Genomic DNA, 144179 nt, shown 5'->3' with positions numbered 1-144179 from the left:
CCTGCTATTTGGTCCAGGGAGGACAATTTCTGTTTTATTGTAATTTCCTTTATTATAAAACTGAAGTCTTATTGTAAACTGCCCAAATTTTATAACATTACGTGTGCTGTATGGATATATTATACCCTTACTGTAGGGTTCTGATTGTAACATTTATCTAACAATATTGTATATGCTCCCTTCTGCAAATGTTATGGGGCATAATCTTTGGTTGTATCTGTTTATGACTTCAATAAAAAATATATTTAAAAAAAAAAAAAAAAATAACAAAGCCCCCCAAAATAAAAAAATGCCCTACCCTATTCTAAATTTAAAAAGTTCAAAACTCTTTTACCTTACCAGCCCTGAAAAGGGCCCTTTCCGGGGCATGCCCCAAAGAATTCAGCTCTTTTGCCTGTAAAAAAAAAAACATACAATACCCCCCCCAACATTACAACCCACCACCCACATACCCCTAATCTAACCCAAACCCCCCTTAAATAAACCTAACACTAAGCCCCTGAACATCTCCCTACCTTGTCTTCACCTCACCGGGTTCAGCGATCAGTCCAGAAGAGGGTCAGAAGTCTTGATCCAAGCGGCGGCTGAAGAACTCCATCATCGGGCTGAAGTCGGAAGTCCATCATCGGGATGAAGTCTTCTATCAAGCCGCATCTTCAATCTTCTTTCTTCCGGAGCGGAGCGGAGCCATCTTCTTCCCAGCTGACGCGGATCCAACCTCTTCAAGCGATGCCTACTCGCCGAATGACGGTTCCTTTAAATGACGTCATCCAAGATGGCGTCCCTCGAATTCCGATTGGCTGATAGGATTCTATCAGCCAATCGGAATTAAGGTAGGAATATTCTGATTGGCTGATGGAATCAGCCAATCAGATTTAAGTTCAATCCGATTGGCTGATCCGATCAGCCAATCAGATTGAGCTCGCATTCTATTGGCTGTTCCGATCAGCCAATAGAATGCGAGCTCAATCTGATTGGCTGATTCCATCAGCCAATCAGAATTTTCCTACCTTAATTCCGATTGGCTGATAGAATCCTATCAGCCAATCGGAATTCGACAGACGCCATCTTGGATGACGTCATTTAAAGGAACCATCATTCGGCGAGTAGGCGTTGGTAGAAGAGGATGTTCCGCGTCGGCTGGAAGATGATGGCTCCGGAAGAAAGAAGATTGAAGATGCTGCTTCATAGAAGACTTCATCCCGATTATGGATTTCTTCAGCCGCCGCTTGGATCCAGACTTCAGCCCGAGGATGGACGTCACTCTTCAGCCCCCCGCTTGGGCTTGGATCAAGACATCGGAGGCTCTTCTGGACAGATCGGGACCCGGTGTGGTGAAGACAAGGTAGGGAGATCTTCAGGGGCTTAGTGTTAGGTTTATTTAAGGGGGGTTTGGGTTAGATTAGGGGTATGTGGGTGGTGGGTTGTAATGTTGGGGGGGGGTATTGTATGTGTTTTTTTTACAGGCAAAAGAGCTGAATTCTTTGGGGCATGCCCCGCAAAGGGCCCTTTTCAGGTCTGGTAAGGTAAAAGAGCTTTTCTATTTTAATTTTAGAATAGGGTAGGGCATTTTTTATTTTGGGGGGCTTTGTTATTTTATTAGGGGGCTTAGAGTAGGTGTAATTAGTTTAAAATTGTTGTAATATTTTTCTAATGTTTGTAATTATTTTTTTATTTTTGTAACTTAGTTCTTTTTTATTTTTTGTACTTTAGTTAGTTTATTTCATTGTATTTATTTGTAGGTATTGTATTTAATTAATTTATTGATAGTGTAGTGTTAGGTTTAATTGTAGATAATTGTAGGTAGTTTATTTAATTTATTTATTGATAGTGTAGTGTTAGGTGTAATTGTAACTTAGGTTAGTTTTTATTTTACAGGTAAATTTGTAATTATTTTAACTAGGTAACTATTAAATAGTTCTTAACTATTTAATAGCTATTGTACCTGGTTAAAATAAATACAAAGTTGCCTGTAAAATAAATATTAATCCTAAAATAGCTACAATATAATTATAATTTATATTGTAGCTATATTAGGGTTTATTTTACAGGTAAGTATTTAGATTTAAATAGGAATAATTTATTTAATAAGAGTTAATTTATTTCGTTGGAATAAAATTATATTTAATTTAGGGGGGTGTTAGGTTTAGGGTTAGAATTAGCTTTAGGGGTTAAAAAATGTATTAGAGTAGCAGTGAGCTCCGATCGGCAGATTAGGGGTTAATACTTGAAGTTAGGTGTCGGCGATGTTAGGGAGGGCAGATTAGGGGTTAATACTATTTATTATAGGGTTATTGAGGCGGGAGTGAGGCGGATTAGGGGTTAATAACTTTATTATAGTAGCGGTGCGGTCCGTTCGGCAGATTAGGGGTTAATAAGTGTAGGCAGGTGGAGGCGACGTTGTGGGGGCAGATTAGGGGTTAATAAATATAATATAGGGGTCGGCGGTGTTAGGGGCAGCAGATTAGGGGTACATAGCTATAATTTAGCTTGCCGTGGTGTACGGAGCGGCAGATTAGGGGTTAATAATAATATGCAGGGGTCAGCGATAGCGGGGGCGGCAGATTAGGGGTTAATAAGTGTAAGGTTAGGGGTGTTTAGACTCGGGGTTCATGTTAGGGTGTTAGGTGCAGACTTATGAAGTGTTTCCGCATAGCAAACAATGGGGCTGCGTTAGGAGCTGAACGCTGCTTTTTTGCAGGTGTTAGGTTTTTTTTAGCTCAAACAGCCCCATTGTTTTCTATGGGGGAATCGTGCACAACCACGTTTTTGAAGCTGGCCGCGTCCGTAAGCACCGCTGGTATCGAGAGTTGCAGTGGCGTTAAATTATGCTCTACGCTCCTTTTTTGGAGCCTAACGCAGCCATTCTGTGAACTCTAAATACCAGCGGTATTTAAAAGGTGCGGGGGAAAAAAAGCATGCGTAGCTAACGCACCCCTTTGGCCGCAGAACTCTAAATCTAGCCGTAAGGTAATTACAGAAATGCCACAGCCAGAAAATAAGCAAGATATACAACGCTTACTAGGAATGGTGGATTACCTTGGCAAATTCATACCTAATTTACCAGAAAAAACTGTATTAATACGACAGCTACTCAGAAAAATCTATGCCTGAGAATGGTCAGAGGATCACCAGAAAGAATGGAAGTTTTTGAAGGAAATGCTTACTACTGCACCAACTGCAATTCTTTGATCCAACAGAAAAAAAAAGTTGTCAACTGATGCTTCACAGAATGGATTGGGAGCAGTTCAATTTCAAAATCATAGCTCGGGATGGATGCCTGTGGCTTATGCATCTCGGGCATTGCCAGATACAGAAAAATCATATGCTCAACTTGAAAAGGAAACACTGGGACTAGTTTACGGATGTGAAAAATTTCATGTTTATTTGTATGGGAGAGTATTTTCAGCAGAAACTGATCACAAATCTTTGATTTACATCTGCCAAAAGGGCTTGATAGATGCACCTCCAAGAATTCAACGTTTGTTGCTGAGACTTCAAAGGTATGACTTCACCTTGGATTTTATACCTGGCAAGGAGTTGGTGGTAGTGGATGCTCTGTCACGAGCTTACTTACCATTTAACAATGAGGACTTACAGTTGCAGAAAGAGGTGACTGTTCACGTCAATCTGATCTTGAAGACAGCCCCGTTTAGTCATGCAATGTGGGCAGCAACAGAACAGGCTACAGAAACTGATGCTCTTTTAAGTTAAGTGAAGAAAGCAGTTTCTAGTGGCAAATCTAAGACAATAATGCCATCACTGTTTAGATCATACATTTCTGAAATGTCTTTGATAAAAGGGGCACTTTTGAAAGGACAAAAGATTATTGTACCAGCGAGTTTGCAAAGTCAAATACTGCAGATACGGATAGGGTATAGCGCTAGACCAAAAACCTACTTAGCCTCACTAAAGGTTATTGTCTCCTCCCTAGACAATAGAGAATTAAGAATGTAAAATCAGTGGATATAGGAGGCGCTATAGAGCCGTAGGATATATAGATATAAATAAATGTAAAATTCACTGTATCGTGACCAGTTAAAACATTCAAAAAATTAAAAATCCAAAAATCCCAATGACCCTTAAGGGATACGTTAAAATACTATTTATGTGCAAAATCTGTGATAAAAAAATCGGTGATAATTAAAAATAAAGGAAAATATCTACGTACATATATATATAAAAACAATTTATCCAAGTGAAAAATCAAAGTGAAATAAATGCAGTATATCAAAGTGCAATCAATGATCAAGTGACAATAATTAGTAAAACACAGATGTGATATTTAATAAGTCAATGCATAAAAGGTTGACACAAACAATCCATATAACAATCAATCATACATAAAATAAAGTAAAACCGGTTTAAACATACACACTATACATAACCCCTCAGATTGCCCAAATCAAATGTGGCTGGCGGAGAACACCTATAATGACTGTGTTCTAATCTTGGTGTTAGTAGTTCAAGGGGATCCCCCAAAGAAGATGGTCCGGAATGACAATGTGGGTTTAATTATTGTAAATCCAAAGATATAAATGTTAATGTTTCTGAATGGTGCCGTTATATCCCCAGTCTTTTTTGGTCACAAATAAAAGCCCACGATGGTATAGAGCTCCTTCCTTAATGTTCTCTTAGTTAAAGGCAATCAAGTATTTATAACTTAGCCGGGAGGCTCTCCTACCTTCTTACAAGTGTCTGCCAGCAATCTCCTTACCTGGCCCGACACTCCGGCTGCTCCTTTAGATGTCTGCTCAGCGAAAATCCCGTGAGTGACGTCACCCGGTTCCGGATCCTAGGTGACCACTTGCGCAAGTGTTTGTTTCCACAGGATGTCCTCTGTACGCCAGGGTACAGAGAGTTCACTTCAGCTTCGGTCCTCCAAAAAATCACAAACAGTAGCAGGTAAGTCCTCTATGCGTTTCAACCCCTTCTGGGTCTTTTTCAAGATGCTACTTCCTGCAACCTTTGCCCTTAAATCCACTCTCTGCACAGGTGATTCGCTATTGCTACTAATTATTGTCACTTGATCATTGATTGCACTTTGATATACTGCATTTATTTCACTTTGATTTTTCACTTGGATAAATTGTTTTTATATATATATATATACTTAGATATTTTCCTTTATTTTTAATTATCACCGATTTTTTATCACAGATTTTGCACATAAATAGTATTTTAACGTATCCCTTAAGGGTCATTGGGATTTTTGATTTTTAATTTTTTTAATGTTTTAACTGGTCACGATACAGTGAATTTTACATTTATTTATATCTATATATCCTACGGCTCTATAGCGCCTCCTATAGCCACTGATTTTACATTCTTAAAGTCAAATACTGAAAAGACTACATGAAGGTCATTCAGGTATAGAAAATACAAAGAGACGAGTTAGATACATTTTGTACTGGCCAAATATGAATGAAAACATTGAGACAATAATCACTCAATGCCGGACTTACCAAAAATTCCGACCTCAGTTACCTAAAGAGCCTATACTGGATATAGACTTCCCGTTGGCATCCTGGGAAAAGTTAGGAATGGACTTGTTTGTTTTCAAAAATCAGCATTATATCTTAGTAATGGATTACTTCTCTAATTACCCAAAGATAGCATTATTGGAAGATGAGTCAGCAAGTACAGTGATCAAAAAAGTAAAAGCAATTTTGGTGAGACATGGCATTCCAAGAGTAATAATATTAGACAATGGCCCTCAATTCAATTGTAGAGAGTATAGGGATTTTGCCAGTACCTATGAATTTGAACATCGAACATCCAGTCCGGGATATTCACAAGCAAATGGATTAGCAGAAATTGGAGTAAAGATAGTGTAAAACATACTTCGTAAAGCAACAGAAGCAGACGAGGATCCATGTCTGGCTCTTCTTAGCTATAGAGCTACTCCTTTAAAATGTGGGAAATCACCGGCGGAATTACTGTTTGGCAGACAGCTGGTAACACGAGTACCAGTTGTGAAACCTTGGAAAAGGTTCCCACAAAAACATGTAATAGAAACCAAATTTAAACTCAGAGAAAAAAGGAATGAATACTATGACCGAGCTGCAAAGCCTTTGGAGAATCTTCAGGTATAAAATCCTGTGCGAGTAAAAGGTTCAAACAGCTGGAATACTGAAGGGACAGTTATCCAGCAATATTCTCCAAGATTGTATGTAGTTCAAACCAAAGATTTGCAATGTTTACTTAGGAATCATAGACATTTGATGGCTATTCCATCAGTTCACAACAATTCGACAGTGAAGAAAACCTGTGAGGATACATTGAACACTCCATTGCAGCTGGAGAAGGAAGATGCCAGAGAAACTTTGCAAAGCTCGACTGACTTGACTGCCAGTGATGCAATGCAACAAGGTCAGGTCGATATATAAAAAAAAACTAATCATCTCTTTAAACAATGTTAAAAGGGAATGAAGTTTTTTTCCCATAGGCCCCTATTTATCAAGGTCTGGCAGACCTGATCCGACAGTGCGGATCAGGTCCGCCAGACCTCGCTGAATACGGCGAGCAATACGCTCGCCGTATTAAGCATTGCACCAGTAGCTCTCAAGAGCTGCTGGTGCAATGCCACCCCCTGCAGACTCGCGGCCAATCGGCCACCAGCAGGCGGGTGTCAATCAACCCGACCGTACTCGATCGGGTTGATTTCCGGCGATGTCTGTCCACCTGCTCAGAGCAGGGGGACAGGTTATGGGGCAGCGGTCTTTGTGACTGCTGCTTCATAACTGCTGTTTCTGGCGAGCCTGCAGGCTCACCAGAAACACAGGGCATCAAGCTCCATTCGGAGCTTGATAAATATGCCCCATAGACTACTGTTAAAAAAAAATTACTTTAAGTTTTCTGTTGTTTAAAAAGAAAAGAAAAAGGGAAATGTGTGATATTGAGATTATCAGTTGGTATAAACCATATCAACCTGTTGTTATGTGCACAATGGTATAGTCAGGAAGTGCCTCTTGCATTGTGTGTGTGTGTAGCATTCTTAATAAAGTTTACCATTATGAAGACCTGTGCTTAATCTCCTTATATAAAATAAGATAAAACAGACTTTAATGGAGATAAATGTTTTGACCAACTGTTTCCAAACTTTACCACCTTAATGGAATCTAGGCCTATTTCTGGTATAGTTCTTAATATTATGTCTTGGCTTATATCCTATACTTACCAAAGATTAATTGTATAATCTTGAGATCTTCTTTTAGATATAGCAACGTTTATAGTAACATCACTTTAACCAGTCTGGGGGGTCTCTTACTGTTTAGACTATTCCGGCTAGATTACGAGTCTTGCGTTAGCCTTCAAAAGCAGCGTTGAGAGGTCCCAACGCTGCTTTTTAACGCCTGCTGGTATTTTGAGTCTGACAGGTACAGGTGTAACGCTCATTTATCTTCCGTGACTCAAGCTTACCGCAAATCCCCTTACGTCAATTGCGTATCCTATCTTTTTAAGGGGACTTGCCTAATGCCGGTATTATGAGTCTTGGAAGAAGTGAGCGGTAGACCCTCTCCTGTCAAGACTCCTACCGCATTTAAAAGTCAGTAGTTAAGAGTTTTATGAGCTAACGCCGTAACACTCTTAACTAAAGTGCTACAAAGTACACTAACACCCATAAACTACCTATTAACCCCTAAACCGAGGCCCCCCTCACATCACAAACACTTAAATAAAGTTTTTAACCCCTAATCTGCCGACCGGACATCGCCGCCACTGTAATAAATATATTAACCCCTAAACCACACCGCCGCACTCCAGCCTCGCAAACACTAGTTAAATTTTATTAACCCCTATTCTGCCGTCCCTAACATCGCTGACACCTATCTAAATTTATTAACCCCTAATCTGCCACCCCCAACATCGCCGCTACTATATTAAATTTATTTACCCCTAAACCTAAGTCTAACCCGAAGTCTAACACCCCCCTAACTTAAATATAATTTAAATAAAACAAAATTAAATTACTACAATTAAATAAATTAATCCTTTTTAAAACTAAATACTTACCTATAAAATAAACCTAAGATAGCTACAATATAACTAGTAGTTACATTTGTATCTATCTTAGGGTTTATATTTATTTTACAGGCAACTTTGTATTTATTTTAACTAGGTATAATAGTTATTACATAGTTATTAACTATTTAATAGCTACCTAATTAAAATAAGTACACATTTACCTGTAAAATAAATCCTAACCTAAATTACATTTACACCTAACACTACACTATCATTAAATTAATTACATAAACTAACTACAATTAACTACAATTAAATTAAATAAACTAAAGTACAAAAAACAACAAACACTAAATTACAGAAAATAAAAAAATAATTCAATTTTTTTTTAAACTAATTACACCTAATCTAATCCCCCTAATAATATAAAAAGCCCCCCCAAAATAATAAAATTCCCTACCCTATCCTAAATTACAAATAGCCTTTAAAAGTGCCTTTTGCGGGGCATTGCCCCAACGTAATCATCTCTTTTACCTGGAAAAAAAAAATTCAATACCCCCCCAACATTAAAACCCACCACCCAAACACCAAACCCTACTCTAAAACCCACCCAATCCCCCACTAAAAAACCTAACACTACCCCCTTGAAAATCACCCTACCTTGAGCCATCTTCACCGAGCCGGGCACAAGTGGACCTCCAGAGGGGCAGAAGTCTTCATCCGATCCGGGCAGAAGAGGTCCTCCAAGTGGCAGAAGTCTTCATCCAGACGGCATCTTCTATCTTCATCCCTCCGGAGCGGAGCTGGTCCATCTTCAATCCAGCCGACGCAGAGCATCCTCTTCAAACGAAGTCCAAACAAAGAATGAAGGTTCCTTTAAATGACGTCATTCAAGATGGCGTCCCTTGAATTCTAATTGGCTGATAGGATTCTATCAGCCAATCGGAATTAAGGTAGGAAAAATCTGATTGGCTGATCCAATCAGCCAATAGGATTGAGGTCGCATTCTATTGGCTGATTGGAACAGCCAATAGAATGTGAGCTCAATCATATTGGCTGATTGGATCAGCCAATAGGATTGAACTTCAATCCTATTGGCTGATTGGATCAGCCAATTAGGATTTTTCCTACCGATTGGCTGAATCCTATTAGCCAATCGGAATTCAAGGGACGCCATCTTGGATGACATCATTTAAAGAAACCTTCATTCTTCGCTTGGACTTCGTTTGAAGAGGATGCTCCACATCGGCTGGCTTGAAGATGGCTCCGTTCTGCTCCAGATGGATGAAGATCGAAGATGCTGCCTGGATGAAGCCTTCTGCCCGTCTGGAGGTCCTCTTCTGCCCGGATCGGATGAAGACTTCTGCCCCTCTGGAGGTCCACTTGTGCCTGGCTTAGTGAAGACTAGGTAGGGTGATCTTCAAGGGGGTAGTGTTAGGTTTTTTTAAGGGTGGATTGGGTGGGTTTTAGAGTAGAGTTGGGTGTGTGGGTGGTGGGTTTAATGTTGGGGGGGTATTGTATTTTTTTTCCAGGTAAAAGAGCTGATTACTTTGGGGCAATGCCCTGCAAAAGGCCCTTTTAAGGGCTATTTGTAATTTAGTATAGGGTAGGGGATTTTATTATTTTGGGGGCTTTTTTATTTTATTAGGGGGATTAGATTAGGTGTAATTAGTTTAAAATCTTGGAATTATTTTTTTATTTTTCTGTAATTTAGTGTTTGTTGTTTTTCGTACTTTAGTTTAATTTAATTGTAGTTAATTGTTGTTAGTTTATGTAATTAATTTAATGATAGTGTAGTGGTAGGTGTAATTGTAATTTAGGTTAGGATTTATTTTACAGTTAAATTTGTACTTATTTTAACTAGGTAGCTATTAAATAGTTAATAACTATTTAATAACTATTGTACCTAGTTAAAATAAATACTAAGTTGCCTGTAAAATAAATATAAATCCTAAAATATCTACATTGTAACTATAAATGATATTGTAGTTATCTTAGGGTTTATTTTATAGGTAAGTATTTAGTTTTAAATAGTAATAATTTATTTAATTGTAGTTATTTTATTTAGATTTATTTAAATTATATTTAAATTAGGGGGGTGTTAGGGTTAGAGTTAGACTTAGGTTTAGGGGTTAATAACTTTATTATAGTGGCGGCGACATAGGCGGTGGCAGATTAGGGGTTAATAAGTGTAGGTAGGTTGTGGTGACATGGGGGGGGCAGATTAGGGGTTAATAAATATAATGTAGGGCTCGGCGATGTTGGGGGCAGCAGATTAGGGGTTCATAGGGGTAATGTAGGTGGCGGCGGTGTCCGGAGCGGCAGATTAGGGATTAATAATATAATGCAGGGATTAGGGATTAATAAAATAATTAACCCCTAATCTGCCGGGGACGGCAGATTAGGGGTTAATAAGTGTAATATTAGGGGTGTTTAGACTCAGGGTTCATGTTAGGGTGTTAGGTGTAGACATAAAATTCCTTTCCCCATAGGAATCAATGGGGCTGCGTTAGGAGCTGAACGCTGCTTTTTTTCAGGCTTTTTTCAGCCGGCTCAGCCCCATTGTTTCCTATGGGGAAATTGTGCATGAGCACGTTTAGCCAGCTTACCGCTACCGTAAGCAACGCTGGTATTGAGGTGAGATGTGGAGCTAAATTTTGCTCTACACTCACCTTTTTGCAGCTAACACCGGGTTTAAAAAAACCTGTAATACCAGCGTTGTCTTAAGGGAGCGTTAAAAAAAAAAGAAATACAATTTATATACAAGATAATTATTTTGCAATCTTTTCATAGATAGACATTCTACTTTGAAGTTTCTTATACCCAGCTATTTTTAAAGGACTATTTATTTAACTCTTAGGGTGATATCTATCAAGCCATCAACTGTGTTGCATTCGTCGGCATCAATACGCTTGCTTAACATCCCATAACATTGCAGCCACGTATCTCAATACGCTCTCCTTATTTATTAAAAAAGCTGGCAAAAAGGCGCACACCAAGTACGGGGTGATGAGCATCGGATTGTTGTTAACTAGCAGTCATCGATCTTGAAGATAGAAGATGCCGTCTGGATGAAGACTTCTGCGGGCTTGGATGAAGACTTTGGCTGCTTCGTTGAGGACTTCTCCCGGCATCTTGGAGGATGGATGTCGGATCTTCAAAACTGTAAGTAAATCTTCTGGGGTTACTGTTAGGATTTTTTAAGGGTTTATTGGCTGGGTTTTAGTTATAGATTAGGTCTTGGGCTCCAATAGAGCTAAATGCCCTTTTAAGGGCAATGCCCATCCAAATGCCCTTTTCAGGGCAATGGGGAGCTTAGTTTTTTTTAGATTAGCTTTTTATTTGGGGGGTTGGTTGTGTGGGTGGTGGGTTTTACTGTTGAGGGGTATTTGTATTTTTTATTTACAGGTAAAAGAGCTGATTACTTTGGGGCAATGCCCTGCAAAAGGCCCTTTTAAGGGCTATTTGTAGTTTATTGTAGGCTAGGGTTTTTTTTTTTATTTGGGGGGGGGCTTTTTTATTTTCATAGGGCCCTTAGATTAGGTGTAATTAGTTTAAATCTTTGATAATTTATTTTTTATTTTTTTGTAACTTAGTGTTTATTAGGTGTTTAAATATATAATATAGTTAATTTAATTTGTAGTTTTATGTAATTTTAGTATAAAAGTTAGGTTGGATTAATCATTAATTTAATATAGTTTATTGTAATTTTATTATAATAGTTAGAATAGGTTAATTAATAGTTTAATATAGTTTAATTTAAATCTAAAGGTAAGTTTACATTTATTATAAGATAGGGATGAGTTAATATTTAATATAAAGTTAGCGGGTTGTTAGGTTTAGGGGTTAATAGCTTAATTTAGTTTATGGCAATGTGGGGGGCTGACGATTTAGGGGTTAATACATTTATTTAGTTGCGGTGGGCTCCAGGAGCGGCAGTATAAGGGTTAATAACTTTATGTAGGTGGCGGTGGTGTAGGGGGTGGCAGATTAGGGGTTAATAAGTATAATGTAGGTGGCGGTGGGCTCCGGGAATGGAGGAATAGGGGTTAATAACTTTATTTAGTTGTGTGGGGTCCAGGAGCGGCGGGATAGGGGTTAAACAGTTTAGTATAACTATTTTACATGCCCAGACTCTAATATAAAAATTAAAAAAACCTTAAATGAACCTAACACTAACCCCTTATGATCCACTTACAGTTATTGAAGTCCCGTTTGAAGGATCCATTCAGCCGGCAAGAAGTCTTCATCCAGATGGCCTCTTCGATCTTCATCCAGCCGGCGAAGTCCTCATCCAGGTGGAAAGAAGTCTTCATCCAGATGACATCTTCTATCTTCATCTATCCGGCATGGAGCGGGTCCATCCTGAAGACATCGGCATGGAGCATCCTCTTCATACGGTTGACACCGTAAACTGGAACTTCAATGCAAGTGACGCCATCCAAGATGGTGTCCCTTGCATTCCTATTGGCTGAAATATTTCAATCAGCCAATAGGATTAGAGCGCTAAAATCCTATTGGCTGTTCCAATCAGCTAATAGGATTTTAGCAGCTCTCATCCTATTGGCTGTTCCACTCAACCAATAGTGATTGAGCTCCGAACGCCAAGTGAAACCGGAAGTAGTAGAACAGCTGTAGCAACTCCACAAACGAATAAATGTGATACATCCAAAGTAATAAAAAACAAAGTTTTATTGAAGCATAGCAGCAGCTAAAAACAATATCTCATGCTTCACATGAATGGGGTATCCAAAGGCTGTGCTGTTTTTGCACATTTGGATACCCCATTCATGTGAAACATGAGCTCTTGTTTTTAGCTGCTGCTATGCTTCAATAAAACTTTGTTTTTTATTACTTTGGATGTATAATATTGTATTAGTTTGAGGAGTTGCTACGGACGTTCTACTACTGGCAGATTGAAAACCAGGTATGCTGGGCTGGAATAGCCGCAAGCGCACCTGTTAAAAGTTTGATAACTTGGAAAAAGTGTCAAATAGAGCCGAATGTGTATTCTGAACATCTGCAATGACGTAAGCATTGATCTGCATCGGATTGAGACTGGCGGATCATATGTTACGTCACAAATTTCGACATTTGCCGGTCTGTAGGCTTTGATAACTAGGTCGGATCAACCTTGCAACAATTACGCTGTGGAATTCTGGCGTATTTGCGGTTGACGGCTTGATAGATATCCCCCTTAGGTAGAAGGTGATCAAGTTTTTAATATTGTTGAGATGTGTTCTTATGAGAGCATTCGCAGTATCTTGGTCTTCTGAAATAGAGATTTTACTTGGAGGGATTTCTTACACAGTAGCTTTATGTATCCTCATACATTTGTTTCATTTTAGGCTTGACATGTCGATCTGCTGCTGCTTAATATTGATTGTAATCTTATATTTGTATTTTTCCTACCCATGTTTTATTGTGTATTGCTTTATACTCTTTCACTGGTAACTATTACTGTTCTACACTTACAGGATAATGTACTTTTTATTGTAAATGCATATTTCCATGTATAACTATACCTATAGATATAACTAGAAATTAACACCCAAATATAAGCAATGTCAATATCTTGGCCTATATCCCTGGAAAATACTTACCAGACTCCCTAACCCTTTTTCTTAGTCCACCTTTTTTGACTAGACATCTGTAGGAACATAAAGGGGAGGTGCTTGAGGATTACCTTTATAGTTAAATCCGGAGAGTGGTAGTTCTGTCCACGCCGCTTGGGGAGGAGTTCTTTACTGGTAAGTATTACTCAGGGATATAGGCCAAGATATTGACATTGCTTATGTTTGTTAATAGTATAGTTATATATGGAAATATGTATTTACAATAAAAAGTACATTATCCTGTAAGTATAGAACATTACAGTAAAACACATAAATACACACACACACACACATATATATATATATATATATATATATATATATATACTGTATATATATGTAGTATATATACATATTTAAACATGTGTATGTATGTATTTCTATTTTACTTAAAAGATTACACTCATTTTCTCAACCTATTAAATGAAATAGAATGGAAAGACAATTATATTATGGTTACTTGTGATGTTAATTCATTGTATACCAATATTGACCATGATTTGGGATTAAAAGCTATTTCTCACTATTTAGATAGAGATCCCAATCTGATGTATGAACAAAATAAATTTATTTTGAATAGTATAGAATTTATCCTTAAAAACAATAGTTTTATATTTAACAATGAGTTATTTCTCCAGATCAGGGGGACTGCAATGGGCACAAGGTTCGCTCCCAGTTATGCCAACCTATTTATGGGTTTCTTTGAAGATTTTTTTATGGCTAGTGGCCATTGGGGAACGAACCTTGTGCTCTATAAAAGATATATTGATGATCTCTTCCTGATCTGGAGAGGGGATCAAGAAATTTTGGAACTGTTTTTGGAGGACATCAATTCCAATACCCTAGGTCTTACATTCACACATGAACACAGTACTACAACACTCCATTTTTTAGATATTGAAGTAGAAATTGTCATGTCAATAAACAAATAAAAACTAAAATTTATTTCAAATCTATTGACTCTAATAACTTTATCCGTTATAAAAGCTGCCACCTCAATAGGTGGAAAGATAATATTCCTAAAAGTCAGCTGCTTAGAGTAAGAAAAAACTGTACAGATTTAGAATCCTATGATATACAATCTAATATTCTATTAAACAGGTTCATAGAGAAAGGATACAATCAGAGAAAAATTACTGATACTATGACATCTGTTAGAGAAATAGATAGATCCAGCCTACTTCATAACAAGAAAACAAATACAACAAAAAATAAGGTCCCTTTTGAGATTAGTCCACAGAACTCTACAAACTGTATCTTTGTTCCCTTTATTACTGAATACAATTCATACCATAAAGAAATTAGAACTATCTTGAATAAAAATTGGCATTGCATTGAGAAAGAACCTATATTAGGAGACAAACTAAAAAAACACCCAGATCTTAGCTTTAAAAAGTCCACAGAACTCTACAAACTGTATCTTTGTTCCCTTTATTACTGAATACAATTCACACCATAAAGAAATTAGAACTATCTTGAATAAACATTGGCATTACATTGAGAAAGATCCCATATTAGGAGACAAAGTAAAAAAAACACCCAGATCTTATCTTTAAAAAGGCAAAAACTCTCTCTAACTATGACATCTGTTAGAGAAATAGATAGATCCAGCCTACTTCATAAAAAGAAAACAAATACAACAAAAAATAAGGTCCCTTTTGAGATTAGTCCACAGAACTCTACAAACTGTATCTTTGTTCCCTTTATTACTGAATACAATTCACACCATAAAGAAATTAGAACTATCTTGAATAAACATTGGCATTACATTGAGAAAGATCCCATATTTGGACTCAGAGACAAAGTGAAAAAACACCCAGATCTTATATTTAAAAAGGAAAAAAACCTTAAAAGTTATTTGGCACCAAGCAAATTTAAAAAACCCACTAATAAACTAATAGATATGGATCTAAAAAGAGAGAAACTATCTGGTTTCTTCCCATGCCACACATGTAAATCATGTAAATCAAGTAATAAAATAAAGAAAATAGTGTCCACTAATACACAGTTTACTTTCACAATTAGAGATATCATCAAATGTAATGACTCAAATGTGATATATTGTATTAAATGCTCATGCAATTTATTCTACATTGGACAAACAAGCCATGTATTAAGAGATAGAATTAGGGAACATATTTGGAACATTGAACACAAGACTACTAAAACAATATTGTATCAACATTTTGCAGAGATCCACCAAGGAGACATTGGCTGCGGTGAGTTCATTGATCATATAGTATTATTATTATTAATTCATAATGAGATTCTATGTTTTTTATTTTTATTTGTTATCTATTGGTTAATATTGAGCTATCTTTTGACTCCATTCTCTGTAGACATTCAAATACCTCAGAAATAGTTAACAAGATACCAACACACCCCCTCTGATTCGGCTTAAGCTGATGCTGATTATACACTAATTTAGCTACACGTTTTTTCCCTATATCAGGACACTTGTTATCCATAGTAAGCATCTTGATAAAGGCAATTTAGTCTGCCGAAACGCGTAGAATTTGCTTACTATCGGTGGGCTCCACTCACTATTGTTTTCACTGCACATATACAGGTTCATCTCTATCTCTAGAATACACTTTGAGTTAGACATATGAATAATTCCTGTGTGCATATACTCTGATTTGAACTTGCTTACTATCGGTGGGCTCCACTCACTGTTGTTTTTAATGCACCTATACAGGTTCATCTCTATCTCTATATACTCTTTGAGTTAGACATATGAATAATTCCTGTGTGCATGTACTTTAATTTGAGCAAGAGATTTCGGGTACATTGTTTGTTTTAAATTTATCTGAACAAACTATATGAGTAATTCCTGAATGTACCTATAGACTTTGTATACATTACTAATGCTTTTTCATCTATTCACTCAACTTTAAAACCTCAAGGAAACAGAAGAAAAAGAGGATCCGCTGTCAGTAAAAATCTGACAAAAGAACATTCTTTGCAACACAGTTGAATCCACAGATCGATACAAAGTTCTCTCAGTGACAGCTACACAGACGGATAAAAAATTTCCCTTGTGGTAACTATTGGACGATTCTACTTGGTCAGGTGACGTGACTTCACAACCAACGGCTCTCTTTCACGGCTCGCTCTCACGGACACTCCACCGGGTTTGTTCTCTTGTTTACTTCCCGGTTTCAGGATCTCCAAACCATAGTCTGTACACAGCAGAATCCCATAAATTTCTGGACAAAAACATTATAAGTATTGCTTTTTCTTGCTGCCTTTTGTTTATGTTGTTTTATTAATACCACTCATCACGCTATGGTATATGCAATTGTTATATATACATTTGTTTGCTTGCTGCTTTGTCAGTAATTCAATCTTTTTAATTCAGCTACCAGATTGTTACTATATATATTTTTTATCATATTTTAGATGAATTCTTAGACTGGATGCCGGCATTGTTACATTTTGTAAAATAGCCTTTATTAAGTCTATATATTTTTATACATTTTTTTTCTTTGTTTGCATACTGCTGATATATATTAAATATCCTACACTTTATTTGGGTTATCCTTTATTTATTTGTAGTATACCAATATTAATATTAATAATTTACTGGTCAGCTCTTTCCAGAGCGCTTGTCCCACCCTCTTGTTTTTATTCTTTTTTTTACTTTATTTTGAGATTATTTAGACTATATAGGGATTCAAGGCCAAGACCATATAGGTAGCACTCACACCACCTCTCTCTTTTTCCTTTTTCTATTTTAGTTGAAATACATTTTTTATTGCAGTACACACAAGGGATACAGATTATTTTGTTCATTAGCACTAGATACACCCCCCTCCCCCAGTGTCTCTGAAAACTCAAGTCCAGTTATCACATCTCATCTTTCGGGGTGAAACACAAAGTTCAGTGAGCTCTTCAGTTGAACATATGCTGCTACTTTAGGTATTCCAAAAGTTCTGCATCCCTCTATGTCTGAGTATACAACAGAAGATTACATAGGAGGAAGATAGGAGGGAGAAAAAAAAATATTAAACCCCCCATCACCTCCTTTCCTTTACTATTTTATAATTCTAAAAAAAAATAGTGAATAATCAAACCATATTATTCATAACAAAAATTAACAAATAACTGAATTCAACTTGCCTGTCTCATTATTTCCCTGCCACCAGATCCGGGAGAGGAGCCCTAACTTTTCTTTTGTTGATCAATATTGTTATAGTTTTGTCTTGTCTGTGTCATGTATCAAGAGAAACATCCTCCCTATTGTCAGATCTCCCTTACATCTATGGAACAGTCACCCACTTTTTTTTTTTAATAACCTTTCATAATCCAGTAATACCAGATCTTTAGGAATTGGTCTTGGTTGCCCTGGATGGAGGCAGCCATTTCCAACATGTTGTTTATGGATTGGATCTTCTCCCTCACCTCCCCCCAAGATGGCACCTCAGTCTTACAATACCTTGCAACACAAATTCTAGTGGCTGTACATAGCGTGCGAATAAATGTACTTGTAGCTGCATTGAATGGTGGTATATGTTCATTTAATAGTGCTGCTTGGGACGCCGTTAAGGCAATGTTTTCGTTCAACACCGCACTCAACAGATCAGATAGTTTAGACCATATGCGCTGGACCTGAGGGCAGTCCCACCACATATGGATATAAGTCCCCATTTCAGCACAACCTCTATAGCAGTTTTTACTACCGTGTGGGGAGTAATGTGATATAACTATGGGAGTGAGATACCTCCTAAAGGCGGTCTTTATGCAAATTTTTTTTAAGTCTGCGCAAACCAGACCTTTACTGGATGTTAAAAAAATCGCTTCCCACTCTTCCTTTGAATATTCCTTGTTAATGTCTAATTCCCATTTACCAATAAGGGGTGTTTTGGAGGTATTCTTAGCCTTTTGTAGTATTAGGTAAATATGAGAAATCAGTTTTTTACTTCTTAGATTTGTGCTGCAGAAGCGTTCAAGCACTGTTGGACTCTGTAATGCTGAATGTATTTCGCTATGGCAGAGGCTACTTGAAGATATAAAAACCATTGTAATTTATCTGGCCCTACTTTCTCTTTTATGTGGTTGAATGTGGCTATCTTTCCGTTGTGTAAGAAATCTGCGACCCTGTATAGGCCTTTATTCTCCCACTTTCCGACCTGGGTCCGGAAATCCGAACACAAGAGGGTCTTAATCGGCCTCACCGTTGAATTTGGCGGAATCAATTGCAAAGACATGGTCAATGAAGTCCAGGTTTGCATCATTTCTATAGTAACTGATGAGGCATGAGAGTCCTTAAGGGATTGACCCCTCCGTTCCCATAGTATGTCGTCTGGATGTTTATAGCCAGCAATCACCATTTCTATTCCCACCCATACAACATCTTCGGGTTTTTTGCTCATTAGTGTAGTCTGTGCTAATCTGGTCGCCTGGTAATAGTTTACCAAATTTGGGACACCCACCCCTCCCAATTTTCTATGTTGTAGTAAGATATGGGAGGCTATTCTGGCTGTTTTGTTCCCCCTCAGAAAGCGTACTAGATCCGTGTGTAGCTTGCTCAGATCTAACGTGGGGATTTTAATTGGCAGGGCTCAAAATAGGTACAGTATCTTTGGGAGTATATTCATTTTTATAGCCGACAAGCGGCTGTACCAGGAGAAGCCCCCCATATTTCACTTTCCCAGATCTTTTCTAATGGCCTTGAATAAGGGGATATAGTTCAATTTATAAAGCTCCCTAATGTTACTCGACAGTTTTATCCCTAAATATTTAATCACTTCCTTTGCCCACGAAAATTCAAAGTTAGTTTCAATAATCTTTTTAGTGTGGTTTGAGAGAGCAATAGCAAGAGCTTTGCATTTTTCTAAATTTACTTTGGACCCCGAAATGTTAGCATAGTCTTGCAAAATCTGATACAAATTAGGAAGGGATATCAGTGGCTTGGTTAATGTGAGGAGGACGTCATCTGTGAACAGGGTCAATTTAAATTCATTATGTGCGATCTGTAAGCCATGAATATCTGGGGAGAGGCAAATTTTAGCCGCCAACGGCTCTATGCAAAGCGCAAATAAAAGTGGGGACAGGGGGCACCCCTATCTGGTTCCGTTCAATATATCTATGTGCCTCGATTGGTATCCCGTTGCTCTAATAAAAGCTGTAGGAGGAGAGTAGATACTCCTAATGGCCTGAACAAACTGCCCATGGAAGCCCAATTTAGCCAGCACCTCTAACAGAAAATCCCAGTTTATTCTATTGAATGCCTTCTCTGCGTCCAAAGACAGGACCAGAGAAGGCATTCTTGTTCTAGTAAGGTAGTCGACCAGAGAGATCATGCGCCTAGTATTATCTGGGGCCTCTCGACCCGAGATAAACCCGACTTGGTCTGGGTGGACCAGAGACGGTAAGTGTTTTTGAAGTCTGTTTGCCAGAATTTTGGTGAGAATTATAATGTCCTGATTAATCAGGGAGATGGGTCTATAACTTTGGCATAATTCTGGGTTTCTCCCTGGTTTTGGAATCACTATTATTTTTGCTTGTAAGATTTCTAGCGGGATTTCTTTTCCTTGTAGAATGTCGTTGCAAAATTTTACCAGATGTGGGACTAAGTGTGATTTAAAAAGCTGATAATGGGGGGCGGAGCCAGCAGCCAAAGCAGAAAGACGTGCTATCTTGGAGCTCCTAGCATATGCTCTTTAAACTTTTTATTAATGGCAGATTGAGAACTTTTATACTGCTATTTCTTGCTCTTAACCTATCCTAGCACATAGTGTACATGTTCTGATACGAAGGGACACGATCATTTCTACACTACCCGCACAGATAGCCCCGGACTTATTGTACCTAGGCCGCAGTTAACGAATACTACAGGACAGAAACCAGGCACTGCAAATCTTATTTTAGACATGGAGGAAGACTGCTATTCTCAGATAAAGGCGCTTCTTATGGGGCTTGATCGACAGATTCATAGACATTTTGCAGAGTTTGTGCAGCTCTTACATGACCCATGTGCTATTGTGGACCCCAGTGCATCTAAGATGGCGAAGGAAAGAGAAGTCGCCCTCTTGCAGTTGGAATCACAGACGGCTATCAGTACCCCCGATCCCTGGGCAAATGTGGATACTAACCGAGGCTGTCCATTGCCGCCAGGAGCCATAAAAGCAGAGTCAAGCCTATCGCACTCCTGGGAAGAAAGAGATCACTATACTTCGGCGAGATCTGATGTTTCAATACAGTGGAGTGGAAGTACCGGTAAACCTCCCATGGTAGTACAGAGGAGTTATAAAGGTCTTAAAAGCTGCGCTACACAGCCAGGGAGGCAACGCAGAGGCAATCTCTGGACACTTACCTATTTGGATTTGCTGGCTAACGACATATATGTCGGATCGTTACCTCACGTGCAATGCAAGCTTCAACGCTGGCAGACCCAGTCTCTATGCCTCATGTATCCCGCGGCCTTGCTCGATCCCAATGAGGTAGAACGCCTTAGAGCCGGTATTGGATAAAGAAACTCCCTGCCTGCATTGGCGAACTGTGATCGTTACTTACACGATACAACAGCCAGGTTCATGTTCGGGACTTCAGTTAAAGTTTATACATGCTGACTGTTCATCACCTGTCTGCATGTATAATGGTGCAACTTTTCTTTCCCATATGATGTTGAGGGGTCAGTTCTAATGAGTATGCAACGTAATTTGTTTCAACACTACATTTGCTTGTGAATATTGTGATTAGCTTTCATGGTTTATCGACATGCAGCATGTCTTATAGAATTTATTGTCTACAATAGTCACTAGATAGCATGCAACTAGTAGGGTCACATATTCATTTGCCTTAAATGTTTGAATCCTATTCTCACTTTGACTGTAATGGGATATATTCTCATAATGCAGGGACTACTCATGTTTAGATGACGAACTAACAGTCTGAAACACTTGTACAGTTCTATTACATTATCTAATTTAAGTGCTCAAGACTTTGTTTATCTGGCCTTATCTTTATGTTCTACTGTTCACTTATGCAGGTTCATGGGGTATGGCCAGTGCAGATAACATCGCTGTCCTACTTCTTTACATATCCCAGCTGTAGCTATCAACAATGTTGTTTTATATTGGGTGGGACATGGGGGAGTATAATAAGAGGCGATTGTATATTAATGCTGGTATAATTATTTGGCTCCTTATAGTTACATACACTATATTCGGCATATAAACCTCAGACACCCAAATATGCCTAATATACTGTTTGAGTTAATTTTTACATCTTCCCTGCAGAGAGTTCGTAACCATCACATACCCAGATAGGGTTAACTATATGGTTATTTTCTTAATCTTTTATTTGTTTATTCTCGCATATGCTTCTTTTATAGTTCTTGACTCATCGTTTGTATGAGTGTAGTTCCTTGCACAGATATATATACGCCCCAACCCTTCATGGCTTCATAGATTGTTCAAACTTAGAGCAATATAACTGATTTAAATAGAAAAATTTTATACCATGCCCTGAGGGATATAGGATAATTTTCTGAGACATCCCTAATCATAAGAGACATTTACTACTGGCCTCAAACACTCCATACCTGGACTTGCACTTATTCTTATGTTTATTTACCTATGGTAGTTGTATTATCAAAATATTATTCTGCAGATCTTTACAAGGGCTGATGGTTACTAGTTTAAGTAATATGGTTCTTTACTTGTCTGTCTTTTTACTCTCTGAAAGACTTACTACTAAAGTTTAGGTCTACTAAAGTTCTATGATCATTATATCTTAAGCTCACTTTGTCACTGTAAAATACTGTACTCTTATCTATACCAATTGCATGCCATAATTAGAATGTATTTTTATTTGTACAGAGAGACCCTATGGCCTTATAGTATTTCTATTGCTCTATATGTTACGTTAGTGACTGAGGGCCTCTTATTGTTTATTGATTTCTAAGGTATTCACGGTCTGAACAAATGCTATGGTTAAAGAATGTATATTGAGGATATGTGCTCTTTTTTTATACTATATGTACTCGATATTAGTTGGAGGATGTGAATTTAAATGTTCAACCCTTATAGTTTCAGCTTAGTATTTGAGAATATAAAATAGCCCACTATTACACATTTTATTCAAGATGGGAAATATTGCATATAGCAATCTGTTAATTGGAAGTCATTTCATTGGGCAACTGACTCATTAAACTGGAACGTACGCCTGTGTTTGCAATTCTCCCTGAACTACATATATTTTAATTCCTCTTCTGATAAATGATTCTACTATATACCATATCTACTAAATGGCAATGTTTGCAACAGGAGTATGTAATTAACAGTATTTTAAGTTCACATAGTTGTCTTATAATTGTGACGCTGAGTATTGTTATCTTTGCTTGCCCTATGTTTGTTTTCTGTGTTCTAGGTATTTTAAGTGATGTTTTCATCTCCCCATGAAAAGGGGAGCTCTCTCTACATAATCCACTCATGTTCCCTGTGGGATAATAGCATACCCCCTATGTAGAATTTTTTGGTAGCACAAATTGTCTGCCCATGCTGAGCTCCTCTCTTTCCTTTCTCGCCGGTACATGTTGTCTGCGGGTCATATCCCTACTCCTTTTTCCCACATCGCTTATAGCTAGCATTTCCCCAGGAGAGGAGCTCACCCAGAAGTCTTTTATACCCCATACTTCCTAATTTCCCCCCTATGGCATAACCTTATTTTACCTATACCTGCTAGACCCTATACTACTATGATAGAAAGGGGTTAGCCATGTATATACCTAATGTTTAGTCTGATTTCATTATACTCATTTTTATTAGATATATCATATACCCCAGATGTTAAAGGATTAATATACAATTATACCCAAATTTTATCTTTAATACCGTTTAGTATAGCCCATATTTACATCCTGTTTATTATTCCCAAAATATTTTTACTTTTCATCTATTCTAAATATTCCCGGGCTTCTTCTTTATGGAGCCGCTAGCTCCCATGTCATTTCTTTACAGACTGTATCTCCCCTCATCCTTTCCCGCTCTTTATCTGTGAGCGGGTCATATCCACTATCCCCTAACCGTCTCTGTCCAGTGGTGACAATATCCCTGAGGGGAGATACTGCATAAATGCTCCAATAATGAAACATGGGTCTCATCCTAACCAGACTGGAGCTATACCTACCCTTTCTTGGTACCCATTACAAATTACATTTAACTCCCGTATAGCGCAGTATTACACGCCACACGTTATGTAACAATAAATAAGTGACCCTGTTCATTAACATACCTATGGTCTTCCGCCCCCCCACTGTAGTTGACCATAGCTATTTATGTTGCTATTATTATTATTTCCATCAAATAATTTAAGTATGCTATAATATTGTTATATAGAAAAATTATTTGTATAAGCGGTGCTTACCCGCTGACAATTCCCTAATCCCCCCCTTGTTTTTTATAAAGCTTTCGATATTATGACCCTGATTTTAACAATAAGAAGCATTCAAGTATATGACAAATTAGTTCAGAATAAAATGGGTCTATATGGTAGCTACTGTGCTCTTTAAGAGTGCCTTTTTACCATTATGGCCTGGAATAATAGCTACCCACATTATCATATAAAAACACAAAATGAGGTTTTCAGATATATTTTGGCATTCATTATATATATTCTATTTTTTATTTTTTATTTTTTTTTGCCTGTTATATTGTTATTGCGACAATCATTGCTATGTTTTGAAATATGTATATGCCATAGTTTTTTGTTGTCATTATGGAAAACCCTCAATAAAAAATTATTCCAAAAAAAAAAAAGCTGATAATACTCTCCCGGGAACCCGTCTGGGCCTGCCGCCCTTCCCAATTTGAGTTCTTTAATTCAGTACCTCTCCGGTCGAAACCTCAGCATTTATTTCTCCGCTGACCTTCTCGTATAAGGGCCTTAACACTGCGCTATCCAGAAAGTTTGTCAGCAGTTTTTTTGTTTGAGGGTTATGGTTTGTTTTGTCCCCATCATAAAGTTGTGCATAATATTGGGCAAAGCTGTCAGCTATCTCTTGGGGATTTGAGGTACTCGTCCCGTCTAATCTCTGCAAGGAAAGTATAGGAAAAGATTTAGTCTATTCCCTAAGCTTGTGAGCCAAATATTTGTCCGGCTTATTGGAATAAAGAAAATATTGAGTTTTTAATCTATGGGCCGCTCTAATGGAAGCTATATTCATAACTGTAGCTAACTCTAGTCTTTTACTCTGCAATTGTGAAAAGATATCTGGGGACAGGGTCTGCTGATGTTGTTTGGTGAGAGCATCTATCTGTTGCTGCAATGAGTCCGTCAAGGACCTGGTCGCTTTAGTTAAAGCAGCTTTTGCTTTAATGAGTAGCCCTCTAATGTAGGGTTTATGTGCCACCCAGATAGTAACAGGGTTAGTAGTTGTTCCCACATTTAAATCCCAATACTCAGAGAGAGCTTTCAGGATAGATTCTTTTGTGTTTGGGTTCTGGAGTACATGCGGGTCATAGTTCCACGCACGTGTGGTACTAGTTTGAAATGTCCCCTTAATGTCAACCTGGATTATAGAGTGGTCTGAGCACACATAAGTATGTATAATGGAAGAGGCTAGATCTGGAATCAGTATTTGACTCAAATATATATAATCCAATGTTGAGTATGTTCTGTGTGCATGAGAATAATATGTGTAATCATTTGTTTTGCCATATAACGTGTCCCATGAATCCAGGATGTTATGAGATGCAAAAATCTCTTTTATCTGTTTAACCACCGAGTTGTGTCTTAGTTGTTTATGTGTTAAAGTTGCCTTGTTCTTACCTTGATGTGCATATAGTGGTACATTAAAATCTCCTCCCAGGAGTATCCGTGAGTGTGACCAGTGGGTCAGTAAATGGGATATATGTTTAAAGAAAGTTATTTGTTTGTCATTTGAGGCATATACATTACAGAGAGTGATATGTTTGTCCTGCTGTCTTCCCTTTATTATTAGAAATCTGCCCTCTGTGTCTTTGATTGTCCCCTCAACCACAAAGCCCAAAGAGTGATGCAGCAATATAAAAAAAAACCTCTTTTTTTTATCTGTGGTGGAATGGAAATGTTGAGTAGATTGTTTTGTCCAGTACCTAGGAATTACCTCCTTGACCTTCAGCCTAGTGTATTGGCCTAAGGCCATCCTTCATTTATGGTCAGCGTTAATTCCTCTCACGTTATGGGAAATGAATCTAATGTTGTTAGTCATTACTTACAAGACTTTGTGTGGGATCTCCCCCTCCCGGATCTGTCCACTGTCTGAGCAATGTTGCCATAACTGTTGTCCGGTATATACAGTACAGTGTTGCAGGAACAGGCATAATAGTACAGTGAAACAGGAACAAAACAAAAAAAACTGTTATTAGACAAAAACATTTTCAACAACTTATTAAAACTATGATGTGGGAGAATAAATAACAGTAAGGTCATCCTCCGCATGAACAAGAAAAAAAAAGAAAAATTTAAATTCTAAAAGCACCTTGTGCTACAACTGCTTATTAAAGTACCTATAGATAATCTTGTAACTGGCATTTTTTTTTTTTTGGATTATCATCTCTTTGCTACTTGTAAGTGAGTACTACAATTTGTCCCGGCCCAAATGGCCTAGGAAACTTTTCCCTCTAGGGACTAATCCCCCATCATCTCTTGAAATTGTTATATGTAGGGATATCTTCATATTTAATCTCCTCATTGGGGCTGAGACCTCTTTACCTTTAGCCAAAAATAGTTGAACAGGAACAAGATCAGCTTTTATCTAACTACAAACTATACCTTTAAACCGTAAAAGGTGTGGAGTGACAATATGAGGGTTTTTTCTCTGCATAACTCCATAACAACTATAATCAGCTGCACAATAAAGGAGTTGGTAAAAGGGTTATCACGTTTTGGCCTTTCTTTTCGACACTTTTGTCCAACGTTGGTTCTGAGGTGGGGCTGTTCCTGTGCTTGGTTGTGGTATGTCTTCTGATGATGACAACTGTGGTATCTCTGGGGGATCCAACTGGAGCTTTCGGCATGCCTCAGGGATTTCCGGCACTTCTCTTAGGCTTATGGTTTTTCCGTTGTGTAAAATATGCAACCCGAATGGGAACTCCCATCGATATTTTATTTGATGTTTCCTCAGAAGCGGAGTCAGAGGCCTCAGGTGACTTCTTCTTTGTAGCATTCTGATGCACAAGTCTTGATAGAATTGTATAACTGTTCCTTGGAACTTAAACATTGGGTGTTTCCTTGCTGCTAGGAGTATAGCTTTCTTATCTGGGATTTGAGACATCTTGATAATGACGTCTCTTTGAGACGCATCATCCTTTGGCTTAGCGCGCAACGCTCTATGCGCTCTCTCCATTTGATATTTCCTTTCCTCTACTTCTCCAGTTATGGCTTGAAACAAATGATGTAGATATATATGTACAAAACACGAAAGGGGACAGCACTCTCAGGCCGGACCGGGTACATATCCAATGACCCTGCAACATGCACAGCCCTGGGTGCAAAAACAGCACTCTCAGGAAGCTGCACCGTCCACAGAGCCACAGGCAATTAACCCCAGTCAGGTCTGGGTGCACGTCCCAAATGGGTAGATTACAAAAAATATATACGATAATATAGCACACAGAAAAAGTCTAGCACTCACTTACAAGCTCACAACTAAGATAAAAAGTAACAATGGAAGAGTTAGTTACCGTATCTGGCTAAATGGGACAAGCCCAGGTACCACGTCAAGGTCTCTTCCAAAACCTGGGTCCCTAAACAGCCACACAATGCAGGCTCACAGTCAAACAAACTGGGAAAAAATGAAGGGTGCGCGGGCTTATGTAATCTCCCCAGACATATACAAAACACGAAAGGGGACAGTACTCTCAGGCCGGACAGAGTACACATCCCATGACCCTGCAACATGCACAGCCCTGGGTGCAAAAACAGCACCCTCAGGAAGCTGCACCATCCATAGAGCCACAGGCAGTTAACCCCAGTCAGGTCTGGGTGCACGTCCCAAATGGGTAAATTACAAAAAATATATACGATAATATAGCACACAGAAAAAGTCCAGCACTCACTTACAAGCTCACAACTAAGATAAAAAGTAACAATGGAAGAGTTAGTTACCGCATCTGGCCAAATGGGACAAGCCCAGGTACCACGTCAAGGTCTCTTCCAAAACCTGGGTAGATATATATGTAGTTCAGTAGGGGACAGATTCCGGTATTCCCTTCAGGCGCAGGTTGCATCTACGGCTCCTATTTTCTAGATCTTCCAATTTGTCTTGCATCTCTCCAATCACAAGTTGTTATGAGGAAACCTGTTGTGCCAAGTTGGATAGATCTGTTGAGGCAAAGGCTTCTGATTCCTCCAAGGTAGCCACTCTTGTCCCCAGTTCAAGGATGTCATGTTTTATGTATGTAAGGCTGTTAGTTACAGTATTTTGCAGCACATCAAATTTTTCCCACATCTTTTCAAAATGTATGCTAATGTCCTGTTTGGAGACTAGAGCTTTGAGGTGAGCTTTTGTAGCTGGTATAGAGTCACCCTTGATCATCTGGGATTCAGTCTCTGAGTCTACCTCTTCCTTCATTGCAATACTCTGAGATACTTGCATTTTATCACCTCTCACAGACCTAAAGAACAGATTGGCAACCGGTGGTTTGGGCACTTGAGGGGGTTTATTCTGTTTTCTAACTGACATGATAGATGAGATTTGTCAGGGGTTATATTACCCCTTGTTGTTGTTTTTTTGTTTTTTTTGGGGGAGGGGTTATTTATTACCCAGGATATTCATATTTTTGAATCGATTCCACTATAGGGGGGCCTGTAGGTCTGGCTCCAGAACAAATATAGGGGTGGGTTAGATTATCTCTGCAGCTGTCACTTGTGCCTGTGGCACCTCTATTTATCTCTCAACTGGGTCAGTTTATATTGCTGCTTGAAATTGTAAATCTTACAGGCAGAAAGATCGCGAACAGATCCCCAACATATGTTAACCCTTGCAATGTCTTGATTCTTCTATGCATCTGAACCTTTATCCAATTTGAACAGCTATGTCTGCATATTGTGTTACAATGCAGTTGTGATGCCAGTCTTTTACATTTCCTTTGACCAGATGCTTATTAGTATGTTTAATGTCTACATTTGTAAATGTAATTTAAATGCATTTGTGGCACTATCGAAGGGTAACTCCAGTAAGCCACATTTTGTTGTCAGTAGTCGGTATATGCTGTGTCGCATGATGTTCGTATTATGACAGTCACTTTATTGATTTTCCCAGTGTTGTCCCAGCCGTTACCCTTTGCATACTTATTTACTTATCTCCATATCGTTGGTGATCTCATCTTCCCTGCTCCATAGGCCTCGCTCGTGACCTCACTGCTCGATCTCAGTGCAGCTGGGTAAAACTCTGTTGCTTATGTCCGGGTGTTCAGATTTCTCCACACAGCTCTCAGGGTAGCAAAATTTTGTCCTGAGTCATAAAAGATGCTAAGCTTTCTTGCTGTACGACCGGAATTAGATGCTCTTCTCTCCCCTTATCTGCGCCACATGTCCAAGATGGCGGACGGCTCCGTGTAGACGGAACATTAACTATAGCCAAATATCACCTTTTAGCTTTGAACTTGTCAGAGAGACTTTTCTGGAGATCACCCCGTCCCCATACTCCTCGCTCAGGGTAATTTATAGTTTTAACAGCACTATTAGCCAGATTATGCAGCAGGGTAGCCCGGAGCTAAGAAATAACTCCTCCATCTTCTTACAGCTCCAAGCTCCGCCTCCATGTATTTCTATTTTAAAACCCTTTGCATGCCTTTTTTTATAACACCTGAGACCTCATATCTTTGAGCCTTTATAACTTTTTATTGCAATTTTTTTTTTAAATAATTTTTATCAGACAGTGTTATTATGAGTGTAACATGATGGGTTTTATGCAACTTTTTTGTTTCGCGTAACAGTTATCCAGAGCTCTGAAGTTGCGCTAACCTAACGTGTGTTACATTCAATTGCACTCAATCAATTGCGTTTCCTTTCAACTCGCAATACGTGCGCTATGTCCGACGTGTGCAAACAGCCACAAAATACCCCTTATCACTCACTCGCTACACTTAGGCCTAGATTTAGAGTTGGGCGGTAGCCGTCAAAACCAGAGTTAGAGGCTCCTAACGCTGGATTTGGGCTACCGCTGGTATTTAGAGTCAGTCAGGAAAGGGTCTAACGCTCACTTTCCAGCCGCGACTTTTCCATACCGCAGATCCCCTTACGTCATTTGCGTATCCTATCTTTTCAATGGGATCTTTCTAACGCTGGTATTTAGAGTCGTGGCTGAAGTGAGCGTTAGAAATCTGACGACAAAACTCCAGCCGCAGAAAAAAGTCAGTAGTTAAGAGCTTTCTGGGCTAACGCCGGTTCATAAAGCTCTTAACTACTGTGCTCTACAGTACACTAACACCCATAAACTACCGATGTACCCCTAAACCAAGGTCCCCCCACATCGCCGCCACTCGATTACATTTTTTTAACCCCTAATCTGCCGACCGCCACCTTCGTTATACTTATGTACCCCTAATCTGCTGCCCCTAACACCGCCGACCCCTATATTATATTTATTAACCCCTAACCTGCCTCCCACCAGCTACCTACAATAATTAACCCCTAATCTGCCGACCGCAAAGCGCCACCACCTACGTTATCCTTATGTACCCCTAATCTGCTGCCCCTAACACCGCTGACCCCTATATTATATTTATTAACCCCTAATCTGCCCCCCTCAACGTCGCCTCCACCTGCCTACACTTATTAACCCCTAATCTGCTGAGCGGACCGCACCGCTACTATAATAAAGTTATTAACCCCTAACCTGCCTCCCACAACGTCGCCGCCAGCTACCTACAATAATTAACCCCTAATCTGCCGACCGCAAAGCGCCACCACCTACGTTATCCTTATGTACCCCTAATCTGCTGCCCCTAACACCGCTGACCCCTATATTATATTTATTAACCCCTAATCTGCCCCCCTCAACGTCGCCTCCACCTGCCTACACTTATTAACCCCTAATCTGCTGAGCGGACCGCACCGCTACTATAATAAAGTTATTAACCCCTAATCCGCCTCACTCCTGCCTCAATAACCCTATAATAAATAGTATTAACCCCTAATCTGCCCTCCCTAACATCGCCAACAGCTAACTTCAATTATTAACCCCTAATCTGCCGACCGAATCTCGCCGCTACAGTAATAAATGGATTAACCCCTAAAGCTAAGTCTAACCCTAACACTAACACCCCCCTAAATTAAATATAATTTAAATCTAACAAAATAAATTAACTCTTATTAAATAAATTATTCCTATTTAAAGCTATATACTTACCTGTAAAATAAACCCTAATATAGCTACAATATAAATTATAATTATATTATAGCTATTTTAGGATTTATATTTATTTTACAGGTAACTTTGTATTTATTTTAACCAGGTACAATAGCTATTAAATAGTTAAGAACTATTTAATAGCTACCTAGTTAAAATAATTACAACATTACCTGTAAAATAAATCCTAACCTAAGTTACAATTAAACCTAACACTACACTAACAATAAATTAATTAAATAAAATACCTACAATTATCTACAATTAAACCTAACACTACACTATCAATAAATAAATTAAATAAAATTCCTACAAATAAATACAATTAAATAAACTAACTAAAGTACAAAAAATAAAAAAATATTTACAAACATAAGAAAAATATTACAACAATTTTAAACTAATTACACCTACTCTAAGCCCCATAATAAAATAACAAAGACCCCCAAAATAAAAAAATGCCCTACCCTATTCTAAATTACTAAAGTTCAAAGCTCTTTTACCTTACCAGCCCTTAAAAGGGCCCTTTGCGGGGCATGCCCCAAAGAATTCAGCTCTTTTGCCTGTAAAAAAAGCCATTCAATACCCCCCCCAACATTACAACCCACCACCAACATACCCCTAATCTAACGCAAACCCCCCTTAAATAAACCTAACACTAAGCCCCTGAAGATCTTCCTACCTTGTCTTCACCATGCCAGGTATCACCGATTGTTCCAGGCTCCAAAATCTTCATCCAAGCCCAAGCAGGGGCTGGCGATCCATAATCCGGCGGCTGAAGAGGTCCAGAAGAGGCTCCGAAGTCTTCATCCTATCTGGGAAGAAGAGGCGATCCGGACCGGCAACCATCTTGATCCAAGCGGCATCTTCTATCTTCATCCGATGACGACCGGCTCCATCTTGAAGACCTCCACCGCGGACCCATCTTCTTCTTCCGATGACTTCCCGACGAATGACGGTTCCTTTAAGGGACGTCATCCAAGATGGCGTCCCTCGAATTCCGATTGGCTGATAGGATTCTATCAGCCAATCGGAATTAAGGTAGGAAAATTCTGATTGGCTGATGGAATCAGCCAATCAGAATCAAGTTCAATCCGATTGGCTGATTCAATCAGCCAATCAGATTGAGCTCGCATTCTATTGGCTGTTCCGATCAGCCAATAGAATGCGAGCTCAATCTGATTGGCTGATCGGATCACAAATCGGATTGAACTTGATTCTGATTGGCTGATTCCATCAGCCAATCAGAATTTTCCTACCTTAATTCCGATTGGCTGATAGAATCCTATCAGCCAATCAGAATTCGACGGATGCCATCTTGGATGACGTGCCTTAAAGGAACCGTCATTCGTCGGGAAGTCGTTGGAAGAAGAAGATGGGTCCGCAGTGGAGGTCTTCAAGATGGAGCCGGTCGTCATCGGATGAAGATAGAAGATGCCGCTTGGATCAAGATGGTTGCCGGTCCGGTTCCCCTCTTCTTCCCGGATAGGATGAAGACTTCGGAGCCTCTTCTGGACCTCTTCAGCCGCCGGATTATGGATCGCCAGCCCCCGCTTGGGCTTGGATGAAGATTTTGGAGCCTGGAACGATCGGTGATACCTGGCATGGTGAAGACAAGGTAGGAAGATCTTCAGGGGCTTAGTGTTAGGTTTATTTAAGGGGGGTTTGGGTTAGATTAGGGGTATGTGGGTGGTGGGTTGTAATGTTGGGGGGGTATTGTATGGTTTTTTTTACAGGCAAAAGAGCTGAATTCTTTGGGGTATGCCCCGCAAAGGGCCCTTTTAAGGGCTGGTAAGGTAAAAGAGCTTTGAACTTTTGTAATTTAGAATAGGGTAGGGCATTTTTTTATTTTGGGGGTCTTTGTTATTTTATTAGGGGGCTTAGAGTAGGTGTAATTAGTTTAAAATTGTTGTAATATTTTTCTTATGTTTGTAAATATTTTTTTATTTTTTGTACTTTAGTTAGTTTATTTAATTGTATTTATTTGTAGGAATTTTATTTAATTTATTTATTGATAGTGTAGTGTTAGGTTTAATTGTAGATAATTGTAGGTATTTTATTTAATTAATTTATTGTTAGTGAAGTGTTGCCCCATTGTTTTCTATGGGGGAATCTTGCACGAGCACGTTTTTGAAGCTGGCCGCATCCGTAAGCACCGCTGGTATCGAGAGTTGCAGTGGCGTTAAATTATGCTCTACGCTCCCTTTTTGGAGCCTAACGCACTGAAAACCCAGCCATTCTGTGAACTTTAAATACCAGCGGTATTTAAAAGGTGCGGCCAGGAAAAAGCACGCGTAGCTAACGCACCCATTTGGCCGCAGAACTCTAAATCTAGGCGTTAGTGTGCCACTCGTAATTTAGACCTAAATCTTCTATGTATCTGTATAATATTCAGCTTTCATTATGGAAAACAAAAAAAATATTCTGTTTAAATTTAATTTGATAAAAATAACTTGTTTACTCTTATCATTTTGTAAAATATTTTTGGTGGAACAGATATATGTGAATAAAAGAGCAAAAATGGGAACAATTAAAAATAATAGTCAAGTTGGATAAACAAGTGATTTACAATGAGTAATTAAAGTATTATTTGAAGCACTTTGTGGTGTTAAATGAGGATTGTATGATGCATGTCAGTGTGCAAGAATAAGTGTCGCTAAGGTCAATACTCTAGGGACACATTTAGCAGTGTTTAGCGTTCTTTGTAAAGTCTGTTCAGTTAAATCATTTTCTGCATTTTACAATATTTCTTGAAGAAAAGAAAGTGTTTTCATCCGTTACTTGCCGTGACCTGAATCTCACACCCAATTTCAGCACTATTATTTAGCAGAAACAGTGACGCAGATACGAGAACAACAGATATTAGCACTTTCTTTGTTGACATGAAATTGATTTGAATAGTCAACAAAAGGTGTTTAGAAGTGCTTTGAAGCATCTAAAATGTATGTTTGGGAAGTTTGAAGCATGTAATTTTTGTTTACTCAACTTAGTAAATGATATTCTAGAATCTTAATAATTTACTAACATCTTCAAGTTACTTTTCGGATCAAAAGGATGGTCAAGACTTGCCATGTCCAAAAACAATAACCAACGCAGCTATTAAAAGGACATAAAGGTCAAAATTAACATTTTATAATTCAGACAGTGCGTACTTCTATATTTCTATTACCTGATTTACCTCTTTCCTTGGTCTCCTTTGTTGAAACTTAGTTCCTGTCCATGAGAGTATACTTGGGTAGACTTAAGAGCATGCACATTTCTTGAACACTATGGCCTAGATTATAAATGGAGCACCAAAATATTAGTGCTATTGTGCGCTAACACCATTCATGTTATATCAATAGCGCTTTCTTTGTTTTTGAACTCATATTACAAGTTAAAAGTAATATGTTATTGCTTGAGCGAAAGTTTATGGCGAGCTAAAATCTGGATTTTGGATAGCTTGGGTGTGCTAAATCCTTCACATAATAAACCATGGGGGCGCTCTAAAAAAAAAAATCACACACCGGCTATAGCGTGAGCGCTACGGTCAAATAGTGGTGTTCTTCAATAACTATGATTTTCTATTGAGAAATAAGTTTAAAACACTACATAACATACATCTGTACACATACATACACATATATACATAAACACATATATCTACACATATACAAATACACACACACACACACATATATATATATATATATATATATATATATATAAATATACACACAACTATTTTTATATATATATATATATATATATATATATATATATATAAATTCAAAGCAGATTGCACTCCACGCTATCCAATATTCCAATACCCTGGGTGCTGCAAAATTGGCATACAAAACAGAAAAAACAAAGCGCACTCCTAGGGAACCAGTAAAAGGATTTGAAAAAAGGTTCCCTAGGAGTGCGCTTTGTTTTTTCTGTTTTATATATATATATATATATATATATATATTTATATATTTATATAAACATATAGTCTAATTGTGAAAGTTAGCACTCCAGAATACAAAAAGTTAATAGCCCAGGGTGCTGCAGATGTTAAAGGGACAGTAAGCACCAGAATTGTTGTTATTTTAAAAAGATAGATAATCCCTTTATTACCTATTCCAAAGTTTTGCATAACCAACACAGTTATAATAATATACTTTTTACCTCTGTGATTACCTTGTATCTATGCCTTTGCAAACTGCCCCCTTATTTCAGTTCTTTTGACAGACTTGCATTTTTAGCCAATCACTGCTGACTCCTAGGATCTTCACGTGCCTGAGCTCAATGTTATCTATGTGAAACACATGAACTAACGCCCTCTAGTGGTGAGAAAGTGTCAGATTAGAGGTGGCCTTTAAGGTCTAAGAAATTAGCATATGAACCTCCAAGGTTAAGCTTTCAACTAAGAATACCAAGAGAACAAAGCAAAATTGGTAATTAAAGTAAATTGGAAAGTTGTTTAAAATTACATGCCCTATTTAAATCATGAAAGTTTTTTTTTTTACTTGACTGTCCCTTTAATCCATATGCATAGTAAAGAGAACATTCCCTGGGGCTTATACTGAATCACCTTTACTTAGTGAATGTTTTCTCGGGTTTACCCTCTTCTTCAGACATATAGGGGCCAAATTATCAAGCTCCGAATGGAGCTTGATGCCCCTGTTTCCACGCGAGCATTCAGGCTTGCAAGAAACAGCAGTTATAAAGCAGCAGTCTTAAGACCTCTGCTCCATAACTGTTCTGCCTGCTCTGAGGCTGCGGACATCAATCCGCCCAATCCTATACAATTGGGCTAATTGACTCCCCCTGCTAGTGGCCGATTAACCGTGAATCTGAAGGGGGCGGCATTGCACAAGCAGTTCACAAGAACTGCTTGTGCAATTATAAATGCCAACAGCGTATGCTGTCGGCATTCATCGATGTCTGTCCCATTCCGCTAAGAGGATCATGACAGACAGACCGATGATAAATCGGCCCCCAAAAAATTAAAATTATATATATATATATATATATATATATATATATATATATTCAAATATATACATACACAAATACATATACACATTTTAAGCCCTTCCTAGTCAAACACCTTGTGATATTCTATATCCCTTTAAATCACTGTAGAAATATTATTTCAATAAAAAAATAATAAAAAGAAATATGTAATATGTGTATATATAGGCAGTTACATTTTTAGGCAGCTGCCAGGGTGCGAGCAGGTTAAATATACAAGGTATATGAAGGCACTCACTGGTTTCTTCTGCGACTCGAGGCTACCACAAATCCCCTTACGTCAATTTTTAATGGGATTTGCCTAACGCTGGTATTACAAGTCTTGGAAGAAGTGAGCGGTAGGCCCTCTCCTGGCAAGACTTCTACCGCATTTAAAAGTCAGTAGTTAAGAGTTTTATGGGCTAACGCCGGAACATAAAACTCTTAACTAAAGTGCTACAATGTACACTAACACCCATAAACTACCTATTAACCCCTAAACCGAGCCCCCCCCCATCGCAAACACTATAATAAAAAATGTTAACCCCTAATCTGCCGACCGGACACCGCCGCCACCTACATTATACCTATGAACCCCTAATATACTGCCCCCAACATCGCCGCCACCTACATTATACTTATAAATCCCTAATCTGCCTCCCCCAACGTCGCCTGCCACCTACCTCCAATTATTAACCCCTAATCTGCCGATCGGACATCGCCGCCACTTTAATAAATTTATTAACCCCTAAATCGCCGCACTCCTGCCTTGCAAACACTAGTTACATTGTATTAACCCCTAATCTGCCCCCCCAACGTTGCCGACACCTACCTACATTTATTAACCCCTAATCTTCCGACCCCAACGTCGCCACTACTATAATAAATTTATTAACCCCTAAACCTAAGTCTAATCCTAAGTCTAACCCCCCTAACTTAAATATAATTTAAATTAAACAAAATTAATTTAACATAATTAAAAAAATTATTCCTATTTAAAACTAAATACTTACCTATAAAATAAACCATAAGCTAGCTACAATATAACTAATAGTTACATTGTAGCCATTTTAGGATTTATATTTATTTTACAGGCAACTTTGTATTTGTTTTAACTAGGTAGAATAGTTATTAAATAGTTATTAACTATTTAATAACTACCTAGCTAAAATAAGTACAAAATTACCTGTAAAATAAATCCTAACCTAAGTTACAATTACACCTAACACTACACTATCATTAAATAAATTACCTAAACTACCTACAATTAAATACAATTAAATTCATAAACTAAAGTACGAAAAAAATCAAACACTAAATTACAGAAAATAAAAAAAGAATTACAATAATTTTAAAGTAATTACACCTATTCTAATCCCCCTAATAAAATAAAAAAGCCCCCCAAAATAATAAAAATTTACCCTATAATAAATTACAAATAGCCCTTAAAAGGGCCTTTTGCGGGGCATTGCCCCAAAGTAATCAGCTCTTTTACCTTTAAAAGAAAAATACAATACCCCCAACATTAAAACCCACCACTGACACACCCCTACTCTAAAACCCACCCAATCCCCCTTAAAAAACCTAACTGTAACCCCTTGAAGATCTCCCTACCTTGAGCCGTCTTCACCCAGCTGTGCACAAGTGGTCCTCCATATGGCAGAAGTCTTCATCTGATCGGGGCAGAAGCGGTCCTCCAGATGGCAGAAGGCTTCATCCAAGCTGCATCTTCTATCTTCATCCTTCCAGAGCGGAGCGGAGCCATCTTCTATCCAGCCGACGCGGAGCCATCCTCTTCAAACGACGTCCTAACGAAGAATGAAGGTTCCTTTAAATGACGTCATCCAAGATGGCGTCCCTTGAATTCCGATTTGCTGATAAGATTCTATCAGCGAATTGAAATTAAGGTAGGAAAAATCCTATTGGCTGATTGGATCAGCCAATAGGATTGAGCTCGCATTCTATTGGCTGTTTCAATCAGCCAATGGAATGCGACCTCAATCCTATTGGCTAATTTTTCCTACCTTAATTCCGATTGGCTGATAGAATCCTATCAGCCAATCGGAATTCAAGGGACGCCATCATCGATGACGTCATTTAAAGGGACCTTCATTCTTCGTTGGACGTCGTTTGAAGACTTGGAACCCTCTGGAAGACCACTTCTGCCCGGCTGGATGAAGACGGCTCAAGGTAGGGAGATCTTCAGGTTAACTATTAGTTAGGTGTCAGGTGTAACTATTAGTTATATTGTAGCTAGCTTATGGTTTATTTTATCGGTAAGTATTTAGTTTTAAATAGCAATAATTTAATTAATTATAGTAAATTTATTTAGATGTATTTAAATTATATTTAAGTTAGGGGGGTGTTAGGGTTAGGGTTAGACTTAGGTTTAGGGGTTAATAACTTTATTATAGTGGCGGCGACGTTGGTGGCGGTAGATTAGGGGTTAATACATTTAATAGGCTATGTGGGCTATGGCGGTTTAGGGGTTAATACTTGAATAGGTTAATTGCGTTGTGGGCTATGGCAGTTTAGGGGTTAATAATTTAGTTATTACTTGCTTTGTGGGTTTGATGGTGGATATAGGGGTTAATATTTTAAATAGGTATATTGCCTTGGGGGGGTTGTCGGTCTAGGGGTTAATACATTTAATATTAGTAATGAGAGGGGGGATTGTGGATATAGGGGTTTTACGTGTCAGGCTTATTTTTGGGAGGCAGGTTAGAGTTTTACGGGAGATTATATTTTTTTTCTACTTTTCTTAGGCGCCGGCAGTTTCTAAAGTGCCGTAAGTCACTAGTGACTCCAGAAATTTGTATTTACGCTCATTTCTGGACATCGCTAGTTTATCAGACTTACGGCACTTTAGCATCTATTACGGGCGGTGCGGGTTCCCACGCTTGCACCGAAACCTGCGCCATATATGTGATCGCGCCCAAGTATTGTAATATAATGCTCAGCACTGAAAAGGAGAATATGTGTAATATTAAATTTTGGGCTCAATGCTAGAAAAATGAACATAGGGGCTATAAGGCAAAGATATATTCAAAGGACACATTATGAGAAAATAGTGTTAGATATACGTAGAAAAGCAGACATAGGGGATATATCAAAAGGACACATTATGAGCAAATAATGTTAAATATACAAAGCACTTGATAAATTAATCACTAAGTGCCCCTCTACATATAAATAAATTGAACAACAAAATAAAGTAATTATTAGAGCTCCTAGAATTGAGTCTCCGGTTGAACTACTTCCGATTTGAGAACAACTACTATTGTCAAGTAAATTGAACCGCAATGGGTTTGAAAGTTGTGCCTTCCTTTGACAACCTTTATATGGAGTACTACGAGGAGGAAATTATGAGGGTCTTTGACAGGAAAGAGGTGGTAGTATACCAACACTACATTGATGACATCTTTATGCATGCGCAGAGTTGTTATCCTACTTCCCTACTCAGAGCAATACCACATGGTCAAATGTCAGGGGCTAATCTTAACAACAGTGATGTATAAAATAAAAATTCCCAACTCCAAGATATGGCAAGAAAATTAATTGAAGGGGATACAAATGGGAATACCTGTTAGTTTGTATAAAGGAACAGGAGAAACCAACAGTAGTGAAAACAAAGGAGCCTAACAATTGAATGACCTTTGTCACTAAATATTGCCCTGATATGAAGAACATCGGACATAACATCAAAAAGCATTGGCATATTATCCAGAGTGACCCACCTTTACCATTCAAGGAGTGGGACAGCCCCAGGGTGGGCTTCAAGAGGAACCATAATTTGAGAGAACAATTGGTCTTAATAGACCCTGCACACTGTTATGTTACATCCACATGGCTGAAAGGTTCCAAGAAGGGTTGCTATAGTTGCATAGGATGCACAACATGCAATGCTATGATCCTGGGTCCTACATTTCACCACCCAAATGCAAATCAGAAATTCTATGTACAACATTACCTTACGTGCACAACAACCTACGTAGTCTATATGATCAACTGTCCTTGTGGACTCTTCTTCATAGGAAAGACAGCAGACGATGCACGTACGTGCATGGCCAATTACAGGTCTTCAATCAGTGCTCTGATCAAGAACGGAAAAAGTGATCTACCAGTGACCCATCATTTTGCCACAAGTTGACACACGGTACAGAACCTATGCTTTAGGCTAATTGATCATGTGCCCCTATTATCCAGGGGAGGTGACAGGCACCGAAAATTGCTCCAAATTGAGTCTAAATGGATTTTCAAACTCAAAACATTACGCCCTAATGGACTAAATGTCAGCTTGGATTGGCACTGCTTCTTATGAAGTAATGACCTGAAGATGCCAATATTGAAGTATAGGATGCTCTGCAAGGGACGTATCATCAGTATGGAGTGACATGATATACCATGAAGAATATACCATGAAGAAATTACCAAATCATGAGACAGTGAAGATGTAAACCTTTAAGGAGGTCCTTCTAATATACTGGACTATCAAAATGAACGGTCCTCCAGAAATACTTATGGACCTGAAATATATAGGAGTACCATAATCCCGAGAGTATCACAGTCCATATCTTATGAGAGACACGTTTCCATTCTATTGCTAAGAATTACTTGAGATGTTGTAGGGTAGTATATTAGTTTTCTTTCCATTTTGATTCTATTTTATTTTATTTTTGTATATTTTTACTCTAGTGTTAACCCTGATGGCATATAGCATTAGCCACAGGCTTGGGCCACTTAACATCTCTCTCATTTAATTCATATGTTTGGCCAGTCTGTTATATTACTTCCTTCTAGAGTTATGCTAGTAGTCAGCATTTTTTATATTAGGAGGTAGGGTTAGATTATTTGTATTCTAGTATCCGTCATATTATTGACTCGATAAAGCGATACTTTGCTATAATGCATCCATTAGGAGGATATGCTTTTTACTTTGCTTTTCTTTTCATTTTTAATATTTACTTTATTTTGTTGTTCAATTTATTTATATGTAGAGGTGCACTTAGTGATTTATTTATCAAGTGCTCTTTATATTTAACATTATTTGCTCATAATGTGTCCTTTTGATATATCCCCTATGTCCGCTTTTCTACGTATATCTAACACTATTTTCTCATAATATGTCCTTTGGATATATCTTTGCCTTATAGCCCCTATGTTCATTTTTCTAGCGTTGAGCCCAAAATTTAATATTACACATATTCTCCTTTTCAGTGCTGAGCATTATATTACAATACTTGGGCGCGATCACATATACGGCGCAGGTTTCGGTGCAAGCGTGGGAACCCTCGCGGCCCGTAATTTCACCTCGCACATCGGGCTATTACATATACTGCGCCGTTAGATGCTAAAGTGCCGTAAGTCTGATAAATTTATCAAGTGCTTTGTATATTTAACATTATTTGTTCATAATGTGTCCTTTTGATATATCCCTTATGTCCACTTTTCTACGTATATCTAACACTATTTTATCATAATATGTCCTTTGGATATATTTTTGCCCTATATCCCCTATGTCTGTTTTTCTAGTGTTGAGCCCAAAATACAACATTGCACATATTCTCCTTTTCAGTGCTGAGCATTATATTACAATACCTATGTCCAGACATAGGGGACGCAGACACTTGCAAATCCCTATGACAAGGGCGTGCATACTGTTTTTGTTTGGTTATGTCTCTTGACAGTGACGTTATCAAGCCGTTATTCTAGCCTTAAGACTTTACTTCAGGTCTCCAAGAGAGCTATATTATTTAGCGCCATAATGTGTTGAGCTTGAGTGCAAGACAAACCTTACCACATGTAATATGAGGGATAATAAAACACCCTGCTTTATCCATTTCAAATATAGGGCATGCTAAAAAAAGGTCGGCCACACTCTAGAAAATATATTTTACCATTCACTTGTAATACCAGATTATGTGCTATTCTTAGTGCGGGGTCAAAATATGGATAGCTTACCCTGGTCCATCAGTTGCACTCCACTTGTAATCTAGGCCTATATGTATAAAATTGTTACAAACATTGTTGCAAAAATGATACTAAATAATGCTCAAAACATGTGCACACTCCTGAGTAATTTTAATTTCCCTTTTCATAGACCTATTTGTAATATAATAGAAGGGAGCAGCACACATAAACATTGTCATGCTTGTGTAGAGGTAGCTGCTGAATTTGACAAGCATCATCTGGGTAATACTTTTTTCCAATGTGCCCCAGACTTTTACAGCTTACATATGATAAATTAGTTGTTTGTGAGATATCAAATAAGGACCGATCCATGATATTAAAAAAAATTAAATAAGATTTAATGTCTAACTGTCCACAGCTTTTCATTCTGAAGTCCAACAGGGCGTTTATCCTATTCCTGCTGACAGACTGTAAATAAATAATCCTTATGTGTCTGCCCATAAAAATGTGAATTGTGTAGGCGTTAGACAGCCGTAGAACTCTTAAACACGTTAGGACAGCGACATGCACAGACAACATGTTTCTGCTGCAGGATTTCTCCACTCCTTTGTTGGTTTTAGAAAACAGTTATAATGACACATTAGTTATTTTGGAACAAAAATATTTCAGATGAGATGCAGAACAGTAACCTAAACTTTCTGGAAACTGATGATCTGCACATACCTGAATCACACTGAGTATTATTTCCTGGATATTACTGAAAGGTCAGAAGAGATTCCGTTTCATGAATACATATTGGAAAAATCTTTTTGCCAAAGGTTTAAAGGGACATTAAACACTTTGAGTTGGTAAGATAAAATTATAACTTATATATTGTAAAAATTTGCAATATACGTTTATTATTTATTTTGTCCCCTTTTCCTGTAATTCCCTTTTGAAATTGTGTGCGTTTCAGTTCAGTGCAGAACACTATTATATACCACACAGCCATTGGCTGCACACTCTAGTGACCTATTTATAACTGTCCCTAATTGGCCACAGCAGAAAAGATAACCTAAGTTACAACATGGCAGCTCTCATTGTTTTATAGACACTAAGGGGCTGATTTAACAACTGTCAGACGGATATGATCCGCTGTAGCAGATCATGTCCACCCGACATCGATAAATGCCGACAGCATACGCTGTCGGCATTTATCATTGCCAAAGCATTTGTTGTGAAATGCTTGTGCAATACTGCCCCCTGCACATTCGTGGCCAATCAGACCCTAGCAGGGGGTGTCAATCATCCTGATTGTATCAATAGGGATGATTGCGGTCCTCCACCTCAGAGGTGGCGGATGAGTTAAGGATCGCTCGCACGGAATAAGCATCATTGACTGCTTCATAAATCGGCCCCCATAACTTTACAATTATTTTTTCAGTATTTTAACAGCTAATAAAACTTCTACATGTTATTCCCAGACTAATCTTTTCTTGGAATGCATCATTCTATCTAGCATTTATTTAGTGTTTAATGTCCCTTTAAAGTCAAGCACTATAAAATGTGCAGTGATCTAAGAACTCCAAAAATGGAACTTTGTGCACAAACCCTCTGCCCAGTGCCAATCTCAGAGATGATACTGGCACTGTACACCTATTCTTCCTTGCCTGACAATCAAGTTAATGCAAAAGAGCATACATATTTATTAACAGCTTAGTGTGATCAGATCCGAACCTGGGAGCATATAAAATGGGTTGATCTCCATATTAAAAATAAGACTAAGGGGCCTAGTTATCAAGCCGTCAACCTCAAATACGCTGGAATTCCGCAGCGTATTTGTGGCGAGGCTGATTCGCCTTAGTTATCAAAGGCTCGAGACCGGCTAAAGTAGAATTTAGTGACGTAAGCTTCGATCCGCCGGACTCAGTCCGACACAGATCGATTCTTACGTCACTCCAGATGTTCCGCACACAAGTGCGGCACAATCTCACTACTTTTGCTAGTTATCAAAAAACTAGCAGGTACGCTCGGCACTTTTACGGCCCAGCGTACCTGGTTTTCAAACCGCCACCCCTGGAGGCGGCGGATCCCATAGGAATCAATGGGAGTCTGACCATAGCGAAAGTACAAGTTCGCTGCTGCCAGACATCCCATTGATTTCTATGGGAGCTGTCTGCACCTAACACCCTAACATGTACCCCGAGTCTAAACACCACTAATCTGTGCCCCCTACACCGCCGCAACTAAATAAAGTTATTACCCCCTAAACTGCCGCTCCCGGAGCCCACCGCAAGCTACTCTATACATATTAACCCCTAAACCGCCGCTCCCGGAGCCCACCGCAACTATAATGAATGTATTAACCCCTAAACCACCGCTCCCGGAGCCCACCACAACTATAATAAATGTATTAACCCCTAAATCACCGCTCCCTGAACCCGTCGCCACCTATAATAAATTTATTAACCCTTAATCTGCCCCCCCTACACCGTCGCCACCTATAATAAATTTATTAACCCCTATCCTGCCCCCACTACGCCGCCGCCACTGTAATAAAATTATTAACCCCTAAACCTAAGTCTAACAGTAACCCTAACGCCCCCCTAACTTAAATATTTATTAAATAAATCTAAATAATATTTTTATTATTAACTAAATTAATCCTATTTAAAACTAAATACTTACCTTTAAAATAAACCATAATATAGCTACAATATAAATAATAATTATATTCTAGCTATCTTAGGATTTATTTTTATTTTACAGGCAACTTTCAATTTATTTTAACTAGGTACAATAGCTATTAAATAGTTATTAACTATTTAATAGTTACCTAGCTAAAATAAACTGAAATTTACCTGTAAAATAAATCCTAACCTAAGTTACAATTACACCTAACACTACACTATACTTTAATAAATTATTCCTATTTAAAACTAAATACTTACCTGTAAAATAAACCCTAAGATAGCTACAATATAAATAATAATTATATTGTAGCTATCTTAGGATTTATATTTATTTTACAGGTAACTTTGTATTTATTTTAGCTAGTTAGAATAGTTATTAAATAGTTATTAACTATTTAATAACTACCTAGCTAAAAGAAATACAAAATTACCTGTAAAATAAATCCTAACCTAAGTTACAATTAAACCTAATACTGCACTATCATTAAATTAATTAAATAAACTACCTACAAATAACTACAATTAAATACAATTACATAAACTAACTAAAGTACAAAAAATAAAAAAGCTAAGTTACAAAAAATAAAAAAATAAGTTACAAACATTTTAAAAATATTACAACAATTTTAAGATACTTACACCTAATCTAAGCCCCCTAATAAAATAACAAACCCCCCAAAATAAAAAAATGCCCTACCCTATTCTACATTAAATAAAGTTCAAAGCTCTTTTACCTTACCAGCCCTTAAAAGGGCCATTTGTGGGGGCATGTCCCAAAAAGTTCAGCTCTTTTGCCTGTAAAAGAAAAATACAACCCCCCCCAACATTAAAACCCACCACCCACATACCCCTAATCTAACCCAAACCCCCCTTACAAAAACCTAACACTAATCCCCTGAAGATCATCCTACCTTGTCTTCCGATCAGCCAATAGAATGCAAGCTCAATCTGATTGGCTGATTCTATCAGCCAATCAGATTTTTCCTACCTTAATTCCGATTGGCTGATAGAATCCCAATCGGAATTGAGGGGACGCCATCTTGGATGACGTCCCTTAAAGGAGCCTTCATTCGTCGTAGTCCGTCGGTGAAGAAGGAGGTTCCGCGTCGGCGGGAGGAAGATTCAAGACCCGGCTTGGAAGATGACATCGCCCGGATAGAAGACATCTTCAGCGCCTCTTGGAAGATGACATCGGCCGGATCAAAGACTTCTTCAATGCCGCCTGGATGATGACTTCATCGGATGGAAGATTTCTTCAGCGCCGCTTGGAGGATTAACTTCTTCCGCTCCGGATGTCCACTTCGGTTCCATCGCTGCTCGGCTGAGTGAAGACAAGGTAGGATGATCTTCAGGGGATTAGTGTTAGGTTTTTGTAAGGGGGGTTTGGGTTAGATTAGGGGTATGTGGGTGGTGGGTTTTAATGTTGGGGGGGGGTTGTATTTTTCTTTTACAGGCAAAAGAGCTGAACTTTTTGGGGCATGCCCCCACAAATGACCCTTTTAAGGGCTGGTAAGGTAAAAGAGCTTTGAACTTTATTTAATGTAGAATAGGGTAGGGCATTTTTTTTATTTTGGGGGGTTTGTTATTTTATTAGGGGGCTTAGATTAGGTGTAAGTAGCTTAAAATTGCTGTAATATTTTTAAAATGTTTGTAACTTATTTTTTTATTTTTTGTAACTTAGCTTTTTTTATTTTTTGTACTTTAGTTAGTTTATGTAATTGTATTTAATTGTAGTTATTTGTAGGTAGTTTATTTAATTAATTTAATGATAGTGCAGTATTAGGTTTAATTGTAACTTAGGTTAGGATTTATTTTACAGGTAATTTTGTATTTCTTTTAGCTAGGTAGTTATTAAATAGTTAATAACTATTTAATAACTATTCTAACTAGCTAAAATAAATACAAAGTTACCTGTAAAATAAATATAAATCCTAAAATAGCTACAATATAATTATTATTTATATTGTAGCTATCTTAGGGTTTATTTTACAGGTAAGTATTTAGTTTTAAATAGGAATAATTTATTAAAGTATAGTGTAGAGTTAGGTGTAATTGTAACTTAGGTTAGGATTTATTTTACAGGTAAATTTCAGTTTATTTTAGATAGGTAAGCTATTAAATAGTTAATAACTATTTAATAGCTATTGTACCTAGTTAAAATAAATTGAAAGTTGCCTGTAAAATAAAAATAAATCCTAAAATAGCTAGAATATAATTATTAATTACATTGTAGCTATATTAGGGTTTATTTTAAAGGTAAGTATTTAGTTTTAAATAGGATTAATATAGTTAATAATAAAAATATTATTTAGATTTATTTAATTAATATTTAAGTTAGGGGGGCGTTAGGGTTAGTGTTAGACTTAGGTTTAGGGGTTAATAATTTTATTACAGTGGCGGCGGTGTAGTGGGGGGCAGGATAGGGGTTAATAAATTTATTATAGGTGGCGACGGTGTAGGGGGGCAGGATAGGGGTTAATAGGTATAATGTAGGTGGCAGCGGTGTCCGGGAGCGGCGGTTTAGGGGTTAATACATTTATCAGAGTTGCGGCAGGGTCTAGGAGCGGCGGTTTAGGGGTTAATACATTTATAAGACTTGCGGCAGGGTCTAGGAGCGGCGGTTTAGGGGTTAGTAACTTTATTGAGTTGCGGGAGGCTCCGGGGGCGCCGGTATAGGGGGTAGAAAAGTGTAGTTTAGTGTGAGTGCTTAGTGACAGGCTAGCAATAAAGCTGGGAAAAAGCCGAAGGGCAGCGAGATCGGATGAGTGATAACTCTCACAGTCCGCTGCTCATCGCCCTGCGGCTTTTTGACAGCTTTATTTGATAACAGGCGTATTTTTTCAGGTCCGCGGCAGCGAAGGTAGGCGAGCTTAGGCGGGCGTATTGGGCCGGCAAAGCCAGAAAAGTAGACGGCTTGATAACTACCCCCCTAAAGCAGCACTTTTATAATGTGTGATTCAGAGCACACAATTTAAAAAAAAATCCAAATTTGCTTCTTTCCCATGGTATTCTTTGTTGAAGAGATATCTAGATAGGTAGTGTGCACATGTCTAGAGCACTATTTGGCAGGTAAGAGTGCTGCCATCTAGTGGTCTTGCAAATGTATAACATTCTTGAAAAACTGCTGCCAAATAGTGCTGCAGACACGTGCATGCTCTCAAGCTTGCCTCCCTGCTTTTCAACAAAAGATACCAAGAGAACAAAAAACTGTTGATAATAGAAGTTTTCGGAAAGTTGTTTAAAATTATGTTCTCTATCTTTCTCTTGAAATAATAAATTTAGGTTTCATGTTTCTTTAACTCTATTTATATTGCAAGTTTGTTAAAATATTATGGTGAGGTTGTAACATACTTTAATAGAGTCATGTTCCTAGCAATAGTCAAGTGAACAGATGTGTGACTTTCTGCCAATAACACCTGACTAAGAACTTTACAAATCCGATTACACTTCACCAATCTGAGGCTTTTAACCTGAGTTCTGTTTTGGTTAACACATGTAGCTTCCGATAAAGAATAACTGTTTAGATCAAAGTGAGGCACTGTTCTTCTAATTATTGGGCTAGATTATAAGTGCATTGCTAACAGTTGCGCAAGTGATAAGGGGTTTATTGTGGGTGTTTGCGCATGTCAGAAGTAGCTTGCGTATTACAAGTTGAAAGTGAACGCGTAAACTTCACCTAATTAAGGGCCCGATTAAAAGTGGAGCACTATTTAATGATCCCGCTCAAGCATTAACTGCACTAGAAGTAAGCTTTTTGCGAGAGCCGGGTTGCGCTTGTATTACAAGTTGACCTGACGTGTGTAAAAAGCCGAACTTAGAATATTGCGCATGCAATAACCTATTCCCCATAGAAGTCAACAGAGGAAAAAAAGTGGGAGAAAAAACACCCAACTCGAACGCAAATACAATTGCATATTAAGTGCACTAACCCGACATGAAAATATGAATATTTCACATTCCAATGTTCTTCACATAGCATCATATGTTCTTTTTATTCATAAATACATATATATATATATATATATATATTTATTACAATTATGGTGGAGATAAAAGTTTGAGATTAAAATCCTCCATGTCTCAAAAGTAAATCAATAAAAAAATATTGCATAGGAAATTAGCACATCTAGGCAAGTACCCCGCTAGCTTTCCCCAGTAAAACTCCATATAAATTGCTACCAATGCACAAGAGGATTCTGGGTAAGATATGCAAATAAAAGGACAGTAAAGTCAAAATTAAACATGTGCACGGCTAAAAAATTTGGTTCGTTTTCGGTTCAGATCGATTCTGACTTTTCGAATTTCGGTTCGGATCGAATCGAATTCGGCAAAATTTGAATAAATTCGTTTCGGATTTATTCGGATTCGAATAAATTTGTTTCGGATTTATTCGGATTCGAATAAATTCGGCTGAATTCGGTTCTATTCGGTTCTGAAATTCGGTATGTTTAAGTACACTAACACCCATTTAGTACACTAAGTCACTAACACCCATAAACTACCTATGAACCACTAAACCGAGGCCCCCCCACATCGCAAACCCTATAATAACATTATTTAACCCCTAATCTGCCGACCGGATATCGCCGCAACCTACATTATCCCTATGAACCCCTAATCTGCTGTCCCTAACATGGCCGACCCCTACATTATAGTTATTAACTCCTAATCTGCCCCCCCCCCAACGTCGCCGCAATCTAACTACAATTATTAACCCCTAATCTGCCGACCGGATATCGCCGCTTCCTACATTATAGCTATTAACCCCTAATCTGCTGTCCCTAACATCGCCGACCCCTACATTATAGTTATTAACCCCTAATCTGCCCCCCCAACGTCGCCGCAATCTAACTACAAGTATTAACCCCTAATCTGCAAACCGGATATCGCCGCTGCATACATTATAGCTATTAACCCCTAATCTGCTGTCCCTAACATCGCCGACCCCTACATTATAGTTATTAACCCCTAATCTGCCCCCCCAACGTCACCGCAATCTAACTACAAGTATTAATAAATTAATCCTATTTAAAACTAAATACTTACCTGTAAAATAAACCCTAATATAGCTGCAATATAACTAATAGTTACATTGTAGCTATTTTAGGATTTATATTTATTTTACAGGCAACTTTGTATTTATTTTAACTAGGTAAAATAGCTATTAAATAGATATTGACTATTTAATAGCTACCTAGTTAAAATAATTACAAAATTACCTGTAAAATAAATCCTAACCTAAGTTACAATTAAACCTAACACTACACTATCATTAAATAAATTAACTACAAGTACCTACAATTAAATACAATTAAATAAACTAAACTAAAGTACAAAAAAACAAACACTAAATTACAAAAAATAAAAAAAATTACAAGAATTTTAAACTAATTACACCTAATCTAAGCCACCTAAAAAAATAACAAAGCCCCCCAAAATAAAAAAAATGCCCTACCCTATACTAAATACAAAAGTTAACAGCTCTATTACCTTACCAGCCCTTAAAAGGGCCTTTTGCGGGGCATGCCCCAAAGAAAACAGCTCTTTTGCCTGTAAAAAAAAAACACAATACCTCCCCCCACATTACAACCCACCACCCACATACCCCTACTCTAACCCAAACACCCCTTAAATAAACCTAACACTACCCCCTGAAGATCTCCCTACCTTGAGTCGTGTTCACCCAGCCGGGCCGAAATCTTCATCCGATGGGGCAGAAGAGGACATCCAGACCGGCAGAAGTCTTCATCCAAGCGGGGCAAGAAGAGGTCTTCCATCCATCAGAAAAGTACCAAAAAACAAACAAACACTAAATTACCAAAAATAATAAAATATTACAATAATTTTAAACTAATTACACCTAATCTAAGTCCCTACTAGCTATTAATATAGCTACAATATAACTAATAGTTACATTGTAGCTATTTTAGGATTTATATTTATTTTACAGGCAGCTTTGTATTTATTTTAACTAGGTACAATAGTTATTAAATAGTTAATAACTATTTAATAACTACCTGGTTAAAATAAATACAAATTTACCTGTAAAATAAATCGTAACCTAAGTTACAATTACACCTAACACTACACAATCATTAAATTAGTTAAATAAATGAATCCTATTTAAAACTAAATACTTACCTGTAAAATAAACCCTAATATAGCTACAATATAACTAATAGTTACATTGTAGCTATTTTAGGATTTATATTTATTTTACAGGCAACTTTGTATTTATTTTAACTAGGTACAATAGCTATTAAATAGTTAATAACTATTTAATAACTACCTAGCTAAAATAAATACAAATTTACCTGTAAAATAAATCCTAACCTAAGTTACAATTAAACCTAACACTACACTATCATTAAATAAATTAAATAAATTAACTACAAGTACCTACAATGAAATACAATGAAATAAACTAAACTAAAGTACAAAAAAACAAACACTAAATTACCAAAAATAAAAAAATATTACAAGAATTTTAAACTAATTACACCTAATCTAAGCCCCCTAATAAAATGACAAAGCCTCCCAAAATAAAAAAATGCCCTACCCTACACTAAATTACAAAAGTTAACAGCTCTATTACCTTACCAGCCCTTAAAAGGGCCTTTTGCGGGGCATGCCCCAAAGAAAACAGCTCTTTTGCCTGTAAAAAAAACACACAATACCACCCCCCAACATTACAACCCACCACCCACATACCCCTACTCTAACCCAAACCCCCCTTAAATAAACCTAACACTACCCCCCTGAAGATCTCCCTACCTTGAGTCGTGTTCACTCAGCCTGGCCGAAGTCTTCATCCGATGGGGCAGAAGAAGACATCCAGACCGGCAATTTTAAACTAATTACAGCTAATCTAAGCCCCCTAATAAAATAACAAAGCCCCCCAAAATAAAAAAAATGCCCTACCCTATACTAAATTACAAAAGTTAACAGCTCTATTACCTTACCAGCCCTTAAAAGGGCCTTTTGCGGGGCATGCCCCAAAGAAAACAGCTCTTTTGCCTGTAAAAAAAAACCACCACCCCCATCATTACAACCCACCAATACATACCCCTACTCTAACCCAAACCCCCCTTAAATAAACCTAACACTACCCCCCTGAAGATCTCCCTACCTTGAGTTGTGTTCACCCAGCCGGGCCAAAGTCTTCATCCGATGGGGCAGAAGAGGACATCCAGACCGGCAGAAGTCTTCATCCAAGCGGGGCAAGAAGAGGTCTTCCATCCATCAGAAAAGTACCAAAAAACAAACAAACACTAAATTACCAAAAATAATAAAATATTACAAGAATTTAAAACTAATTACACCTAATCTAAGCCCCCTACTAGCTATTAATATAGCTACAATATAACTAATAGTTACATTGTAGCTATTTTAGGATTTATATTTATTTTACAGGCAACTTTGCATTTATTTTAACTAGGTACAATAGTTATTAAATAGTTAATAACTATTTAATAACTACCTAGCTAAAATAAATACAAATTTACCTGTAAAATAAATCCTAACCTAAGTTACAATTACACCTAACACTACACTATCATTAATTAATTAAATAAATGAATCCTATTTAAAACAAAATACTTACCTGTAAAATAAACCCTAATATAGCTGCAATATAACTAATAGTTACATTGTAGCTATTTTAGGATTTATATTTATTTTACAGGCAACTTTGTATTTATTTTAACTAGGTAAAATAGCTATTAAATAGATATTGACTATTTAATAGCTACCTAGTTAAAATAATTACAAAATTACCTGTAAAATAAATCCTAACCTAAGTTACAATTAAACCTAACACTACACTATCATTAAATAAATTAACTACAAGTACCTACAATTAAATACAATTAAATAAACTAAACTAAAGTACAAAAAAACAAACACTAAATTACAAAAAATAAAAAAAATTACAAGAATTTTAAACTAATTACACCTAATCTAAGCCCCCTAAAAAAATAACAAAGCCCCCCAAAATAAAAAAATGCCCTACCCTATACTAAATACAAAAGTTAACAGCTCTATTACCTTACCAGCCCTTAAAAGGGCCTTTTGCGGGGCATGCCCCAAAGAAAACAGCTCTTTTGCCTGTAAAAAAAAAAACACAATACCCCCCCCCCACATTACAACCCACCACCCACATACCCCTACTCTAACCCAAACACCCGTTAAATAAACCTAACACTACCCCCTGAAAATCTCCCTACCTTGAGTCGTGTTCACCCAGCCAGGCCGAAGTCTTCATCCGATGGGGCAGAAGACGACATCCAGACCGGCAGAAGTCTTCATCCAAGCGGGGCAAGAAGAGGTCTTCCATCCATCAGAAAAGTACCAAAAAACAAACAAACACTAAATTACCAAAAATAATAAAATATTACAATAATTTTAAACTAATTACACCTAATCTAAGCCCCTACTAGCTATTAATATAGCTACAATATAACTAATAGTTACATTGTAGCTATTTTAGGATTTATATTTATTTTACAGGCAACTTTGTATTTATTTTAACTAGGTACAATAGTTATTAAATAGTTAATAACTATTTAATAACTACCTGGCTAAAATAAATACAAATTTACCTGTAAAATAAATCCTAACCTAAGTTACAATTACACCTAACACTACACAATCATTAAATTAGTTAAATAAATGAATCCTATTTAAAACTAAATACTTACCTGTAAAATAAACCCTAATATAGCTGCAATATAACTAATAGTTACATTGTAGCTATTTTAGGATTTATATTTATTTTACAGGCAACTTTGTATTTATTTTAACTAGGTACAGTAGCTATTAAATAGTTAATAACTATTTAATAACTACCTAGCTAAAATAAATACAAATTTACCTGTAAAATAAATCCTAACCTAAGTTACAATTAAACCTAACACTACACTATCATTAAATAAATTAAATAAATTAACTACAAGTACCTACAATTAAATACAATGAAATAAACTAAACTAAAGTACAAAAAAACAAACATTAAATTACAAAAAATAAAAAAATATTACAGGAATTTTAAACTAATTACACCTAATCTAAGCCCCCTAATAAAATAACAAAGCCCCCCAAAATAAAAAAATGCCCTACCCTATACTAAATTACAAAAGTTAACAGCTCTATTACCTTACCAGCCCTTAAAAGGGCCTTTTACGGGGGCATGCCCCAAGGAAAACAGCTCTTTTGCCTGTAAAAAAAAAACACAATACCCCCCCACATTACAACCCACCACCCACATACCCCTACTCTAACCCAAACCCCCCTTAAATAAACCTAACACTACCCCCCTGAAGATCTCCCTACCTTGAGTCGTGTTCACCCAGCCGGGCCGAAGTCTTCATCCGATGGGGCAGAAGAGGACATCCAGACCGGCAGAAGTCTTCATCCAAGCGGGGCAAGAAGAGGTCTTCCATCCATCAGAAGTCTTGATCCAGGCGGCATCTTCTATGTTCATCCTTCCGGAGCGGAGCGGCAGCATCCTGAAGACATCCGACGCGGAGCATCCTCTTCTTTCTTGATCCGACGACTAAATGACTGTACCTTTAAGTGACGTCATCCAAGATGGCGTCCCTTGAATTCCGATTGGCTGATAGGATTCTATCAGCCAATCGGAATTAAGGTAGGAAAAATCTGATTGGCTGATTCAATCAGCCAATCAGATTCAAGTTCAATCCGATTGGCTGATCCAATCAGCCAATCAGATTGACCTCGAATTCTTTTGGCTGTTCCGATCAGCCAATAGAATGCGAGGTCAATCTGATTGGCTGATTGGATCAGCCAATCGGATTGAACTTGAATCTGATTGGCTGATTGAATCAGCCAATCAGATTTTTCCTACCTTAATTCCGATTGGCTGATAGAATCCTCCGGATGGATGAACATAGAAGATGCCGTCTGGATCAAGACTTCTGATGGATGGAAGACCTCTTCTTGCCCCGCTTGGATGAAGACTTCTGCCGGTCTGGATGTCCTCTTCTGCCCGGATAAAGACTTCGGCCCGGCTTGGTGAACACTAGTAAGGTAATAGAGCTGTTAACTTTTGTAATTTAGTATAGGGTAGGGCATTTTTTTATTTTGGGGGGCTTTGTTATTTTATTAGGGGGCTTAGATTAGCTGTAATTAGTTTAAAATTGCCGGTCTGGATGTCCTCTTCTGCCCCATCGGATGAAGACTTCGGCCCGGCTGGGTGAACACGACTCAAGGTAGGGAGATCTTCAGGGGGGTAGTGTTAGGTTTATTTAAGGGGGGTTTGGGTTAGAGTAGGGGTATGTGGGTGGTGGGTTGTAATGTGTGGGGGGTATTGTGTTTTTTTTTACAGGCAAAAGAGCTGTTTTCTTTGGGGCATGCCCCGCAAAAGGCCCTTTTAAGGGCTGGTAAGGTAATAGAGCTGTTAACTTTTGTAATTTAGTATAGGGTAGGGCATTTTTTTATTTTGGGGGGCTTTGTTATTTTATTAGGGGGCTTAGATTAGGAGTAATTAGTTTAAAATTCTTGTAATATTTTTTTATTTTTTGTAAATTAGTGTTTGTTTTTTGTAATTTAGTGTTTTGTTTTTTTGTACTTTAGTTTAGTTTATTTGATTGTAGATAATTGTAGGTACTTGTAGTTAATTTATTTAATGATAGTGTAGTGTTAGGTTTAATTGTAACTTAGGTTAGGATTTATTTTACAGGTAATTTTGTAATTATTTAATAGCTATTGTACCTAGTTAAAATAAATACAAAGTTGCCTGTAAAATAAATATAAATCCTAAAATAGCTACAATGTAACTATTAGTTATATTGCAGCTATATTAGGGTTTATTTTACAGCTAAGTATATAGTTTTAAATAGGATTCATTTATTTAATTAATTTAATGATAGTGTAGTGTTAGGTGTAATTGTAACTTAGGTTAGGATTTATTTTACAGGTAAATTTGTATTTATTTTAGCTAGGTAGTTATTAAATAGTTATTAACTATTTAATAACTATTGTACCTAGTAAAATAAATACAAACTTGCCTGTAAAATAAATATAAATCCTAAAATAGCTACAATGTAACTATTAGTTATATTGTAGCTATATTAGGGTTTATTTTACAAGTAATATTTAGTTTTAAATAGGATTCATTTATTTAACTATAGTAAATTTATTTCGTTTTATTTAAATTATATTTAAGTTAGGGGGGTGTTAGGGTTAGGGTTAGACTTAGGTTTAGGGGTTAATAACCTTATTATAGTAGCGGCGACGTTGGGAGCGGGAGTTTAGGGGTTAATAATTGTAGGTGGCGGCGATGTTAGGGAGGGCAAATTAGGGGTTAATAAAATGTATTATAGTGTTTGCGAGGCGGGAGTGCGGCGGTTTAGGGGTTAATGCATTTATTATAGTGGCGGCGATATCCGGTCGGCAGATTAGGGGTTAATACTTGTAGTTAGATTGCGGCGACGTTGGGGGGGCAGATTAGGGTTAATAACTATAATGTAGGGGTCGGCGACGTTAGGGACAGCAGATTAGGGGTTAATAGCTATAATGTAGGCAGCGGCGATATCCGGTTCCTTTAAGGGACGTCATCCAAGATGGCGTCCCTCAAATTCTGATTGGCTGATAGGATTCTATCAGCCTATCGGAATTAAGGTAGGAAAATTCTGATTAGCTGATGGAATCAGCCAATCAGATTCAAGTTCAATCCGATTGGCTGATTGGATCAGCCAATCAGATTGAGCTCGCATTCTATTGGCTGTTCCGATCAGCCAATAGAATGTGAGCTCAATCTCTTTGGCTGATCCAATCAGCCAATCGGATTGAACTTGAATCTGATTGGCTGATTCCATCAGCCAATCAGAATTTTCCTACCTTAATTCCGATTGGCTGATAGAATCCTATCAGCCAATCGGAATTCGAGGGACGCCATCTTGGATGACGTCCCTTAAAGGAACCTTCATTCGTCGTCTAGTCGTCGGAAGAAGAGGATGGATCCGCGCCGGAGGTCTTGAAGATGGAGCCGCTCGTCATCGGATGGAAGAACATAGAAGATGCCGCTTGGATGAATATGTTTGCCAGTCCGGATGTCCTCTTCTGCCCGGATAGGATGAAGACTTCTGCCCGAAGATGGACTTCTTCAGCCGCCGCTTGGATCAAGACTTCAGCCGGAGGATGGACATCTTCAGCCCCCCGCTTGGGCTTGGATCAAGACATCGGAGCCTGGACGGATCGGTGATACCCGGTGTGGTGAAGATAAGGTAGGAAGATCTTCAGGGGCTTAGTGTTAGGTTTATTTAAGGGGGGTTTGGGTTAGATTAGGGGTATGTGGGTGGTGGGTTGTAATGTTGGGGGGGGGTATTGTATGTTTTTTTTTCCAGACAAAAGAGCTGAATTCTTTGGGGCATGCCCCGCAAAAGGCCCTTTTAAGGGCTGGTAAGGTAAAAGAGCTTTTCTATTTTAATTTTAGAATAGGGTAGGGCATTTTTTTATTTTGGGGGGCTTTGTTATTTTATTAGGGGGCTTAGAGTAGGTGTAATTAGTTTAAAATTGTTGTAATATTTTTCTAATGTTTGTAAATATTTTTTTATTTTTTGTAACTTAGTTCTTTTTTATTTGTTGTACTTTAGTTAGTTTATTTAATTGTATTTATTTGTAGGTATTGTATTCAATTAATTTATTGATAGTGCAGTGTTAGGTTTAATTGTAGATAATTGTAGGTATTGTATTTAATTAATTTATTGATAGTGTAGTGTTATGTGTATTTGTAACTTAGGTTAAGATTTATTTTACAGGTAATTTTGTAATTATTTTAACTAGGTAGCTATTAAATAGTTATTAACTATTTAATAGCTATTGTACCTGGTTAAAATAAATACAAAGTTGCCTGTAAAATAAATATTAATCCTAAAATAGCTACAATATAATTATTCGTTATATTGTAGCTATATTAGGGTTTATTTTACAGGTAAGTATTTAGCTTTAAATAGGAATAATTTATTTAATAAGATTTCATTTATTTCATTAGAATAAAATTATATTTAACTTAGGGGGGTGTTAGTGTTAGGGTTAGACTTAGCTTTAGGGGTTAATACATTTATTAGAGTAGCGGTGAGGTCCGGTCGGTAGATTAGGGGTTAATACTTGAAGTTAGGTGTCGGCGATGTTAGGGAGGACAGATTAGGAGTTAATACTATTTATTATAGGGTTATTGAGGCGGCAGTGAGGCGGATTAGGGGTTAATAACTTTATTATAGTAGCGGTGAGGTTCGGTCGGCAGATTAGGGGTTAATAATTGTAGGTAAGGTAGCAGCGATGTTGGGGGGGGGCAGATTAGGGGTTAATAAATATAATATAGGGGTCGGCGGTGTTAGGGGCAGCAGATTAGGGGTACATAGGGATAATGTAGGTGGCGGCGGTGTGCGGTCGGCAGATTAGGGGTTAAAAAATTTAATAGAGTGGCGGCGATGTGGGGGGACCTCGGTTTAGGGGTACATAGGTAGTTTATGGGTGTTAGTGTACTGTATAGCACAGTAGTTAAGAGCTTTATGAACCGGCGTTAGCCCAGAAAGCTCTTAACTCTTGTTTTTTTCTGCGGCTGGAGTTTTGTCGTTAGATTTCTAACGCTCACTTCAGCCAAGACTCTAAATACCGGCGTTAGAAAGATCCCATTGAAAATATAGGATACGCAATTGGCGTAGGGGGATTTGCGGTATGGAAAAGTCGCGGCTGCAAAGTGAGCGTTAGACCCTTTAATGACTGACTCTAAATACCAGCGGGCGGTAAAAAACAGTGTTCGGACCCCCTAACGCTGGTTTTGACGGCTACTGCAGAACTCTAAATCTAGGCGTTGGTATCCTTGGTTAAAGAGTAATCCTAGGTGAGCTTTGGAGCATCCACATGTCTCTAGCCATGTAGCAGCAGTGTTTGCAACATTGTTTATAGCAATGTTATACATAGTTATAAACACTGCTGCAATACACTGCTAAAGACATGTGCACGCTCCTGAGCTCCTATCAGACTACCTAAGGATATCAAGAGAACAAAGCAAATTTGATAATAGATGAAAATAGGAAAGTTGTTTTAAATCACATGCGATAGATAGATAGATAGATAGATAGATAGATAGATAGATAGATATGGTTGTATATAGGTATAGATATATACAGATACACACCTCTGTAAAAAAATTAAGAGACCACTACAAAATGATCAGTTTCTCTGGATTTACTATTTATATGTATGTTATTGAATAACATTTTTTTTCTATTGTATAAAATACTGACAAAATTCCTCCCAAATTCCAAATAAAAATATTGTCATTTAGAACATTTATTTGCAGAAAATGGAAATTGGTGTAAATAACAAAAAGGATGCAGAGTTTTCAGACCGTGAATAATAAAAACAAAACAAGTTCATATTCATTTTTAAACAACACAATTTAATGTTTGAACTTAGCAAGAGTTCAGAAATCAATATTTGGTGGAATAACCCTGATTTTCAATCACAGCTTTCATGCGTCTTGACATGCTCTTTGCCAATCTTTCCCATTGCTCTTGGGTGACTTTATGCCACTCCTTGCGCAAAAATTCAAGCAGCTCAACTTTGTTTACTGGTTTGTAACCATCCATCTTCCTCTTGATAACATTCCAGAAGTTTTCATTGGGGTTCAGGTCTGGAGATTGGGCTGGCTATGACAGGGTCTTGATCTGGTGGTTCTCCATCCTCACCTTGATTGACCTGGCTGTGTGGCATGGAGCATTGTCCTGCTGGAAAAACAAATTCTTCAGAGTTGTGTAACTCTTCTACCCTTACCCCTATACTCACACACATCTTCAACCTGTCCCTCAGCACTAGTATATTTCCCTCCTCTCTTAAACATGCACTGGTCACACCTGTCCTCAAAAAACCTTCTCTCAATCCAACCTCCCCATCCAACTACCGCCTTATTTCCCTACTCCCTCTTGCCTCAAACTTCTTGAAAAGCTAGTATATGCATGCCTATCCCATTTTCTTACATTAAACCCCCTCCTTGACCCACTGCAATCTGGATTTCACCCCATACACTCCACAGAGACAGCAATTGTTAAGGTTACCAATGACCTACTTACAGCAAAAGCCAAAGGCCAGTTCTCTCTGCTTATCCTTCTTGATCTGTCTGCAGCCTTTGATACTGTTGACTACCCTCTTGTGGTTCTCTTCCTATCTGTCTAACCGTACCTTTAGTGTAGACTCTTCTGGGGCATCCTCTGCCCCATTACCTCTTTCTGTTGGGGTACCGCATTGCTCTGTCCTTGGTCCCCTTCTCTTCTCAATTTACACGTCATCATTAGGTTCCTTAATAAAGTCTCATGAGTTTCATTATCATTTGTATCCCGACAACACCCAAATCTACCTCTCTGCACCAGAACTATCTCCTTTCTTGGTAACCCATGTCACTAACTGTCTTTCTCATATCTCATGTTGGATGTCCTCTCACTACCTCAAGCTAAATCTCTCCAAAACTGAGCTTCTTATTTCCCCCCTTCCAAAATCTCCACCCCCCATTGCTCTATAACTGTTTATAACTCCATCATTACCCCAACCCCACATGCCCGATGTCTTGGGGTCACACTTGACCCAGATCTTTCTTTCATTATTTTTTTCAAATTATTTTTATTGAGGTTTATATAAAGATATACAGTGTATGTAGAATTGCCAAAACTTAGTACAGACTTTGGGATACAATTCACAGTAATAAAACAGTGTACAGTCAGGTACATACAGATTCAAAATGAAATAGGCAAAGATAGCTGTAACCTCATTTTTATAATTATATAAACCTCCTCTGAAATTAGTAGGCCACTCTTGGACCTTGGTAAAATATAAATACTCAATGGAGGTAAGTAAGTTCAGTCTATAGCCACTTTTGGGCTTGATAGAGCATAAAACATTTAACCTTTTAATGCCGTTATGCCGCTCTATTCCGTCATAATTACACTGGGATTTAGAGCCGTTATGACGGAATGGAATGTCATAGCCAATGGCTGTCCGGAAGTCTTCTGTGCTTCCTGGATTTGATTGCAGTCTGGAGGGCGTTCCTAGGGTTGTAGGGACACCCCCCAGACGCGATCCAATAATTGAAATCTCGCGATCCTGTGCACAATCGCGTGGTTTCAATTTGTCTACATCAGAACAGTTGTTTCGATGTAGACACTTTAGCCCTGGCAGGAAAGGGTTAAAAAAAACAACAGATTATGTAATAAGTTTCAACAATAATATATTATATAATATATAATATATTTTATATATATAAAATTTTGTTCGTCTGTAAACATATATATTACACTCATCAACAAGTTATCACAGTCTAGAGAAATACAGGTGATGAGACATATGCGTACCATCAATACCGAAATAGTAGCAGTGGTATAATAGATAATTTATCAATCTGTCTATTCCGTTTCAATACAAAAAAATGTGTTGCTCACACTTCAAAGTCTATCTATAACCGTAATTTTTTTAAGAAATATTGTTGATGAATGAATTAGGTTGTTGCCATGTAAAGGGAAAATAAATGTTTCTATGGAATATATTTTCCTTTGCTTATGAAGTAAGCTCAATGGTATAAGGGGGGAAATAAGGGGGAGGGGAAATATGGGGGAGGGGAAATATGGGGGGAGGGTGGCGGAGCCATCAGACACTCAAAAGGGGGAGGTTAGGGGGTAAAAATAAAGATATATAAATTTAAGGCTGGGTTGGTATAGAAAGTATATCACCACTGGACGGAGACAGGAAAGGGACATGGATATGACCCTTTTTTTTAGTCCTAAATATGAGTATGAATATGCAAAATACATTGTGACTTAGGAGATAGAGTATTAAACAGGTATATACAGTATGCATTATTGGATTGCAACATAAAATAAATAAGGACTCACCCTAGCTTCAAATAATGCGTGCTGTGGTTGTTGCCTAAACTTATAGGAGAGAGAATTTATGGTGCTCTATAGTCACTCCCAGATATCCCTATAGAAAACATCTTACCTAGGGAGTGTGTTAAGCTGGTGACAATATCACCTGTTAATATTGCTTGTTGTTTGTCTATATGTATAGTCTGTTATAGCTCGAGGGCACCTTAAAGTGAATGTCAATTTTGATGCTAAAGTGCCTGGTTTTTAAAAATTCGATTAAAAACAGGGGCACTTTAATACATCAAAATTTACATTTCACTCCTGTTGTGAAAAAAAACTTTTTAATCTTCACAGTAGCTTCCTCCGGTCGTTGCAAGCCATTTCTGACGTCAGAAATGATGGATAGGCCATCCTCCAATCACGGCTTCCCCCCTGGGTGAATCAGTGTCTGATTCAACGCTGTGATTGGAGGAAGCCGAATTCCTCATTTTAGACCCAGGGAGAGGCTTTGCAACGAGTGTAGGAAGCTGGAACTTCTGTGAAAATTAAAAGGTAAGTTTTTTTTCTCAACAGGAATGAAATGTAAATTTAGATGAATTAAAGCGCCCCTGTTTTTAATCAAATTTTTAAAAAACGGGCACTTTAGCATCAAAATAGACATTCACTTTATATACACTTTTTTGGGGTATTATTTAAATAGATTAAAGGCTATTTTTTTGGGACTTTGAATGCCCATATATGACAGATATAATTAAAGTAGGAACCTAGGATCTCTCTAGGACCCCTAGACATTGAGTTTGGCTGTGGGGAATTTGAAAGGGGATAAGGAAACGGATACAAATAACATTTTCCCAAGGCTGTATGTCCCTGTACTTGTCAAATAGGCATGTTGGGGGATAATGGGATTGTTGGTAAAAAATTGACACTCTCTGTAGGGTAAAGATAATGAAGCAGATTGTTGGACAAAATTATTAATGGTTACTTGATAATTAACATTTTGAACAGCAGAACCACCTTGTATTATAGTACAGACACCTGATTCTTGTAGATGCCTCATTTGCAGATTCTTATAGGTATCTCATTTATTTCAATGAAAACAGAAACTGGATTTATAAATTGTCTTATACGGTGATTGTGGCATTTAGGGTAATCTTGAACCAGAGGTATATAGTGCTAAGTAACTTGTGTATGATAGGACTCGTATATCCTATCCCATAGAAGCTGCCTAGTGTAGTTGGTGGGAACCTGCATTTTAGTACTAGATATAGCTCACCCGTGAACTATTTAGTGGTAATCTCACAATGTTAAGTACTGATAGCTTATATAAATATATATATATATATATATATATATATATATATATATAATATAGTTGTCGCTTACGTGTTACATATCAAGAAGGAGGTTTAAAGCATGGAATTCCAGGGATACCTAAACTGTACAGGTATAGCAAAAGTTGTATTAATAACATAGGTTAATGGTGTTTCCATGCTTAATGATCAGATTTGGATATCTCCACCCCGGCCGCTGGCAGAGATTCTCCATGAACTATGTCCCTAGAATAAGCCCATCATATTGCACCAAGATATATGCTCAGCCCCAGACTAAACAACAGAAGAGATCCCAACAAGCTAACTATAGACAGGTTCATATTGGAGCTCTCCCCTAGCAAGAGGTGTGGTCCTTAGGTTATAACATAACAATAGATTTGGATCGGTTGATAACAGTAGAAAAGTATTATTATGCATAAAACATCTAAACATCTCAAAAGAAATTCTATTCTGATAAGGAAAATCCCTACCAGACATATGTCCTGTTTATGTGCCAACCAGTTAACAGGCAAAATAACTAAATGTCTCTAATATATTGACTTTAGTTCGTACATATATAAAATATATTGAGTATTAGTATGAGTCCGTAAGAGTGTTTAACATAATATACATACAGCTCTTCAGTGTAGAGGCTGTAGTGATCAGCGTCCCTCATGTGTTGGAGATCACTCCCATCCATATCAAGTAAGTTTACCTGATGCCAGCCCTGTTCCTCTGTAATATAGCACCCATCTTGGCATAGGCAACAAGTTCCCATCCTGTATTCGGCTCCCTTCCAGACTGGTACTGTGGGTTACCTGTCGGCTTCTAAGAGAGACGAGCCCCGCAGTCTCTCCACATCTTGCCACTGGTATACGCCACTGTGTTAGGTCTAACCTGACCACTGCATGTTGTAAGGGACTCTTAAAATCGTCAACTTGCACGAAAAATCTATGCGCCCCTTCTTGTCACCATCCTCTTCAAACACTGTCTGCTTTTCTAACTCTGCAGTTGTTAGAGGTAAGGGTAGAACCATTGAGATCTCCCAATCAGTACTAGTGCTGCGCTCTCCGGGTCGAATCTGTGGTGGTGGGAGTGTTGGCAAGCTAGCTGTCGTGTGAGCGCATTCCATATCTGAAATAGCAGCTCTCAGTGTTGCCACAATACTTAGTTCAAATTTGTTGAAGCAGAAATGCAGGTGCTCAGCGAGCATCAGCAATGGGTGGTCTATGGAAGGTGTCATAGGTGTCATAACCCGTATAATGGGAAATGCTTACCGGATTAGGATGCTTCTTTGAGGTCTGATTATTCAAGTAGAGCCTAGGTTTGTTGTGATCCTCAATGGTCGAGCTTTTGTTTATCCCTTAGCCACTCAGTTGGAGGAAGGTATGCAGATTACCCTGCAGGATCTCATCCCGCTATATCCTTTAGAGCTGGGACCTCTGAATCAGCTATGACGCACTAAAACTTTAGTAGCCAATTCACATGGCTCCGGGCGTATCTGCAGGATTCCTGACATTAAAGACCGCTGAGTTGTTTCCCAAGTGTGTCATGTCTCTCTGCCCTTAAACACGTCCCCATATGAAAGGGATTTACCAGTTAAATTAAAAGTTTGGTAGGAGCATGTCCCGGAGAAGATAGATTGTGCGGCCATGTTCCACACCAGCCAGCTCGCCCCCCCCCCCCCCACCTAGATCTCTCTTTCACTCCTCACATTCAGTCCTTGGCTAAAGCCTGCCACTTCCACCTTAAAAACATCTCTAAAATTAGGCATTTCCTTACACAAGACACAACTAAGATTTGAATCCACTCTCTCATCCTTTCCCGCCTCAACTACTGCAACTCCATCCTCTCTGGTCTCCCTAGCTGCCACCTAGCTCCTTTACAATCCATAACAAATTCTTCTGCCATATATATATATATATATATATACACACAGAGAGAGAGAGAGAAGCACACTCACAGGAACGAACAACCGGATCAATACCATTGTTAGCCTAATCTATGGCAATTTAACACCTGGGTGCAGCTTCTTTCAGCCCAGTAATGCTTTTCACAGTGTAGAACTTTTCTGTAGTATATCGATCTGATGCCGCCTATTACGGTCAGTCCAGTGCTGAAATACCAGGCAATTCCTCTCTGAACAAGGAACACAGCAACCCCAGACAATTGTTTCGGCCTTCATTGGGCCTTGTCAGTGAGGTGTAGCCATATTCCTCTAAGCACACTGAGCAAGGAGTCCACGTCTGGTTTCCCCTTTTTTTTCCCATAGGGAGACTAAATACACACAGAGAGAAGCACACTCACAGGAACGAACAACTGGCTCAATACTATTGTTAGCCTGTTCTATGGCGATTTACCACCTGGGTGCAGTTTCTTTTAGCCCAGTAATGTTTTTCACAGAATAGAACTTTCCTGTAGTATATCAGTCTGATCCCGCCTATTACGGTCAGTCCAGTGCCAAAATATCAGGCAATTACTCTCTGAACAAGGAACACAGCATCGCCAGATGATCGTTTTGGCCTTCATTGAGCCTCGTCAGTGAGTTCTGTATGTATAAATATTTATTTATTTTTTGACGTGGTTCTGGGCTTTAACCATTTCATCAAATGCTGTAACTAACCATATGTTGCTTTTATCTTGCTGTTTGCTTGAAAGAGAGTGCCAGACTTAATGTGTGTTGTGTTGATAATTTTGTTATTTTTCATACGGGCTTTGAACGCAGGCTGGTGAGGGGTTAACTGCTTGAGTTACTGGGAGCTGTACAGCTGTCTGTGAGTATCCAAAGCTGTGAGATTTACAGTGACATGGGTACAGTTTGAGAGTGTAGTACATTTCCATGATTATACAGTGTATATATATATATATATATCTGAGACTGAGAAACCTGTGCAGCTTTCTGTGAGTACATTTGAGCACCCACAGCTGTGAGTTTTGCAGAGCCATAGGATGTGTACTCAGATGGTTTTAGAGGAAAGTTTATTTCAGTGTTTTGTATGTTTATAGGGAATTTTCAAAGGGCCTATGTCACCATTGTTTGTATCTTAGTGTGTTTGATTGAAGGTATACATTGTGTGGCTGTAGGTTAGGAAACCAGGGAGGACGAGACCTTGACGTAGTCCTGGGAAAATCATCATTTGGCCAATTGCTGTAACTAACTCTTCTTTTTGGTTTTAATCTAGCTGTGTGCCAGACTTTCTATGTGTTAATAATTTTGTTTTGCTGTGCAGCTGTCTGTGAGTGCTGGTGAGCATCCAAGGCTTTGAGTTTTGCAGGGTCATAGGACGTGTATCCAGTCAGGTTTGAGAGTGCAGACCATTTCGGTATAGATAATACCTTTATTACCAATTCCCCAGTTTTGCATAATCAACACAGTTCTAAAAATCCATGTTTTACCTCTGTGATTACCTTGTATCTAAACCTCTGCAAACTGCCCCCTTATTTCAGTTCTTTTGACAAACTTGCATTTTAGCCAATCAGTGCTTACTCCTAGGTAACTTCACATGCGTGAGCTCAATGTTATCTATATGAAACACATGAACTAACGCCCTCTAGTGGTGAAAAACTGTCAAAATGCATGCACATAAGGTCTAAGAAATTAACATAGGAACCTCCTAAGTTTAGCTTTCAACCAAGAATATCAAGAGAACAAAGCAACATTGGTGATAAAAGTATTTTTGGACTTGACTATCCCTAGGAATAGATGTAAAAAAAGCTTGAGCGTTAATTGTGCTAGAAATAGGATTTTTGTACTTGTCAGGTTGCGCTCGTATTATGAGTTGAAACTAAACTGTTTTCACTCTAGCAGTAACCCAACTAGCGCAGAAATCCAAATATTCCCCTATAGAAGTCAATGGAGAAAAAAATTTGAAAAAAAAACCTCACTCCCGCGCAAACATGATCACATATTCACATTTGTGCTAACCCAATCGCCTATTTTCATATGCACTTGCCCAATCGCATATTCTAATATGCACAAACCCGACATGAAAACATAAATATGCTCTTTCATGTTTTCATCTACTTAACAGCAAAGGGCTCAAATACACTTATATATATGTACAGTATGTCTACATATGTGTACATATGTATTTATGTGTTTAAATTTGTATATATCTCTGTAAATACAAATATACATTTATTAATACATAAATACATATGTACACGTATATAGACATATATCTATACATGCATCTACATCTCTAGACATGTGTATGTATGTGTCTATATGGTAAAGCCCTTTGCCTGCTTTTTTTTAACACTTGAGATCTTATATCTTTGAGCCCTTTTAAAGTAATAGTTTAGTCAAAATTAAACTTCCATGATTCAGATAGAGCATGCAATTTTAAGCAACTTTCTAATTTACTCCTATCATCAATTTTTTTTCGTTCTCTTGGTATCTTTATTTGACTGTAAGCATAGTAGCCGGCCCATTTTTGGTTCAGCACCTGGGTAGCTCTTACTGTTTGGTGGCTACATTTAGACACCAATCAAAAAGCCCTACCCAGGTGCTGAATCAAAAATGGTCTGGCTCCTATCTTTAAATTCCTGCTTTTTCAAATAAAGATACAAAGAGAACGAAGAAAAAATGATAATAAGAGTTAATTACAAAGTTGCTTAAAATTGCCTGCGCTATCTGAATCATGAAAGTTTAATTTTGACTAGACTAGACAATTTTTTTTATTAATGTTTTAATAGATGGTGTTATTATGATTGTAACTGCACTTTGTAATGTATGATGTGTTTTGTGACACTTTTTAGTTTAGCGAAACAGTTAACCAGAGCTCTGAGAACACGTGCAGTTTAACTTGTGCGTAAATGATCACGTAAACCTGATATCGCTTGCCATATATGGGCCAGATTACGAGTGGAGCATAAATGTTTGTGTGCGAGCAATAAAGGGTTTATGGTGGGTGTTTGCACTCATCTGGCTTACCGTTGGTATTTTGAGTTGAAAGTGAACAAGATCACTTGAGCGCAATCGCGATATCATGACTTCAGAGCTTAGGTTAACTGTTTCACGAAACAAAAAAGTTGCACAAAACACATCAAAAATACATTATTAGGTACAGTTACATTTATAGTAACACCATCTAATAAAAAATATTAAAACAAATATTGCACACAAAAGTTATAAGGGCCCAAAGATATGAGGTTTCAGGCTTTAACATTGAGATATACAGGGAGTGCAGAATTATTAGGCAAGTTGTATTTTTGAGGATTAATTTTATTATTGAACAACAACCATGTTCTCAATGAACCCAAAAAACTCATTAATATCAAAGCTGAATAGTTTTGGAAGTAGTTTTTAGTTTGTTTTTAGTTATAGCTATTTTAGGGGGATATCTGTGTGTGCAGGTGACTATTACTGTGCATAATTATTAGGCAACTTATCAAAAAACAAATATATACCCATTTCAATTATTTATTTTTACCAGTGAAACCAATATAACATCTCAACATTCACAAATATACATTTCTGACATTCAAAAACAAAACAAAAACAAATCAGTGACCAATATAGCCACCTTTCTTTGCAAGGACACTCAAAAGCCTGCCATCCATGGATTCTGTCAGTGTTTTGTTCTGTTCACCATCAACATTGCGTGCAGCAGCAACCACAGCCTCCCAGACACTGTTCAGAGAGGTGTACTGTTTTCCCTCCTTGTAAATCTCACATTTGATGATGGACCACAGGTTCTCAATGGGGTTCAGATCAGGTGAACAAGGAGGCCATGTCATTAGATTTTCTTCTTTTATACCCTTTCTTGCCAGCCACACTGTGGAGTACTTGGACGCGTGTGATGGAGCATTGTCCTGCATGAAAATCATGTTTTTCTTGAAGGATGCAGACTTCTTCCTGTACCACTGCTTGAAGAAGGTGTCTTCCAGAAACTGGCAGTAGGACTGGGAGTTGAGCTTGACTCCATCCTCAACCCGAAAAGGCCCCACAAGCTCATCTTTGATGATACCAGCCCAAACCAGTACTCCACCTCCACCTTGCTGGCGTCTGAGTCGGACTGGAGCTCTCTGCCCTTTACCAATCCAGCCACGGGCCCATCCATCTGGCCCATCAAGACTCACTCTCATTTCATCAGTCCATAAAACCTTAGAAAAATCAGTCTTGAGATATTTCTTGGCCCAGTCTTGACGTTTCAGCTTGTGTGTCTTGTTCAGTGGTGGTCGTCTTTCAGCCTTTCTTACCTTGGCCATGTCTCTGAGTATTGCACCCCTTGTGCTTTTGGGCACTCCAGTGATGTTGCAGCTCTGAAAAATGGCCAAACTGGTGGCAAGTGGCATCTTGGCAGCTGCACGCTTGACTTTTCTCAGTTCATGGGCAGTTATTTTGCGCCTTGGTTTTTCCACACGCTTCTTGCGACCCTATTGACTATTTTGAATGAAACGCTTGATTGTTCGATGATCATGCTTCAGAAGCTTTGCAATTTTAAGAGTGCTGCATCCCTCTGCAAGATATCTCACTATTTTTGACATTTCTGAGCCTGTCAAGTCCTTCTTTTGACCCATTTTGCCAAAGGAAAGGAAGTTGCCTAATAATTATGCACACCTGATATAGGGTGTTGATGTCATTAGACCACACCCCTTCTCATTACAGAGATGCACATCCCCTAATATGCTTAATTGGTAGTAGGCTTTCAAGCCTATACAGCTTGGAGTAAGACAACATGCATAAAGAGGATGATGTGGTCAAAATACTCATTTGCCTAATAATTCTGCACTCCCTGTATATATATATATATACATAAACATGTCTAAATATGTATATGTATAAATATATATATATATATATATATATATATATATATATATATATAAATACATATGTATTTATTATTAAAACATAATTAAATGTGCTACTGCTCTTTTAAATGCATGATAGCAATTTACTGTACTGGTCCTTTAAGAAAGCAAACAAATGGCAAACTACTCACATGTGCTGTAGACAGTATTACAGTGCAGTACTATAAATGCACTTGACAAAAACTTATTCAAATCTTTTTTTTTCAGCTAAGGACTAGGATCCAGTGGAATCACTTCCTTAATAGTCGTCACATGATCACAAAGAACAGGCGCTATTATGAAACGGTGCGGATTGAACGGTGTAAAACTAGGGCTACCTGTATGTATGTGTAAATATATATATATATATATATATATATATATATAGAAACTTTTCATGTAGAGAAGAGGCACACACAGGGCTTAATTAACATAAGTTTTATTGGTTCATTAGTTCAGTCAACGTTACAGTCCTCTCAGGGACCTTTGTCAAGACTGTTCTCCATGAGAGGCTGTGCGTAGCAGTCAGCGGTGACTATCTGCTACGCACAGCCTCTCATGGAGAACAATCTTGACAAAGGTCCCTGAGAGGACCGAAACGTTGACTGAACTAATGAACCAATAAAACTTATATTAATTAAGCCCTGTGTGTGCCTCTTCTCTACATGAAAAGTTTCTACCTATCTACCATAGAGTGCACCCAGGCAATTCAACGTACAGTGAGTGCTTGGATCCAAAAAACTATATATATATATATATATATATATACAGGTATATATATACAGGTATATATATATATATATATTATTATTATTATTATCGGTTATTTGTAGAGTGCCAACAGATTCCGCAGCGCTATATATATATATGTAAAGCAGGTAGGGTGTGTGCACTCTCACCATTGACCACAACTGCCAGGGTATATAAATTATAAATATGTGTGTGTGTATATATATATATATATATATATATATATATATATATATATATGTATGTGTAGATAGATATATAGATATACATATATATGTATAAGTATATATATATATATATATATGTATGTACATATAGATAGATAGATAGATAGATAGTACTGAATATATATATATATATATATATATATATATATATATATATATATATATATACTGTATGTGTCTACCCTTAAAATATCTGGCATCAACATTTTAATATATTTGTCAAGCCCTGGATTAAGCAATCTTTTTTCTTTTTATTTCACCAAAAAAATAATTGTTCTTCTTAAAATGTAAATTAAACCTACTCCAAACTTCAGCATTGAAAAAATCCTATGCAAACAAAAATGGGTTTTAAGAGGTTGTTGAAACATCAAATTTCCTTATGGATTTCTGCTGAACTATAACGTCCTCAGATTTGCAAACTCTGCTGAAGGTTGTGTGAAACACTTCTCACGTCTAACCCATAAGCATAGACACCTAGAACTGTATATGGTTACATATATCACTGTTGTCTGTAATCTCTGAAACATCTCACAACATAGATAGCCTTATAATAATACTCAAAAGGTACAATATGGCCCTCTAGTGCTAGTAAATAAGTACAACAGAAGGTGCTGTTGTTAAGACACACTAGGAGAAATTCAGTGGCTTAGATTCATTAAATTTAGCTGATAGCTGCCATTGCGCTGTGAGGTCCTATTAGCAAGCTTCCAATTAATTAAACTCATACCACATGTGTATGTAATGCTCAAGCATGTTTTCCACAAACCTGGTGTAATAGACCTTTTTCCCAGCAGTCATTTTGACATGAAATAGTAGGACAAATATAGGTGTTAGCAATGACATTATTTATGGTTCCATTCCATTTAAGTTTACGAGAGTCAAGTTCCTGCTATTGCTCAAGTGTAAGGGGAGGTCACACTAAATACTTGCCAATTTAGCCTATAGAAGCTGTTTTTCTGATTTTTGTTTCTGCTTTTTAATACTGCATACAAATATCCTGAAATGATTATATGGTCATTATACTATTGCTAAAACAACAAATCTAATGGTGGCCTAAGACTTTTGCACAGTACTTATATATATATATACATACATATACATCTTTAGACAATTATAAGTACAGTATGTATTTCTTTGTTAAAGCCAGAACCCTTATAACTTTTTGTGCAATATTTTTTTTATAATTTTTATTAGATAGTTTTATTATAAGTGTAATGTATTTTTGATGTGTTTTGTGACAATTTTTTGTTTTGCAAAACAGTGAACCAGAGCTCTGAGGACGCGCCATTGAGTTTACTTTCAACGTGTAATACAAGTGAAAATACCTGGCCCACGCAAACATCCACAATAAACCCCCTTTTCGCTTGCGTGTAACTGTTAACGCTCCACTCGTAATCTGGCCCTTAGAAAGCTGGAAAATACCAAATATTTGCACAAAATTACTTTATTTTATTGACTGGAAAGCAATATCTTTTTACTGAAAGAGAGGCCCTGCCCCTAATTTCCAATTTGTCAGTACTGGAAACTAAAGCAACCACAAGAGAAATTTTGCAATGCAATATAATGTTACCATATTAGTACCTGTGTCTGAAATATCATCAAAAAATATATATTAGAATAAATGTAATACAAAAGTCATATAGAGAGATTGAATTAATCAACTTTTGTGCCAAGGACCAAAATAGCTGAAGATTATATGGAATTATATAGAATTACATAACTATTAGCTGGGGGGGAGGTTTATCCGATAGGCTCCGATCAATATCTGTGTCCAGAAAATAGTAGTCAAATTTCTTATTGCCCAGCATGTTGTTTTCCCCGGCCACAAAAAGGTCATAAAAAGCTGGCATGGCAGAGGGTGAAGTTCTCTTAGTGATATCAGGTTTATGCTAGAAATGTAATACCCCAAAGTCAACCAATCACACTCTTCCACAATTCTGATGGTTGTCAGAAAAAAAAGGTAAAATTAGGCAGTCTAGATGAGAGAGAACGATAGAGTGAGAGAGAACATTAGCTAAAATGGTCATGATACCCAAATGTTGAAGCACTTCAAAGTAATGCAGCATAGCTGTATAAAGCTGACTAGAAAATGTCACCTGAACATCTCTATGTAAAAAGGACAACGATATTATTTACCTCAAAAAGTATTCATAACCCACTGTAAAGAGACTTTAGTCCCAGGACTTCCAAGAGAATGTGTATCTGGCATGTGCAGGCACAGTCATGTTATTTTCCTATTCAGTTTAAGAAAGTTTGCTGTAAAATCTCATAAGATTTAAGTGAAATATCATGAGATCACACCAAAGTAATGCATTAACTCAGCACTGCTGATCCTTATTGACTATTGTGTTTTTTTTTTTTTCTTCAACCTGCAGCTTTACAGCAGTTCTAACTGTTTGCAAAGCACTTACTCTGGTGAGCTGAGGCAATTTTGAATTAAATTATCTTCACTTTTTACATAGAGATGTTAAGGTGATATTTTCTTGTTAGCTTTTACAGTCTTGCTGCATCACTTTCAAGTGATTTAGCATATGAGTATTAATTGATCCCAGGATAAAGGTTCTATTAATTTATGTGCACTTATCTTCACTATAAGTGTTTTAAAATATTAAGGTATATTTCTTTCTAATGGCACGGTGAGGCCACGGATCATCTTAATTACTGTTGGGAATATCACTCCTGACCAGCAGGAGGAGACAAAGAGCACCACAGCAAAAGCTGTTAAATACCACTCCCCATACCCACAATCCCCAGTCATTCTCTATGCTTGTATCAGTTGCAAGGAGGGGTCTGATTCTTCAATGAAGAGTTTGTTATTTTTTAAGCAGAGCAAGTTTGCTCTGGTTTTCTTTGGGGTTTAGCCGTAGTCCATGTCAGTCTCTTCAGTAGAGCAAGTGGTGGCTTTTAAGCATTTGAGAACTTGTGGGGTATAATCCGCACTGGGCCTTCCAAGTAATTTCATGCTGCCCTTGGTTGAAAGTTTGAGTAAATTTACTCAGCCTTTTCTTATTTCCACAGGTCCATGTGAGGTAGGAAGCCTCTCTCATAGCAAGTGAGCTGTCCTGCTGCCGGACAGATTTTTGAGGTAAGTGCCTATTTCTTTCCCTGTTTTGATATAGGAGAATTTGGCACTTTTACAGTTAATTCTAGGTTAACGGTTTATTGTATGGTAGTTTTGCAGGCACTGGGGATGTTTGGCTCAATTTATTATGTTTTCATTTTGGTGTACATGTTTTTTGTTTGTGTATTAATGGCTACAGGGAGGTTTGTTAGGCCATGCCCACAATAGGCGTTTTTGGCGCCCTTTTAGCTGTTTCCTATTGTTCCTGGATGTTGCAGCTCTGTTGCATAGCTCCTCAGATGTGGTTCAGCGTTCTCTCCGGTGCGGCTGTATGGGGGTCCGGATCATTTTCTGACTTTGCAAGGAGGTCAGGTAGGCATCTCAGCAGAGCTTGCTGAGGTGTGGAGGTTGCCTGTTGTTTTTTTGTGGGGCTGTTGCTCTGTTTATATTTAAGTTTCTGTCTGAATTTCAGGGACTATAACGTTTGTGTCTCTTTTTGCATTCATTTTGTGAAACATTTGTTGCTGCAAAATTTATTGTGCAGTTTATTTAAGGATTTTCTAGCTTAAAAAAAAAAGTCTGTTTAAAATTTAAAGGGACAGTAACGTTTTTTGTTTCATTAAAATTCTGATTTGAACTTAGAATTTTTTATTGATTAAGGTTTTTTCCTTTGGAATAAGATGGACCAAGAGGCCCTGCAAGCTGTTGCTTGTTCTCTATGTTTAAATACTAATGTTGAGCCTCTTATCCCTTTTTGTTCCTCTTGTATTGAGAGAACATTACATTACAAGGATAGACTTTTTGATTCTGAGCCTTCATTGTCTATGGCGAGTGTTGTTCAGAAGTCTCCTGTTCTGGCTAATCCGCAGCTTTTTCCTCATACGTCCCAATCTTCTGCAGTGCCCTGTGGTTCGTCTAAGGTTGGTTTATCCTTGCAGGATATGGCTACCCATATATCCTCGGCAGTATCTGAGGCTTTGTCTGCTTTTCCTATGTTACAGGATAAGCGCAAGAGGAAGTATAAGGTTTCTAAATTCTGTTGCAATTGTGTCTAGTGTTTCTTCTCATAAGTCTGAGGAGGAATATAATTCAGTAGCATCGTAGGGTGAGATCTCAGATTTTGATAGTGTAAATCCTTCTTCTGAACCTGAGGTTGTTTCCTTTAGGTTTAAGATGGAGCACCTCCGTTTGTTACTCAAGAAGGTTTTGGCTACCTTGGATGACTCTGAGGCGTCAGTCATGGTTATTTGTAAGAAATCTTGTAAAGTTTTTTGATGTCCCTTCCTATACCTGATCGTGTTTCAGATATTATTGCATGAGAATGGGAGAAGCCTGGGATTAATTTTTCCCCTTCTCCAATTTTTAGGAAGATGTTTCCTATTGCTGATTCTATTAAGGAATCTTGGCAGATGGTTCCTAAGGTGGAAGGAGCAGTTTCCATTCTGACCAAGAGGATCACTATTCCTTTTGAGGACAGCTGTTCCTTTAACGATCATATGGATGAGTTGGAAGCTTTGCTTAAAAATATTTATGTACACCAGGGGTATCAATGGCAACCAGCTACGGTTACTAGTGCAGCAGCATATTGGTTTGATGCATTGTCTGATTCTATTCAGCAAGATACTCCTCTTGAAGAAATTCAAGATAGAATCAAGGCTTTGAAGTTGGCTAATTCCTTTATTGCAGATGCTTCTCTACAGGTCATCAAGTTGGGAGCTAAAATTTCTGGTTTTGACATTTTAGCTCGCAGAGCTTTATGGTTAAAATCCTGGTCTGCGGATGTGTCCTCTAAGTCTAAGGTTTTATCTACTCCTTATAAGGGTAAGCCCTTGTTTGGGCCAGATTTGGCTGAAATTATTTCTGATATTACAGGAGGGAAGGGGCATTCTCTTCCTCAGGATAAAAGAAATAAACAGAAGGGTCAGCAGAGTAATTTTCGTTCCTTTCGTAACTTCTCTGGTAAATCTTCCTCTTCTTCCTCCAAGCAGGAACAGTCCAAGCCATCTTGGAAGTCAAATCAGTCTTGTAATAATCGGAAGCAGTCCAGGAAGCCTGTTGCTGACTCAAATTCAGCATGACGGGTCTGCCCCCGATCTGGGAATGGATCTTGTGGGGGCAGACTCTCTTTATTCGCTCAAGCTTGGGTTTGAGATGTTCAGTATCCCTGGGTGGTAGATATCGTGTCCCAGGGTTACAAACTGGTGTTCAAGAATTTTCCTCCCAGAGGCAGGTTTCTTCTCTCCAGGTTATCTGTAAACCAGATAAAAGGAGAGGCGTTCTTACGTTCAGAATCTTTCCGACATGAGAGTGATAGTTCCTGTTCAGGAACAGGGTCTGGGTTTTTATTCCAATCTCTTCCTCGTTCCCAAAAAGGACGAAACTTTCAGACCTATTTTAGATCTCAAGAGTGTAATAAAGTTTCTCAGGGTTCCGTCTTTCAAGATGGAAACTATTTGTTTCATTCTTCCTTTGATTCAGGAAGGTCAGTTCATGACCACAGTGGATCTACAGGATGCGTATCTGCATATCCCATTCACAGGGATCATCACAGGTTTCTAAGATTTGCATTTCTAGACAAACATTTTCAGTTTGTAGCTCTTCTTTTTGGTCTGGCAACAGCTCCCAGAATTTTTTCAAAGGTCCTGGGAGCATTGTTGGTGGTGCTTCGATTGAAGGGTGTTGCAGATGCTCCTTATCTGGACAACAATCTAGTTCAGGCTCCATCTTTTCAACTAGAAAACTCCCACATGAAGTTGTTGTTGTTTTTTTCTGCGCTCCCACGGTTGAAAGGTGAATTTAGGAAAAAGTTCCTTAATTTCATCTACAATAGTGGTATTTTTGGGGGCCATTATAGATTCTCTAGAGATGAAAAATTTTCTGACAGAAGCAAGAAAGTCAAAGATTTTCAGTACATGTCTTGCTCTTCAGTCCCTTTCTCTGCCGTCAGTGGCTCAATGCATGGAGGTTATTGGTCTGATGGTTTCAGTCATCGACATCATTCTGTTTGTCGGTTCCATCTCAGACCTCTGCAGTTATGCTTGCTCAGGCAGTGGAACGGGGATTATGCGGATCTATCTCCAAAGATTGTTCTAGATCAGATATCCAGAGATTCTCTTCTATGGTGGTTGTCTCAGGATCTTCTCTCTCAGGGAATTTGCTTTCGCAGACCTGCCTGGGTGATTGTAACCATGGATGCCAGTTTGCTGGGCTGGGGTTCTGTCTGAGGTTCATTAAGGGCTCAGGGTCTATGGACTGGGGTGGAGTCGGTTCCTCCAATAAATGTTTTGGAACTGAGAGCAATTTTCAATGGTCTTCTAGCCTGGCCTCAGCTAGTTTCCACCCAGTTTATCAGGTTTCAGTCAGACAACATAACGTCAGTGACTTACATCAATCATCAGGGAGGAACTCGGAGTTCCTTGGCCATGACAGAGGTAGCCAAGATTATTCAGTGGGTGGAGATTCACAACTTTTGTCTGTCTGCTTTCCATATTCCAGGGGTGGACAATTGGGAAGAGGATTTTCTGAGCAGACAGACTTTTCATTCGGGGGAGTGAGAACTTCATCCAGAGGTATTTTCCAGCTTGATTCTCAGTTCGGGGCAGCCGGAGTTGGATCTCATGGCATCTTGTCAGAATGCCAAGCTCCCGAGGTATGGGTTGAGGTCAAAGGATCCTCAGGCTGTTCTGATGGATGCTCTGGCAATTCCTTGGACTTTCAGTCTGGCATATGTATTCCCTCCGTTTGCTCTTCTTCCTTGGGTCATTGCTCAGGTCAAACAAGAGAGGGCATCAGTGATTCTTATTGCTCCTGCGTGGTCTTGCAGAATCTGTTTTGCAAATCTGGTGGAGATGTCTTCCCTTTCACCTTAGCGTCTTCCATTAAGGAAGGACCTGTTTCTGCAGGGTCCCTTCCTTCATCCAAATCTCTTTTCTCTGAAGCTGACTGCTTGGAGATTGAACGCTTGATTCTTTCTAAGCATGGTTTTTCTGAGTCAGTCATTGAGACTATGATTCAGGCTTGTAAGCCTGTGACAAGGAAGATTTATGATAAGATTTGGCGTAAATATTTGTATTGGTATGAATCCAAAGGCTACTCGTGAAGTAGAGTTAGGATTCCTAGGATTTTGTCTTTTCTCCAGGAGGGTTTGGAGAAAGGTTTATCTGCTAGTACCCTGAAGGGTCAAATTTCCGCTTTATCTATTTTATTGCACAAGCGTCTGGCGGATGTGCCAGAGTTTCATTCTTTTTGTCAGGCTTTGGTTAGAATTCGGCCTGTGTTTAAGTCTACTTCTCCACCTTGGAGTCTTAATTTGGTTCTTAGAGTCCTTCAACAGGCTCCGTTTAAACCTATGCATTCTTTGGATATTAAGATGTTATCTTGGAAAGTTTTGTTTCTGGTGGCTATTTCTTTGGCTCAAAAAGTTTCGGAGCTTTCAGCCTTACAATATGAATCACCTTTTCTTATTTTTCACTCTCATAAGGTAGTTCTGCGTACTGCCTTCGGTTTTCTTCCCAAGGTTGTTTCTGATAAGAATATTAATCAAGAGATTGTTGTTCCTTTTTTGTGTCCTAATCCTTCTTCTCATAAGTAGCGTTTGTTGCACAACCTGGATGTGGTTCGTGCATTGAAATATTATTTGCAGGCGACTAAGGATTTTCGCCAGTCTTCTTCTTTATTTGTTGTCTTTTCTGGGAAGTGTAAGGGTAAGAAAGCTATGGCTACTTCTCTTTCTTGTTGGTTGAGGAGTTTTATTCGCTTGGCATATGAGACTGCAGGTCAGCAGCCTCCTGAAAGAATAATGGCTCATTCCACGAGGGCTGTTTCATCTTCTTGGGCTTTCAAAAATGGAGCTTCTGTAGATCAGCTTTACAAGGCTGTGACTTGGTCATCTTTGCATACTTTTTCTAAATTTTACAAATTTGATACTTTTGCTTTAGCAGAGGCTTCTTTTGGGAGAAAGGTTCTTCAAGCAGTAGTGCCTTCTGTTTAGGTTAGCTGTCTTGTTCCTCCCTTATCATCCATGTCCTCTAGCTTGGGGATTGGTTCCCAACAGTAATTAAGATGATCCGTGGACTCACCATGTCATTAGCTTACCTGATAAATTTATTTATTTCTTGACACGTTGAGTCCGCGGCCCGCCCTGTTTTTAAGACAGTTTGCTTTTCTATAAACTTCAGCCACCTCTGCACCTTAGATTACTTCCTTTCTCCTTTCCCTTTGGTCAAATGACTGGGGATTGTGGGTAGGGGGGTTGTATTTAACAGCTTTTGCTGTGGTGCTCTTTGCCTCCTCCTGCTGGTCAGGAGTGATATTCCCAACAGTAATTAAGATGATTCGTGGACTCACTGTGTCAAGAAAGAAATACATTTATCAGGTAAGAATAAATTATGTTTTTTGTATACTGTTAGGTAATCTGTAAACTTGCAAAAACATATATTCAATACAGGCACACAAGAAAAATCAAAATGTTTAACAGTAAACAATTCAAATATACAGTATACATAGATTTGAGAACAAGTGGAACAACAGTATATAATGGATATACGTGAGATACAGCAAGCATATCATTAGGTAACCAGAGAATTAACATCAGTTAATTGCCTTTCTGGCTGAAGCAGTACATATTGGTGCTGTTTCTCAAAACATCATTGTAGCATTATTTTGATGGAAAAGCAACTGGTGCACTCACCAGTTATTTATTACGGTTCCAGTGTTGAGAGACATTTCCTAGACCAGGTTCCACTAGTGAGGACCAAATACACCAAGCAGTAGTTTCCTGCACAGTCAGCCCACTCTTACTCATTACACAAAAGCATAAATGTTTCTCCAATAAGAACTTGATTGTTAGGCTGTGAAACGCAATGTAAATTGCTAGCGATCCTAAACAGTAATAACTAGAAAGATGATTTGCCAGTAGGAAAGGAATCACATTGGATTGTAGTTGTGTGAGGTGTGGTTTTACCTTATATTGTCTTAAAGGGACAGTAAACCTACCAAACAATGTTATATAATTCTGCACATAGCTTAGCGCCAGCTTTATAAAGCAAAGCACTGCAGAGATATTGTACTACAAAAATTGAGTTTTACAGAACGCCGCTACTGGCTCTACTGAGCGGGTCTGTTTTTTTCTCCTAAGCGTATTGCAGGCACGCTGTCTATTCACAGCCTGCCTGATCGCGCTATTAAACTCAATGTAGCTAAATTGAGTTTAATAACGCGATCGGGCCGGCAGTGACTAGACAGCGTGCCCACCATGCGCTTAGGAGATAAAAACAGACCCGCTCAGTGGAGCCAGGAGCGGCGTTCTGAAATGTACAATATCTCTGCAGTCCTTTGCTTTAGAAAGCTGGCGCTAAGCTAATGTTATATAATTCTGCACTATGTGCAGAATTATATAACATTATGTGGTAGGTTTACTGTCCCTTTAAGTTCTCTTTAATAATAATAATAAAGTTGACCTTTCATCAAATTACTATCTCCATTAGTATGACTGCTTACTAAATAACTGTCTTCTGTTGTTAGGTAATTCTTCGAATTGTATGCACTAATGCTAAAGTGTTTTATCTAATCAAAACTCTAAGGCCTAGATTTGGAGTTTTGTCGGTAACGACCCGAAAAACTAACGCCGGCTTTTTTCTGGCCACACCATAAAAATAACTCTGGTATCGAGAGTCCACATAAAGGCTGCGTTAGGCTCCAAAAAAGGAGCGTAGAGCATTTTTAACGCAGCTTCAACTCTCGATACCAGAGTTGCTTACGGACGCGGCCAGCCTCAAAAACGTGCTCGTGCACGATTCCCCCATAGGAAACAATGGGGCTGTTTGAGCTGAAAAAAACCCAAACACCTGCAAAAAAGCAGCGTTAAGCTTCTAACGCAGCCCCATTGTTTGCTATGCGGTAACCCTTCCTACGTCTGCACTTAACACTCTAACATGTACCCCGAGTCTAAACACCCCTAACCTTACACTTATTAACCCCTAATCTGCCGCCCCCGCTATCACTGACCCCTGCATATTATTATTAACCCCTAATCTTCCGCTCCGTAAACCGCCGCTACTTACATTATCCCTATGTACCCCTAATCTGCTGCCCTAACATCGCCAACCCCTATATTATATTTATTAACCCCTATTCTGCCCCCCACAACGTCGCCTCCACCTGCCTACACTTATTAACCCCTAATCTGCCGACCGGACCTGAGCGCTACTATAATAAAGTTATTAACCCCTAATCCGCCTCACTAACCCTATCATAAATAGTATTAACCCCTAATCTGCTCTCCCTAACATCGCCGACACCTAACTTCAATTATTAACCCCTAATCTGCCGACCGAATCTCGCCGCTATTCTAATAAATGTATTAACCCCTAAAGCTAAGTCTAACCCTAATACTAACACCCCCCCTAAATTAAATATAATTTAAATCTAACGAAATTAATTAACTCTTATTAAATAAATTATTCCTATTTAAAGCTAAATACTTACCTGTAAAATAAATCCTAATATAGCTACAATATAAATTATAATTATATTATAGCTATTTTAGGATTTATATTTATTTTATAGGTAACTTTGTATTTATTTTAACCAGGTACAATAGCTATTAAATAGTTAAGAACTATTTAATAGCTAAAATAGTTAAAATAATTACAAATTTACCTGTAAAAGAAATCCTAACCTAAGTTACAAATAAACCTAACACTAGACTATCAATAAATTAATTAAATAAACTACCTACAATTACCTACAATTAACCTAACACTACACTATCAATAAATTAATAAAATACAATTGCTACAAATAAATACAATTAAATAAACTAGCTAAAGTACAAAAAATAAAAAAGAACTAAGTTACAAAAATAAAAAAATATTTACAAACATAAGAAAAATATTAAAACAATTTTAAACTAATTACACCTACTCTAAGCCCCCTAATAAAATAACAAAGCCCCCCAAAATAAAAAAAATGCCCTACCCTATTCTAAATTACTAAAGTTCAAAGCTCTTTTACCTTACCAGCCCTGAACAGGGCCCTTTGCGGGGCATGCCCCAAGAAATACAGCTCTTTTGCCTGTAAAAAAAAACATACAATACCCAAGCCCCCCAACATTACAACCCACCACCCACATACCCCTAATCTAACCCAAACCCCCCTTAAATAAACCTAACACTAAGCCCCTGAAGATCATCCTACCTTGTCTTCACCATACCAGGTTCACCGATCGGTCCAGAAGAGCTCCTCCGATGTCCTGATCCAAGCCCAAGCGGGGGCTGAAGAGGTCCATGATCCGGCTGAAGTCTTCATCCAAGCGGGCCAGAAGAGGTCTTCCATCCGATTGAAGCCTTCATCCAAGCGGCATCCATCCGGAGCGAAGCGGCAGCATCCTGAAGACCTCCACCGCGGAACATCCATCCTGGTCGACGACTGAACGACGAATGACGGTTCCTTTAAATGACGTCATCCAAGATGGCGTCCCTCGAATTCCGATTGGCTGATAGGATTCTATCAGCCAATCGGCATTAAGGTAGGAATATTCTGATTGGCTGATGGAATCAGCCAATCAGAATCAAGTTCAATCCGATTGGCTGATCCAATCAGCCAATCAGATTGAGCTTGCATTCTATTGGCTGATCGGAACAGCCAATAGAATGCGAGCTCAATCTGATTGATTAGTTTAAAATTGTTGTAATATTTTTCTTATGTTTGTAAATATTTTTTTATTTTTTGTAACTTAGTTCTTTTTTATTTTTTGTACTTTAGCTAGTTTATTTAATTGTATTTATTTGTAGCAATTGTATTTAATTAATTTATTGATAGTGTAGTGTTAGGTTAATTGTAGGTAATTGTAGGTAGTTTATTTAATTAATTTATTGATAGTCTAGTGTTAGGTTTATTTGTAACTTAGGTTAGGATTTCTTTTACAGGTAAATTTGTAATTATTTTAACTATTTTAGCTATTAAATAGTTCTTAACTATTTAATAGCTATTGTACCTGGTTAAAATAAATGCAAAGTTACCTGTAAAATAAATATAAATCCTAAAATAGCTATAATATAATTATAATTTATATTGTAGCTATATTAGGATTTATTTTACAGGTAAGTATTTAGCTTTAAATTGGAATAATTTATTTAATAAGAGTTAATTTATTTTGTTAGATTTAAATTATATTTAACTTAGGGGGGTGTTAGTATTAGGGTTAGACTTAGCTTTAGGGGTTAATACATTTATTAGAATAGCGTCGAGATTCGGTCGGCAGATTAGGGGTTAATAATTGAAGTTAGGTGTCGGCGATGTTAGGGAGGGCAGATTAGGGGTTAACACTATTTATGATAGGGTTAGTGAGGCGGATTAGGGGTTAATAACTTTATTATAATAGCGCTCAGATCCGGTCGGCAGATTAGGGGTTAATAAGTGTAGGCAGGTGGAGGCGACGTTGTGGGGGGCAGATTAGGGGTTAATAAATATAATATAGGGGTCGGCGGTGTTAGGGGCAGCAGATTAGGGGTACATAAGGATAACGTAGGTGGCGGCGCTTTGCGGTCGGCAGATTAGGGGTTAATAAGTGTAGGCAGGTGGAGGCGACGTTGAGGGGGGCAGATTAGGGGTTAATAAATATAATACAGGGATCGGCGGTGTTGGGGGCAGCAGATTAGGGGTACATAAGGATAACGTAGGTGGCGGTCGGCAGATTAGGGGTTAAAAATTTTTTTTAGAGTGTCGGCGATGTGGGGGGACCTCGGTTTAGGGGTACATAGGTAGTTTATGGGTGTTAGTGTACTTTAGAGTACAGTAGTTAAGAGCTTTATAAACCGGCGTTAGCCCAGAAAGCTCTTAACTACTGACTTTTTTCCTGCGGCTGGAGTTTTGTCGTTAGATGTCTAACGCTCACTTCAGACACGACTCTAAATACCGGAGTTATAAAAATCCCATTGAAAAGATAGGATACGCAATTTACGTAAGGGGATCTGCGGTATGGAAAATTCGCGGCTGGAAAGTGAGCGTTAGACCCTATTTTGAGTGACTCCAAATACCGGCGGTAGCCTAAAACCAGCGTTAGGAGCCTCTAACGCTGGTTTTCACGGCTACCGCCAAATTCTAAATCTAGGCCTTGGTATTGATTATTAGTATCGTAAAAGTAAACATATCATTATACATTTTGTGATCTAAGATTCTGGATGTTGTAACTAATAAACGGCTAGAATACTAGTTTTGCGTTATGAGTGAAAAAGCAGCGTTATGGCTCTTTTTCACTGGTATTATGAGTCTTGTAGGTATATCTGTACCGCACACTTTTTTGGCCGTAATGCAACGCAACTACCGCAGCTTTCAAAAAGTCCTTTTTCAATGGGACTTCCACAGCGCAGGTATTACGAGTTTGCCGCTCTGGCCAAAAAGTGAGCGGTACAGCCTATAACTGCAAGATCCATACCATAAACTGAAAGTCAGTAGTTATGGGTTTTACGTTACAAAGCCGTAACATAAAACTCATAACAAAAGTGCTAAAATATACACTAAAACCCATAAACTACCTATTAACCCCTAAACCAAGGTCCTCCCGCATTGCAAATACTAAAATAAAATTATTAACCCCTAATCTGACGCTCCCGACATCGCCGCCACTATAATAAACATATTAATCCCTAAACCGCCACCCTCCCGCATTGCAAACACTAGTTAAATATTATTAACCTCTAATCTGCTGTCCCTAACATCATCACAACCTACATTACTATTAACCCCTAATCTGCTGCCCCCAAAATCGCTGCAACTATACTAAAGTTATTACCCCCTAAACCTAACCCTAAGTCTAACAGTAACCCTAACACCCACTAACTTTAACATAATTAAAATAAATCTAAATACAAATTACAATTAATACCTAAATAATTCCTATTTAAAACTAAATACTTACCTGTAAAATAAACCCAAAGCTAGCTACACTATAACTAATAGTTACATTGTAGCTATCTTAGGTTTTATTTTTTGCATCCTCTTCTTCCGACGGCTCTTCAGCCAATCGGAATTAAAGGTGAAAAATTCCTATTGATTGATGCAATCAGCCAATAGGATTGAGCTTCAATCCTATTGGCTGATCAAATCAGCCAATAGGATTGAGCTTGATTTCTATTGGCTGATTGGAACAGCCAATAGAATGCGAGCTCAATCCTATTGGCTGATTGGATCAGCCAATAGGATTGAAGCTCAATCCTATTGGCTGATTGCATCAGCCAATAGGATTTTTTCACCTTTAATTCCAATTGGCTGATAGAATTCTATCAGCCAATTGTAATTCAAGGGACGCCATTTTGGATGACGTCCCTTAAAGGAACCTTCATTCTTGAAGAGCCATCAACAGAAGAGTATGCTCCGCGCCGGATGTCTTGAAGATGAAGCCGCTCCGCGTCTGAAGGATGAAGATAGAAGGTGCTGTCTGGATGAAGACTTCTGCCCGTCTAGAGGGCCACTTCTTGCCACTTGGATGAAGATTTCTCCCGGCTCCGTTGAGGACTTCTTGCCACTTTGATGAAGACTTCTCCCGGCGTCGTTGAGGATGGATGTCCAGTCTTCAAAAACTGTAAGTGGATCTTCGGGGGTTAGTGTTAGGTTTTTTTAAGGGTTTATTGGGTGGGTTTTCAGGGCAATGGGGAGCTTAGTTTTTTTTAGATAGGATTTTATTTGGGGGTTTGGTTATGTGGGTGGTGGGTTTTACTGTTGGGGGGTTGTTTATATTTTTTTTTACAGGTAAAAGAGCTAATTTCTTTGGGGCAATGCCCCACAAAAGGCCCTTTTAGGGCTATTAGATTAGGTGTATTTAGTTTAAATATTTGATCATTTCTTTTTTATTTTGGTAATTTAGTGTTTTTTGTTTTTTTTGTAATTTAGTTAATTGTATTTAATTAGTGTAATTTATTTAATTGTAGTGTAAGGTTAGGTGTTAGTGTAAGACAGGTTAGGTTTTATTTTACAGGTAAATTTGTATTTATTTTAGCTAGTTAGTTAGTAAATAGTTAATAACTATTTACTAACTAGTCTACCTAGTTAAAATAAATACAAACTTACCTGTGAAATAAAAATAAAACCTGAGCTAGATACAATGTAACCAGTATTCCCTCTAAGGCCAGTTTTGTGAGCGGCATAGCAAACAGTTAACAAGGGACCTACACCTTCCAGTCTGCATTGTGAAGTGTTTGCCAATTGCTCTAATTAACTGTTTCACTGCTGGGCCGCTCACAAAACTGGCCTGTAAGGGAACACCTAATGTAACTATTAGTTATATTGTAGCTAGCTTAGGGTTTATTTTATAGGTAAGTATTTAGTTTTAAATAGGAATTATTTAGGTATTAATTGTAATTTTTATTTAGATTTATTTTAATTATGTTCAAGTTAGTGGGTGTTAGGGTTAGACTTAGGGTTAGAGCTTAATAACTTTAGTATAGTGGCAGCGACGTAGGGGGCGGAAGATTAGGGGTTAATAAGTGTAATGTAGGTAGCGGCGATGTTAGGGGCGGCAGATTAGGGGTTAATAAGTGTAGGTAGGTGGCGGCGACATTGGGCTTGGCAGATTAGGGGTTAATAAGTGTAGGTAGGTGGCGGCGATCTCGGGGACTGCAGATTAGGGGTTAATAAGTGTAATGTAGGTGGCGGCGATGTCGGGGGCGGCAGATTAGGGGTTAATAAGTGTAATGTAGGTGTCTGCGATGTCAGGGGCAGCAGATTAGGGATGTTTAGACTCAGGGGTTTATGTTAGGGTGTTAGGTGTAAACATAAATAGGGCAGCGTTACGGAGCTTTACGCTCCTTTATTGCAGGTGTTAGGCTTTTTTTTAGCCGGCTCTTCCCATTGATGTCTATGGGGAAATCGTGCACGAGCACGTAAAACCAGCTCAAAGCAGCACTGGTATTTGAGTGCGGTATGGAGCTCAATGGAGCTCAACGCTGCTATATTGCCTGCTAACGCCGGGTTTTTGCAAACCTGTAATAGCAGCGCTATAGGGAGGGGAGCGGTGAAAATGACTTGCAAGTTAGCACCGAGCCGCTCATAACGCAAAACTCGTAATCTAGCCGAAAGTTTTTGAACTGAGTTTACTCATTCATGAATGTCTATTTATATGGTAAGAGATACTTATGTTGCTGTATGACTAAACACATACATAAATATATTTATCTCATAAAGCCAATTGACTTTCTCCACAACATGGAATTTATGGTAGCAAACAATTAACTAATGTTTAATTTTGTAATCCAAAATTATTTTATGTATCGAACAGCAACATGAATTTGTAGAAGGAATTAGCTATAGGCTAAGGCTAGAGTAAGAGATGGGGAAATTGGGGCATATTTACTTACAGACAAACAAACTTACAGACAAATATGTTTCTGCAGATAATCATCCAGCTAGAGAACCTCCACTTCCTTTATCTGCAGGATCACATTGTATGAGTGAGGGTAACCAGCATGGGGCATTTTCTGATAATTAGAGTTCTAATTCCACTGAGTAAAAATTCCATTAATAATCCCCTCAAGAGTACAAGAGGTGTCTTTATATTAGGACCATTTGCAAGGGCACAGGCTGGGTCATTGACTGGGGTTTGGTGGGGGCTGGATGTTTGCACAAGTGAGGATGCTGTACCAAGAGGGGTGAAACCTGCTTGATTATCATTATTTTTTTGTCTTTTTTTTTTTTTGAGTAGAGCTGAAATTCAGAATTCAATATTTAAAAAAATCTTAAAACTAAGCTAACCCAAGATGGGAGGGGAGTTTTCTATGTAGGGGGTATAGGATGTACCTTCTTGAAACATCTGGGAAGTATTTTACCTATTCCTTCTGTCATATGCTGTATACCCACCAGTATTGACACAGATATACATATATATATATATATATATATATATATATGGGAGCGTAAGAAAAAATAGAATTATGTTATAAATGTTCTGAAATGCTCACAAAAAAGAAGTGAGCTCAAGTTAAACCTGGTTTTCAAACCTGCCCTCAGGCCTCCCTAACAAGTCACATTTTCAGGATTACTTTAGGTGAGAGCAGGTAAAATAACAATGTTTACTAATTAGCTGATTATTTCACCTGTGTTCCATTTCAGATATCCTTAAAATCTGACTGGTTAGGGAGGTCTGAGGTCAGGTTTGAAAACCAGTGGTCTAGTGTGATGTTGGTAATCAAAAAAAATCAAAAAAAAAATCATCATAGTTGTATCTATAAGGATCTACTTAGGTTCCATCACCTAAAGTGCCAGCTACAATATACTGTATTATTCATTGTCTTAAAGGGACAAAACAGGAAAAATTTGTTAATAGAAAAGATTTATGAAATCTCCCCCCAAAAAAGCTTTGTTTTTTTTTTTTAAATGTTTTCCTCAAAGTACAAATCATAAAGTGTCCACGTGGCAAATGTTCCTGTTTATTGTCATATGTGTCATTTCACTCTCTAGATTCCAGGCAAATTATCAGAGAGATTATCTTATCTTCATCTTTTCAGAGGCAACGTAAAAGGGGATGTGATTAATTTATGATTTTAATAAATTATGTAGTAAAAATGCTCAGTTTAAAAACACAAAGCAAATAAATAGTCATATTGTATATTGTATCATGTAGGGGAGTCATATACAACATTGTTTAATATTTATGGGGAGAGTGAGACACTATAATATTTAAAAATATGTGCTTACAAGTGAGATATGTGCGGCGTATGTAGAGATCAGATAATGTTTTGTACAATGATGAATTTGTGGATATCGGACTTTGTGTTGAACCGTGTGTGTAACTGGAACAATTTTTTGCAGTGTGTGTATGTAGAGGTCAGTACTGTATTGCACTGAGTGCAATAGAACGTGCATACGTGTGTGCTTATTTAGACATTGGAACGCTGAGCCCTTTGACTCAGACCACAAATTGTATGATTTTTTATTGCTTAGCAGGCCATCTATTTTGCAGTGTGTGTTGGTGGGGGGGCAGGGGGGTCTATAACATACAGTAAGAGGGGTATCCGGAACACGGTCCAACCACTGGTCTTTGCAAACGAGGAAAATGAACTCCTCAGAAAAAGAGGACTCTGCTATCAAGGTTACCCGGAGTGCCGTAGCAAAGCGGCGGATCAGGCTGCCTATAGTACAGAAGAGCAAGGAAACACAGGCACTACTCGGTTAGTGTTGAAAAATAAAACATCCGTTTATTGAAACACTTAAAAGCAAGGTATGTTCCCAAACAGAGGGCAGGCAAGCATATAGAGCCAGTCTCACGCATTTCACGCCCCCTAGTGGCGCTTATTCATAGACTAGGCAGGTGTAGCAGAGTACAGTAATTTATACCTAAAGTGCAAATTAGTTAACTATTGCCACACCATAAAGTTAAAAATAAAACACAAACTAAGTGAAGATTAAAAACAATTTTAAAACATTGTAATGACAGTGCTGAGGTGACATAAAGCATTATCTATATAAATATCCATTGTTAAGATTCTGAATCATCTTATGAATTCACATTTTGAATATATATATGTTTAGACTATTGTTATGTATTGGACACTTATAATGGACTACATAATGGAGATTTTTGTAAGATACAGGAGAAATGTATTGAGATAGGGAACAAATACATTAGGCCATATTAGCAGATTAAAAAAGGATTGTTCAAACCAACTAAGGATATGTAACGCGTAAGACTGGCTCTATGTTCTTGCCTGTGCTCTGTTTGCGAACATACCTTGCTTTTAAGTGTTTCAATAAACGGATGTTTTATTTTTCAACACTAACCAAGTAGTGCCTGAGTTTCCTTGCTCTTCGGGTCTATAACATAACTTCTGTGGGTGATAACAAATTTCACCTCAAATTTAATACTTATTAATTGCTTTTATTTGTCAATATTCCCTTTCTCATTCATTTACATATTTCCTTATCGTTGGTAGAGCATAAGACATGTAAAAATGGGAATACACTTTTGAGGTTTGTAGGTATCAACAATAATGAAGGGGTGTGCCGATAACCCCTAGTCACTGGTGTGGGGGGCGCTTGATAACATCATCTGTATAATATGTAAAAATCCATCCTTTTTGAGGTAGGCTCCCAAAATCTTAAATGTGCCAGCTACAATGAATTTATAAGGAAGTGCCTGTTCTACATGTTCAGTGTTCTGCACATAGCAAGGAGAGAGGTAAAAGAAGGATAATAAATTAAAGAAAGGAACATGTATTAGATTTTGATGTCCTCTACCCTTGTTATATATATTTCTAGGTAACTGTTTGCAAACTCCCCCCTCCCCCAAATTGTTGGGTATAGATTCATCCCAGGTTCTGGAGAAAAATGTGGAATATATGATTTCTGGAGCTGTACATTGTTAGAGAGAAGAGGATGATGTCCAAAAGAGAAAAGGCTTAGAAAACCAGATGCCCCACCCCCCGAAGATTAACCATTGCTTTAGAGCTTGGTTATAAAAAGACCAAGAGCTTAATTGTTAAATTAAACAAATCCTTTATAAATTGTGCTGTACTGCCTTTACCATTTCCATATATATTTATTAAGCAATTATTGGCCCTTTTTCTGCCAGTAACACACACTGAACATTTGTTAATTCCTATGTGCATATAGACTAACAATTGATACCAGTAGCATATAGAAAAGTTAGCTTTTTGCTTATAATGACCTTAGTGCAGTAGAGCAGATCCAGAACAGATTCATGCTTTTTTTATTCATTTTGCAAAAAATTAATGACCTTGGTGTATTAGAGCACAAATCAGGCACTTTGCTTATTTTGCTAACTATAAAGATGCCAGTGTAGAAGACCAGACCAGAAGAATGCCCTGTAACCTCTCTTACATGATTAGAGACAATGGCTGCAGAATTACTAATTTAATGCACAGCTGTGCAGGTATTTAGCTGCCCAGCAAATGAAAATCTCAGTTCAGTGGTACATATCAGTAGTCATGTGACTGCACAGTCATGTTTTTATTCACCATCATTTATTTAGAGACTGAGTTGGATGCCCTTTCCCTGCTTTGCTATGCTGCAAGCACAATTTTTTTATGTGCTGATGTGAGTCTAATAAGATTGAAAACACAGTCTATACGTGATTTCTTTTGCTGTACCATACTACTCATGCTATGCATTAGTCTATGGGGCCGATTGATCAAACTCCATATGGAGCTTGATGCCCCTGTTTCTGTGCGAGCCTTCAACTGCTCCGACATAACTTGTCTGCCTACGATTGAATACGATCGGGTCGATTGACACCCCCTGCTAGCGGCCGATTGCCCGCGAATCTGCAAGGGGTGGCATTGCACCAGCAGTGCACAAGAACTGTTTGTGCAATGATAAATGCCAACAGTGTATGCTGTCGGCATTTATCGATGTGCAGCGGACATGATCGCTACATTGTATCATGTCCGCTCGCACTATGAGAACTATACCCCTATGTTTAAAACTAACACTAGAAGAAAAAAGGTGATGCACTGCATATCCTTACCCAGAATCCTTTGTTCTAATCAAAATGCTGATAGGAGAGGTTTTCTGTGGAAAAAAATGTGTATATGTGCTATAGAGTGATCTGTGGAGTCAAGTGTCACTATATTCAGAGTACAATGATTTTTCTCATCTTTTCAGACTAACAAGAAGATATATCTCTCTCACTGGTGATTTAACACTTATTTCAGAGCGGGGAGCAGAGAGGTCTGTCTGTTCCCTTTTATATTGTGAATATACCTCTAAGCATTGTATAAGGAGGAGAATGGGGTCATTTCATTAAAACACAAGCTGATTATGTGATTTCTAAGCACTGATATTAAGTAAAAATAGAATGTGTATGCATTTCAAGTGAATAAATCATGTTTTCTAAGGAGTTAAAAAAAATATTAAATGGTGTGTGCATGTGTCAAGTGTAATGATCATTTAGCACTGTGTATGTGCAGATTTACAAATAACTCTCTGATATGATAGTGTAGATAATATGAATTTTAAATGTTTGCATATGTGTGTCTCTTACATAGTTGGCTTATTACACAGAGGCACTTATTCAAATTCATTATCTACTGTATTTTCAAGAGAAAGAAATCATACATTAAAGCCAAGGAAGTGTTTCTCATAATATTTGTGTTCTAACTGGGAATAAACATTGCACTTTTTAGTATATCCTTTATTTTAAAAGGCCAGGTGTGTTTGTCCGATGCAGTCATGCGCAGTAGAGACTGCACGAGGACAAACACACCTGGCCTTAAAGGAACATGATACTCATATGCTAAATCACTTGAAATTGATGCAGTATAACTGTAAAAAGCTGACAGGAAAATATCACCTGAGCATCTCTATGTAAAAAAGGAAGATATTTTACCTCACAATTTCCTCAGCTCAGCAGACTAAGTTCTGTGTAAAAAAATATACTTCAGCTGTTGCTCAGCTGCAGGTAAAAAAAAATAAAAAAATGAAGAAATGAAATGCAGCCAATCAGCATCAGCAGTGCTGAGGTCATGAACTCTTTTACTGTGATCTCATGAGATTTCACTTAACTCTCATGAGATTTCATTGTAAACTTCCTTACACTGAACAGGGAAATAATATGAGTGAATGCTCGCTCCTTCCGTTGTCCTGGGACAGACATATTGATTTGTTGCTTAGAAGTCCTTTACAATGGGATGTGGCTACTGAGGAACTTTTGAGGTAAAATATCTTTCTTTTTTTACATAGAAATGTTTAGGTGATATTTTCTAGTCAGCTTTTTACAGCTATGCAGCATCACTTTCAAGTGTTTCAACATTTGGGTATTATGGCCCTTTAACCGCAGGCGCTTGATAGCCTCGTACCGGAACACGATCGGTGCTCCGCTTTCATATGAAGGCAGATGCCTGATCGTTACAGATGGTGACACTGTGTGTGTCATCATCTGTAACAATCTTCTGCTTGTGTCAGCAGGAGGTGTGGGCGGGTGGCCGGCTCAGCAGCGGAGGGGAGAGGGAAGCGGAGGGCCCAACGCTACAGAAAATATTAAGGAACAGGGAGGGACGGGGCAGCTACACTACAGAAAAGGGGTTTGGGGGTGTGGAGGGGGCTAAATGGCAATCACGGGAGTGGTGAGGTGGTGGGACCACTACACTACAGAAAAAAAGGGGTTTATAGAAACTGGCAGACAGCTGCCAGTACCTAAGATGGTGGCAATAGTTAGAGGGGGGGTTAGAGCTGTTTAAGGGGGGTCAGGGAGGTTGGAGGGTTAGGGGGATCCTACATTGCAGAAAAATAAAGAGATAGAGGGATAGGGATAGATGGATAAAGAGATAGAGGGATAGGGATAGATGGATAAAAGGATAGGGATAGAGGGATAGGATTGAGGGATAGGGATAGAGGGATAGAGATAGAGGGATAGGGATAGAGGGATAGGGTAGAGGGATAGAGATAGAGGGATAGGGGTATAGGGATAGAGATAGAGGGATAGGGAAAAAGGGATAGGGATAGAGGGATAGGGATAGATGGATAGGGGTAGATGGATAGAGGGATAGGGATAGAGGAATAGAGGGATAGGGATAGATGGATGGGGATAGAGGGATAGGAATAGAGATAGAGGGATAGGGATAGAGGGATAGGGATAGAGGGATAGAGGTAGAGGGATAGGGATAGAGGTATAGGGATAGAGATAGAGGGATATGGAAAAAAGATAGGGATAGAGGGATAGCTGTTTAAATATTGACAAAATAAGTGTAAAATTTTAGTGTCTATAAAACAATGGGAGTTGCCATGTTGTAAGTTAGGTTACCTTCTCTGCTGTAGACAATTAGGGACATTTATAAATAGTTCGCTAGAGTGTGCAGCCAATCGCTATGTGGAATAGTGAACAGTGTTCTGCATTTCTATTTCTGAAAAGTTTACAATTCCAGAATGGAATTACAGGAAATGGGAACAAAATAAATTATGAAAGTATATTGCAATTTTTTTTTTACATATACAATTTATAATATTATATTACCATCTCAACGTGTTAAATGTCCTTTTAAAGACCACTTACAGTCATGTTCTTTAGTTCTAGACTGATCTATCTGGCATTACATGCATCTGTCTTATATCCATTGAGTATATAACCATTTAAAGAAATATTTTTCTGCAGTGGTTTATTCTGGTCTATACTAAGGATGTGACTCTCCCGGCCTCCTTCCCCTTCTGTCTAATTACTGGTATTAAGTTCATTGACCACACTGAACACAACAGTCTTGCTAATATTCTGTTCTTCTGTAAAGTACTTTTCTACGTGTTTGTCTGGTAGTACAACAAATTCTAATTATATCTACAGTCTATCTACATTTACAAATAAAGCTTTATTAAAGGGACATTAAATACTTTTTTTATTGATGTATCAGAAATGATTTACAACATTACAAAAAAATCTGCATGCAAAATAAATGTTTTAAAAAACAATTGAACCTTTTATTTGTTTATTAAGAGCACTGATTTACAGGCGTGGGGAAACATCCAACTTAAAAAGCTTTGGAATGTTGTTTAATTTGCTTCCTTTTCGGTAACAAATAAGAGACATATATAAACAAACTCAAATACAAATCAAACAATTAGTGTACAGCAAGTAAGAATGCCAGGGTTCTGCTTCCCACAGAATGCACTTCAGCCTCGCCAATTGGAGTGGAAAAACATCAATTTTTAGAGAGAAATTATGGGAAAATCAGGAAAAATACATAATGAATGTGCATTTTTTAAATATACATAGATTTTATGGAGAATAACACTTTTAGTTTAATGTGCCTTTATGGTAATTGGGGTACAAGGTCAATAGTTAAATATTGTAAATTAAAAACATCTAGATTCACTAAGTTTGGACAGATCAGTAGGATTAGATGTTATTACATGTGCAGGTCTGATATCTCCCCACCTTGTTTTTATTAAAGTAGCCCTAGATTACAAGTAGAGCACAAAAATATTATGTGTACATTAACATTGCTCAAGCACAATCAATAGCGCTTCTATTTTATCTTGTAAAGGTGTATCCAGTCCACGGGTTCATCCATTACTTGTGGGATATTCTCCTTCCCAACAGGAAGCTGCAAGAGGACACCCACAGCAGAGCTGTCTATATAGCTCCTCCCCTAACTGCCACCCCCAGTCATTCTCTTGCAGCTCTCGACAAGAAAGGAAATATCAAGAGAGATGTGGTGACTTAGTGTAGTTTTTACCTTCAATCAAAAGTTTGTTATTTTTACGGTACCGGCGTTGTACTGTTTTTACTCTCAGGCAGAAATTGGAAGAAGAATTCTGCCTTGAGGTTTTGATGATCTTAGCAGTTTGTAACTAAGGTCCATTGCTGTTCTCACACATAACTGAAGAGTATGGAAAGAAAACTTCAGTTGGGGGGACGGTCTGCAGATTGCCTGCTTTGAGGTATGTTCAGTATATTTTTTTCTAGAGAGATGATAAGGTCTAGAAAATGCTGACAGTGCCTGGTATATTTAAGGTAAGCCTGATACAGTGATTTAACAACAACTGGAATCATGTTTGCAAATAAGGGTAATATTCATGTTAATACTTATATTACTTAGTATAAAAACGTTTGCATGATTTATAAAAATAAAAACGTTTTTTCTCTGAGGGTGATAAATCTTTATTTGGGGCCTAGTTTTACACATGGCTTGTTAGATTACTCCTAGGAGTACTTTTTTAAGGCCCTCTGACTTTGAGTGCATGGTAGGGAGGGGCCTATTTTCAAGCTCTAAATGTGCAGTTGATTTTCAGTCTGAGACATCCAGCTTCCCTGAAGGAGTCCTCTGGCTTATAGGACCTCTATAGAGGGTTTTGTTCCTGCAAAAATCGTTTTTAAGGGCAGGTAGGAGCCACAGCACAGCTGTGGCAGTGTGTTTGACTGTTTGTTAGCAGTTTTAATGTTTTTTGGGCCTGAGGGGTTAATCATCCATTTGCAAGTGGGTGCAATGCTGCTTTAGTCCCTTATACACACTGTAAAAATTTTGTAGAGTTTACTACTTTTTATCACTGTTTTGCAGTTTATGTGGTAGTTTTTTTCTCTTAAAGGCACAGTACCGTTTTTATATTATTGCTTTTTTCACATTTATTAAAGTGTTTTCCAAGCTTGCTGGTCTCATTACTAGTCTGTTAAACATGTCTGACATAGAGGAAACTCCTTGTTCATTATGTTTAGAAGCCATTGTGGAACCCCCTCTTAGAATGTGTACCAAATGCACTGACCTTTCTATAAGTTATAAAGATCATATTATGGCTTTTAAAGATTTATCACCTGAGGTTTCTGAGACTGACAAAAGGGAGGTTATGCCACCTAGCTCTCCCCACGTGTCAGAACCTATAACTCCCGCTCAAGGGACGCCAAGTACATCTAGCGCATCCAATGCGTTTACCATACAAGACAAGGCGGCAGTTATGAATCATACCCTCACAGAGGTATTGTCCAAACTGCCAGGGTTACAAGGAAAGTGAGACAGCTCTGGGGCTAGAACAAATACAGAGCTCTCTGACGCTTTAGTAGCTATGTCTGATATACCCTCACAATGTGCAGAAGTTGAAGCAGGAGAGCTTCTATCTGTGGGTGACTTCTCTGATTCAGGGAAGGCGTTACTTAAGTCTGACTCTGAAATGACAGCATTTAAATTTAAGATTGAACACCTCCGCGTGTTGCTCAGGGAGGTTTTAGCGACTCTGGATGACTGTGACACCATTGTAGTCCCAGAGAAATTGTGTAAAATGGACAAATACTTTGCAGTGCCTGTTTACACTGACGTTTTTCCAATCCCTAAGAGGTTTTCAGAAATTATTACTAAGGAATGGGATAGACCAGGTGTTCCGTTCTCTCCCCCTCCTGCTTTTAAAAAGATGTTTCCTATAGATGCCGCTACACGGGACTCGTGGCAGACGGTCCCTAAGGTGGAGGGAGCAGTCTCTACCCTAGCTAAGCGTACAACTATTCCTGTCAAGGACAGTTGTGCTTTCTTAGATCCTATGGATAAAAAATTAGAGGGGTTCCTTAAGAAAATCTTTATACAACAAGGTTTTATTCTCCAGCCTCTTGCATGCATTGCCCCAGTCACTGCTGCAGCGGCTTTCTGGTTCGAGTCTCTGGAGGAGGCTCTACAGGTAGAAACCCCGTTGGATGATATCCTTGACAGGCTTAAAGCTCTTAAGTTAGCCAATTCATTTATTTCTGACGCCGTTTTTCATTTAACCAAGCTAACAGCTAAAAATTCAGGTTTTGACATTCAGGCGCGTAGGGCGCTATGGCTTAAATCCTGGTCAGCTGATGTCACTTCAAAGTCTAAACTTCTCAATATCCCCTTCAAAGGGCAGACCCTATTTGGGCCTGGACTGAAGGAGATCATTTTTGATATTACTGGAGGAAAAGGCCACGCCCTTCCCCAGGATAGGTCCAACAAGTTAAGGACCAAACAGACTAATTTTCATTCCTTTCGAAACTTCAAGAGTGGCGCAGCTTCATCTTCCTCTTCTACAAAACAAGAGGGAAATTTTGCCCAGTCCAAGCCAGTCTGGAGACCTAACCAGGCTTGGAACAAGGGGAAGCAGGCCAAAAAGCCTGCTGCTGTCTCTAAGACAGCATGAAGGAGTAGCCCCCGATCCGGGACCGGATCTAGTGGGGGGCAGACTTTCTCTCTTCGCCCAGGCTTGGGCAAGAGATGTCCAGGATCCCTGGGCTCTGGAGATTGTTTCCCAGGGATATCTTCTGGATTTCAAAGCTTCATCTCCAAAGGGGAGATTTCATCTCTCACAATTATCTGCAAACCAGATAAAGAGAGAGGCATTCTTACATTGTGTTCAAGACCTACTAGTTATGGGAGTGATCCACCCAGTTCCAAAGGAGGAACAGGGGCAGGGCTTCTATTCAAATCTGTTTATAGTTCCCAAGAAAGAGAGAACTTTCAGACCAATCTTGGATCTCAAGATCCTAAACAAATTTCTCAGGGTCCCATCCTTCAAGATGGAGACTATTCGAACCATCCTACCTATGATCCAGGAGGGTCAATATATGACTACCGTTGAGTTAAAGGATGCTTATCTACACATTCCGATACACAGGGATCATTATCAGTTTCTCAGGTTCGCCTTCCTAGACAGGCATTACCAGTTTGTGGCTCTTCCCTTTGGGTTAGCCACGGCACCAAGAATCTTTACAAAGGTTCTAGGGTCCCTTCTGGCGGTTCTAAGGCCGCAGGGTATAGCAGTGGCCCCTTACCTAGACGACATCCTGATACAGGCGTCGACTTTTCAAATTGCCAGGTCCCATATGGACATTGTTCTGGCATTCCTGAGGTCTCACGGGTGGAAAGTGAACGAAGGAAAGAGTTCTCTCTCCCCTCTCACAAGAGTTTCCTTCCTAGGAACTCTGATAGACTCAGTAGAAATGAAGATTTATCTGACAGAGGTCAGGTTGTCAAAACTTCTAACTTCCTGCCATGCTCTTTATTCCACTTCCCATCCGTCAGTGGCTCAGTGTATGGAGGTAATGGGATTAATGGTAGCGGCAATGGACATAGTTCCGTTTGCCCGCCTACATCTCAGACCACTGCAACTTTGCATGCTCAATCAGTGGAATGGGGATTACACATATTTGTCCCCTCTACTAAATCTGGATCAAGAAACCAGGGATTCTCTTCTCTGGTGGCTATCTTGGGACAGATGCCAGCCTTCTGGGCTGGGGTACAGTCGGGAACTCCCTGAAGGCTCAGGGTTCGTGGACTCAGGAGGAGGCCCTCCTTCCGATAATCATTCTGGAACTAAGAGCGATATTCAATTCTCTTCAGGCTTGGCCTCAGCTAGCTGCCGTCAGGTTCATCAGATTTCAGTCGGACAACATCACGACTATAGCCTATATCAAACATCAGGGGGAACAAGGAGCCCCCTGGCAATGTTGGAGGTTTCAAAGATAATTCTATGGGCAGAGGTTCACTCTTGCCATCTCTCAGCTATCCATATCCCAGGAGTAGAGAACTGGGAGGCGGATTTTCTAAGTCGGCAGACTTTTCATCCGTCAGAACGCCAAGCTTCCTTGTTACGGGTCCAGGTCCAGGGATCCCAAGGCAGCACTGATAGATGCTCTAGCATGGCCCTGGTCCTTCAGCCTGGCTTATGTGTTTCCACCGTTTCCTCTGCTCCCTCGTCTGATTGCCAAGATCAAGCAGGAGAGAGCTTCAGTGATCTTGATAGCCCCTGCGTGGCCACATAGGACTTGGTATGCAGATCTGGAAGACATGTCATCTTTTCCACCATGGACTCTGACACTAAGGCAGGACCTTCTACTTCCAGGTCCCTTCAAACATCCAAATCTAATTTCTCTATGTCTGACTGCTTGGAGATTGAACGCTTGATTCTATCAAAGCGTGGTTTTTCCGAATCGGTCATTGATACCTTAATTCAGGCTCGAAAGCCTGTCGAAAGCCTGTCACCAGGAAGATCTATCATAAGATATGGTGTAAATATCTTCACTAGTGTGAATCCAAGGGTTACTCATGGAGTAACGTCAGGATTCCTAGGATATTATCTTTTCTCCAAGAAGGATTGGAGAAGGGATTGTCAGCTAGTTCCTTAAAGGGACAGATTTCTGCTCTGTCTATTCTTTTGCACAAACGTCTGGCTGAGGTTCCAGACGTTAAGGCGTTTTGTCAGGCTTTAGTTAGAATCAAGCCTGTGTTTAAACCTGTTGCTCCGCCATGGAGTTTAAATTTAGTTCTTAAAGTTCTTCAAGGGGTTCCGTTTGAACCTTTGCATTCCATAGATATTAAGCTTTTATCTTGGAAAGTTCTGTTTTTAGTAGCTATCTCCTCGGCTCGAAGAGTTTCGGAGTTATCTGCTTTACAATGTGATTCCCTTTATCTGATTTTCCATGCAGGTTTCTTCCTAAGGTGGTATCTAATAAGAATATCAATCAGGAGATTGTTGTTACTTCACTATGTCCTAATCCTTCTTCAAAGAAGGAACGTCTATTACACAATCTTGATGTGGTTCGTGCTTTAAAGTTTTATTTACAAGCTACGAAGGATTTTCGTCAAACATCTGCTTTGTTTGTTGTCTGCTCTGGACAGAGGAGAGGCCAAAATGCTTCGGCAACCTCTCTTTCTTTTTGGCTAAGAAGTATAATACGCTTAGCTTATGAGACTGCTGGCCAGCAGCCTCCTGAAAGAATTACAGCTCATTCTACTAGAGCAGTAGCTTACTCATGGGCTTTTAAACATGAGGCCTCTGTTGAACAGATTTGTAAGGCGGCGACTTGGTCTTCGCTTCATACCTTTTCGAAATTCTATAAATTTGATACTTTTGCTTCTTCGGAGGCTATTTTTGGGAGAAAGGTCTTACAGGCAGTGGTGCCTTCTGTTTAAGTCTCTGCCTTGTCCCTCCCTTCATCCGTGTCCTAAAGCTTTGGTATTGGTATCCCACAAGTAATGGATGAACCCGTGGACTGGATACACCTTTACAAGAGAAAACAAAATTTATGCTTACCTTATAAATTTATTTCTCTTGTGGTGTATCCAGTCCACGGCCCGCCCTGTCATTTTAAGGCAGGTGTTTTTTATTTTTAAACTACAGTCACCACTGCACCCTATAGTTTCTTCTTTTTTTCTTGCTTGTCTTCGGTCGAATGACTGGGGGTGGCAGTTAGGGGAGGAGCTATATAGACAGCTCTGCTGTTGGTGTCCTCTTGCAGCTTCCTGTTGGGAAGGAGAATATCCCACAAGTAATGGATGAACCCATGGACTGGATACACCACAAGAGAAATAAATTTATCAGGTAACCATAAATTTAGTTTTTTTATTGCTAGAGCAAGAGTGTAGGGTTACTATTAATAATAAGGGTTTACTTCAGGTCTCAAAAAGTTAGAACATTTTACAGCAGTATTTTAGATTACTCTCGAGTGCAACACTTAACTCACCACTTGTAGTGCAAGCGCAAGGAGCTTGTTAATAGCACCACCTGCACTATCCATTAAAAGTAAATGTATTTTACGGAAATTTTGTACCCATTGTGGACTTTTAGATATCTGGCGTATTCAGAACCCAGATCTTAGATCCTATACATGTATCGTTAAAAGACATTAGACATTATCTAGGATTGATATGTTTCTCATTTCAGACTCACTAATTGGCTTAAATCCAAAGCCCGACATCAAAGATATCGTGATCTTGGACCACGCCTTTATATTACTGGAATTTGACACTAGATCATTTCAATCTTTGATAATAATAAAATATATTTCCCTAGATACCTAGTCAATAATATTAACTTTCAAAACTGGCTAAAGGATAAATGGAGAGATTTTTATTATTTTAACTCCCTTCATGTAGAGAAGATCAAAGTTTTTTGGGAAATAGTTAAGGCAGTACTGTGAGGCGAAATTAAAGTCTACTTGTGTCTTCTTAAAAAAAAAATCTAAGCAAAGAGAACTACAACTATCCAATCAGGTTAAAAATAGCTATAATGCTTACATAGCTAATCCTAGTAAGACACTATGGATAAATTAAATTAACTCTAAGGGGCCGATTTTTCAAGCTCAATTTTTTCAGAAGTTATGAAGCAGCGGTCTAAACCGTTGGCAGTCCTCCTTCATCAAAATCTGGACGGAATCCAAGTAGGAGTACAGAAGCTAGTACTATTGTTATACACAGACGATTTATTATTATTTCTAAGTAATTTAAAAACTAATCTACCTAGACCTCTAGCTGACATCCACCTTTATGGCCTTATTTCAGCATATAGAATTAACCTGACGAAATTAGAACTATTATGGTTACATAAATCGTGCAACAGTAACATTATCCATCCCTTTAAGGAGACTTCTTCGATCAATTATTTGGGTATAATACTGAGTGCAAATCCTCAGGACTGGTATAGGTTAAACTTCCCTAAATATTTTAATGACTGTAAAAAGAAGCTAGATGACTGGGCCAACCTACTGATATCCCTATCAGCACTTGCCACACTAATTAAAACAATATTGTTTCCGAAACTGTTGTATTTAATACAAAATATTCTGTTATTTGTACTCAGATCAGATATTCAAAGCTCCAATAAAGCCTGTTCTAGGTTTATCTGGAAAGGGGCCAGGTCTTGGATAGCTTTAAGTCGTCTTATGACGCCCTGGATCTACCAATATTAAACACTATAATTTAGCTGCCTTAATTAAATTTGCGATAGACTGGATCAGTGAAAAGGAACAAGTCACTTTTCTTCGCTGTGAATCTAATCTAATAGTGCCATATCATTTGAAAGCTGTACTGCATTGTCCTCTATCAACTTTACCATATAATGTTTTCAATCAAATTACACTCAAAAATATAGTTTTGGTCTGGCAGAAATTTTGCCTAGAGTCCAGATGTACTCCATATGTTTTGGAATTTCTCCCAATCACAGTAACTTTTATTTTGCCTTTTAAATATAATTTTTAGACAATGTCAGAGTAAAGGACTAAGATGGGTTAAACAAATAATAAGCTTTTGAAGCATTTCCTGATATCTGTAACAAATTTGGACTATCTAAGAGAGACTTTTATGCCTACTTACAGCTAAGGCACTACATCACTGAGTTGAAACACAAATATGGTCCATACTGGTCCCTGGGAACTCTACCTAGTAGAATTAAATTATATCAAAATGGGACATACTCCATTTCTCCTTTTTATTCTATACTGAATTCCCCTCCTTCCACTGATCAACTAGTTTATCTAAAAACCAAATGGATAAAATATTTTCCAAATATTGGTACTCACGTTATTCTAGATAACTTTAAAATAACGGATAAATCATGGGTACTGACAACTTGGCGGGAGACTCATTTAAAACTAATCTATATGGCATATTTAACACCAGAGAACTTATCTAGATGGTACAACTTAAATATTTTTTGCTCAAGATGTAGTGCTAGGCATGCAGATATTCTCCACTGCTTCTGGGACTGCCTTAAAATCGCTTAGTTTTGGTAAAAAAAATACCTATTGGATGAACTCAGTCTTATCTCTAGATTTCTCTATCCAACTATATGATGTTTTTTTTTCTAGTTAAATTTCAGGGTGTCCACAAGAACTTTAGTTTAATTAACACGATCATTTTTTTTAACTCGCAATCTAATTTTAAAAACTTGGGCCTAGATTTAGAGTTCTGCGGCCAAAGGGGTGCGTTAGCTACGCATGCTTTTTTCTGGCCGCACCTTTTAAATACTGCTGGTATTGAGAGTTCACAGAACGGCTGCGTTAGGCTCCAAAAAAGGAGCGTAGAGCATATTTAACGCAACTTCAACTCTCGATACCAGCGGTGCTTACGGACGCGGCCAGCTTCAAAAATCTGCTCGTGCACGATTCCCCATAGGAAACAATGGGGCTGTTTGAGCTGAAAAAAAACCTAACACCTGCAAAAAAGCCGCGTTCAGCTCCTAACGCAGCCCCATTGTTTGCTATGGGGAAACACTTCCTACGTCTGCACCTAACACTCTAACATGTACCCCGAGTCTAAACACCCCTAACCTTACACGTATTAACCCCTAATCTGCCGCCCCCGCTATCGCTGACACCTGCATATTTTTTTTAACCCCTAATCTGCCGCTCCGTAAACCGCCGCTACTTACATTATCCCTATGTACCCCTAATCTGCTGCCCTAACATCGCCGACCCCTATATTATATTTATTAACCCCTAATCTGCCCTCCCTAACATCTCCGACACCTAACTTCAAACATTAACCCCTAATCTGCCAACTGGAGCTCACCGCTATTCTAATAAATGTATTAACCCCTAAAGCTAAGTCTAACCCTAACACTAACACCCCCCTAAGTTAAATATAATTTAAATCTAACGAAATAAATTAACTCTTATTAAATAAATGATTCCTATTTAAAGCTAAATACTTACCTGTAAAATAAATCCTAATATAGATACAATATAAATTATAATTATATTATAGCTATTTTAGGATTTATATTTATTTTACAGGTAACTTTGTATTTATTTTAACCAGGTACAATAGCTATTAAATAGTTAAGAACTATTTAATAGCTAAAATAGTTAAAATAATTACAAATTTACTTGTAAAATAAATCCTAACCTAAGTTACAATTAAACCTAACACTATACTATCAATAAATAAATTAAATAAAATACCTACAATTACCTACAATTAAACCTAACACTACACTATCAATTAAATACAATAACTACAATGAAATAAACTAACTAAAGTACAAAAAATAAAAAAGAACTAAGTTACAAAAAATAAAAAAATATTTACAAACATTAGAAAAATATTACAACAATTTTAAACTAATTACACCTACTCTAAGCCCCCTAATAAAATAACAAAGCCCCCCAAAATAAAAAAATGCCCTACCCTATTCTAAATTACAAAAGTTCAAAGCTCTTTTACCTTACCAGCCCTGAACAGGGCCCTTTGCGGGGCATGCCCCAAGAAATTCAGCTCTTTTGCCTGTAAAAAAACACATACAATACCCCCCCCAACATTACAACCCACCACCCACATACCCCTAATCTAACCCAAACCCCCCTTAAATAAACCTAACACTAAGCCCCTGAAGATCTTCCTACCTTATCTTCACCTCACCGGGTATCACACCGATCCGTCCTGGCTCCAAAATCTTCATCCAAGCCCAAGCGGGGGCTAGACATCCATCATCCGACGGCTGACGAAGTCCAGAAGAGGGTCCAAAGTCTTCATCCTATCCGGGAAGAAGAGTAGATCCGGACCGGCAACCATCTTCTTCCAAGCGGCATCTTCTATCTTCATCCGATGAGGACCGGCTCCATCGTGAAGACCTCCAGCGCGGATCAATCTTCTTCCGACGACGTCCAACTGAAGAATGACGGTTCCTTTAAGGGACGTCATCCAAGATGGCGTCCCTCGAATTCCGATTGGCTGATAGGATTCTATCAGCCAATCGGAATTAAAGTAGGAAAATTCTGATTGGCTGATGGAATCAGCCAATCAGAATCAAGTTCAATCCGATCGGCTGATCCGATCAGCCAATCAGATTGAGCTCGCATTCTATTGGCTGTTCCGATCAGCCAATAGAATGCGAGCTCAATCTGATTGGCTGATCGGATCAGCCAATCGGATTGAACTTGATTCTGATTGGCTAATTCCATCAGCAAATCAGAATTTTCCTACCTTAATTCCGATTGGCTGATAGAATCCTATCAGCCAATCGGAATTCGAGGGACGCCATCTTGGATGATGTCCCTTAAAGGAACCATCATTCTTCAGTTGGACGTCGTCAGAAGAAGATTGATCCGCGCTGGAGGTCTTCACGATGGAGTCGGTCCTCATCGGATGAAGATAGAAGATGCCGCTTGGAAGAAGATGGTTGCGGGTCCGGATCTACTCTTCTTCCCGGATAGGATGAAGACTTTGGACCCTCTTCTGGACTTCTTCAGCCATCGGATGATGGATGTCTAGCCCCCGTTTGGGCTTGGATGAAGATTTTGGAGCCAGGACGGATCGGTGTGATACCCGGTGAGGTGAAGATAAGGTAGGAAGATCTTCAGGGGCTTAGTGTTAGGTTTATTTAAGGGGGGTTTGGGTTAGATTAGGGGTATGTGGGTGGTGGGTTGTAATGTTGGGGGGGTATTGTATGTGTTTTTTTACAGGCAAAAGAGCTGAATTTCTTGGGGCATGCCCCGCAAAGGGCCTTGTTCAGGGCTGGTAAGGTAAAAGAGCTTTGAACTTTTGTAATTTAGAATAGGGTAGGGCCATTTTTTATTTTGGGGGGCTTTGTTATTTTATTAGGGGGCTTAGAGTAGGTGTAATTAGTTTAAAATTGTTGTAATATTTTTCTAATGTTTGTAAATATTTTTTTATTTTTTGTAACTTAGTTCTTTTTTATTTTTTGTACTTTAGTTAGTTTATTTCATTGTAGTTATTGTATTTAATTAATTTATTGATAGTGTAGTGTTAGGTTTAATTGTAGGTAATTGTAGGTATTTTATTTATTTATTGATAGTGTAGTGTTAGGTTTAATTGTAACTTAGGTTAGGATTTATTTTACAGGTAAATTTGTAATTATTTTAACTATTTTAGCTATTAAATAGTTCTTAACTATTTAATAGCTATTATACCTGGTTAAAATAAATACAAAGTTACCTGTAAAATAAATATAAATCCTAAAATAGCTATAATATAATTATAATTTATATTGTAGCTATATTAGGATTTATTTTACAGGTAAGTATTTAGCTTTAAATAGGAATAATTTATTTAATAAGAGTTAATTTATTTCGTTAGATTTAAATTATATTTAACTTAGGGGGGTGTTAGTGTTAGGGTTAGACTTAGCTTTATGGGTTAATCCATTTATTACAGTAGCGGCGAGATTCGGTCGGCAGATTAGGGGTTAATAATTGAAGTTAAGTGTCGGCGATGTTAGGGAGGGCAGATTAGGGGTTAATACTATTTATTATAGGGTTATTGAGGCGGGAGTGAGGCGGATTAGGGGTTAATAACTTTATTATAGTAGCGGTGAGATCCGCTCGGCAGATGGGGTTAATAAGTGTAGGCAGGTGGAGGCGACGTTGAGGGGGGCAGATTAGGGGTTAATAAATATAATATAGGGGTCGGCAGTGTTAGGGGCAGCAGATTAGGGGTACATAGCTATAATGTAGGTGGCGGTGCTTTGCGGTCGGCAGATTAGGGGTTAATTATTGTAGGTAGCTGGCGGCGACGTTGTGGGGGGCAGGTAAGGGGTTAATAAATATAATATAGGGGTCGGCGGTGTTAGGGGCAGCAGATTAGGGGTACATAAGGATAACATAGGTGGCGGTCGGCAGATTAGGGGTTAAAAAAAATTAATCGAGTGGCGGCGATGGGGGGGGCCTCGGTTTAGGGGTACATAGGTAGTTTATGGGTGTTAGTGTACTTTAGAGCACAGTAGTTAAGAGCTTTATAAACCGGCGTTAGCCCAGAAAGCTCTTAACTACTGACTTTTTTCTGCGGCTGGAGTTTTGTCGTTAGAATTCTAACGCTCACTTCAGCCACGACTCTAAATACCGGAGTTAGAAAGATCCCATTGAAAAGATAGGATACGCAAATGACGTAAGGGGATCTGCGGTATGGAAAAGTCGCGGCTGGAAAGTGAGCGTTAGACCCTTTCCTGACTGACTCCAAATACCGGCGGTAGCCTAAAACCAGCGTTAGGAGCCTCTAACGCTGGTTTTGACGGCTACCACCAAACTCTAAATCTAGGCCTTGGAAAGCACACTCAGCCTCTAAATTTTCAGTCCTCAAACAAACCCTGATTATGCAATGTAGTGATGTGCAGTCACTAGAGGCAGGTGAGGCAGTACTTCCCCTCTCATATGGGCAAAAATATATATTTTTTATTGGCTTTAAAAAAATAAAAAATAAAAAATGTAATTTTTTTTCCCCCAGCATTTTTTTTTCACAGCTACATGTTGTGCAATGGAGAGGCACAAGCAGGTCTGCCCACCATTACACAACATGCTGCGCCACCTACTGGATGAAAGTGGTTAAGATCATTGCATGGCCCATAACTGCTTATTTGATGCAGTCCTATTTGGGCTGACCCAATCCAGTGAGAGGCATTAGTAAGTGGAACTTAGGGTTGGGGCTGGATGTTAAATCATATAAAACAAAACAAAAATGGAAAAAAGCAACTTTCATATATTTTGTTGCTGTCCTGTGAACCTGCTAGCTTTGCTAAAGTGAAAAAGAGAGTTCTGTTCTTCCCCTCTAAGTGCAGTGGAAGGTGCCACTGTCACTTCCTGAATCCTTACAGAGCAGGAAGAGAGGCAGAGAGAGCAGTGTTTTAGTCACATCTTATTAAAGTAAGATTTTACTGAAAGGGATTCTGTTAGTGAAAATTATAATTTAATGAATGTGGTTTACTGTTTTTTACTCTTTTACAGCAGTTTAAGGATCGTTTTTGTATTTTGTTTACTCAAAATTTACACCCACTAACTTAACAGTTTGCCTCTACTTCACACTAATTTATAGTCTCACTTTATGAACTCTCTGTAGCTCTGCTGTTTTATTACTTTAAAATGCAGCCCCCCCCTTGTGTGTGTGTGTCTCTCTCTCTCTATCTATCCATCTCTCTCCTTATGTGTTGTTCTCCCCCATGGTCTCTTTCTCTCTCTGTCTCTCTTCCTCCCCCTCTGACTCTCTCATCCCTTATGTGTCTCTCTAACCCTCTGTGTGTGATTGTGTCTCTCTCTCTTTCTCTCTCTCTAACCCTCTGTGTGTGATTGTGTCTCTCTCTCTAACCCTCTGTGTGTGATTGTGTCTTTCTCTCTCTCTCTCTCTCTAACCCTCTGTGTATGATTGTGTCTCTCTCTCTTTCTCTCTCGCTAACCCTCTGTGTGTGATTGTGTCTCTCTTTCTCTCTCTCTCTAACCCTCTGTGTATGATTGTGTCTCTCTCTCTCTTTCTCTCTCGCTAACCCTCTGTGTGTGATTGTGTCTCTCTTTCTCTCTCTCTCTAACCCTCTGTGTGTGATTATGTCTCTCTCTCTTTCTCTAACCCTCTGTGTGTGATTGTGTCTCTCTCTCTTTCTCTAGCCCTCTGTGTGTGATTGTGTGTCTCTCTCTCTAACCATCTGTGTGTGATTGTGTCTCTCTCTCTAACCCTCTGTGTGTGAATGTGTTTCTCTCTCTCTCTTTCTCTCTCTCTCTCTCTAACCCTCTGTGTATGATTGTGTCTCTCTCTCTTTCTCTCTCTCTAACCCTCTGTGTATGATTGTGTCTCTCTCTCTTTCTCTCTCTCTAACCCTCTGTGTGTGATTGTGTCTCTCTTTCTCTCTCTCTAACCCTCTGTGTATGATTGTGTCTCTCTCTCTTTCTCTCTCTCTAACCCTCTGTGTGTGATTGGGTCTCTCTCTCTTTCTCTAACCCTCTGTGTGTGATTGTGTCTCTCTCTCTTTCTCTCTCTCTAACCCTCTGTGTGTGATTGTGTCTCTCTCTCTCTCTCTTTCTCTCTCTCTCTAAACCTCTGTGTGATTGTGTGTCTCTCTCTTTCTCTCTCTCTAACCCTCTGTGTGTGATTATTTCTCTCTCACTTTCTCTCTCTCTAACCCTGTATGTGTGATTGTGTCTCTCGTTCTCTCTCTCTCTAACCCTCTGTGTATGATTGTGTCTCTCTCTCTTTCTCTCTCTCTAACCCTCTGTTTGTGATTGTGTCTCTCTCTCTCTCTCTAACCCTCTGTGTGTGATTGTGTCTCTCTCTCTCTTTCTCTCTCTCTAGTATCTATCTCTCTCTTTCTCTTTCTCTGTAACCCTCTGTGTGTGATTGTGTCTCTCTTTCTCTCTCTCTCTAACCCTCTGTGTATGATTGTGTATCTCTCTCTTTCTCTCACTCTAACCCTCTGTGTGTGATTGTGTCTCTCGTTCTCTCTCTCTCTCTCTCTAACCCTCTGTGTATGATTGTGTCTCTCTCTCTCTTTCTCTAACCCTCTGTGTGTGATTGTGTCTCTCTCTCTTTCTCTAACCCTCTGTGTGTGATTGTGTCTCTCGCTCTTTCTCTCTCTCTAACCCTCTGTGTGTGATTGTGTCTCTCTCTCTCTTTCTCTCTCTCTCTCTAACCCTCTGTGTATGATTGTGCCTCTCTCTCTTTCTCTCTTGCTAACCCTCTGTGTGTGATTGCGTCTCTCTTTCTCTCTCTCTCTCTAAACCTCTGTGTATGATTGTGTCTCTCTCTCTTTCTCTCTCTCTAACCCTCGTGTGATTATGTCTCTCTCTCTTTCTCTAACCCTCTGTGTGTGACTGTGTCTCTTTCTCTTTCTCTAGCCCTCTGTGTGTGATTGTGTCTCTCTCTCTTTCTCTCTCTCTAACCCTCGGTGTGTGATTGTGTGTCTCTCTCTCTAACCCTCTGTGTGTGATTGTGTCTCTCGCTCTAACCCTCTGTGTGTGAATGTGTTTCTCTCTCTCTTTTTCTCTCTCTCTCTCTCTCTCTAACCCTCTGTGTATGATTGTGTCTCTCTCTCTTTCTCTATCTCTAACCCTCTGTGTGTGATTGTGTCTCTCTTTCTTTCTCTCTCTCTCTAACCCTCTGTGTATGATTGTGTCTCTCTCTCTTTCTCTCTCTCTAACCCCCTGTGTGTGATTGGGTCTCTCTCTCTTTCTCTGTAACCCTATGTGTATGATTGTGTCTCTCTCTCTTTCTCTCTCTCTCTAACCCCCTGTGTGTGATTGGGTCTCTCTCTCTTTCTCTAACCCTCTGTGTGTGATTGTGTCTCTCTCTCTTTCTCTCTCTCTAACCCTCTGTGTGTGATTGTGTCTCTCTATCTCTTTCTCTCTATCTCTAACCCTCTGTCTGTGATTGTGTCTCTCGCTCTTTCTCTCTCTCTAACCCTCTGTGTGTGATTATTTCTCTCTCTCTTTCTCTCTCTCTAACCCTGTGTGTGTGATTGTGTCGCTCTCTCTTTCTCTCTCTCTCTAGTATCTATCTCTCTCTTTCTCTTTCTCTGTAACCCTCTGTGTGTGATTGTGACTCTCTCTCTTTCTCTAGCCCTCTGTGTGTGATTGTGTCTCTCTCTCTTTCTCTCTCTCTAACCCTCTGTGTGTGATTGTGTGTCTCTCTCTCTAACCATCTGTGTGTGATTGTGTCTCTCTCTCTCTAACCCTCTGTGTGTGAATGTGTTTCTCTCTCTTTCTCTCTCTCTCTCTAACCCTCTGTGTATGATTGTGTCTCTCTCTCTTTCTCTCTCTCTAACCCTCTGTGTGTGATTGTGTCTCTCTTTCTCTCTCTCTAACCCTCTGTGTATGATTGTGTCTCTCTCTCTTTCTCTCTCTCTAACCCTCTGTGTGTGATTGGGTCTCTCTCTCTTTCTCTAACCCTCTGTGTGTGATTGTGTCTCTCTCTTTCTCTCTCTCTCTAAACCTCTGTGTGATTGTGTGTCTCTCTCTTTCTCTCTCTCTCTAACCCTCTGTGTGTGATTATTTCTCTCTCTCTTTCTCTCTCTCTAACCCTGTATGTGTGATTGTGTCTCTCGTTCTCTCTCTCTCTCTCTCTCTCTCTAACCCTCTGTGTATGATTGTGTCTCTCTCTCTTTCTCTCTCTCTAACCCTCTGTTTGTGATTGTGTCTCTCTCTCTTTCTCTAACCCTCTGTGTGTGATTGTGTCTCTCTCTCTCTCTAACCCTCTGTGTGTGATTGTGTCTCTCTCTCTTTCTCTCTCTCTAGTATCTATCTCTCTCTTTCTCTTTCTCTGTAACCCTCTGTGTGTGATTGTGTCTCTCTTTCTCTCTCTCTCTAACCCTCTGTGTATGATTGTGTCTCTCTCTCTTTCTCTCACTCTAACCCTCTGTGTGTGATTGTGTCTCTCGTTCTCTCTCTCTCTCTCTCTCTCTCTAACCCTCTGTGTATGATTGTGTCTCTCTCTCTTTCTCTCTCTCTAACCCTCTGTGTGTGATTGTGTCTCTCTCTCTTTCTCTAACCCTCTGTGTGTGATTGTGTGTCTCTCTCTCTAACCCTCTGTGTGTGATTGTGTCTCTCTCTCTCTTTCTCTCTCTCTCTCTAACCCTCTGTGTGTGATTGTGTCTCTCTCTCTTTCTCTCTCTCTAACCCTCTGTGTTTGATTGTGTCTCTCGTTCTCTCTCTCTCTCTAACCCTCTGTGTATGATTGTGTCTCTCTCTCTTTCTCTCTCTCTAACCCTCTGTGTGTGATTGTGTCTCTCTCTCTTTCTCTAACCCTCTGTGTGTGATTGTGTCTCTCGCTCTTTCTCTCTCTCTAACCCTCTGTGTGTGATTGTGTCTCTCTCTCTCTTTCTCTCTCTCTAACCTTCTGTGTATGATTGTGTCTCTCTCTCTTTCTCTCTTGCTAACCCTCTGTGTGTGATTGTGTCTCTCTTTCTCTCTCTCTCTAACCCTCTGTGTATGATTATGTCTATCTCTCTTTCTCTCTCTAACCCTCTGTGTGTGATTGTGTCTCTCTCTTTCTCTCTCTCTTTAACCCTCTGTGTGTGATTGTGTCTCTTTCTCTCTCTCTCTCTCTCTCTCTCTTTCTCTCTCTCTAACCCTCTGTGTGTGATTGGGTCTCTCTCTCTTTCTCTAACCCTTTCTCTAACCCTCTGTGTGTGATTGTGTCTCTCTCTCTCTCTCTCTCTCTCTCTCTCTCTAAACCTCTGTGTGATTGTGTGTCTCTCTCTTTCTCTCTCTCTCTAACCCTCTGTGTGTGATTATTTCTCTCTCTCTTTCTCTCTCTCTAACCCTGTATGTGTGATTGTGTCTCTTGTTCTCTCTCTCTCTCTCTCTCTCTAACCCTCTGTGTATGATTGTGTCTCTCTCTCTTTCTCTATCTCTAACCCTCTGTGTGTGATTATGTCTCTCTCTCTTTCTCTAACCCTCTGTGTGTGATTGTGTCTCTCTCTCTTTCTCTAGCCCTCTGTGTGTGATTGTGTCTCTCTCTCTTTCTCTCTTTCTAACCCTCGGTGTGTGATTGTGTGTCTCTCTCTCTAACCCTCTGTGTGTGATTGTGTCTCTCTCTCTAACCCTCTGTGTGTGAATGTGTTTCTCTCTCTCTCTCTCTCTCTCTCTCTAACCCTCTGTGTATGATTGTGTCTCTCTCTCTTTCTCTATCTCTTACCCTCTGTGTGTGATTGTGTCTCTCTTTCTTTCTCTCTCTCTTTCTCTCTCTCTAACCCTCTGTGTATGATTGTGTCTCTCTGTCTTTCTCTCTCTCTAACCCCCTGTGTGTGATTGGGTCTCTCTCTCTTTCTCTAACCCTCTGTGTGTGACTGTGTCTCTCTCTCTTTCTCTCTCTCTAACCCTCTGTGTGTGATTGTGTCTCTCTCTCTCTTTCTCTCTCTCTCTAACCCTCTGTCTGTGATTGTGTCTCTCTCTCTTTCTCTCTCTCTCTAACCCTCTGTGTGTGATTATTTCTCTCTCACTTTCTCTCTCTCTAACCCTGTATGTGTGATTGTGTCTCTCGTTCTCTCTCTCTCTAACCCTCTGTGTATGATTGTGTCTCTCTCTCTTTCTCTCTCTCTAACCCTCTGTTTGTGATTGTGTCTCTCTCTCTCTCTCTCTCTCTAACCCTCTGTGTGTGATTGTGTCTCTCTCTCTCTTTCTCTCTCTCTAGTATCTATCTCTCTCTTTCTCTTTCTCTGTAACCCTCTGTGTGTGATTGTGTCTCTCTTTCTCTCTCTCTCTAACCCTCTGTGTATGATTGTGTATCTCTCTCTTTCTCTCACTCTAACCCTCTGTGTGTGATTGTGTCTCTCGTTCTCTCTCTCTCTCTCTCTAACCCTCTGTGTATGATTGTGTCTCTCTCTCTCTTTCTCTAACCCTCTGTGTGTGATTGTGTCTCTCTCTCTTTCTCTAACCCTCTGTGTGTGATTGTGTCTCTCGCTCTTTCTCTCTCTCTAACCCTCTGTGTGTGATTGTGTCTCTCTCTCTCTTTCTCTCTCTCTCTCTCTAACCCTCTGTGTATGATTGTGCCTCTCTCTCTTTCTCTCTTGCTAACCCTCTGTGTGTGATTGCGTCTCTCTTTCTCTCTCTCTCTAACCCTCTGTGTATGATTGTGTCTCTCTCTCTTTCTCTCTCTCTAACCCTCGTGTGATTATGTCTCTCTCTCTTTCTCTAACCCTCTGTGTGTGACTGTGTCTCTTTCTCTTTCTCTAGCCCTCTGTGTGTGATTGTGTCTCTCTCTCTTTCTCTCTCTCTAACCCTCGGTGTGTGATTGTGTGTCTCTCTCTCTAACCCTCTGTGTGTGATTGTGTCTCTCGCTCTAACCCTCTGTGTGTGAATGTGTTTCTCTCTCTCTTTTTCTCTCTCTCTCTCTCTCTCTAACCCTCTGTGTATGATTGTGTCTCTCTCTCTTTCTCTATCTCTAACCCTCTGTGTGTGATTGTGTCTCTCTTTCTTTCTCTCTCTCTCTAACCCTCTGTGTATGATTGTGTCTCTCTCTCTTTCTCTCTCTCTAACCCCCTGTGTGTGATTGGGTCTCTCTCTCTTTCTCTGTAACCCTATGTGTATGATTGTGTCTCTCTCTCTTTCTCTCTCTCTCTAACCCCCTGTGTGTGATTGGGTCTCTCTCTCTTTCTCTAACCCTCTGTGTGTGATTGTGTCTCTCTCTCTTTCTCTCTCTCTAACCCTCTGTGTGTGATTGTGTCTCTCTCTCTCTTTCTCTCTCTCTCTAACCCTCTGTCTGTGATTGTGTCTCTCGCTCTTTCTCTCTCTCTAACCCTCTGTGTGTGATTATTTCTCTCTCTCTTTCTCTCTCTCTAACCCTGTGTGTGTGATTGTGTCGCTCTCTCTTTCTCTCTCTCTCTAGTATCTATCTCTCTCTTTCTCTTTCTCTGTAACCCTCTGTGTATGATTGTGTCTCTCTCTCTTTCTCTAGCCCTCTGTGTGTGATTGTGTCTCTCTCTCTTTCTCTCTCTCTAACCCTCTGTGTGTGATTGTGTGTCTCTCTCTCTAACCATCTGTGTGTGATTGTGTCTCTCTCTCTAACCCTCTGTGTGTGAATGTGTTTCTCTCTCTTTCTCTCTCTCTCTCTAACCCTCTGTGTATGATTGTGTCTCTCTCTCTTTCTCTCTCTCTAACCCTCTGTGTGTGATTGTGTCTCTCTTTCTCTCTCTCTAACCCTCTGTGTATGATTGTGTCTCTCTCTCTTTCTCTCTCTCTAACCCTCTGTGTGTGATTGGGTCTCTCTCTCTTTCTCTAACCCTCTGTGTGTGATTGTGTCTCTCTCTCTCTTTCTCTCTCTCTCTAAACCTCTGTGTGATTGTGTGTCTCTCTCTTTCTCTCTCTCTCTAACCCTCTGTGTGTGATTATTTCTCTCTCTCTTTCTCTCTCTCTAACCCTGTATGTGTGATTGTGTCTCTCGTTCTCTCTCTCTCTCTCTAACCCTCTGTGTATGATTGTGTCTCTCTCTCTCTTTCTCTCTCTCTAACCCTCTGTTTGTGATTGTGTCTCTCTCTCTTTCTCTAACCCTCTGTGTGTGATTGTGTCTCTCTCTCTCTCTAACCCTCTGTGTGTGATTGTGTCTCTCTCTCTTTCTCTCTCTCTAGTATCTATCTCTCTCTTTCTCTTTCTCTGTAACCCTCTGTGTGTGATTGTGTCTCTCTTTCTCTCTCTCTCTAACCCTCTGTGTATGATTGTGTCTCTCTCTCTTTCTCTCACTCTAACCCTCTGTGTGTGATTGTGTCTCTCGTTCTCTCTCTCTCTCTCTCTAACCCTCTGTGTATGATTGTGTCTCTCTCTCTTTCTCTCTCTCTAACCCTCTGTGTGTGATTGTGTCTCTCTCTCTTTCTCTAACCCTCTGTGTGTGATTGTGTCTCTCTCTCTCTAACCCTCTGTGTGTGATTGTGTCTCTCTCTCTCTTTCTCTCTCTCTCTCTAACCCTCTGTGTGTGATTGTGTCTCTCTCTCTTTCTCTCTCTCTAACCCTCTGTGTTTGATTGTGTCTCTCGTTCTCTCTCTCTCTCTAACCCTCTGTGTATGATTGTGTCTCTCTCTCTTTCTCTCTCTCTAACCCTCTGTGTGTGATTGTGTCTCTCTCTCTTTCTCTAACCCTCTGTGTGTGATTGTGTCTCTCGCTCTTTCTCTCTCTCTAACCCTCTGTGTGTGATTGTGTCTCTCTCTCTCTTTCTCTCTCTCTAACCTTCTGTGTATGATTGTGTCTCTCTCTCTTTCTCTCTTGCTAACCCTCTGTGTGTGATTGTGTCTCTCTTTCTCTCTCTCTCTCTCTAACCCTCTGTGTATGATTATGTCTATCTCTCTTTCTCTCTCTAACCCTCTGTGTGTGATTGTGTCTCTCTCTTTCTCTCTCTCTTTAACCCTCTGTGTGTGATTGTGTCTCTTTCTCTCTCTCTCTCTCTCTCTCTCTCTCTCTCTCTTTCTCTCTCTCTAACCCTCTGTGTGTGATTGGGTCTCTCTCTCTTTCTCTAACCCTTTCTCTAACCCTCTGTGTGTGATTGTGTCTCTCTCTCTCTCTCTCTCTCTCTCTCTAAACCTCTGTGTGATTGTGTGTCTCTCTCTTTCTCTCTCTCTCTAACCCTCTGTGTGTGATTATTTCTCTCTCTCTTTCTCTCTCTCTAACCCTGTATGTGTGATTGTGTCTCTTGTTCTCTCTCTCTCTCTCTCTCTCTCTCTCTCTCTCTCTCTCTCTCTCTCTAACCCTCTGTGTATGATTGTGTCTCTCTCTCTTTCTCTCTCTCTAACCCTCTGTGTGTGATTATGTCTCTCTCTCTTTCTCTAACCCTCTGTGTGTGATTGTGTCTCTCTCTCTTTCTCTAGCCCTCTGTGTGTGATTGTGTCTCTCTCTCTTTCTCTCTTTCTAACCCTCGGTGTGTGATTGTGTGTCTCTCTCTCTAACCCTCTGTGTGTGATTGTGTCTCTCTCTCTAACCCTCTGTGTGTGAATGTGTTTCTCTCTCTCTCTCTCTCTCTAACCCTCTGTGTATGATTGTGTCTCTCTCTCTTTCTCTATCTCTTACCCTCTGTGTGTGATTGTGTCTCTCTTTCTTTCTCTCTCTCTCTCTCTCTAACCCTCTGTGTATGATTGTGTCTCTCTGTCTTTCTCTCTCTCTAACCCCCTGTGTGTGATTGGGTCTCTCTCTCTTTCTCTAACCCTCTGTGTGTGACTGTGTCTCTCTCTCTTTCTCTCTCTCTAACCCTCTGTGTGTGATTGTGTCTCTCTCTCTCTTTCTCTCTCTCTCTAACCCTCTGTCTGTGATTGTGTCTCTCTGTCTTTCTCTCTCTCTCTAACCCTCTGTGTGTGATTATTTCTCTCTCTCTTTCTCTCTCTCTAACCCTGTGTGTGTGATTGTGTCGCTCTCTCTTTCTCTCTCTCTCTAGTATCTATCTCTCTCTTTCTCTTTCTCTGTAACCCTCTGTGTGTGATTGTGTCTCTCTTTCTCTCTCTCTAACCCTCTGTGTATGATTGTGTCTCTCTCTCTTTCTCTCTCTCAAACCCTCTGTGTGTGATTGTGTCTCTCATTCTCTCTCTCTCTAACCCTCTGTTTATGATTGTGTCTCTCTCTCTTTCTCTCTCTATAACCCTCTGTGTGTGATTGTGTCTCTCTCTCTTTCTCTAACCCTCTGTGTGTGATTGTGTCTCTCTCTCTTTCTCTCTCTCTAACCCTCTGTGTTTGATTGTGTCTCTCGTTCTCTCTCTCTCTCTAACCCTCTGTGTATGATTGTGTCTCTCTCTCTTTCTCTCTCTCTAACCCTCTGTGTGTGATTGTGTCTCTCTCTCTTTCTCTAACCCTCTGTGTGTGATTGTGTCTCTCGCTCTTTCTCTCTCTCTAACCCTCTGTGTGTGATTGTGTCTCTCTCTCTCTTTCTCTCTCTCTAACCTTCTGTGTATGATTGTGTCTCTCTCTCTTTCTCTCTTGCTAACCCTCTGTGTGTGATTGTGTCTCTCTTTCTCTCTCTCTCTAACCCTCTGTGTATGATTATGTCTATCTCTCTTTCTCTCTCTAACCCTCTGTGTGTGATTGTGTCTCTCTCTTTCTCTCTCTCTTTAACCCTCTGTGTGTGATTGTGTCTCTTTCTCTCTCTCTCTCTCTCTCTCTCTCTCTCTCTCTCTTTCTCTCTCTCTAACCCTCTGTGTGTGATTGGGTCTCTCTCTCTTTCTCTAACCCTTTCTCTAACCCTCTGTGTGTGATTGTGTCTCTCTCTCTCTCTCTCTCTCTCTCTATCTCTCTAAACCTCTGTGTGATTGTGTGTCTCTCTCTTTCTCTCTCTCTCTAACCCTCTGTGTGTGATTATTTCTCTCTCTCTTTCTCTCTCTCTAACCCTGTATGTGTGATTGTGTCTCTCGTTCTCTCTCTCTCTCTCTCTCTCTAACCCTCTGTGTATGATTGTGTCTCTCTCTCTTTCTCTCTCTCTAACCCTCTGTGTGTGATTATGTCTCTCTCTCTTTCTCTAACCCTCTGTGTGTGATTGTGTCTCTCTCTCTTTCTCTAGCCCTCTGTGTGTGATTGTGTCTCTCTCTCTTTCTCTCTTTCTAACGCTCGGTGTGTGATTGTGTGTCTCTCTCTCTAACCCTCTGTGTGTGATTGTGTCTCTCTCTCTAACCCTCTGTGTGTGAATGTGTTTCTCTCTCTCTCTCTCTCTCTAACCCTCTGTGTATGATTGTGTCTCTCTCTCTTTCTCTATCTCTTACCCTCTGTGTGTGATTGTGTCTCTCTTTCTTTCTCTCTCTCTCTCTAACCCTCTGTGTATGATTGTGTCTCTCTGTCTTTCTCTCTCTCTAACCCCCTGTGTGTGATTGGGTCTCTCTCTCTTTCTCTAACCCTCTGTGTGTGACTGTGTCTCTCTCTCTTTCTCTCTCTCTAACCCTCTGTGTGTGATTGTGTCTCTCTCTCTCTTTCTCTCTCTCTCTAACCCTCTGTCTGTGATTGTGTCTCTCTCTCTTTCTCTCTCTCTCTAACCCTCTGTGTGTGATTATTTCTCTCTCTCTTTCTCTCTCTCTAACCCTGTGTGTGTGATTGTGTCGCTCTCTCTTTCTCTCTCTCTCTAGTATCTATCTCTCTCTTTCTCTTTCTCTGTAACCCTCTGTGTGTGATTGTGTCTCTCTTTCTCTCTCTCTAACCCTCTGTGTATGATTGTGTCTCTCTCTCTTTCTCTCTCTCAAACCCTCTGTGTGTGATTGTGTCTCTCATTCTCTCTCTCTCTAACCCTCTGTTTATGATTGTGTCTCTCTCTCTTTCTCTCTCTATAACCCTCTGTGTGTGATTGTGTCTCTCTCTCTTTCTCTAACCCTCTGTGTGTGATTGTGTCTCTCTCTCTTTCTCTCTCTCTAACCCTCTGTGTGTGATTGTGTCTCTCTCTTTCTCTCTCTCTAACCCTCTGTGTGTGATTGTGTCTCTCTCTCTTTCTCTCTCTCTCTAGTATCTCTCTCTCTTTCTCTAGCCCTCTGTGTGTCATTGTGTCTCTCTCTCTTTCTCTCTCTCTAACCCTCTGTGTGTGATTGTGTGTCTCTCTCTCTAACCCTCTGTGTGTCATTGTGTCTCTCTCTCTAACCCTCTGTGTGTGATTGTGTCTCTCTCTCTTTCTCTCTCTCTAACCCTCTGTGTGTGATTGTGTCTCTCTCTCTTTCTCTCTCTCTCTCTAACCCTCTGTGTGTGATTGTTTCTCTCTCTCTTTCTCTCTCTCTAACCCTCTGTGTGTGATTGTGTCTCTCTCTCTCTTTCTCTCTCTCTCTAGTATCTCTCTCTCTTTCTCTTTCTCTGTAACCCTCTGTGTGTGATTGTGTCTCTCTTTCTCTCTCTCTCTAACCCTCTGTGTGTGATTGTGTCCCTCTATCTTTCTCTCTCTCTAACCCTCCCCCCGAGATTGTGTCTTTCTCTCTCTTTCTCTCTCTCTCTAACCCTCTGTGTGTGATTGTGTCTCTCTCTCTCTCTTTCTCTCTTTCTCTAACCCTCTGTGTGTGATTGTGTCTCTCTCTCTCTTTCTCTAACCCTCTGTGTGTGATTGTGTCCCTCTCTCTCTTTCTCTCTCTCTAACCCTCTGTGTGTGATTGTGTCTCTCTCTCTTTCTCTCTCTCTAACCCTCTGTGTGTGATTGTGTCTCTATCTCTTTCTCTCTCTCTAACCCTCTGTGTGTGATTGTGTCTCTCTCTCTTTCTCTCTCTAACCCTCTGTGTGTGATTGTGTCTCTTTCTCTCTCTCTAACCCTCTGTGTGTAATTGTGTCTCTCTCTCTTTCTCTCTCTCTAACCCTCTATGTGTGATTGTATGTCTCTCTCTCTCTTTCTCTCGCTCTCTAACCCTCTGTGTGTGATTGTGTCTCTCTCTCTCTTTCTCTCTCTCTCTAACCCTCTGTGTGTGATTGTGTCTCTCTCTCTTTCTCTCTCTAACCCTCTATGTGTGATTATGTCTATCTCTCTTTCTCTCTCTAACCCTCTGTGTGTGATTGTGTCTCTCTCTTTCTCTCTCTCTAACCCTCTATGTGTGATTGTATGTCTCTCTCTCTCTTTCTCTCGCTCTCTAACCCTCTGTGTGTGATTGTGTCTCTCTCTCTCTTTCTCTCTCTCTCTAACCCTCTGTGTGTGATTGTGTCTCTCTCTCTTTCTCTCTTTCTAACGCTCGGTGTGTGATTGTGTGTCTCTCTCTCTAACCCTCTGTGTGTGATTGTGTCTCTCTCTCTAACCCTCTGTGTGTGAATGTGTTTCTCTCTCTCTCTCTCTCTCTAACCCTCTGTGTATGATTGTGTCTCTCTCTCTTTCTCTATCTCTTACCCTCTGTGTGTGATTGTGTCTCTCTTTCTTTCTCTCTCTCTCTCTAACCCTCTGTGTATGATTGTGTCTCTCTGTCTTTCTCTCTCTCTAACCCCCTGTGTGTGATTGGGTCTCTCTCTCTTTCTCTAACCCTCTGTGTGTGACTGTGTCTCTCTCTCTTTCTCTCTCTCTAACCCTCTGTGTGTGATTGTGTCTCTCTCTCTCTTTCTCTCTCTCTCTAACCCTCTGTCTGTGATTGTGTCTCTCTCTCTTTCTCTCTCTCTCTAACCCTCTGTGTGTGATTATTTCTCTCTCTCTTTCTCTCTCTCTAACCCTGTGTGTGTGATTGTGTCGCTCTCTCTTTCTCTCTCTCTCTAGTATCTATCTCTCTCTTTCTCTTTCTCTGTAACCCTCTGTGTGTGATTGTGTCTCTCTTTCTCTCTCTCTAACCCTCTGTGTATGATTGTGTCTCTCTCTCTTTCTCTCTCTCAAACCCTCTGTGTGTGATTGTGTCTCTCATTCTCTCTCTCTCTAACCCTCTGTTTATGATTGTGTCTCTCTCTCTTTCTCTCTCTATAACCCTCTGTGTGTGATTGTGTCTCTCTCTCTTTCTCTAACCCTCTGTGTGTGATTGTGTCTCTCTCTCTTTCTCTCTCTCTAACCCTCTGTGTGTGATTGTGTCTCTCTCTTTCTCTCTCTCTAACCCTCTGTGTGTGATTGTGTCTCTCTCTCTTTCTCTCTCTCTCTAGTATCTCTCTCTCTTTCTCTAGCCCTCTGTGTGTCATTGTGTCTCTCTCTCTTTCTCTCTCTCTAACCCTCTGTGTGTGATTGTGTGTCTCTCTCTCTAACCCTCTGTGTGTCATTGTGTCTCTCTCTCTAACCCTCTGTGTGTGATTGTGTCTCTCTCTCTTTCTCTCTCTCTAACCCTCTGTGTGTGATTGTGTCTCTCTCTCTTTCTCTCTCTCTCTCTAACCCTCTGTGTGTGATTGTTTCTCTCTCTCTTTCTCTCTCTCTAACCCTCTGTGTGTGATTGTGTCTCTCTCTCTCTTTCTCTCTCTCTCTCTAGTATCTCTCTCTCTTTCTCTTTCTCTGTAACCCTCTGTGTGTGATTGTGTCTCTCTTTCTCTCTCTCTCTAACCCTCTGTGTGTGATTGTGTCCCTCTATCTTTCTCTCTCTCTAACCCTCCCCCCGAGATTGTGTCTTTCTCTCTCTTTCTCTCTCTCTCTAACCCTCTGTGTGTGATTGTGTCTCTCTCTCTCTCTTTCTCTCTTTCTCTAACCCTCTGTGTGTGATTGTGTCTCTCTCTCTCTTTCTCTAACCCTCTGTGTGTGATTGTGTCCCTCTCTCTCTTTCTCTCTCTCTAACCCTCTGTGTGTGATTGTGTCTCTCTCTCTTTCTCTCTCTCTAACCCTCTGTGTGTGATTGTGTCTCTATCTCTTTCTCTCTCTCTAACCCTCTGTGTGTGATTGTGTCTCTCTCTCTTTCTCTCTCTAACCCTCTGTGTGTGATTGTGTCTCTTTCTCTCTCTCTAACCCTCTGTGTGTAATTGTGTCTCTCTCTCTTTCTCTCTCTCTAACCCTCTATGTGTGATTGTATGTCTCTCTCTCTCTTTCTCTCGCTCTCTAACCCTCTGTGTGTGATTGTGTCTCTCTCTCTCTTTCTCTCTCTCTCTAACCCTCTGTGTGTGATTGTGTCTCTCTCTCTTTCTCTCTCTAACCCTCTATGTGTGATTATGTCTATCTCTCTTTCTCTCTCTAACCCTCTGTGTGTGATTGTGTCTCTCTCTTTCTCTCTCTCTTTAACCCTCTGTGTGTGATTGTGTCTCTTTCTCTCTCTCTCTCTCTCTCTCTCTCTCTCTCTCTGTGTGTGTGTGTGATTGTGTCTCTCTTTCTCTAACCCTCTGTATGTAATTGTGTCTCTCTCTCTCTTTCTTTCTCTCTAACCCTCTGTGTGTGATTGTGTCTCTCTCTCTTTATTTCTCTCTCTCTAACCTTCTGTGTGTGATTGTGTCTCTCTCTCTCTTTCTCTCTCTCTAACCCTCTGTGTATGATTGTGTCTATCTCTCTCTTTCTCTCTCTCTATAACCCTCTGTGTGTGATTGTGTCTCTCTCTCTCTTTCTCTCTCTCTCTAACCCTCTGTGTGTGATTGTGTCTCTCTCTCTCTCTTTCTCTCTCTAACCCTCTGTGTGTGATTGTGTCTCTCTCTTTCTCTCTCTCTCTAACCCTCTGTGTGTGATTGTGTCTCTCTTTCTCTCTCTCTCTCTAACCCTCTGTGTGTGATTGTGTCTCTCTTTCTCTCTCTCTCTCTAACCCTCTGTGTGTGATTGTCTCTCTCTCTCTTTCTCTCTCTAACTCTCTGTGTGTGATTGCGTCTCTCTCTTTCTCTCTCTAACCCTCTGTGTGTGATTGTGTCTCTCTCTAACCTTCTGTATGTGATTGTGTCTCTCTCTCTTTCTCTCTCTCTCTAACCCTCTGTGTGTGATTGTGTCTCTCTCTCTCTCTCTATATATATATATATATATTTCTCTCTCTCTAACCCTCTATGTGTGATTGTGTCTCTCTCTCTAACCCTCTGTGTGTCTCTCTCTCTTTCTCTCTCTCTCTCTCTCTCTCTCTCTCTCTCTCTAACACTCTGTGTATGATTGTGTATCTCTCTCTTTCTCTCTCTCTAACCCTCTGTGTGTGATTGTGTCTCTCTCTCTTTCTCTCTCTCTAACAATCTGTGTGTGATTGTGTCTCTCTCTCTTTATTTCTCTCTCTATAACCCTCTGTGTGTGATTGTGTATCTCTTTCTCTCTCTCTCTATCCCTCTGTGTGTGATGTCTCTCACTCTCTCTCTCTCTCTCTCTCACCCTCTGTGTGTGATTTTATCTCTCTTTCTTTTTCTCTCTAACCCTCTGTGTCTCTCTCCCCCAGTCTCTCTCTCCCTCTCCCCCTGAGTGCTTTTCTGTGTTTCTATCTACTATTTATTTATTTAATTAATGAATTGGTAGTGCCATCTGATGGTGTGGCTTTATTTAAAGGGGTGGGGTCAAGCGCCCCACCATCTTTAAATTTCACCAGCCACCACTGGATCAATACATTTTTATATTTACTGAATAATGAAATAATCTATAAGCATAATTTGCAGCATTAAAGTAAAAAAGTATGTTTTAAACATATTTTAATGGGCATGGATTTCTAAATCTCATAATCAGAGCAAGCATTGTGTTATCTGGCAAGATTTTCTGTTACAATCCTTTTAGACTAAAATCAGATGTTTACTAAGTTGACCAGTTTTCCAAGACACCATTTAAAGGGACATGAAACCATATGAAACCCATATGCAATTTTAAATAACTTTCCAATTTACATCTAATATCTAATTTTCTTCATTCTTTTGATATCCTTTGTTGAAAATCATATCTAAATATGCTCAGTAGCTGCTGATTGGTGGCTGCACATAGATGCCTCATGTGATTGGCTCACCCATGTGCATTGCTATTTCTTCAACAAAGGATATCTGAAGAATGAAGGTGTATCCTAGCCACTGCCTCACCAGCCTCTGACGTCACCGCACGTCACTGACGTCAGAGCAGTATAAGCTACAGAATCCTAGTGATACACAATTGGCTGTGTATTTTAAAAAATGGATAGGGCTGATTCATACCCTCCCTGAGACAGCACAAATTCAAATAGTGAAACCTTTGCTAAAGTCAGCTTACGTCCAGCTGAATAGAAATGCTGGGCATTTCCCCAATTCATAGTTAGGCTGATCAAGTATATTTATGAGAGTGCTTGCATCTGTGCCCTCTTCTCCCTTTTTTATTCTTGCTTGGTTTTGTTTTGTTTTGTTTTGTTTTGTTTTGTCTTGTTCTGTTTCTGCATAGTTCTTGCGTAATGTGTGTTTGCCCTTAGATGTTATTTTTTTTTTTTTTTGTTACTTCACTCTAGTTAATTTTATCTCCTTCACACTTATTCCGGAATTCTGCATCGTAATTGTTGTGAGATTGATCCGACCTAGTTATCGCGGCTATTCCGACATTTCATACCTGGTTTTCATTCCGCCACCCTTGAGGCCGCGGATGACATAGAAATCAATGGGAATCTGAAAGCACCGAAAGCTTATGTTCGATGCTGCAAGAGAATGAAGCATTGATAGGATGAGAGCTACTGAAATTCTATTGGCTCTTCAAATCAGCCAATAGAATTTCAGTAGCTCTCATACTATTGGCTGATTTGAACAGCCAATAGGATTTCAGAAGTTTGCCTCCTATTGACTGAATTGAATTTAACACTCAAATCAGCCAATAGGAATGCAAGGGACGCCATCTTGAATCGCGTCCCTTGCATTGAAGCTTCAGTTTATGGCGGCAACCATAAGAAGAGGAGCTCCTTGTCGGATGTCTTCAAGATAGACCCGCTCCACACCGGCTGGATGAAGATAGAAGAGGCCATCTGAATGAAGACTTCGTCGGCTGGATGAAGATAGAAGAGGCTGTCTGGATGAAGACTTCTTGCCGCATGGATGATGACTTCACCGGCTTGATGGATCCTTCAAGCGGGATTTCAAGAACTGTAAGTGGATCATCGGGGGTTAGTGTTAGGTTTTTTTAAGGTTTTTTTGGGTGGGTTTAATTACTAGATTAGAATCTGGGCAATGTAAAAGAGCTAAATGCCCTTTTAAGGGTAATGCACATACAAATTACCTTTTCAGGGCAATGGGTATCTTAGTTTTTTTTTTAGAGTTAGGTTTTTTATTTCGGGGGGTTGGTTGGGTGGTAGTTTTACTGTTGGGGGGTGTTTGCATTTTTTTTTTTAAGGTAAAAGAGCTGATATCTTTGGGGCAATGCCCCACATAAGGCCATTGGTAGTTTATTGTAGGCTAGGGGTTTTTTTTATTTTGGGGGGGATTTTTTATTTTGATAGGGCTATTAGATTAGGTGTAAAAAAATTTTTTTTATATATTTTGGTTTGTTATTTTTTGTAATTTAGTGGGGGGTTTTTTGCAACTTAATGTTTGTTTGTTTTTGTAATTTAGTACTTTTAATAAGGTTTAATTGTATATTTAAATAATTTTAGTAGGGTTAGGCTTTTTAAAATGTAATTTAGTTTATTTAATTGGTAGTTTAATTTAATTTTAGTATAATAGTTAGGGTAGGTTAATTAATAGTTTAAAATTAGTTTATTTTAATTCTACAGGTAAGTTTTAATTTATATTAAGATAGGGATCTTGTAATTTTAATTTAAAGTTAAGGGGTTCTTAGGTTTAGGGGTCAATAGCTTAATTTAGTTTTGGCGATGTGGGGGGCTAACGGTTTAGGGGTTAATAGGTTTAATTAGTGGTGGTGATGTGGGAGGCCAGAGGTTTAGGGGTTAATAAGTTTATTTAGTGGTGTCGGTGTCGGGGAGCGGCTGGATAGGGGTTAATAACTTTATTTAGTTTGGGGCGGTGTCGGGGAGCAGCGGGATAGGGGTTAATAACTTTATTTAGGTTGCAGCGGTGGCGGGATCAGGGTTAAACATTTTAGTATAGTGGCGGCGTTTAGTGAAATGGTATAAATAAAGTTGGGAAAAACACGAATAGCAGCGTCATCGATGACTGTTAGTTCATCGCCCCGTACTTGGTGTGCGTGTTTTTGATGGCTTTTTTAATAAATATGGAGATCGTATTCAGATCCGTGACCGCAATGTTTGGCGATGTTAGGTGAGCGTATTGATGCCGGCGAATGCAACATAGTTGACACTTTGATAAATATCCCCCATGGTCTTCGTATTATGTAATTGTTTATTTAATTCATAATACTTGTTGTCATGTTGTGTAGGGAACAACAATTACGCTTTAACAGTAATGGAATACAAGAAGAAATTTCTTAATATAAGCTTAAAACTCCAACATGTGGATACTAGGGGGTCAATTTATTATAGTGCGAGCGGACATGATACGATGCAGCGTATCATGTCCTCTGCACATCGATAAATGCCGACAGCAGAAGCTGTCAGCATTTATCATTGCACCAGCAGTTCTTGTGAACTGCTGCTGCAATGCCGCCCCCTGCAGATTCGTGGACAATCGGCTGCTAGCAGGGCGTGTCAATCAACCCGATCATATTCGATTGGGTTGATTTCTGTCCGCCTGATGACTCGCCAGAAACACGGGGCATCAAGCTCCATTCGGAGCTTGATACATATGCCCCTCTGTATCCACTGTTGGTATTAAATAAAGAAAAAAAAATACCTGTAAAAAAAAAATAATAATAAGGGTTTACTTCAGGTCTCAAAAAGGTAGAACATTTTACAGCGGTATTTTAGATTGCACTCGAGTGCAACACTTAAAGTGAATGTCAATTTTTTAGGATATGAAAGTATCATTCAATAGCTTATCACTATATCAATTAAACCGCCACTTTCATTTTTTAATAAAATGTATATTACATTTTATATTATAATATGAAATTTAGTCTCTTATATTTACCAGCTCCTCCCAACCGCAACTTCCTTGTCTTATTCAATCCTACGTATACAGCGGTCCCAACCGCTGTTTACGTAGTGGCAATGCGCGCTCCAAGCGATGCTAAACACCTCGCACAGTCCGATAACTGTAATTGCGCATGCGCAAAATGTGCATGAGCTTCAGAGATCGTTGTCAGAACTGTCTAACGCAAGCGCAGTACAGACGCGTGACGACAGCAAAAGGGGTTTGGTCCCCCCGTGGAAAATACATTTATTGGTTCTGATGATCGAGCCTACCCTGTCAATCAAAGATGAAAAATGCCGGGCGGACGATTATAATTACGAATGCGAGGATATTAAATTAAAATACTCGGTAATTACAATCTTTAAAAAAAAAATATGAATTAAAGTGCTGTTATTTTAACTTTAAAGTTAATGCGAACTTTAGAGACCATGCTGACTTTACATTCACTTTAACTCATCACTTGTAGTGCAAGCACAAGGAGCTTGTTAATAGCACCACCTGCACTATCCATTAAAAGTAAATGGGGCACTAAAAACATTTTGACCCGTTAACATGCTCTGGTTTAAATATTTAACCATCTATTTGTAATACCAGATTTGCACAAAATTGCTAGTCCTTTAACCTAGTCCAAAAATGGGACTCATGCGCGCCTGCAGCAAAGGGCCTCCAAAGCTGCATACACAGATTGATAAATGGAGCCCTAACTCTCAAAATATGAGCTGATTTGATCTAAAGCTAATTAGCTTACTTAAAGGGGCAGTCTACACCAGAATTGTAATTGTTTAAAAAGATAGATAATCCCTTTAATACCCATTCCCTAGCTTTGCACAACCAACACAGTTATATTAATACTGGTTTTACCTCTGTGATTACCTTCTATCTAAGCCTCTGCAGACTGCCCCCTTATTTCAGTTCTTTTGACAGACTTGCATTTTAACCAATGTGCTGACTCCAAGGTAACTTCACGTGCATGAGCACAGTGTTATCTATATGACACAGATGAACTAACGCCCTCTAGTTGTGGAAAACTGTCAATATGCATTCAGATAAGAGACAGCCTTCAAGGACTAAGAAATTAGCATATGATCCTGCCTAGGTTTAGCTTTCAACTAAGAATACAAAGAGAACAAAGAAAAATTGATGATAAAAGTAAATTTGAAAGTTGTTTAAAATTGCATTTCTTATCTGAATCATGAAAGTTTATTTTTGACTAGACTGTCCCTTTAAATCTTCTATCTTTCTGAATTATTTAAACTTATGATTGAAGGGGCACAGATCTCTAAATTAAACTTTCATTATTTCAGAAAAGCTCTCAGTATTTTCTGATTAAATCCATGTTACATGTTATCAGACTGACCTTTTACCCTTGGTTTCCTTTATTAAAACCTAGCTCATAAGGGTGCACGTGCCTTAAGCACTCTATGGCTACAGTGTTGGTAAAACGTATAGTGCTCATGATGCGTGCACACACCTTCCCCAGACTACCTGTTTACTGTTTGTTTATTTGTATGAATTTGCTGTTGTTTTTTGTAAAATGTATGTTCTTGTGCAGCAGTAAAAGCATTTGGTAATGGTTTTATGTAAGGCACATCCTGTTTACCAATACAGCAGTGAGAGTGCTGTTCATAAAGCAGTGATGCATTTCTATTAGAATCCAACTATACTAACGTGTTTTTAAAATAGAACAGTGAGATTGCAATATAAGAAATGTATGACAGTAAGTTTACACATTACTGAGTCGGTTTACTACTTCTAACATAATATACAGTCATGGCCAAAAATATTGGCACCCCTGCATTTCTGGCAGATAATGCACCACCTCGCCCAGAAAAGATGCCAGCATCACATTCTACAAAAGTTCATACATATTGAAACAAAGTTATTTTATTTTATTTTGTTTCAATATGTATGAACTTTTTTAGAATGTGATGCCGGCATCTTTTATATTATTATTGTTATCATTAAATAACATTTTTATAATCGCCGACACCTCATTTGTTACTACTGCTAGATCATTATATATTCATTAGTAACACGCCTTTTTCCACACCTTAGTAAATAATTCAAGTTTATTTTTCCACAATTTTTTTGATCGAATACTATTGTCACATTAGAGTTTTTTATATTAATTACGATATATTTATATATATTTTTTTTTATATGATCGTTTTATATACACGACATATGGGTCACATATTTATTTACTAGCTCTCTTTTGCTTTTTTAGCGCTATCCCATTTTTTTTTCTCCTCTATTTGATACAGTCTTACCAATACTATGGAGTCGCTTGACTACATCTGTTTGTGCAGGATTTGGTAGGCTTAAAGGGCCATTCTAGCAAAAGAAATGACGGGTTCATATGCACTGTTGCGTGCAATTTTAGCACTGGTGACTCTGCAATGATACGTGTTTAAAATGGCAAAGGTGTTAAACACAAGTACAGCCGATAAACCAACTGGTAGCGTTAGAGGTATGGCCCAGCTGTGTGACTGCCACTGCTAAATGACTCAGAGGCTGTATTCTCTCGGGACCAACAGATCTCTGAAAAGCTTGAGCTGTACTTTAACCATGTGTTTAACACTTTTTTAGTATTGCAGGGTCACTAGTGCTACAATGTTATGCTCTTACTAATTAGAGCATATAATTGTTGCACTATTATGTCCCTTTAATTTCTTCATGAATGGAATGCATTTTGCAGCAACAAAAGGAGATAATAGTCATTAAAGAAGCAGGAAATCATAACAAAATACAGTATGTGCAGCAAGATAACTGGAAGTGTGCAAATCCATTCATTATAAACAGAAAACGCTGATGAATGCGTCATATATATGTGATCATTTCTTGCATGACAAATGTTGAAAGAATGATAGTATTTGCAGTATGTAAAAGGCTAAATAAGGAATATACAACTCCCATAAGAAAAGCTCAAGACAGCTATAGAATGTATAAAGATGATAATTTTGTTATTTATAGAAATGTTTTTGTAATCACCAGCAGATGAGATAAAAATCAATGGAACAGTCCATCCATATGTTCAGCAGAGATACATGTGACATCATAACTAACTGATTATTTAGATAATGGGGTCGATTTGTGAAGCAGCAAACGCTGCTTCCGACCCACTCCGCTTAAGGTCCTCTAAGGTGGCGGACAGCAATTAGCCTGATCGGATACGATCGGTTGATTGACACTCCCTGCTAGCGGCCGATTGGGCACATTGGGTGAATCACATATATACGGTGCCGGCAGATCAGATACTGCCGTAAGTCAGATAAACCGGCGACATTCAAAAATGTGCGGAAAGAGACATTTCTGGAGTCACCAGTGACTTACGGCAGTTTATGTACTGCCAGTAGTAACAAACAAAAAAGTGTACAGCACCCAGGTACAAAGGCAGGTGCGCGTGGAAAGAGGGACTGTCAACCTCTGTGTAAACAGCAAACAAATGTCACTGTAACTCTTTTTTTGTACCTCCATGGGAGAAGTTTAATAAATTTTCATTAAATGGAAGGTGCTGTGGAGTCATTTGCTTGCAGTTTATGTATTGCCTAAGTAAAACACAAAAAAAAGTTTAAACACACGTAAAAGTCTTACCCGCCTCCCAGAAATGAACCAGACACATCAAAACCCCTAATCTGCCATTCCCCCCCACATCGCAACTAATAATAAAATGTATTAGCCCCTAAATTTCCCTAAAAAATTTTTAAAACTTACCAAAATAAAAAATCCTATCATTACATTAAAAAAAAAACTAAAATTAAATTAAAATAAAAAATCTAATATTACATAAAAAATATGTAACGAAATTATCCAAAATCATTTTTTTAAACCTAATCTAATACCCATATAAAAACAAAAAAGCCACCCCAAAATACAAATACCCCCTTATCTAACACTAGACTACCAATAGCCCTTAAAAGGGTCTTTTATATGGCATTGTCCTGAAGAAATCAGCTCTTTTACATAAAAAACTACAAATTAATCTCTAACAGTAAAACCCAACACCCACCTAACCTCCCCTCACAAAAAAAAAAATAACTCTAAAAAAATGTAATCTGCCCATTGTCCTTAAAGGGGGCATTTTTATGGGCATTGCCATTAAAAGGGTATACAAAGAGAAAAAAACATAATTTATGTAAGAACTTACCTGATAAATTTCTTTCTTTCATATTAGCAAGAGTCCATGAGCTAGTGACGTATGGGATATACATTCCTACTAGGAGGGGCAAAGTTTCCCAAACCTTAAAATGCCTATAAATACACCCCTCACCACACCCACAATTCAGTTTAACGAATAGCCAAGAAGTGGGGTGATAAAAAAGGAGCGAAAGCATCAAAAAAATAAATAAGGAATTGGAATAATTGTGCTTTATACAAAAAAATCATAATCACCGCAAAAAGGGTGGGCCTCATGGACTCTTGCTAATATGAAAGAAATGAATTTATCAGGTAAGTTCTTACATAAATTATGTTTTCTTTCATGTAATTAGCAAGAGTCCATGAGCTAGTGACGTATGGGATAGCAGATACCCAAGATGTGGAACTTCCACGCAAGAGTCACTAGAGAGGAAGGGATAAAATAAAGACAGCCAATTCCGCTGAAAAAATAATCCACAACCCAAATAAAAAAGTTTTAATCTTATAATGAAAAAAACTGAAATTATAAGCAGAAGAATCAAACTGAAACGGCTGCCTGAAGTACTTTTCTACCAAAAACTGCTTCAGAAGAAGAGAAAACATCAAAATGGTAGAATTTAGTAAAAGTATGCAAAGAAGACCAAGTTGCTGCTTTGCAAATCTGATCAACAGAAGCTTCATGCCTAAAAGCCCAGGAAGTAGAAACTGACCTAGTAGAATGAGCCGTAATCCTTTGAGGCGGGGATTTACCCGACTCGACATAAGCATGATGAATCAAAGACTTTAACCAAAATGCCAAAGAAATGGCAGAAGCCTTCTGACCTTTCCTAGAACCAGAAAAGATAACAAATAGACTAGAAGTCTTCCTGAAATCTTTAGTTGCTTCAACATAATATTTCAAAGCTCTAACTACATCCAAAGAATGTAAAGATCTCTCCAGAGAATTCTTAGGATTAGGACACAATGAAGGGACAACAATTTCTCTACTAATGTTGTTAGAATTCACAACTTTAGGTAAAAATTTAAATGAAGTCTGCAACACCGCCTTATCCTGATGAAAAATCAGAAAAAGGAGATTCACAAGAAAGAGCAGATAATTCAGAAACTCTTCTAGCAGAAGAGATGGCCAAAAGGAACAAAACTTTCCAGGAAAGTAATTTAATATCCAGAGAATACATAGGTTCAAACACGGAGGAGCCTGTAAAGCCCTCAGAACCAAATTGAGACTCCAAGGAGGAGAAATTGACTTAATGACAGGCTTGATTCGAACCAAAGCCTGTACAAAACAATGAATATCAGGATGATTAGCAATCTTTCTGTGAAAAAGAACCGAAAGAGCAAAGATTTGTCCTTTCAAGGAACTTGCAGACAAACCCTTATCCAAACTATCTTGAAAAAATTGTAAAATTATAGGAATTCTAAAAGAATGCCAAGAGAATTTATGTGAAGAACACCAAGAAATGTAAGTCTTCCAGACTCGGTAATAGATCTTCCTAGACACAGATTTACGAGCCTGTAACATAGTATTAATCACTGAATCAGAGAAACCTCTATGACTAAGTATTAAGCGTTCAATCTCCATACCTTCAAATTTAATGATCTGAGATCCTGATGGAAAAATGGGCCTTGAGATAGAAGGTCTGGCCTTAACGGAAGTGTCCAAGGTTGGCAACTTGCCACCCAAATGAGATCCGCATACCAAAACCTGTGCGGCCATGCTGGAGCTACCAGCAGTACAAACAAACGCTCCATTAGGATTTTGGAAATCACTCTTGGAAGAAGAACTAGAGGCGGAAAGATATAAGCAGGTTGATAATTCAAAGGAAGTGACAACGCGTCCACCGCTTCCGCCTGAGGATCCCTGGATCTGGACAGATACCTGGGAAGTTTCTTGTTTAGATGAGAGGCCATCAGATCTATTTCTGGAAGCCCCCAGATTTGTACAATCTGAAGAAATACCTCTGGGTGAAGAGACCATTTGCCCGGATGTAACGTCTGGCGACTGAGATAATCCGCTTCCCAATTGTCTATACCTGGGATGTGAACCGCAGAAATTAGACAGGAGCTTGATGATTGACATATGCCACGGTTGTGACATTGTCTGTCTGAAAACAAATAAACGATTCTCTCTTCAGAAGAGGCCAGAACTGAAGAGCTCTGAAAATTGCACGGAGTTCCAAAATATTGATTGGTAATCTCGCCTCCTGAGATTCCCAAACCCCCTGCGCTGTCAGAGATCCCCATACAGCTCCCCAACCTAAAAGACTCGCATCTGTTGAGATCACAGTCCAGGTTGGACAAACAAAAGAGGCCCCTTGAACTAAACGATGGTGATCCAACCACCAAGTCAGAGAAGAACGAACATTGGGATTTAAGGATATTAATTGTGATATCTTTGTATAATCCCTGCACCATTGATTCAGCATACAAAGCTGGAGAGGTCTCATGTGAAAACGAGCAAAAGGGATTGCGTCCGATGCAGCAGTCATGAGACCTAAAATTTCCATGCATAAAGCTACCGAAGGGAAAGATTGAGACTGAAGGTTTCGACAAGCTGAAACCAATTTCAGACGTCTCTTTTCTGTAAGAGACAAAGTCATGGACACTGAATCTATTTGGAAACCTAAAAAGGTTACCCTTGTCTGAGGAATCAAGGAGCTCTTTGGTAAATTGATCCTCCAACCATGTCTTTGAAGAAACAACACAAGTTGATTCGTGTGAGATTCTGCAGAATGTAAAGACTGAGCAAGTACCAAGATATCGTCCAAATAAGGAAATACCGCAATACCCTGCTCCCTGATTACAGAGAGAAGGGCACAGAGAACCTTCGAAAAGATCCTTGGGACTGTAGCTAGATCAAAAGGAAGAGCAACAAACTGGTAATGCTTGTCTAGAAAAGAGAATCTCAGGAACTGATAGTGATCCGGATGAATTGGAATATGAAGATATGCATCCTGTAAGTCTATTGTAGACATATAATGCCCTTGCTGAACAAAAGGCAGAATAGTCCTTATAGTCACCATCTTGAATGTTGGTATCCTTACATAACGATTCAATATTTTTAGATCCAGAACTGGTCTGAAAGAATTCTCTTTCTTTGGAACAATGAACAGATTTGAATAAAACCCCAGGCCCCGTTCCAGAACTGGAACTGGCATAATTACCCCAGCTGACTCCAGATCTGAAACACATTTCAGAAACGCTTGAGCCTTCACTGGATTTACTGGAATGCGTGAAAGAAAAAATCTTCTCACAGGCGGTCTTACCTTGAAACCTATTCTGTACCCTTGTGAAACAATGTTCTGAATCCAAAGACTTTGATTCGAATTGATCTAAACATCTTTGAAAAATCATAACCTGCCCCCTACCAGCTGAGCTGGAATGAGGGCCGCACCTTCATGCAGATTTGGGAGCTGGTTTTGACTTTCTAAAAGGCTTGGATTTATTCCAGACTGGAGAAGGTTTCCAAACGGAAACTGTTCCTTTAGAGGAAGGGTCAGGCTTTTGTTCCTTATTCTGACGAAAGGAACGAAAACGATTAGCAGCCCTATATTTACCTTTAGATGTTTTATCCTGAGGTAAAAAGGCTCCCTTCCCCTCAGTAACAGTTGAAATTATTGAGTCTAACTGAGAACCAAACAATTTATTACCTTGGAAAGAAAGAGAAAGCAATGTTGACTTAGAAGTCATATCTGCATTCCAAGACTTAAGCCATAAAGCTCTTCTAGCTAAAATAGCTAAAGACATATACCTGACATCAATTCTAATGATATCAAAAATGGCATCACACATAAAGTTATTAGCATGTTGAAGGAGTTTAATAATGCTATAAACATTATGGTCTGACACTTGTTGCGCTAAAGCCTCCAACCAGAAAGTTGAAGCTGCAGCAACATCAGCCAAAGAAATAGCAGGTCTAAGAAGATTACCTGAACATAAATAAGCCTTCCTTAGAAAGGATTCAAGCTTTCTGTCTAAAGGATCTTTAAACAAAGTACTATCTGCCGTAGGAATAGTAGTACGTTTAGCAAGAGTAGAAATAGCCCCATCAACTTTGGGGATTTTATCCCAAAACTCTAATCTGTCAGATGGCAAAGGGTACAATTTCTTAAACCTTGGAGAAGGAGTAAATGAAGTACCCAGACTATTCCATTCCCTAGAAATGACTTCTGAAATAGCATCAGGAACTGGAAAAACTTCTGGAATAACCACAGGAGGTTTAAAAACTGCATTTAAACGCTTAGTAGTTTTAATATCAAGAGGACTAGACTCCTCCATATCTAAAGCAATCAACACTTCCTTAAGTAAAGAACGAATAAACTCCATCTTAAATAAATATGAAGATTTATCAGTGTCAATATCTGAGGTAGAATCTTCTGAATCAGATAGATCCACATCAGAAATAGATAAGTCAGAATGATGGCGGTCATTTAAAAATTCATCTGAAATATGTGAAGTTTTAAAAGACCTCTTATGTTTAGCAGAAGGAGGAATAACAGACAGAGCCTTCCGAATAGATTTAGAAACAAATTCTTTAACATTAACAGGAACATACTGAACATTAGATGTTGAAGGAACAACAACAGGTAATGGATTATTACTAATGGAAATACTATCTGCGTTTGAAAGCTTATCATGACAAGTATCACAAACAACAGCCGGAGGAACAGTTACCAAAAGTTTACAACAAATGCACTTAGCTTTGGTAGAACCGACATCAGGCAGCATCTTTCCAGAAGTAGATTCTGATCCAGGGTCAGGTAATGACATCTTGCAATATGTAAAAGAAAAAACAACATATAAAGCAAAATTATCAAATTCCTTAAATGGCAGTTTCAGGAATGGGAAAAAATGCAAAATGAAACAAGCTTCTAGAAAACCAGAAGCAACTGAATAGTGAGACTGAAATAGTGTGAAAAAAACTGGCTGCCAGGAATGACGCCCATATTTTTGGCGCCAAGTATAATGCCAACACATTTTGGCGCCAAGAATGACGCCCATATTTTTTGGCGCCAAAAAAATGTCCGCAATACACATATGTAAAAAATGACGCAATTACGTAAAAACTTCCGGCGCCAACTATGACGCCGGAAATGATGAAACATTTTGCGCCAAAAAAGTCTCGCGACAAAAATGACGCAATAAATAAAAGCATTTTCTGCACCCGCGAGCCTAACAGCCCGCAATTTTTAAAAAAAAGTCAATTGAAAATTGAAGGTAAGAAAAATGAAATTTATATGCATTTTCCCAAAAAATGAAACTGACAGTCTGAATGAAGGAATACTGATTATCCTGAATCATGGCAAATATAAGTTTAAACACATATATTTAGAACTTTACATATAAAGTGCCCAACCATAGCTTTGAGTGTCATAAATAGAAATAAGACTTACTTACCCTAAGACACTCATCTACATAAAGTAGATAGCCAAACCAGTACTGAAACGAGAATCAGTAGAGGTAATGGTATATAAGAGTATATCGTTGATCTGAAAAGGGAGGTAGGAGAAGAAATCTCTACGACCGATAGCAGAGAACCTATGAAATAGATCCCCTAGAGGAAGACCATTGAATTCAAATAGGCAATACTCTCTCACATCCCTCTGACATTCACTGCACTCTGAGAGGAAAACCGGGCTTCAGCCTGCTGTGAAGCGCATATCAACGTAGAATCAAGCACAAACTTACTTCACCACCTCCATGGGAGGCAAAGTTTGTAAAATTGAATTGTGGGTGTGGTGAGGGGTGTATTTATAGGCATTTTATGGTTTGGGAAACTTTGCCCCTCCTGGTTGGAATGTATATCCCATACGTCACTAGCTCATGGACTCTTGCTAATTACATGAAAGAAAAGGGAGACAAAGCACTCCGCACTGTTTTTACCAATGTAAATATTGCAGTCTCGTAAAGAAGTATATATCATGGGTTACAGTTCTTCACTCAAATGAAAAAGTCAGTACGGTAAGTCAAACATTCAGTATCCCAGAATGGCAATGTTGCCTACATAGACACCTCTGTCACCTCCCCGGTCACGTCTCTCCCAATGGTATGCGATAACTCACCACTGTATCAGCATAGTGAAGTAGAATCCCAACAGGTACCGAAGATGCCAGGTATGAAGCCCACCGTCCTCTGCACCAGCCGCTGAGTAAACCAGGAAACGCCAGAAAACCTGCGTCGTGGGGGTGTGCCCTCCAAGACAGTCCAGGATTTGGTCAGAGTACAGCTGTGGGTATGTGCAATCACACTGTGTCTGCTGTGTGTGGATGAGTCGGTGGTGAGGGAATACAGGGTATCACTGGAGGTTTCCAATAGAAGCTGCAATAAAGGCTTTTGGTGGGAGCAGTGATAATGGCACTCTACAGTCGTTAAGTGAAACAAAAAGCAAAAAGGGAACAATTTAAGTGCTGAAGGAAGTCCAAGTTTATTCAACCACAGTCTAAAGGTTATCGCAGACTGGAACACCTGACATGTTTCGAGCAGACACACCTGCGTTTCATCAGAGGTGATGAAGCGCAGGAGCGTCTGCACAAAATTTTTAAATCAGCCTATAGGATGAAAGCTGCTTAAATCATATAGGCTGATTTGAAAAGCCAATAAGATTTAAGTAGCTCTCATCCTATTGGCTGATTTGACATTTTCAGCCAATAGGAATGCAAGGTAGCCCAATATAAAAGGCGTACCTTGCATTCAATCTTCAGTGTACGGCGGATGATCATATGAAGAAGACCCTTCTGTGCCGCCGTTCTAGCTAAGCTCCGCCATTTAGCAACCAGGATGAAGATGGAAGATGGTGCCGTCCTGGAAGATCTTCACTGCCTGGATGAAGACTTTGCTGCACCTGGAAAAGATCAATGTCCGGATCTTAAGAATGGCGAGTACATTTTTTGTAGTTAGTGTTAGGTTTTTGGGGGGTTTTTTTGGAGTATTTTTTTTTTTTAGATTAGGGCTTTTATTATTTTAAAAAGGGCAGCAAAAGAGCTGATTTCCCTTTTAAGGGCAATCCCCATACAAATGCCCCTTTAGGGGCAATGGGTTGATTAGATTTTTTTTTTAGAATTAGGTTTTTTTTATTTTGGGGGGGTTGGGTGGGTGGGGAGGGTTTACTGTTAGTGGCTAATTTGTAGTTTTTATGTAAAAGAGCTGATTTCTTCAGGGCAATGCTCTACAAAAGGCCCTTTTAAGGGCTATTGGTAGTTTAGGCCTCCATTACATATGCAGCGTCGCCCGCAAAATCCTCCGCTGCCAGATTTTACAAGATTTTGGTATTACATATACGGCGTAGCATAAAAGTTACTCGCGTATATTTCACCCTTCGGACGTATTTTTTTTACCCATAGACTAACATAGAACAGCCGCGCAATTTGGTATCCAATATACAGCGTAAGGACTTATGCTCGCAGAATTCAGAAAATCTACTCCATTCTCATCCCACCACATATTGCAGGCGCATCAACCCTTGCACTGACTAAAAAAGCAACGCAACTCCCTGGAAGCCTTAACAAACACATACATTTAAGCAGCATCTCAAGGTTAAAGGGACAGTATACTATGATATTTGTTTTTTAAGGTTTATTTGTGTATTTGAAATAGTTTGAAGCCACAACATAATCAAATGGATTGAGCTTGTAGGTACTTCATCACATTGTGGACATATACTTGCTTATTTACTTTACATTTCTTCTCAAAACAATCAACAATACTTGGAGGAGAGAACAATGGGAAATCATAATTGTATTACCTTCATCTCTTTAGAACCCACTACTCCAGTAGTAATTTATTCTAATGCTAACACAGCTTGGCATTGATGCCAAAATATATAAAGGGACAGTCAAGTCCAAAGAAAACCTTCTTGTTTTAAATAGGGCATGTTATTTCAAACTACTTTCAGATTTAATTCTAACACTTACTTTGTTCTCTTGGTATTCTTAGTTGAAAGCAAAACCTAGGATGGCTCATATGATAATTTCTAAGACCTTCTTGAAGGCTGCCTCTTTGCAATTGTATTAAACCAATCACAGACACCACAACCTCTCACCTGCATCCTTAAAACACATGATAATGCCCACCCTATCAGTAACATCACTACTATATATACAAATGTGTCAATTTATATTGGATGTGAGATACATTGATTTACATCTTAGAAGTGAATATTCCTATATGTACCCTTCATAAACAACTATTATGGATGTGAGTTATAGTACAAGAATATGTCATAAACATGATAATATTACCTTTTTTTTGCAATTTCCACACAGGTCTTATTATATGTTTTAACAATATTAGTGTACTAAAGCACACCTCACATGGATGTGGATGACAATTATATGGTAAATAACAGAGGACAAGATTTATGGTGAACTATAAGAATATTTATTTCTTTTTTGGCTTCTTGGACGAGGGAGCTGAGGTGACTGTAATGGATTGCCTTGTTCTCCTGGTTTGAGAAGATTCTGATGTTTCTGCTGGTGTGCTGGCCACAGATGATAGGCTGGAGGCAGTGTCCTGCTGGTGTGTAAAGTGCTCAACCAACACACCCAAGAGTTGATTTTGTTCTCTCCTTCTATTGTCCATTTGCATCTGCATATCAGACAGAATTCACATCATCTGTGATTGGTTATGAACACTTGCACTTAACGATGCTGCCATGTCCCTCTGTAGCTCTATGCTACGTTGTTGTCTCCTCTCTTGGCTCCTGATGAACCTTTCATGGTTCCTGAAGAACCTCTCTTGGCCTCTTTGTATGTTCTCTGTGCTTGTTATGAGCCTCCTCTGGAGTGCAATGTATTCCTCACCCAGGGGTGAATACAATGCATCCACAGGCTCTTGAGCAGCAGGGCTTCTAGGTGCTTGTGGGGCAGGGTCACCTGCATCTGCTGTTGCTTGAGGTGCAGGGCCAGCTTCAACTGCTGGTTCATGTGGGGCAGGGGCAGCTTCAACTGATGGTTCATGTGGGACAGGGCCAGCTTCAACTGCTGGTTCATGTGGGGCAGGGCCAGCTTCAACTGATGGTTCATGTGGGGCAGGGTCACCTGCATCTGATGGTTCTTGAGGTGCAGCTGTAGAATCTGCTCTATTTCCATCTGCCAATGGGGGAGCTTGTCCAATTGCTGAGGATGGTTGAACTCGTCCAATTGCTGAGGATGGTGGAGCTCGTCCAATTGCTGAGGATGGTGGAGCTCGTATGGTTGGTTGATAGTCCCAATGATGACGAGTGTGTGACCACTCAGCCTGTCCAATTGGAACTTCCTGTGACATTGTCTGTGGGTAAAATCCCTGACTGCCATGAGATTGTGTTGTGGGGGGGGGGGTAAATACATGGACCCTTTGTTGCTGTCTTGGCTCCCCCTCAAAGCCAAAGGGAGGATATTCCTCTGGCCAGGAATCTTGTCATATGGCAATGGTGGTGGCATCACTCCCGTGTCCTCAACTGAAGCCATCCAACCATGCTCATGACTGGGAGCATACTGTTCTTGCAGTTGCCTGAAGGGTGGTGGTGGCATGGATGTTTGCATCCTTGTGACAGGAGGTTCTGTGAAGGAGTCAAAGGATGAGATGGATTAGTAAAGTCAGATATATGTCCACGTGGGCATACAATATACATTGATACATGCTAGGGCCTATACTGATTCTCATGTCAAACTCTATAACATGTGTCCTGTGTTAATCTGAGACATGTTAGTATTGCACTATTACACATCATATTATGAATTGCATTGTGTTAAGTAGCATTAATGTAAAATATAAATGTAGATGTTTTTTTAGTAGGCCAAATACCATGCTCCTCATTGTGTACATGAATGTGTGATATTAAAGGATGTTATATCTCAAATACATATAATACTGGTGTGTGGGATGTTACTCACCAGTATGATGTGCTGTGGTTGCAGCCCCTGAGTCACGAGCCCCTGGAAGTCCACAGACTGCTGTGATACTCAGGGACCTGTGTATCATCTCCTGCCAGGTGTTATACTCAATATCCAGGGATGGACCACCGCCTGTTCCCCTCTGATGCATAGCTTCCTGCCCCATCTTTTCTTTGACCCGCCTCTTGCAGTCATTCCACTGCTTTTTCAGGCCCGCAACAGTCCTCCTCTGCGGGGCCACACTCTTGACGGCATCCTCTACCACCAACCATGCAGTTTTTATCCTTTTGGCAATGCCTTTGCCCTTCTACTGCCCGAAGAGGGCACTGTAATTGTCCATGATGGCCTGGACTAGGGCAACATTTTCCTCAAATGAGAAGTTGGGACATCTCAGCCTCTCATCCTCCATGGACACCTGGCTTCCTCCCTGTGATGTTCCTGGTGTGGGTTCCTCCCTATCCTCTCCCTCCTCCCTCCTTCTGTCCACATGTGCACCCTCTGTCCCTCTCCTAGATGTGCCTGCTCTTTTGGGCTCTCGGGCATCTCCCCTCCCATCATCCCTTCTAGCTCTCCCTCTCCCCACTCCACTTACTCCCTGATGGGGACCCCACTGCTCCTCCTGTCCTCTCCAATACTCCTCTCCCTGCCACTCCTCTCCCCTCCTCCCCTCCTCCCTACCTCTCCCTGCCATCCTCACACTACATCACACTACACACACTCACTCCCAGTTCAATCACACACAATCACAACCAAACACTCAGCCTATCACACTGTGAAATTCAAATAAAATGTGTGAGAAAAAAAGTTTGGTGTATTTGCATATGTATGCAAAATGTGTGCAATATGTAAAAATATGTGTAAGTGTACAAGCTTAATCAAACAACAATGCAATCTAACTAACTCCTTTGTTTGCGCCTCTCTCTCTACTCTGACTAATCCTCCACTTCAGTGTAGTGTGCTGTAGCTCAGAGAACAATCCAAACTGAAGAAAATGGCGGCTGCGCATGGGTTTATATATGAATTTTGAATAGCGTAAATACGTGTCGCATTTTTATATGAAATCGCGGTTCATTTTTACGAGTGTTAGCCTAATTTGCATAAAACTACTCTTTATTGACACTTTCCGTGGACAAAATACTGGCGTAAGTTACTTGCGACGACTAAAATGTGTATTTGCGCACATTTCAGAAGATCGCCAGTTTGTCCTACTTACGCCAGCTTAGCATATAACGGCGCAGTATATGTAATACCCCGATGTGCGAGGTGAAATTACGGGAGGCGCAGGTTCCAACGCTTGCGCCGAAACATGCGCCGTATATGTGATCACGCCCTTAGTGTTAGATTAGGGGGTGTTTGTATTTTGGGGTAGATTTTTTGTTTTTATAGGGGTATTAGATTAGGTTTAAAAAAAATTATTTTGGATAATTTTGTTTATTTTTTTCTGTAATTTTAGATTTTTTATTTTTTGTAATATAAGATTTTTTATTTTAATTTAATCTTTGGTTTTGTTTTTGTTTTTTTAATGTAATGTTAGGATTTTTTATTTGGTAAGTGTTTATTTTTTAGGTAGAAAGTCTTTTTTATTTTATGTAATTGGGGCTAATTTAGGGGGTGTTTTTTATGTAAAAGAGCTGATTTCTTCAGGGCAATGCCCTACAAAAAGGCCCTTTTAAGGGCTATTGATAGTTTAGTGTTAGATTAGGGGGTGTTTTTATTTTGGGGTAGTTTTTTGTTTTATAGGGGTATTAAATTAGGTTTAAAAAAATAATTTTGGATAATTTTGTTTATTTTTTTCTGTAATTTTAAAAAAAATGCAATTTTTTGCACAAATACAAAGTGAGCATACAAACGATCACTTTAAGATTTGCTAACATAAAAAGTATCACAAACATTCGAGTGCAATTTCAGACCAACAACAGTCCAAACATAATTACAAAAATACAGCCACACGTTCCTAACAGGACAGAGAATGTGTGACTGGGATTGAGGCCAGAAACCTCGACAGGCGGTAACATTATATTGCTGGGCTCTTTCAAATCACTTTGAACATATGAGAACAAAGACTCAATATGTTCAAGATAGAGTAAATAATTTTAACTCTGTGCATAGATACGGAACAAGTACAGAAATAACCATTTAAAAAAACTGTACAAAAGAACAGTACTAACATCAAATACATCTTGAGGCAAACAATAGTCCTTATAGAACTTTCTAAACACCTAATAGACATCAAGAGAAGAGACACTTCAGCAGACTTGTGCAAACACAGTAACAATATTGGTTATAGTGTGATAATAATTAGTGATGTTGCGAATAGTTCGCAGGCGAATAGTTCCCGGCGAACATAGGATGTTCGCGTTCGCTGCGGCGGGTGAACATATGCGATGTTCGATCCGCCCCCTATTCGTCATCATTGAGTAACACTTTGACCCTGTACCTCACAGTCAGCAGGCACATTCCAGCCAATCAGCAGCAGACCCTCCCTCCCAGACCCTCCTACCTCCTGGACAGGATCCATTTTAGATTCATTCAGAAGCTGCATTCTTAGGGAGAGGAGGGACAGTGTAGCTGCTGCTGATTGAATAGGGAAATTGATAGCTAGGCTAGTGTATTCAGTGTCCACTACAGTCCTGAAGGACTCATCTGATCTCTGCTGTAAGGACAGCACCCCAAAAAGCCCTTTTTAGGGCTAGAACATCAGTCTGTTTTTCTTTTCCCCTGTGTAATCTAATTGCAGTTGCCTGCCTGCCAGCGTGTGTATCAGGCTCACAGCATATACTGTGGCCACTTGCCCACTGCCACCACTCATATCTGGTGTAACAGTAGTGTAAATTTAAAAAAAACAAAACTTTTTTGACTGTGAAACATCAGTCTGCTTGTGTAATCTAATTGCAGTGGCCTGCCTGCCAGCGTGTGTGTCAGGCTCACAGCGTATACTGTGCCCACTTGCCCAGTGCCACCACTCATATCTAGTGTAACAGTAGTGTAAATTTAAAAAAAAAAAACTTTTTTGACTGTGAAACATCAGTCTGCTTGTGTAATCTAATTACAGTTGCCTGCCTGCCAGCGTGTGTGTCAGACTCACAGCGTATACTGTGCCCACTTGCCCAGTGCCACCACTCATATCTGGTGTAACAGTAGTGTAAATTTAAAAAAAAAAAAACTTTTTTGACTGTGAAACATCAGTCTGCTTGTGTAATCTAATTGCAGTGGCCTGCCTGCCAGCGTGTGTGTCAGGCTCACAGCGTATACTGTGCCCACTTGCCCAGTGCCACCACTCATATCTAGTGTAACAGTAGTGTAAATTTTAAAAAAAAAAAACTTTTTTGACTGTGAAACATCAGTCTGCTTGTGTAATCTAATTGCAGTTGCCTGTCTGCCAGCGTGTGTGTCAGGCTCACAGCGTATACTGTGCCCACTTGCCCAGTGCCACCACTCATATTAATAGTAGTGTACATTTAAAAAAAAAAACTTTTTTGACTGTGAAACATCAGTCTCCTTTTTTGTGTCAGGCTCACAGCGTATACTGTGCCCACTTGCCCAGTGCCACCACTCATATCTTGTTTAATAGTAGTGTAAGTGTACATTTAAAAAAACAAAAACTTTTTTGACTGTGAAACATCAGTCTGCTTTTTTGTGTCAGGCTCACAGCATATACTGTGCCCGCTTGCTCAGTGCCACCACTCATATCTTGTTTAATAGTAGTGTAAGTGTACATTTAAAAAAAAAAAAAACTTTATGGACTGTGAAACATCAGTCTGCTTTTTTTGTGTCAGGCTCACAGCGTATACTGTGCCCACTTGCCCAGTGCCACCACTCATATCTTGTTTAATAGTAGTGTACATTTAAAAATATAAAAAAACCTGTTTGGACTGTGAAACATCAGTCTGCTTTTTTGTGTCAGGCTCAACTATGTAATTTTCCATGGGAGTTTTGCCATGGATCCCCCTCCGGCATGCCACAGTCCAGGTGTTAGTCCCCTTGAAACAACTTTTCCATCACTATTGTGGCCAGAAAAAGTCCCTGTGGGTTTTAAAATTCGCCTGTCCATTGAAGTCAATGGC

The sequence above is a fragment of the Bombina bombina genome, chromosome 2 (genome assembly GCF_027579735.1).
Source record: "Bombina bombina isolate aBomBom1 chromosome 2, aBomBom1.pri, whole genome shotgun sequence".
NCBI classification, from domain to species: Eukaryota; Metazoa; Chordata; class Amphibia; order Anura; family Bombinatoridae; genus Bombina; species Bombina bombina.
Note: the sequence above shows the minus strand (reverse complement) of the source record.